General features: G+C 42.0%; 1 protein-coding gene across 4 annotated transcripts; it reads left to right on the plus strand.

Annotated features, from left to right (window-relative positions):
* The first annotated feature begins 6122 nt into the window (after positions 1–6122).
* UBE2E3 (ubiquitin conjugating enzyme E2 E3) lies at positions 6123–91917 on the plus strand. Of its 4 annotated transcripts, none has more exons than XM_034785727.1 (6): positions 6123–6223; positions 7818–8020; positions 10885–10935; positions 86247–86379; positions 87966–88113; positions 89787–91917. In XM_034785727.1, the coding sequence occupies exons 2-6, from the start codon at positions 7827–7829 to the stop codon at positions 89882–89884; spliced, it is 624 nt and encodes a 207-aa protein (XP_034641618.1). In that variant the 5' UTR covers positions 6123–6223; positions 7818–7826; the 3' UTR covers positions 89885–91917. The 4 variants fall into 4 exon arrangements, with proteins under 4 accessions (XP_034641618.1, XP_034641615.1, XP_034641616.1 ...); XM_034785724.1 differs by lacking the exon at positions 6123–6223 and adding an exon at positions 6438–6724; XM_034785725.1 differs by lacking the exon at positions 6123–6223 and adding an exon at positions 6839–7030.
* Positions 91918–144179: the final 52262 nt, after the last annotated feature.

Below are 144179 nucleotides of genomic sequence, written 5' to 3' on the forward strand. Positions count from 1 at the left end.
ACAACTTATAGTAATTTAGGGATAAGAATAACCACAAGAGAAGTTATTTATGGCTTTCAAAATCAGGGATATAGTACAAAGTGAAATAATCCTTTGATGGAAGATGTCTGGAAGCAGCTTCATCAGCATATTTTTTCCACTATTTTGAAAGTAGCACCATATTCTTATTTATTCTACTCTAAAATAGTGCTCTTTATTTTTATTTAACCAACTAATCCTTTTTTAAAAAACAACAACACTGCATAATATTCACTATAGACATTAGCAGAAATACTACAAGAAAAAGTAAAAGGCAACCATCCGAAATTCAAATTTGACGAGGCAGGATTAGACAAAGAAAATAAGCAAATAAGGGCGGCTTCAGTTAAGTTTGTTACTGTCTAGTGTTCTGAACCACTGCTGTTTACAGGATATGAGAACATCTTTTCAGCTAACCGATGCGCATACTAAAGCATTTTAAAGTTGTACTTGAGCATTTGACAGCCACTCAGTACATTAATTTTTCTGTTATAGTTGCAACTTTAACCTCAAGAGGACTATAACATACATAGGGAAGCAGTGTCACACAACTCTCCCGCCTGAAAAGATACAGCAGGTTGAGTTACATATTTATTAAATATTATAAAAAGATGCACACATTGCGGTGCCACATCTCATTTACTGGGGGCCCCAGCAGCAGCCAGGATCACTTTATTGAAAGCTCATCACATTTTAATTGCAAACATAAAAGCGAATGAAACAATAGACGACACAGATTAGACTTTGTGGACTAAGATGGGGCACACTCACCCTTGAAGCACCCCCTCGGCTTCCATCCATGCATATTGTCACCAGTATCCTCGGTTCAAGCACCTCCTGCAGGCTGTCTGCCTCTCACTATGTCTTCCACGGCTCGGCACCTCACCCAAGTTACATAAGTCACTCCCCTTCCAGTGTAATAAAGTCCCAACTGAAAGGGACAAAACCCTTCTCTCTTTCCACACTCAATCCTCTGCACACTCTTCGCCCCGCTCCTGGGCTCTGCAGAGTTCCTCCTCACCCTTCCCAGAGGCCTGGCTCCTCCCACGCAAATGACCATCAGGGTTCCTTCTCTGGAGCTTCTCTTCTCCCCAGCTGCCCTCTCCCTTCAGTCAGTCTCAGGGTACAAGCTCCTCTGTTTTTTCTTTCCACTCTAGTCTGGACCTTCTTCCATCATCCAACTCTCCTAGCCTTGCCTCTCTTTCAGAGCCTTTTCAAAGCCCTCACCCAGTCCTGCCTTTCTCTCAGAGCCCACTGCCAGGGGTGTCCTTTTTCCTGCAGCACAGCTTTTCAACCCAGCCTTCTCCTAGCCTAGTTCGGATACCAGGGCTTACTCTCCCCCCCCCACGCACCCTGCCCTGTCCCCTTCCCCCCAAGGGCTTCCTTTTTACTTCCTCTCTATTCCCAGAAAGTGACTGCAGACTCTCTCCCTATCAGGAGCACCGCCAGCTTTTCTGCCGCCCTAGGCGGCGGAAGGTCCCACTCTGAAATGCCGCCCCCAAAGAGGTGGCGGAAGGTCCCACCGCCGAAATACCGCCGCGGTCGCCGCCCCCCAAATTGTAGCGCCTTAGGCGACCACCTAGGTTGCCTAATGGGTTGCGCCGGCCCTGCTCCCTATGAGCCTATTGTACTATAAACTTCCTCTCTTTATAGTAACCAGCCTGTTCCTGCCCAAGTGGGCTTCATGTCAATTAAGCCTGGCTCCCACTCCAGGTGCAGCCTGGTACATTAATTGGCCTCTCAGGCCCACATTAGCCCATTCGGGGCCTATGTGGGGTACACACGCCATTACAGGGACAGAGACAAGTTTAGCTGCAGATCGTAGTACTTTGCACTGTCATTTGGGAGACTCGTTTTCTCTCATTTACTTAGCTGAGAGTGCTGGGGTGACACCACACTGAACAGGCTGGATTGGCCTCATGTCTCTCAATAGACAATTATCCAGCCCGTTAAAAAGTGCCATGAAAGACTCCAAAGGAAGACCTGTTCATGCCTTGCCTGGAAAGAGTATGGTGGCCAAAATAAGTGTGAAATAGAGAACTTCATTATATCATGATCTGAAAGACAAAGGGAAATGGAAATTTCCCTTTGAAAATACAGGATATGTAAGAAGAGCTACCTCACACCTTTAGATCATAACCACTTTTGAATGAAGTCTTTCTCAGAAAGCTGACAAACAGTACTAAGCCAGTTATTTAAAGACAGCTTCATTCTCACATCGCACAGGTGGTGTGACAAAGAATGTGCTTAATATTAATGATGACCCATGTTGCCATCTACAGCACCATTTCACTGTTTCCAAACTTTTGACTAATTTTGGTGAATTTAACCCTCAAATCCATTCCTTATAGCTTCCTCCAACTTTTGCAGGCATCCTGTGCTTCTCAGGTAAGTCAGCTGATCATGATTCTTTGAGGCAGATACTTCTTCTCCACTGTAGACTAGGTGAGTAGGCCATGCTGACTTTTTCACCAGTGCAGAGGACCTGACAATAAATACAAATATTTTATGGGCCTTATCCTATAATTATTGTGTACTCAACCGCTTCTAGGTTGGTGCCTCAGTTGCTACCATAATATAAATATCAAATAGTAATATAAGTGCAATCCATTTTTATCTCATAGTAACCACTGTCCTAAAAATACTTTATTCATTCCTTTGACTTTGCAACTATTGCGTTTGTAGCGCTGGCACTGCAATAGAATTTCAACAGGTATTCAGATTCCATAGTGCGGTATGGAAACATACATAGAACAGAAATACTTATTGCTATTCAGAGAGTCATTTACAGCCAGAAATGAGAGCATTTGATGAAGATGGAGCAGACAACTGACCGTGTCAGTCAAGCTGTTCGTCAAGATGAACTGCCACAACCCTGGCATTCTGTTATCATTGGTGGGGCCTTATGCGATTAGAGGTAGGGGAGTCAAGCAATGAGTTATCCTTCTCTTCCCAGTTCTGCTGCTAGAAGGGGAAACTTGCTTTCCCTGCTGATTCTGCTGTCAGAATGGGACAAAAGTGTCAGGCAATTAGTTACTTTCTACTACAGCACCATCTGCCAAATTGAGGGGATGGGGGACTAAGTCATGAGTTCCTAATCCTACAAGGGATGCCCACATGCGTGTAGCCCAAAGCATGCACCAATAACAACTACACATCTGTGTTCTGTCACAATAGCCACTGAGCCATGTCCAGGAAGCTGAGCTTCTGAAAAGGATATCCACAGGAGCTGATGAGAGCATACCTGATGCCTCTCCATTTTGCCCAGGAACAGTGCTTTTGATGGTAGGGTCAAAAGAAACAGCATCCAATGCACATATTCAATGTTTGTGGAAAGGAAATGCAGGTATCCCGCACAGGCAAGTGTCCTGAACTTTTCAGATCAATCTGAACTGTCCTTAGTTGAGCTTTACACTCATTGCACCTCACAATGCTAGCTCTTTTCTCATAGTTGTAATGAGTTGATGGAAAAGAACATATGTAATAGGTACATCAGTAGTGATCCGGCTGATGTCAAATGATGAAGAATAAGATTAGTCACCAAGTTCACGGTATGTTGGTTTCGTATTACTGTCAACAAAATTCGCATTTTCCCCTCTGGCTCTGATTGTACCATACCTCTTCAATAACCTACTTTATATACCTTTTTTATGTAATCCCTTTTTAAAAGTCAGCTGACAACATAGAAATAATAAACAACAAACGAAAGGAAAACACAGCTTCTTAAGAGGAAAGTGTCATCCCTTGGGACTTGATGTCAAAGGAATGAATATTCATTCAAATAAACATCTGTTACATCAGCAAGTTGCTGTAATAAATCTGTTTGAAGATGAAGACACAAACAGCTGAAAAATCACATCTAGTTTGTCTTTTCACTTAATCCCTGTTAAATGGGCTCTCTTTTTATTTTCATTTTACATCCTAAAAGCCAAACAGGAACCAGTATGTGGTAGCTGATATGGTGAGCAACCTTTGACCAGTCTAATTATACTCAACCTGCATTATCATTTCATAATTATCCTTCTCTGGATAGCTGGGATGTATTATTCATTTTCACCTATAATAAAATATTATTTAAAATACTTAATCCTGACTTTCAAAGTTCTCTGAATCTACTAAGCACCATATTGTAGCATCATCCACATCTTAACAAAAGCCTTGTAGTGCTGACTGTTAGATTTTGATATTGCCATGTCTCTCTTTTACTAATTATGCCCAGATTGCTCATCATACTAGATACTGTTTATGCTAGGAATTTTCTACAGCATACCTCAGGGGCAAATTGCCTGTAGTGGTGAGCAGGGAATTCTCCATAGCGTACTTTAACAAACAAACCTCCACTATTTCTCCACATCACATCACTACACTCTTCCACCAAACCTTTAGCATACTTTTCATTTGTACTAACTTCAGTTACCCAGAGGACTGTCAACTCAGACACATCCAATTGTTTATTCCTTTTAGACCACAGAGTACACAATCTGGCTCCTTGTTCCCATTAAGCCTAAAAAAATAAAGTAGTTTTAAGTCATTTGGCTAAAGGTGTGCACTGTTTTGTGGGCAACACTTTTCAAAAAAGATTTCTTGTTAATCACTGTATTTGGTCTTTGCACAAATATTTCAAGTAATACATTATTTTAAACAGTCCTTTCCCATCCCATTCTCATCCACCCACATCAGCTACTATCTACTCTACAAATATTGTTGGGCTATGATCAATTTTCCAATACAAGATGATTTAATTTTCAATATGATCATCTCTTGCACAAGGTTGAAATATTCAGTTTTTCATCCTTCTTGTGCTAGATTCATACTGTCCCCACTTTTGCCATGTACAAATACTCTAGCTGTTGATTGCGCTTAGTTATTTACATCATATAGTGGACTAGTAACCACCAGAAATTACTCTATGCATGACTAGACAGGGGAAGGAAATGACTCTCCCTCCTAAACCAGCTTCTCTGTAAAATGATCCTCCAGCTGGCATATATTGTGATCATTAGTCTTGACACCTCTCCCCCCTAAAAAATAGATTTTACAGCTTGTATGGCTGGTCATTTATGGAGTATCTCAGATCACCATGCTGTTGCCAGTACTTTAGAATAAACAGGATTTTGAATACATATTGCTAACTTTGTTGCTGTTTGTTTTATATAGTTGTGAAATGCATATCTTGCCTCTTTTTGCAGCACTGTTGCACAATAATACCTTAAGGCCTGGATTATTCTAGTGCACTAAGAGAAGCTGTGTAAATTAGATGTAAAGAAAGGGGGCATGGAGCCAAAAGTTGGCTGGATGCTCTAGGACACAGGTGCCAAATAAGAGTTTTTACAACTTTCTTGTACTAGGGTGTTTAGATTTTTTGTTTGTTTGTTTTTGTTTGTGGAAAGGTAGCAGCAGCACTTCTTGCCTATTTTGATGGTACAGTTTCTGGGTTTGTGGCCATTATTTGTCAAAATCCAGACTGATCCAAATGCCGAATCAGAGTTTTTGTGGGGCTGTGCTGCTAGGGGACAGCAAGGTCTGGAATTTTAAGGGGCAGTAAGAGCAGTAAACCATCTTCTCTATTTACACATTTTTAATTTCAGGGCTGGGGGCCCAAAAATTGGCTGGATCCAGAAGGCCCTGGATTTCTGAGGCACTCCTGTGCTGGGGCACATTGGGGCCCGGCTTTTGTTGGTGCAGCAAGAAAGACTGAACATTTGAGGCAGTATGAATTGGTGCTGGGGACAAAACCTGGCTGGATTTAGTTTTCACTCAGACTCGACATGCCGTATGTTAAAGCACTATATTAGTCAACCCCAACCAATCCCAGTGCCCACATACATACATTTACTCCTGAGTGACCTGCCTCTCTACACCGCAGGTTCAGTGCCCATCCCTATAAACAGCAGTGAGTAAGAGAGGGGGAACCGGCAAAAGCAGAGCAAGTCAGGTTCCTTGCTCTGGCGAGGCCCCAGCAGGATTTTGCACACTTGTGCATGGCACTGAAGTAATTTCAGGATCTCAGGCTCTCCCTCCGGTAGTGGCTGCTCGGGAGTTGCAAGCTTGCGAGAAAGGTATTTGTACGGGGGGAGGGGAGACGGGACCAGCCACCAGTAAGACACACAAGCAAGGTCCAGGCTGTCAATGCCAACTTGGGGGCTACACAGGGACCAACTCTTTGTCCTTGGCCAGGCCGGGAGAACGCACGCACCCTGCAAAGGTAGAGGAGCGAGAGAGCGTGCGCGTGCCCCAGCCCAGAGGGGGGCGCGCTCTACCAGCCAGGGAGCGAGCGCCCCCTCCCCCGCCCCCATGTCGTTTGGAACTTTGCTGACTGCAACATTCTGAATCCGAACGTAGCGACACAAGGGGGCGGAGGCGATAGAACGCTCGGCTCTTCCCCGTTCCATCCGGCCTCCTTCCCCCGAGGGGAAGATCGCGTTCTCTCTCTCCCCTCTTACCCCCTGCCCCGCCGCGGGAGCCCGCTTTGCAAAAAGGGGGCACGCCAGCGCCACCCTCCGGCCACCGAGCCGCACTGCACCCTCCCCCCGTCTCTCCCCCCTGCTCCGACTCTCAATGTTCCACACTGCCCGGCCACAGAGCCTCCTCTGCTGCTTTATATCCCCCCGGCTTCCTCCAGCCCCTCCACCGATACTGTATCCCCTTCCCTCCCCCCCTTCATCCCTCCCCTCCGACCTAACACCGGGACAGGACGCCTGCGAAGGTAAAGGAGAAGCGGGTTAGGTGGCTGCAGCAGGAGCCTGGGCGAGCTTGGTGGGGGGAGGAGGAGAAGGAGGAGGCGCGGGGGGGGGAGGTTGGTAGAGGGAGCTTTGTTCTTGTTTTCAGCGCTTGCTGCCTGTCGGTGGCCGGGAGAGAGAGGAGCCGGGACTGAGTTCACGCCTCACTTGGTGCACACACACCATGCTGATCCTGGAGAGCCTCCTACCATAACAACCCCTCCGTACCCTCCTCGCTGGGAGCTCGATCTCTCCCCACAAAGCCGGGGAGGGGGGGAGAGAAGAGGGCGAGTGTGTGTGCAAAGCTGCATTTCAACCCTGCTGCAATTTCCTACTAGGAGCTTCATTTTCTTTTTCAGCACCCCCCCCTCCAATTTGGGTGCCTCCCGCGTGTATCTATATAATTTCCCCCCCTAAAAATGTCGGTCTGTTTTGTAGAAACTGATCAAGAATCGGTGGCGTTAAAAGCTTTGCAGAAGGTGCAGTTTTAATTAAGCTTCTTCCCCCTCCAGGAGCTTTGTGGTGGCCAAATGCAATTCTTGCTGCTGGCCATGTAAATAACCGAGGCTTCTGCTTTCTGAGTTGTTTTAAATGTATAGTGTTTAAAAAAAAAATCACTCCTCCTCCTCCTCACGGCCCTTTAAATACAAAGAGACAGAGTGAGTGTAAATTTCAATCTGAAATCGGCCGGAGTGTTATTGGCAATATACTGTCTCAGAGAGAGGGGGTAATCTGGCTGCTTGGACCCAATAAAATACTCTACTCCAGTGTAAATATTTACAGGGTATTAATGACTTTTTAAAAAACATTGTCAGCGAGGTCTGTTACTTACAATGTGTCATAAGTTATTAATGCTCATTGCCTGAAGGACCCTGCTAAAATCCCTGTCTCATGACTTTGAACAAAGTAGGCAATTGATATGTTGTCTAAAGTATGAAAAAAAAATGTGAGTGGGCTTTAAAAAAACTGGAGATGTCTATATTAAAAAAAAAAGTGTAAATATTACTTTGTAACTGTCAAACTGCAACCTAAAGTGAACTCTGCTTTTTTCCCCTCCCCTCTCTTTTCCTCCCCCAAAAGTTCACCACGATGTCCAGTGACAGGCAAAGGTCAGATGATGAAAGTCCAAGTACCAGCAGTGGTAGTTCAGATGCAGATCAGAGGGACCCACCAGCACCCGAACCTGAAGAGCAAGAAGAAAGAAAACCTTCTGCAACCCAACAGAAGAAAAATACCAAACTATCCAGCAAAACTACTGCTAAGCTATCCACTAGTGCTAAAAGGTAATGACTATAAGAAGTGATTGTTAAACATTCTATCACTGTATTTTTTAAGCTATATTTTCACGGCATTTTTAAGACAGACGGATTCTTGCAAAGCTGTATTAGGGAGTCATTTACTGAATTACAAACTTTTTTGAGTTAGGTGGCTGTCAATCAATAGCTTCAATAATGCGACGGTTAGTAAGCTAACCGTTAAATAAACTGGTCACATTTCTTTGGAAGAGACACTTAAGAACTTTATAACTTTAAAAATTAAAATACTGGCTTCTAAAAGCTTTTATTCGCTAACATGAATTTTATCCTTGCAAGAAGTATGAGAACTATAAACATCTTTTTCACCTGAGTTCAAAGGCTTAGCCTTTCTTCCTTTATTTGTGTAGAATACCATCCTTCTGGTGTATTTCAATAGATTGTGTGTACTGTTGACAATCAGTGCTATTGAATACAAAAATATTTACAATAACTTAACTGGCACAAAAATAGATGGTTTTAGGATTGTACTTATAACTTCCTTTTCATGCCAACATACAGTATATCCTTTATACACAGCAACCTAATATAATGTGTTATTCTGTAGTTCTTCCTTTGGAAAAACTACCAACTTCAGTAGGACATTTGTCTTAATAGGGCCTGCAGAATCAGACTCTGGAGATTAATATATAGCCTCTGCCTTTAAGTGTAAAAAACTTCACAAACCTCTTGTAGTCTATTTGATAAATATCTGTATTTACATATAAAATTTCTGTCAGACTGGCTTTTTCAGTAAGTGCACACTGATCATTTTCTTTAACTTCAGCCACGTGAAATAGGCAGACTTTAAATCCCTTGATTTGCTGTGGTCTTTTGAGATAAGACACAATTTATTAATCCTTTCCCTTAAATTCACTTTTCCTTAGGAATACATATTATATGATGGCCAATAGCAAATAGATCTGAAGAGTAACAGTGGGAAAATGATTTTTTAATTTTAGAGTCAGTTCTCTAGTGAACAACTTTGTGCTTTGCTTATTCAGCATGGACACTATAGATCAACCTTTCATAAAGACCTCAGGAGTTTTATATTCCACTTTAGTAAATACTCCTTGAAATGTTAAAGTGTTAGCCAGAAGTAGAATACTACCTGTATTTTCCACTGATTTTTGTACTTGTAAAGAAATAGAGGTCTAAACTAGTAATAGCTAAGGTAGATACTTTAAATCAGGCCTGGTCTACACTTGAAACCAAGGTCAACCTAGCTACATTGCTCAGGGGCCAGACTGTGAAAAATTTCGTACCATGTGACATAATTAGATGGACCTAACCCCCACTGTAGATGCAGGTAGGTAAGTGGGAGAAATCCATCGACCTAGCTATCCCCTCTTGAAGGGATGGATTTACTATAAGTGACAGAAAACCCCCTTTTGTCGCTGTAGTAAGTATGTACACTACTACAGCAACGTTGCTTGACACACTACAGCTGTACCATTTGTCATGTGAACATACTCTCAGTAAAGAAGCTAATGTATTTGATTGTTTTTATAACTTGTAGTAGAATATGTTTAAGATAATGCTTTTGCCAGCCCGTTTGAAAAGCTTGAGGTGTATTGTACAAAAAATCTTACCACTGAATTTTTCCGTGCAACTTTACTTTCCTTAATCATGATGGGGTCTGATTCCACATATCTTGAGTAGTTCTGAGTCATCTAATTGAACTTAATGGGACTATTCCTGAAAGGTCTTTCAGGATCAGGTTCTGTTGATCTCATTTAAATTGGAAACATTAGCATACTGACAGCTGTTCAATCTTATTTTATGGGCCTTCTTTTCTAAAAAGTTAGTATCTCTTGTTTACAGACAATTAGCAGCAAGAAACAAAATTTCTTTAGTCTTAGAAGTAATTTAATACACACCTTTTAAACCAGGCGTATTTTTCTGGATAACTTGTTTAATTGGCAAAAAGTTTAGAAAATATTCTGGATATTATTAACACTTCTATAACTACACCTCTACCCCAATATAACGCTGTCCTCAGAAGGCAAAAAAATCTTACCGCGTTATAGGTGAAACCGCGTTATATCGAACTTACTTTGATCCACCAGTGTGCGCAGCCCTGCCCCCCCCTCCCCGGAACGCTGCTTTACCGTGTTATATCTGAATTTGTGTTATATCAGGTAGCGTTATATCGGGGTAGCGGTATACTATCAAAGGAGACAGTGAAACTATCATGGATTGTTTCTGATTAAGATAATGATTTATTTTACTAATATTATATAAAAACAGCAAAAATACTGTATCGTCTCGGGGGAGGAGATGTACCAAAAGGTGTGTACAGAAGCAAAGTTGATTCTCCAAGAATTATTCAAGTAATAAAAGCAGCTTGGGAAATTTTTAGAGTCACTATTTAAATACTGTATGAAGTAGCATGTAAAATATTGTCAAAAACACGTATTTGTTCACAATATAGCTTGTTAATTCAGTCTCAGTTACAGCTCTGTTACACTGGTTTAAAGTCATTGTCAAATATGCTTGTATAGTCCCCCCCCTTCCCTCATTTGCATATAAGCTTGAAAAGAAAATCTCTCTGGTAAAAAGCATTTAGATATGGATAATAGTTACTTTTATGAGTACTTGTGGGATATTTCTACCTATATGAGGTGAAAATGTTCTGTTCATTTACTGTATCAAGTAAGAAAAAAGCTGCAAAGTTTCTCTGTTATGGGATTTGGGTTATGCCTCTGAGAACAAAGAGGAAGCAGCCATGTTAGCATTACTGAAGGCACAGCCAATCTTGCATTTAACTGCATGGTGGTAGAGGGCAGTGTAATTCCTGATTTATTCTATAGACTATCTCAAATGCTTTGTGTCTGTTCTCATTTCACCCACAGAATTCAGAAGGAGCTAGCTGAAATAACCCTTGATCCTCCTCCTAACTGCAGGTATGTAACAACTTTTTAAATTGTGGACAGTGATAGAAAATTAAAATGGGTAGAGATGTTTACTCAGCAGAACAGACAAGCAGTTCTTCAATGTTTGTAAGTGGACAACTATAATATAAACATTGTGTAAGGTAAATTGAACAATTGTCTGGGAACATTTGATAATGTATCACAAAGTTTGGATTTTCAAGTACATGTAGTAGTTGTCTCATTGAGATTGATATGAATGGTAGAGTTTGTTCAATAGATTTTTCTGTAGAGGTTCATTGTGTATTTTAAAGTAAGTGTTATATAAACTTCCAAATGTACTGAAGCTTTGAAGTTAGTGCTTGTACACAATTTTAACTTACCTTTTGCGTGCTGAGATATAGGAAAGTGATGCTACGATGCTCTAAAATTTAGATAAATAACTGTGTGAGATTTATTTTTTACAGTTTTCATCTTATTACAGTGAAGTGGTTTAGAGTAAAGCTGAAGTATTACATTTAAAGTTTCTGTCTGTTAGCCAGAGATTGTATTGTCTTGATACATGGTATTTTAAGGAAATTTCCCAGTGGAGTGGGAGATTGTTGGTAGTTTTAGAAAATGAAATTAGAGTGTATAAGAGATAAGTGACATATGCAGTCTTAAAGAAAATTAAGACTAGTGTGGTGCACAATCCGTAAGAAACTTAAACGGTAACAATTGACTAAACTAACTTTTTATCTTTAAAACTTGCTGAAAAATTATCAGCTGTGATGCATATTTATTTTAAGAAAAGATTTCATGTTGACTGTAAGCATCCAATGTTGAAATCTATAATAAATCTTCTTAGGTTTAAATAAGATACCTAATTTAATGTTACCTTTCTATTATACATATTTCAGCAGGCTGTCTGTGCATAAAGTGTACTTAGTTTAACAGATACTGTGCAATACCAGTATTATTCATATGTGAGAATACTGAAAATGTTCTGGAGTTTTACTTCGCTTTTTTGGAATATTGAATAGTTGGAAGACTTTGGTAAAAGGAGTTTTTACAACTCAGTAAAGATGTATTTTTTTCATATTTTTATCTGGATGACTGGGATTTATCACAACTTTGTTCTTTTATTTGACTCTTACCGTCAGGGTATCTTATCTGGAGAGGTCCATGCCATGGACGTCCTGTAATAGTCTGATGTATATGTGTGTATGGTCACTATCTTCCCTGATCAAAGCAGTATGGGTCTCCAGTTCTACATACCCTTCATGTTAGTGCTATCAGAGACCAAAAGGTGGCATGGTATGGGAGAAAGGGTATTACAAGGAAATAAGCCAGAGGTACTTCACCTTTTAATTTCAAAGCGTGTGTTGCTCTTTACCCATTTTGGGCACATTATGTTACAACTGACTTTCAGAAGGAGATAGTTACCCTCTGCTGTAACATCTGATACGAGCATATTTAGCCTCTGGGAAAATTTGCTCCTCTGGTATCAGTTTAAGTATATCTACATACATAGATAAAGTCTTCAGGGTAGACATGACCAACCAAAGCACGGGGACTATTGTTAAGAACTAGGGAAAAAATAAACAAAAAAGTCTAAAATTATTTGAATTTCTCTGAGAGTGCACGAAAAAATATTTTTGGCCAGTGAAGAAATCTATAATTCTGTTCCTATGTGTCTCATACATATTATATTTAAAGAGAAATTGCACCATTTTCCTCAGTGCAACTGTTTGACATGTACCTTCCACCTTGTGTAAGATCAGCAATAAATGTGAAAAAGACCTTGACATCCCTCTGGAGACAAGTCAGATTTTTGGGATGAACAATTTGGAGAGAGAATTCCATTGACTCCAGGAGTACCATGGATTGGAACTTAAAACAGTCTCGCCCCCCCCCCCCCCTCACAAAAAGCTTTTCTATTAGGAAATGAATGCAGCATTTTGTTGCATGTAGAACAGTGAAGCGGAAGACATCATATACCTTCTTATAGCACAGATTTGTCAGCACAAACTGACACAGCATGTGCATGATATACCTTAATTGCTCTGCGTGCAATAAGCAACAAAATGCTATATCACCCCTTGCATATTTGAGGGAAATATAATTTTTGGAGATGGGGGGGGGGGAGGGAATGTCAGTTAATTTTAGGCTCATAATATAGATTGTATGTGTGTTTAAAAAGTTAGAGAGCTTTGCTATTCATTACAAATGTCCAGAAGGTGTTTCTTAATGTTAATGAAGACTGTTTTTTTCAATTTGACTATAAATGTGCCAGTCTTATTTGCAACCATACTGTTGCCGGATTATGGCAGTACATAATACAAAATTGAATGGTAACAAAAATGACTCACTGTACAAGCAGAAATGGTAAAAATAAATTAGATTTCTAAAATTCCTTAGTTCTAATAAGGTGACAGTACTGCAAGAAAGAAAAAAGTATTAGTGTTTAACAGGATGCAGTACAAGGGTTGATTGATATTTATCCATTGTGTAACGTATTTTGCATAATGTATTAACAATTTGGGTAAAAAACTGTTGGGGATAATACATCATGGAATAATGTTTAATTGCTGCTCAATAACTATGAGCATGGTACTGTACAAACTGCTTTCTATGCCATTTAAAACATGTAACTCGTGTTAAGTGTAATTGTATTAGCTGATGAATATTCAGTGTTCAGCAGACACTTGAGGGTCTCAACAAGTAAATCTGGTCTGCATTTACCTGGCCTAAATTCATCCATTTGTTACAGCTCTGTCAGCAGTACAGGGTTACAGACAGGATGATGCTTTAGGTATTAGCATATCAGCCACTGACGTGCATACGTCTGTCTGATTTAACACAAACCAGAATACACTTTTGTTCCATTTGTAGCATTGGGTAAAAAAGGTACTTAAGTACAAAATATGAAATGCACGAAAATTACAAATTAAAAGAAAAAGCTTAAGAAAACTAACCCTTTGTAGCTAGACTCATGTCTGACTGGTGGATAGACCTCAATTCACAAACAAGAAAAGTGTGGATTTCCCCTGGCTGATTAAACCTTCCCACAGCCACATCTACAGCATCTGTTTTGTAAACATGCTAAAGTCCTAGTGAGATCCACATTGCTTCAGTGCTCAGGGTTGCCCTTTGGTTTCTCTTTAAGGTGCACCGCTACCTCGATATAATGCAACCCGATATAACACGAATTCGGATATAACACGGTAAAGCAGTGCTCCAGGGGGGCGGGGCTGTGCACTCCGGTGGATCAAAGCAAGTTCAATATAACGCGGTTTCACCTATAACGTGGTAAGATTTTTTTGGCTCCCGAGGACAGTGTTATATCGAGGTAGAGGTGTACTTGGTAAAGGCTGTAGCCTGCTAAATCATGTCACACTCTGAACTTCTGTGACTTCAGTAAGATTTCCCCAAGTGCAATGATGGCATGATAGGGCCCCAGAAATCTATGGTAAAATAAAGATTTAAACAACGAACACAAGGAAATTAAGTGCCACTTCATCCTTAAGACCGCTCTTGTGTCTAAAGACAGGAGTCTTAGATGAGTTATTCCAAGATATACTGTAATCCTAGGACACAGAGATAGATTGAAGACCGAAAACCTTAATGCCAAATTTTTCTTGCTTTTGTTGGCTTAACTGTTTGATGTAGTGTGTTGTATTTAATGGCTTTTGTGTATTTCACACTATAAAGCAAGGCTGAAAAAGGCCCTTCTTACCTCATTGCATCTAGGCAGCTCTATTTCAAACCATGGCCAAATGCTCAAACATGCTTCAAGGTATGGAAGTGTGCCAAATCTCACCTTTATACATTTTCAGAATAGTATTACAAGGCTCTTTATCACATAATGCATTGTAAATCCATGCTGCTGAGATTTTCTTATAGGTTTGACGCATGTCTGGAATAACCTTTTAGTGCGTAGCACAAAGCTATTCTGGAATGGAAGTCACCACTCCTTAGTGGAGGCTGCACCTGGGCCTGCAATTCTGAGATGTGCAGGGAATGGGGGAAGGCTGGCTTTGTGTCATCGTTGTAGTTTCTGGATTCTTGCTGTTCATTAGCACAACTTAGAGCAGTTCCTCTGATGCTATACATTTCAGCAACTTCCCACGATTGCTGATGAGCTGCTCTGCTGGTCCAGAATAGCTGGAGTGCACATTTTCCTGTTTCTTTTCTTCTCCTGCTTTACATTCCAAAATTAATCAGGGCTTGTCTATGGAAGAAAGTTGCACCAGTTTAACCTAACATCTGAATTTAAACAGATTTAGTTATACCGGTGCAAGTGTAACCCATGCCTGTCCTCCTTTAGTGGCACCTAGCCCAGCTAGAGATTGAGTCTGCTACAGCATTAGCTAACGGTAGAATCTCATGCACTCAGCTTCAGAGGTCCCAGGTTTGATCCCGCCTGCTAGCTACTGGGGTCTGTTGGGGTTACACAAGGCCTATGTTGCCACATTTATTTCAGTTTAACAGTGGGGTTTTATTTTTTTGGTTTAGCTTCAGTTGACTGGGAACAGAAAACAAGACTGTCCACCACAGGGCTTGCCCTAGTGTAACTAATTGGGTTTAAAAACAGCTGGAATTTAAACAGGTGCAACTTAAACAGGTAGACCAAGCCATAGTCTCAGAACTCTGCACTGCTTTTCTAGCATAGTGCTCACACCCAATGCTTACAAATGTTATCAGACACCTGATAGCTATAGGCCTAAACGTACTAGGCAAAGACTGCAAATGGAAGTGTCCAAGAACAATGCCCAAATCAGACAGTCAACTCCTCCCTTCCCAGTTGTTGGAGAAGTCTCACCAAGATGCTATCCTTGTAATCTGCCGAAGGCTCCATCTTTTGTATCGGCCTCTGGCTATTAGACAACAGATTAAATCTGAAACCTCAACTCTCAGGCTGCTGAAAAGGAGTAGGAACATTTTCCTTCTGTATCTGTTCTCACAGTGCTGCTGCAAAAGTGGGTGTGAGATGGGGGGAGCTCTGCCCCTGTACATTTCCCTAAATGTGTTGTCTGAGCCCGAGGAAGATGGATAATGGGTCTGCTATCCTCTGCAACCTCGATTTTCCACCTCAGTGAATAGCTCTGGTGTCCATGTTATAGGTTTCCCAAGCAGTAGCAGAATAAAATTTTTCTGTTTCACTGATGTCCACATTTTTCTGAGTGCCAACAGTTTTCACTCAGCAGCTTGGGAAAGCTCTAAGTAGCAGCAGCAGCACTGGAGTTGTCTTTCTGCAAGCTTGGGAAGACAGCACAGCAATGGTTAACCCACTTCAGATTTGGAGGATTTTCTTTGCAACAATAGGTCGGTCTAGAAATTTAAATAAAAGGTCTGAGTTTGTAAAAGCTGTTGGACATCCCAGGGAAAATTCCTACTCAGCATAGATACAAATAGATTTTTCCAATAACAGTTTCTTGATACAAGAACGGTGATAGACTGCAACAAAAGCTGCCCTTAGCCCTGCTTAAACTCGCAACAAAATTCATCATTTGTGAGCCGTTCATTTTAAATTATTAGTGTACAGAATTGCTTTGAGGTTTTCCCAAGCTTTGTTTTTAAATAAAGCTTTTCCTTAGTTACCTTCATTTTATGATTACTTCATTACTCATACGTCCCTTGAAATAAGCTCTTCCACGCAGATTTTCAGTTATGTTGCTTGTATAATTAGCTTTAAATTAGTTTATAAACGTCATATTTTAAAACATGAAGGATTTTTGCAAAGGAAATTTACATATGGTCTCTGCCTTCATCTGGTTGATTTGAGTGATATGTAATTTGTACCTGTGAACATCGGTACATTAAAATAACGGCAGCCTATTCAGTTTACAGTTTATCATGTGTCTATAAACAGGGGAGCTGCATGCCAAAGACTGCCTTTGGCCCATACTATACAATTCGTAACAAGAGACTTGGGTTTTGTTATATTACCTTATGTAATGGTCGTACTGTAGCATGCATTGCAGTACAGTGCAGCAGGACTCTGGTTTTTCCAAGTATTTCAGCTTTTGGCTAGTAGGTACTTTCAATATTTCAGTACCACTGCTTAGTTCTCAGGCACCCTTTGTCCCTCTGTTAGGGCTTTAAAACTTGCCAGTTTACTACTAACGAGTCCATTTGGTGAGCCAATGAGTGCATCCCATCCTGAATTGTGTTATCAGAAGGGAGCAGCGTGCTGGCCCCAGGGTAATTCTGTTCTGCCCTTATCAGAGGGCTCAGCTCTGGGAGAGACTGAGATCTACCAGAAATTCTTATGGAGCTTTACAGAGGAATGCTTCTTGTGTGCCATTGTGGCTCTATGCCACTCAGTTCAATGGGACCTTACTGGTATTACAGGTTATACAAGTGTTGTCAAAGTACAAAAGGTTTCTGTGAAAAGTAAGATCCGCCCACAGTAGGGCAATACACTGTTTGGGTTTGATCCCCTCAGTGCATTTTTCAGTAGAATCCATTCCTGATCTGTTAGCACAATGCTACCACCACCAGCCCTCCTTCTGACTTTTGGCTTAGGGGGACATTACCAGGGTCCCCTTACCGCTGCTGATGGTTGGCAGCTGTAGTGGCCCCTTAGAGCTGTTGGTAGTCTCCTAGGACTGGGGGGTGTGGGCAGAGGTGGCTACAAGCCACCTTTCTGCTCAACCTCAGGTCAGGCCCTATATCATTTCCACTAATATCTTCTGTACCAACCTTAAATACCAGTAGTGATGGTGCCTTGACTAAAACAAGTAGGGTTCTACATGCTAAAAATGTTCCTGATATTTATCTTAAAACTTCACCTGCTTGTCCTACCATCTTCACAGGCTATGAATAAATCCTTTCCTTCATGTGTATTATCTTGAAGCTGTTTATCGACTATGATCTGATCCCCCAAGTCATCTTGTTTCTCAATAAATCTAATTCCCGCCATCTCTCCTCCGGTGTTTTATCCTCCAGTATCATTTTTGTTTTTCTACTTTGTCTTTTCTTTAGTTTACCTACATATCATGGTGAGAGCAGAGCGAATATTCTAGGTGCAAGCACATCAAGACTCTATAAAGCAGCACCAGTACTTCCCTAGGTATACGAGTGTATAAATATAGAAGGGAGTCAATAGCACTGGCTTTTGATGGGGATTTCACACGACAAGCTAATTTAGTTATTACCCATTATCCTTCATCATCCTTCTCAGACGAGCTGCTTTCTAGATACAGTAGCTGTCCTTTAATTTTACATTTATATTGTTTATTTCCTCTGATTGGCAAAAGCCTTCACGTTTGTATGTATTATATTGTTTGATATCACTTGGCACTGAAAATCTGAACCAGAACATTAAACAGCTCCCAGTAGAGAGAGGAGTTGATTAGGACATGTAAGAATGCGTAATGGGAAGGTCCACAAAAATGCCTATGCTGGGGTTAGGAATCCTCTGTGGTGGGAGAACAAAAGCAAAGAAATAGCAGCCAAAAATGAATACGGTATCAGTTATACAATGCCTTTCATCCAAAAGGAAGACTTCCTTACCACTGTTTAAAAAAAAAAGACACCCTTTGTGTAATTACTCTACCAATTGGGCACTAGAAAAACAAAGATATGAAGCAAAGCTTTCAATATGGCCTGTGAATATATATTTGCACGTTATTTCCAACACTATATTTCTGGATACATTCTTACCAATAACATTTTGCTCCTGTAAATGTGACCGTTTAAGGAAAAGGGTCACATTCCACAAAGCACACACGGTTCTTATTCAAACAAATGTTTAAATACTTGTAGCATTGGTTCAGCTCTAATGATAGACTATCAGTTCTATCTGAGATACTTGCTTCATCATTAATCTCTTCAGAAGGTAAATCAATGGGTTGCAACCATTTAAAGCTATAGTTATCTAATGATAACCTTAATTCAGCTCTAATAACGACTTCTATCAAGGAATTTCTTGTGTTTAGTTCTTTTTTCTTATAACAAGGATGCAATTTTGGAGGATTAGACTAAACCAGTGAAGAGAGATATAATTTAGTGCAGCAATCACAAATCAAATATGTTTGCCCATTTGTACTAACCGCCTGGTTCTGTTACCTTTTCTCATGCAGAGCAGCTGTTACCTTACTTTGTGAGTAGTCAATGAGAGTACTTAAGCAGTAAGGTGTAAAACACAATCAGGATCTGAGGAAGGAGTACCAGTAAATATGTAATCTATAGAAAAAGTGTGCTATTACTTAATGGATTTTTGATAAACTGGAGAGTGGAAGATGGCTCCAAAATATAGCAGTAAGAACCACTGACATCATGTTCTCAGCAATACAGTTTTTTGTTAAGGAATTATTCATTATTCTCTTGAATGTATGTATTAAGTATAAAAACTTCCTAGTCCTTTTCCACTTAAACTTTCTTCTGTGCAGAGGTTTGGTAACTACAACTATTTTCCAAAATCTTTTTCTGAGCAGTTGTTCTTTCCCCTGTACTTTTGTGTTTAGTTTAGCACCTTGCAAGGTATAGAACAAGATCCTGCAAAGAGTTTTGTACATGATTAACGTCACTCATATGAGTAGTCCCAGTGAAATAGTGAATTAAGATAGACTGAAGAAATATAAAAGCCAGCAGGACTAGTTATGGAAGTAAAGCTTCATAGTTTAGAGATTCTAAGACCAGAAGGGAGCATTATGATCTAATCTGACCTGTATAACACAGGCCACAGAACTTCCCCCAAAATAATTCCTACAGCAGATCTTTTAGAAGAACATCCATCCTTGATTTAAAAGTTGTCAGTGATGGAGAATCCACCATGCCCATTGGTAAATTGGTCCAATGGTTAATTACTTTCAGTTAAAAATTTACATCTTATTGCCAGTCTGAATTTGCCTAGCTTCAACTTTCAGCCATTGGATCATTTTATATCATTTTCTGCTTGATTACCCCTCATTAAATATTTGTTCTTCATGTAGGTACTTATTAACTGTAATCAAGTCAGTCTCTCTCTTTGTTAAGCTAAATAGATGCATAAGTGTTTGCAGGATTGGGCCCTTATTATGTAAGCAGCATCCAGTTTCCCTTTTATATATGCTCTGAAATATAGCTATAGTTTAGTCAAAGGCTTCATAAAGCTGGTGCCAATCTTCATAGGTATTAGCGTCGAAACTGAAGAAATCAAAAAAAATCCTCTTTATGATAAACTTGTATCTACTCTGGAGCTGCGTAAATCATTTCACACACTTCTTCCCCAAGGACTGGTTTAAGAAAACTGACCTCCTTCTGTCTGTCTGGAAACCCTAAGAAAAGTCCCAGATAAAAAATATATCTGTTAAAACTATCTAATTTTATTTTGTTTGATAAGATTTGTAAAATTTAAAGAATTGTGTTCTCAGCTTTAAAAAAATCAGCTTTTCAAATACTCATTCAATAGTTTACATAAAGGCCCTTCAGACACTATGATAATGCTGATTAATCCTGTATACTTTACACCCAAGCTGTGTATTAATCAACATCAGCAGTCTTTCACACTTATTGTTTAATAAACAGTGGATATGGTCAGGTCTGAGCACACTGCATGCATCTCCATCAGATTGTTTTGCCTGTGAATCTCAGTTCAGAGAGTTGGAATTGCCACTTCCTGTCATTTCAAGCTTTCTGTACATGGGAACATTTAGGAAAATTAATCTGAATTAACTGAAGGTGTGAATTTGAAGTGCCTGAGTTAAACTTCATTGAACCCTTGTGTAGACACTCCTATTCAGAATAAAAAGTGGCCATAATTCACTTTATTTTAAGGCCACTTCAATTCATAGAATATCAGGGTAGGAAGGGATTTCAGGAAGTCATCTAGTCCAACCCTAACTAAATCCCCAAATGGCCCCCTCAAGGATTGAACTCACAACCCTGGGTTTAGCAGGCCAATGCTCAAACCACTGAGCTATCCCTCCCCATGAAAGCCTCCACACAGGTGTTTAATGCAGTTTAACTAAACAACTTTAAATTCACAGATTTAGTTAATTTGGATTAATTTGCCTTAGTATCCCCATGTAGACAAGCCCCCAGTTTATTTTCTGATTCAGGCCTGAGCTGAAACAATTCTTTGATTATATACTATGTCTTGTAGAGACTGACCAAACCTTCTTTAAGGATCTTCTAAATAGAGATAGTGAAGAATATTAGTTTAATAATAGTTTAGGATTTAAATTAGCACATCAAAGGAACAAAGTGTTACTCTCTGAACCTTCCTATAATAATATTTATTATCACATCTGTAGCATAATCATTCAGCAATGATACTAAGTCCTGTATTTTAAAAACACCTCAAAAATTATTCAAATACATGTTTCTAGTCCTTACATCACACAATGGAACAGCATGCAGCAAATCTCTTTTCACAGATTCCAAGGCCAGGAGAGACCACTGTGATCATCTAGTCTGACTTCCTGTATAATACAGGCCAAAGAACTTCCCCAGAATAATTCCTGCGTTCCCCTTTAAGAGCTTAAGATATCAAATAGGTTGCTTCTGGGGAATCTTGACCTCTGTTCCTTTCCCCCCCCCCCCTTTTTTTTTTCTGCGGGGAAGGACGGGGTCCAGTCCTACATTCCTTACATGCACAAAATTGATTGGATAGCATCACGGAGTAGATACGTCTCCACTGCATCACTAGCTTGAATGCCAGCAGCACTTGAGCTTCAAACCTCCTAATGGGACAGCCACCTCAAGTTTACAGTGCCACTGAACTTGAGCTAAAGATTTGGGACCGGAGCTGAGTTAGGGGCAACACTCAAGGTGTATCTTGAGCTCACCCTGCAGTGAAGATGACAAGCCCTGAGACATCAGTGAGATTCTGCATGGACACAAGGGCCACCCATCCTTATCAGATTGCAGGATGGGGGCCTTATTCAGGTTTCTGAATGATCTCTTAGAGGGGAGAATGTAGCTCCAATTTCAGTGAGGAGAATCCCATGGAGAATCATCCCACAGGAGAGAAGCAGAAGAATTCAGAGAAGGTTCCTCACCAGGTGAAAATGTTGATAGATTTAAAACAAAAAGCCAGCCACAACTTAATCTGCCATTGTGTTTATACAACAGTTTTCTCATTCATTTTCTGCTTTCCTGTATGGTGACCTATAGCATAGGTTTGATATTTTCCTCTCTATAATCTACAATAATAAATGGAAAAATGTTTACTTTTGTTTGCATTTTAAACAGAATTTGGACTTGAAATGCTTTGAGAAAAAATGAATCTGAACAAGTATATTATAATTAGTAGCAATATGAAAGGAGATATAGATACATTTCTGTCTGCTGACATTTCTCATTGGGAAGCAACTATTAGCATAGCTTCTATTAAAGCAAAGGGTGATCAGCTAGTGTTTTTCTCTTCATCTCCATGCAGACTTTCATACAGGTTGCAGTATACAGGAGGCGGCTAAAATATGTATACCAAATTACACAATCCAACAAACCCTCTGTACACAAAACCCACTTTGATTTCTGTGGTTGGAGCTCTGTGCACAGAGGGCTTGCTTGAGTGATTTCCAGCTTTATTTTCCTTCTAAAGGAAAAGTGAAGATGAGGTCTTTGTTAGTAGAATAGAATCCCATCTACAATGAAAAATGTAACCAATGCTATATTCCCATGAAACGGAACTTAGGTGAATTCAACCTGCTATATGCCAAATACAGTTTGTGAGTGGGCACACAATTTCTCACATGAAAGGAAAAATACTGTAGTATCTAAGACTATGCAGGCAACAGCTCTTGGGCAGTAAACGTTACAGGGAAAGCTTAACATTAAAGTACAAACATAGTACATGACTACAAACAATTCTCTTTAGTTTTCTTCCAAGTATGTACTTAGAAATATATGGTAGTTATTGTAGTAGCCAGTGTCACCCTCCTCTCCTCTCTCCAAGTCTTTAATGTGGCATTTATAGTATTGAGGGTATAAAATGGTAACATGACTGATTTTTTTAGAGTGAATTTCAGCTACAGAAAACGCTAGCTAATAGTCTGTCTGATTTGGTTAATATTTAAAGCCAGAGTCCAAATTCACTGTTGGCATAAGAGTTTCTCAGTGGAATTGCATCCAACAACACCAGCTGTTGGTTTGGCCCCAAGTGTGGTAATTGAATTTTGCATCTAAGAGGCAGATTGCTGAAAGGGAGCAAAGCAAAAAAATAGCACGGATTCATTTACACACATGAGAAATACAAAAGCAAAAATGTCATATAAAGTATTACTGCTAACACAAAATATGTCAAAATTCAAATAAAGCAAGTAGTCTCTGGAAAAAGTAAATTTTAGAATAAAATTCTTTAAGGAAGTTGTTCTCTTTAAAATGTTTTAAATGTCTGTTTATGCTTCATTGTTTGTAATTTTTCCAGATTAGCATAATTATCAGTTCTAGTCATTTTTGCCATTTGACAAACACTGTGCCTCCTTAGCAATAAAAAAAGAAAATATAATAGGAATTAAGGTCTTACCCACTCCAGAGAGGAAGGTGCAATTGCTAGTTGTAAATGGCCACGTTAGGCCTGCAGCTGGCTGGTTCTGCCAGATAAAAAGGGCCAGCCTCCCACAAAGCATGCTGGGAAAAAAATCCCTATAAGACCTCAAACCTGCTGTGGTAGGAGTCAAGTAATTAAAAAAAAGGGGGGTATTCTGGTGTGTGTTAGAGTTCTTGTATTGCAAAATATTTTTCTTTGAAGGCAGTGTAGTATAGCAAAAGACTCTTTATACTAATGATGTATCACAGTATCTCTTAGTTAAGTTGGGCTCTCAGTGAATTATTGTTCTAAGTTTGCAAAAGAATAAAAATTGAGGGTTTTTTAATAGGTCATTCATTCCCCAGTAGATTCTAACTGTTGTAAAATAGATTAAATCTGGGACTTAAACTTTGTGGGGGTGGCTCTTTTCATGTTGCACCTTCTGTGTCTGGGAACATGTAAAACTAGACCTTGATCCTGCAAGCCTATATGTATGGGTGGATGCCTGCACAAAGTGTGAACCTCCTGGAGGGTGTAAAGATGAAACCATGTGTATGAGTTTGCAGGATTGAGGCCTTAGTTACTTTTTATCTACCAAATATAAGACTATTCCCAATATTAAGAGTTCTTTAAATGTATTAAAACATATAAACCACTAGAATTTACTTTTCTGACTCTTTTTAACATACAAAATACATCTATCTTGCCCTTTCTTTTTGAAGCAGTTTCAATTAAAACATTTTAAATACATTTTAGTCTTCTCCTGCTGCATTTATGTTGCAATAAAGAAGCTACATGCAGGGGCTTCACAGAGGGATCAGCATTTCTGTCAGTTCTTTAATCTTTGGGGAATGTTATGTAGATCCCATATAAACTAGCTTTTATTTTAGAAGCCTAATATTTTCAAAATCCCCTACCACCCATTTCCTTTATGCTGTTGTGAGTCTTTACCTGTGGATAAAAGTGGTAGTGGCATACAGTGTGATGCACGCAAAGGTCTGCTGCTAGATGTCTGGGTACAGGCCTTCATGAGAAGTACATTTGTATATTTAATTTCACTCTCTGTATTTGAGGAGCCCCCCTGTGATGTCCGTGGGTCCCTGGTACTCTGCAATAAGTTGGACCTGAATTCTGCAGCCATGTCCCTGCATGTTATAGTGCAAGGGTCGGCAACGTTCGGCACGCGGCTGTGAGGTGAGAAGCCGTGGCCAGCACATCGCTCACCCGTGCCACTTCCCGCCGCCCCCATTGGCCCGGGACGGCAAACCGTGGCCAGTGGGGGCCGCGATCGGCCGAACCTGCCGCGTCAGCAGGTGAATAAAACACCCGGCCCGCTAGAGTGCTTACCCTGGCGAGCCGCGTGCCGAACGTTCCCGACCCCTGGTATAGTGTAATGCTGACAGATCCTGGTCGTCAGTGGGCTGGATCGAACCTGGGAGCTTTGGATCTTAGTGCATGAGTCTCTAGCACATCAGCTAAAAGCCAACCAGCTGTTAGCTAAGGCTGTAGAGCAGACTCATTTTATCTCTCTCTCTCTCTCTCTAAGGGTACGTGTATACTACCCACCGGATCGGCGGGTAGTATTCGATGTATCGGGGATCGATTTATTGCGTCTCGTCTAGATGCGATAAATCGATCCCCGAATCAATGCCTGTACTCCACCTCTGCAGGAGGAGTAAGTGGAGTCTACGGGGTAGCTGCGGCGGTCGACTCGCCTCCATAGGATGGCCAGATAAGTCGAATTAAGATACTTCAACTTCAGCTATGCGAATAGCGTAGCTGAAGTTGTGTATCTTAGTTTGAACCCCCCCGCTAGTGTAGCCCAGGCCTAAGTGGTGTCAATCCACTAGGTGGGACAGAATACCATACCCAGAAGGTGTGTGAGTTACAATAGCACTGCAGGGAGGCTGATGGGAAGATCTGCTGAAGTTAAATGTTTTTTAAATTTATTACTTCAATATGTAAATGATTAATGCAATCTGTATACTTTATATGGCTTGGTATTAGATTTGATTTACTCTATGCCATACCCACATTCTGCAGGAGATTTTGTACTGACAAACTATCATAACTACCTAGAGAAGTTGTTTGGGGAAGCAGAGGCTCTTGTACGGATTAAGTTTTGGTACATGGGGAAGCATGGCAAGCAGTTGGGGACAGAGAAGTGGGGGCGGGACAGGCATCTTACCTGGATGTTTCAATTAAATGGTAAGCAAGTGAAATTGACATTTAAACTGCCACTTTGTGGTTTCCAATTTAACACATTGAAGTGAAGGTGTTAGCAATTCACATCTGCGATTTTTTTCAGACTTTCTGCAGACTCATGGAGACACCAGTGCATCAGTTTGTACTTGGCTCACGTTTCCTAGGCTGTCTTCACAAATATGTGGGCTAGAAGCCTACAAACACAAATTAAATCTTTCAATCTGGAACACAGTTCTGAGGCAGAGTGTGGATGTTGTGCCAGATTCTTTGGCTGCTGAATTCTTGGGAAGGTAGTGATACCTGTCATTGAACACCTATGTGCAGAACTGACCATTGAAATACATTGAGGCTGGAAAATAAAAAAGGACAACAGGATACATCTCTATACTGGCAAATCAGTTATTGAATAGCAGATTATCCATACTTCAGAAATTGTTTTAAATTAGGGGTGTTTCAATCAATGGAGGAGTTTGAATCCCTCCCACACCATCGGACATCACTTTGAGCAGGGGTCGGCAACCTACGGCATGCATGCCAAACACGGCACACAAGCCGATTTTGAGTGGCACGCTGCTGCCTGCCTCGGTCCCAGCCCCCAGCACCACTCAGCCCCCCCGCCCACCGCTTTCCCCTGCGGGGGCAGGAGGCAGAAGCTTGGTCCTGCGGTAGCCAAGCTCCACCCCTCCCCCGCTTCTTCCCCCCAGCATAGTGCTTTCCTGCCCCGCCTCCTCTCCTTCCCTGGCCAATCAGCTGATGGCCTTTGTGAGGGGGAAGGGGATAAGTGGCAGCATGCTCACTGCTCTGTAGAGAAGGCAGAAAAGAGGTAGGGCCTGGGTGAAGGGGGTGGGACAGGGCATATCCCTTCCAGCCCCCTGCCATGAGCTGCTCAGGGCAGGGGGCTGGGAGCACCCCCATGAGCTGAGCACCCCAGCCTTCTGCCCTGCACCCCCCCTGCCCTGACCCCCCCCACATCCCCAGCCTTCTGCCCTGCACCTCCACACACACCCAGCCTTCTGCCCTGATGGCTGAACTCTCCTCACACACCCAGCCTTCTGCCCTGTACCCCAACACACCCCCAGTCCTCTGCCCTGACCCCTGAGCCCCCCCACACACCCAGCCTTCTGCCCTGCACCCCCCACACACCTCCAGCCCTCTGCCCTGACCCCTGAATCCCCCCACACACCCCCAGCCCTCTGCCCTGACCCCTGAACCCTCCCCCCAGGTCTGGGGTCCTGGCTGCCAGCCCCTTGCTAGCTGGCGTCCTGGCCGTAGGCCCCGTTCAGCCCGCTGCTGGCCTAGGTGAACAGAACCCCAGGCTGGCAGCGGGCTGAGCAGGCTGGCAGCATAAGATCAGCATTTTAATTTAATTTTAAATGAAGTTTCTTAAACATTTTGAAAACCTTGTTTACTTTACATACAACAATAGTTTAGTTATATAATATAGACTTAGAGAGAGACACCTTCTAAAAAATGTTAAAATGTATTACCGGCACGTGAAACCTTAAATTAAAGTGAATAAAGAAGACTCGGCACACCACTTCTGAAAGGTTGCCTATCCCTGACTTAGAGCATGAACAAGGCCTTGGCTACACTTACCCGCTAGTTCGACGGCTGGAAATCGAACTTCTGGGTTCGACTTATCGCGTCTAGTCTGGACGTGATAAGTCGAACCCGGAAGTGCTCGCCGTCGACTGCGGTACTCCAGCTCGCCGAGAGGAGTACCGCGGAGTCGACGGGGGAGCCTGCCTGCCGAGTGTGGACCAAGGTAAGTTCGAACTAATTCGAACTAAGGTACTTCGAACTTCAGCTACGTTATTCACGTAGCTGAAGTTGCGTACCTTAGTTCGAATTAGGGGGGTAGTGTAGACCAAGCCCAAGGCTCTTCTATCCCTGTCTATCCTGGGTTACTTTTTTGTATATCTTCTGTGTTGTTAAGGGAAGAATGGAGCTGGAGTGCCAGTGAGAAGCGCAGTCAGGAAAGTAACAAATACTTTTCTAATGGATTGTATTTTCTAAATGGACAACCAACCTAATTCTCAATTACTGAGGGACAATCTCCACTCATTGATATACTTTGCTTTCCACAACCAAATCTCTGTACAACTTTTCATGAGTGATGTACCTGAGTATTTGGATTCTAATATCTAAACTGTATTGTTAAATCTATTCACCTAAATTTAGGTTATTGCTGATTATTTACTCTATGTATCAGATGACTTTTAAAAACTAACTTTATATTTGTGGATAATCTAAGCACTATACCCAGATGTACAGACACTCTTTTCCCAATCTATGTATTATATAATTTTTTAACATTAGCTTTAATAAAAAATTTAAATCTAAGTTTTAAAGGACTACCACTTACTGAGCAGAATTGTAATGCAGGGTTAGGGTAACTCCCTGCTTTGTTTCCTTAGCTGTTACACAAACTTGCAACTGCATTAGTAGCCTTACATCAGTATTTGCTATAGTTAATTTTTTCTTTAACTTTACTGCTACAACAGGCATTTTCAGATTTTTCACATGGAAGACTAAGCATTTTCTGATGCAGGTACCGAATAATAGAATCCATGATCTGAATTGTCAGAATTGGGCTCTGCCTTCTTGTTTTGGTATTGGTGAAGGAAGGGTGACAGTAAAAGTGTTCCTACTTCTTCTATACATGAAATAAGCTGGCTAGCTCCCATTTAAAATCCTCCTGAAAAGCCAACTAATCTGGGAAACCTTCCAGCTACAATGGTCACCCACCCACTTCTGTGATTACCTACATTGCGCTAGATTTAGAACTTGAGGTGGTAAAATGTTGTTTTTAAAACTGATTCACAAATATAAATGCTGAGACTGGTTTTCTGTAATTTGCTAGGCCCATGAATGTTACTGTTTGGAGTCTACGAGGTATTTATGGACATATTTGTGAATAACAAGTTTCCACAAATCTTAGCACAAACCAATGTTCATCCAAAAATGTGTTCTAGAAGTTTCTTAATTTAGAAACCTTTGGTTGTCCAATTATAAAGCAAACACAATCATACAGCACATTTAATAAATAAGTAGTGTCCATAGTCCATAGACCATTGTTTGTGTAAACTGTGTTTGGTTTTTTTTCTAAGTGTTCACCATTCAGAGAAACAAGAGGTCAAATAGGACTAGATTTGCAACAGATGTTATTTGCAATGAATAATTTGACAAGCTGTGTTTAGAATATGTCTTGTATTGTACCCACTCATACCTTCAATATGTAAAATCTGTGCAATAGGGATTGCTAGTTGTGTAGAATGCTAGAAAAGTGTAAAACGGTATCAGTCATTATGGCACTACAGAAATATTGTTTGAGCCATCTGAAAGACCAGAACCTGAGGCCTAGTCAAACTGCAATGAAGAGCAGGTCAGAAAAGGGCAGGAAAGCTCACATTTGCACTCTGATTCTGGGGCTACTAGTGTAAAGTTACAGCAGCTAGAGGGGCTGGTCTAAATTATACCGGCTGTTAATAATCCTCAGGGTCCGAAACCTCAGTCAGGAACTAGTGCTATCTAGGGGTCCCATAACCATGTTCTAACACTGGGAGAACAGAGTAGGGTCTGTTATGAACCTGTGTCTCACTGAGAAGTGATCCGTGTGACCCAGCTATGCTAGCTGTGTGGCCAAATTCTGCCAGTCTGGTAATGCAAAGTGGCTGCACTACATTGCACCCAAGAGCTGAAATTGAAAGGGCTAAGAAGTGAAAGTGTGATAACGGTCCAATTTCCTGTAGAAGTTCTAATAATACAGTGGACATGGTGTTGTGGTAATTGAGATGAATGCCTTAAAAGAGGGTTTTGGGAGAAGGATGTTCCTTGGTATGATTGTTCCTGGGTATGATTGGTAGAGAAAAGCTTTACAAGAGGTTTTCTATTTTCATTTTTACTATCTGCTATAAATTGTTACCACTAATTATTTAATGCTTCTGGTTTGCAGAGTTAATTCTAATATACAAATAAATTAATGCTGCTAGGTGGATTGTAAATTTAACTATTATCATGGTGCTCCAAGCTTTTTGCATGGGTCTTCTTTTTTAAATGTGAAATATAAAAAATAAAATAAAAGAAGTCTAAAGTTTTTATTATTATTATTGGTGTTCTGTTAGATAAATTTAAAACACCAGGATACCCAGCCAGAATATGAATACTGAAGAGAGGATTTACAGTGCTGAATGTGTTGTAATTTCCTATGGTGTATTCCAGTTTGTGGGGAGGGAAGGATACCGATACATATGTTTTATAAACATTGTTGAACACAATGCTGAGCAGGTAAAATTGCTTTGCTTTATTGCATGCTATAGTTTCTTGTATTTTTAAGACCAAGTCTGTATAGCAATTACAGCCAAGAAGAAAAGCCCAAATGTAATATTGAATTAACATGGCCACAACAAGAAACAGCTCTCTGATCCACTAGATAGATGTTAATAAATTAACATTTTTAAAATTCACATTCTTCTTCAGTTACATTATATATCAATTATCCCTTTGACTGTTCCCAGCACAGCTTTATCCACATTCCTCACGTACTGTCTTGCTCAGTAAGGCTGGTATGTGTTTTTTTTTTCCCCCTTCATGTCCCAAAACTGTTTTCCTTTGTGCTTTCTCTAAAGACTTCTTAACTACAAAAGTGAATCATCACATTTAATTCCATGAAGGGACTCTTCACAGCTAGATAGCTTCTCTTCTTAGTAAGAGTAGAGTCCAAAATCCAGGAAGAACAAAATCTTTGCTCTGCAAACGCTTGTTTTTCCTGTCAGCTACTAAACTTCTTTAATAATCTCAGTTTTTGCATCCTCCTTATTAGTAAAGGGTCTTTCCCATTAATTCTGTGTACCCTGGCTCATTTTCCATATCTAGATTTTTTTCCCCCCCAGCCATTGCTTAAAATAGCAGCTCGGATATCTCTTCTTCCTTAGGGAGGCCAAGAATACACATATTAAATTTATTTATGTCAATACAATAGTTTAACTGCTCTACACTGTAAGAGAGAGCAGAGCAGTGGTTCTCAAACTGTGGGTCAGGACCCCAAAGTGGGTCGTGACTCCGTTTTAATAGCATTGCCAGTGTTGGCATTAGACTTGCTGGGGCCCAGGGCTGAAGCCCTGGATGGTGGGACTCAGGTTACGGGTCCTGCACCTGGACTGAAGTCCTTGGACTTTGGCTTTGCCTTCCCTTCTCCCGCCTGGAGCTGAACCCTTGGGCTTCAGCTTTGGCCCCCCTGTGTGGGGCTCGGGCAGGCTCAGGCTTCAGTCCACCCTCATGGGGTCATGTGGTCAGAAGGGGGTTGAGGTGCAATTAAGTTTGAGAACTGCTGGTGTAGATCTTACTGTGTTGGTTGATCTGTTTCACTGGCTGGCTTGGGCATGTGCGCCAACTCAGTAAATTGCTGCTCCATGGTTTCTGGATGACTGTTCTGCACTTGTAGTTGAAAGCTGTTTGAATTTAGTGAATTCAATGTGATATTCATCTTTTGTAGTATCACAAACATCAGTTTAGTTACTGTCTGCCACTTCCCTTGTGATGCAATCATGATTGCGGGTTCCTGATGCTAAAAGGTCACTGTCAACTTGATTTTTTTAAAATGATTAATTTTTGTTAAATGCATTAATTTTCAAATAGAGCAGCCAATATGTTTTTTAATTCTTGGGGGGAAAAACCGCTTTTCTCCTACCTTGCTGAGATTTAGCAGGATTGTTTGGGCAGATCTATGAGCAACAGTATCTAGCTCTGGCTCACTCCTCTTCCACCCTCCTCTGCGTCTCCATTCATACACCTACCTGTTACTTCTCCAGTTTGTATCACTGCTTCAGGAAAGTCCTGAAGTATATATCTCACCCATCCGTATTCAGGAAAACATTTAAGCATGTAAATAAATAGTAAGCATGTGCTTCAGTGCTTTCCAGAATCTGGTCTTGTTTCTTGTGCGACAAGAAGTGCAAATGGCCATCCTCAAAGTAGTGAAATTGATTATGTATAAAGTGGTTCAACTATGCAAAGTAAACAAACAAAATATGTTTCTTGAATCTTTGTGATAATAATATTAGGTGTTGTTAGAAACAATAATGGATACCAGGGGGGGTTGATATAAATCAAGGTGGTTTAAATCACCCAGTGCAAAGTCTTGATTTTAATCAGCTTTTCCATTTGTACTGCAGTTATTTTCTTAAGAAAGGTGCAGTCTGATTGGGTGATATAACCATTAAAACATGCTGATTTATAGCTAAATGGAGCCTTTTCACCAGATTTGGTACATTTTTTTGCTACCTAGGAGGGTACATGGTACCTAAATACATTTATTTAAGCAATTACGTAGCTTAATACTTTCAGATTTTTATTAATTGTACATTTTAGTATGTTAGAAAATGAATGATATAGTGCTTATTTACTAGATAATTTTTGCACATGATTTGGGTCAAGCTGCAATAGGATGATAACTGGAATTTAATTACAACAGCATATAAATTTATTTTTAGTAACAAACTTAAATGTTTTGGATACATACACTGCTCTTATCAAAACGTTTCATATTTATAACAAAATGGTATATTAAAGGAACAGATGGATTAACTGTAGTCCCTGAATTAAACTGATTATTTCAGGTCAACCTGGAAAAATTTTGAAATATACCTAAGTGAAAGTGACTGGAGCTTAAGTTCCTACTCGCTAGGGTTGTCAACTTTCTGACCAAACAAAACCGAACATCCTTGCTCTGCACCTTCTCTGAGGCCCTGCCCTGCTCACTCCATCTTTCCCCCTCTCTCTGTTGCGCGCTCTTCTCCACCCTCACTCTCTCGCTCATTTTCACCAGGATGAGGAGGGCTGGGAAGGTCCCTTTTCAACCAGGTGTTTGGTTGAAAACTGGACACCTGACAACCCTAGTACTCGCCTAAGTCTTTTGAAAATGAGACAGTGTCCTAAGTTACTTGGGCTGACCTATTGTGCTATATTTATAAAGCTTGACCTCAAAAGTTAGATTTTTTTCCCCCTGATTCTTATTTCTCTCTCTCTCTCTCTCTCTCTCTCTCTCTGTGTGTGTGTGTGTGTGTGTGTGTGTGTATATATATATATATATATATATATATATATAAGAAGCCTTTAGCTCAGTTTTTGATAAAGCCTCATGGATTCTACCCTGGTGGATCCAAAATATTCTGCAGGAATTGTGATATTTCAGAATCGTGTTCTTAAAAGGAAGTTGGGGGGGGGGGGGGGAATCGTGGGACTAGCATTATTTTTTACTCTTTTGTTGATATGCATTGGAAACTCTCAATAGTCCATTATATTTCAAGAGTAAAATTTGTCTGATGCATCTCCTAGAGCAACAGCCAAAAATATATATTCTGCTTTCATGCCTGAGCTTTTCCACTTCCTTTGTTGTTGACATTTAAGTTAGTATCACTGTCGTTAAAGATACTTCTTTATCATACTGCAAATGATAATTATAGAATTTTTATAATTTTGTGCTGTGCTTAGACTTTAAGTCGTGTAAAGCCAGCTATCAGCCTGGAGTCTTTATTTTGGCCTCACTATAAATGTGCAGTTTTAGGCTTCTCTGATTGTTAGAGATGAGGTATGTTACTGATGGTTGAATGTTTGGAACTGGAAGGGAGTGTTCTGGAGCAAGTCTGCACAGCTTTGGGCATAATGACAATTGAGAAGCAGTATGTGAGAAATGAAGGTCTGAATGTCAATATCTTAACTGATAATTTGCTTTATTTTTTTTTTTTATTTTTTTTTTTAGTGCTTGTTCTAGTCTGTGCCAGGGAATTTTTTTGAAGATTTCTCACCATTACCTGCAGCAGTTCAGCTCCATTGGTGTTAGCATTGTAGGGAGACTTCAGAGTCCATCTGAACCTGTGTCCCACTGTTGCTAACCCTGGTGGGACTGAAACTGAAAAAATAGATAGTGTGTGTGTGGGGGGCGGGGGGAGTGTTAAATTTCTCTAGTGTAGACAATGCCCTACTGTTACAGAATGCACATGATGAATTTTGACTGTTTATTTAAATACATTTTTAGTGTAGTATTAAGTTTAGAGTAAGATTAGGAAGTAAGCTCTTTGTAGCTTAATTTAGCTGTCATGCCATATGTTTATAGTTGTAGCTCATGGACTACCTTAAATTCTGAGGGTTTTTTTGGAGTGGGGTTGAGGATGGATAAGATTTTTGAGTACTTTATTACAGAAAGAAATGCAGCAGTATCAGCATGTAAACTTCAGCTCAGTTATAGGGAGGCTTTACATGAGTGTTTGGGGTTAATGTAAAATCATGTCTTTATTCAATACATTTGTTCATTGTTATGTCCTTGAATTATTTAATAAAACCAGTGAGACAGTGCAATTTCTGAATGTTGCATACAAAATATAAAGCTCATGGGCTTGGTTTTCCAAACAGCTATTGCTATCAAAGCATCATAATATACTTCATTATGCAGTCATTTTTCCTTGTAGCAGAAAGGTGATTTAGGAGATGTATATATTCTGTTCATAATTTTTTTTTAATACTCAGAGTATGTAGGAAAATTGTGGAGTTTTTGTTTTGTTTTTTTTTAGTTTGAAATCAAGTTAACGTGCATTATAATTTTGGAAGTAAACATTCAGCTATGTAAAAGCTTGGTCTTTGAGTTAACATTAAAATGCACTAAAAACAAAAAAAATCATACAGCACAGTTTTGTAGGTTTATCTTGTTTTGAAGGTTAAAGCATTGTGACTTTTATACCTACATTTTTGTTTGATTGTATGTAGATGATTAAATCCCCACAAGACATTTTGATTATAAAACTAGAATGATGTTAAATTAACATAGCACACAATAAATGGATTAAAAATTGCCTAACAGATAGGTCTCAAAATGGAACTCTAAATAGAGAATTGTTTCAAGCAGGTGTGTTCTGGGGGAGAGGGAAGAGTCTGCCAGGATTGGTTCTTGACCTACACTATTTAACATTTTTATAAATGACCTGGAAGAAAACATAAAGTCATCACGGAGTAAAGTTTGCAGTCATCAATGGATCGTTTGGTAAACTGGGCGCAAGCAAACAATATGCGTTTTAATACAGCTAAATGTAAATGTATACATCTAGGAACAAAGAATGTAGGCCCTACTTACAGGATGGAGGATTCTATCCTGGGAAGCAGTAACTCTGAAAAAGATTTGGGAGTTGTGGTGGATAATCAGCTGAACATGAGATCTCAGTATGAGGTTGTAGACAAAAGCGTTAATACGATCCTGGAATGCATGAACAGGGGAATCTCAAGTAGGAGTTTAAAAGGTTATTTTATTTCTGCATTTGGCAGTGGTGGAACTGCTACTGGAAAGCTGTGTCCACTTCTGGTGCCCAAAATTCAAGAAGGATGTTGATAAATTGGAGAGGTTTCAGAGAAGAGCCACGAGAATGATTAAAGGATTAGAAAACCTGCCTTACCGGCAGAGTTCAATCCATTTAACTAACAAAGAGAAGGTTAAGGAGTGATTTGATTATGGTCTATAGGTATCTACATGGGGAACAAATATTTAATAATGGACTTGTGATGGGCAGTGTTTGGTGGTGTCACCTAGGGGTACGGGTTTAGGTCTCTGCTTACCACAACTCTAATCTTTCCCCTGGGCCATCATCATGCCCTGTGGCCATCTGCCTTTTGATGGGGGTTGACCACCCTCCAATCAGGTCATCAATCAGTCTTCTCTCGTCAGGATTTCAGGGAAGATATAGGGTCCATCTATAGACCCCCATGAATGTCCAGTCCCAGACAGTCTTTACCCTTTTCTTCTTGCCCTAAAGGATGTCTAGAAATGAGCTTTTTGGGCCCTTAACAAGGGGGGTTGGTAGGAGAGTCCAGGCTCTCCCACTCCACTGGGCTGCAGCCCAGGGCCCTGTAAGAAGTACCAACGTCCAGTACCCAGGAGTGCCTTAAGGCTGCCTTCCCGGGCTTCTTCCTACCACCCACTGTCTTCCCAAAGTCTTACAGTTTGCCCTAAAGTAGTAAAAGAAAAGATAATAATTGAGCTGTCATCCCCTCCGGGCTCAGCAGACAGGTGCTTTCTCTCCGGAAGGAGGTTTCTGCAGCACCCATCTCCAGGAGCCCTCAGAGTAGGCCTCTCTCCCTACCCTGTCAGGCCCCTTCTGAGCTGACTGGCTCCACCTCCAGCTGGAGCATGCTCTGCAGATTCAGCTGGCTGGGGCTGGCTGGGACCAGAGTTTCTCCTTAACCCCTTCATAGGGCTCTTCAGTCTAGCGAGAAAGGCATAACGTGATCCAGTGGCTGAAAGTTAAAGCTAGACCATTTCAGACTGGAAATAAGGTATAAATATTTGACAGTGAGGGTAATTAACCATTGGAACCATTTACCAAGGATCGTGGTGGATTCTCCATCACTGATAATTTTAAATTAAGACTGGATGTTTTTCTTGAAGATCTGCTCTAGGAATTATTTTGGGGAAGTTCTATGGGCTTGAAATCTGTGACTTTATGAACCACTGATATGCAATCAGTCGGATCCCATCATTACTTCTGCATCTGGGTTTGGTATAGGCACACTACAAATGTTTTCTGTTTTTTAGCGCTCAGGAACCTTTTCCTTTTAAAATTATGTGCCTTTTTAAATGTGTCATGGCTCAATGATCACATTCTGTTTTGGCTGCCAAAATAACCATATATATTGTCTAGCAAGTGACAGCCTGGGCCCTTATCTCTTTCTGGCCTTTTGCCAGCTGTTTAATTGGAGCCCTTTATTTGCTGTGTGTCAAATCTTATGGGGGTCTATTATACCCAGCTAAAACAATATTTTGAAAATATTTCAAATGTAAACTAGTGCTGTGAGTAAGAATTTATGTTCTCCTTTGAGATGATCTATTGAGTTGGAAGTGTTGGTAGTTATTTTAGTTTTCTCCTGTAGAGGTGGGCATGCAGACCTCAGTCATCATAACATTTGCTTTCAAGATAAAATACTAAACTGTGATTCTGACACCTTTTTCCTCCTGGGCTGGATTCATTAAAGCTATACGCTTTCCATGTAATTTCTCATTTGAGGAATGCATTTCAAACTGTTGGCCAAATATTTCCTTTTGTTCTGCCCTTTAGAAGGCAGCAAACATACATCAACTGAAAAGTCAGAAAGGAGAACAGCAAAGCCTAACGAGGGATACTCATCCCTGACCGATCCAGTGGGAGAAAGCTGCACATTGGGGGTTGAATGGCATTTTGAATGCAGTGAGCCTTAAGAAGGCAAAGCCATGGCATAATCTCTCTAGGCAGTATGCCGTACTTGGCAAGGCATGTATTTTGTTTTGGGAAAGTCCTGGGGCTCATGCTACTCATAGCAGCATTTGACTTCTGATTTGTGGCTCATAGCCCCACAAAGCCAGCCATGTTACTCAGGGCAAACAGGGTGAGGCCAGAATATGTCAGAGGACCAGGCCCCCAAATGAATGCACCCAACATGTAGCTTAAATTTCCTTTGGCTCTTTGGACTAAGCTAGAATCTGAGACCATTTTCCCTGTTCTCCTTCATGTGGCTGCTAATCTCTAAAAGGAGCATTTGTCTGGAAGGATCTCAATTCATGGGCAAAATCATCAGCTGGTGTAAATCAGCTTAGCTCTGGGAGCTGTGGCAGTGCACATCAACTAAGGATCTGGTCCATGTCGTTTCCAGCAGAGTCTTTCCTCTTCCACGTTTTTAAATAATAGGCCAAAACACGCTCTTTCATCTGTTTAGTAGGAGTAATGATTATATTACAAGGAGAGAAACGAAACATAGCATTAAAATTTCAGGTGCCAAATAAGCAACAGGAGCAAATGAGATCTTAAACGAAGATCCCATTTTTGTACAAATCCCCATACTGATAGTTTTAAGTATTAAGTGGTGTCTTAAAAAAATAGAAGTTAGTACATAGACAGGATTGTCTTGACAGACTTTTTTCTGTTCCTGTAACAGAAGGGGGGAAAATCATACCCCGTCTAAAAAGCCAACATCCCATACTAATTCACATATTAAGATGGTTCTTTCAAAGAAAAGAATCTTGGAAAAATGGCCTTTACAAGAGTTATTTTTGGGAAAATATCTTAATATTTGTTTCAAATGGTCTATTTTTTTCCCTTGGAGATGGAAGAATTCTGAAACAATTCCCTCTCTCCCGCTAATATCTTTTCAAAAATTAACAACATTAGTAAGAAAAAGAAGCGGATGCTAAAAGAGCATTTGGGAGAGGGGAGCTGTGGGTAAATGGGACATCTGGAGTGTGAGCGATTATGGCAGTTCTGCTGTGCTGTCACTGTGCTGCTGGTCGGGAAGTGCAGCAAAATAATAGCTAGCAACACTTTATTGTAGAAGGATCTACATAAATTCTATGAGTTTTACAATGTGACCAGTCCATCTAATGTCAGAAAAGGTTACTTTCCCATGCCTGTGTTTCCGCTTGACTAAGCTCTGCCCTCTTCCAGTAAGCTTTCATGTAAACATTGTCCTTGGTGTTGTGTGTTACATCCTCCAAATCAGTTAGTTCTTGGGTAAGTCTGAAGTTATCATTGCCTGAGTTTCATAATAGACAGATGGTGCTGATGCTGAAGGGTAGCTGAACAGAAACTTGTTTCTGTTTATATCCATATGGACTTGTTTGATAGGTTAGTGAATTGGAGAGAGTTTAGGCAGGCCCCAGTTTTATATTTAAAAAAATCTCGCTTGTAGAGAAATTGCCATTTCAAAAAGGTAAATAGACCACTAAGGTATGTATATGGTCATCTAAAAGAAGATCGATAACATGCAAGATATTTTCACTGCAACTTAAGGATAGTTTTGGGAAACTAAAGTGCAGTGGAAACACATTGACCATGCCAGGTCTGCAAGTATCCCTAGATGCTAGAGACAAAGTTCAATTAGAGCAGGACTAATGAGTCCAGAGTTTGCTTATCGCACACAAACCAGCATTGGCCAAGGAGTCATGTCCGTTATTTTTCACAGCTCAAAAACTAGTGTCAGCTTGATACAGCTTGGGTGAAAGAGGACACTGTCAGAAGAGATCAGGGATGCACGGTCTCTGACAGCACAGGGCAATGTCACTCTGAATATCGGGATAATCAAACACTGATCAAAAACAATGTCTAGTTGAATATATTTCCTAGACCATAAAGCAGAGCAGGGGACAATTGAATGTTTATACAGCAATTGCTGAAATTTTACTTGAGAGGGGCAGGACTGTAGCCAAAATGCAAAGGTTCAGAGAATCTGGGGAATTTTGGGTGAAGCCTGAAACAAATGAGCTATACGTAGTTTGGGGTTTGGTTTTGCTCCCTTCTGTTCAAACTCCTTTTCCTGATGCAAGTCCTGTGACCCTTATTATCCTTATTCACATCTCCTCACCTTGCAACCTGTCCTATCCAATCTCCACACCTGTGAAAAGAAAATCACTAGGACGGAAAACTATCCCCATCTTTTAATTATTTGTTCCAATTATTTTCCTTATGGTTTAATGGGAAAGAGAACCTGAACAGTGTATAAAAATATATTGAGCACATTCATAGTTAAAATAGACAACAGAAAAGGACATTTTCCCTACTTGTCAAATTGGCTCGTAGATTCACCATTGTGGAATGCAGGCCTGAAACTCCAATTTTCTCATAAGAAGGAAGCAGAACCAATTGATTTAAACTTCTAGTGTGTCTGTTGGTAATTTCCATCAGCAGCTAATTACAGCTAGTTGGTGGCACCGGTGTTTGTCCCACCTTTCAAAGCAAGCAACTTTCCAGTGCTGCTTTTTTTTTTTTTTTTGGTAACATTAGGGCCAGATAAAGCTGCATATAAATTCTCCAAATAATATGTGTCTTCACAAAAAATACCTCAAAAAGCATGGAAATTCTTTTGCTATGTAATATAGATTTTTTGCAGCTGTTCTTTCTTTGAAAAGGCGTTGGTGAGTTTGGCCTTGTGTCTCCTTACTGTGTGCATTCAAATGTGAATGTGAAAATGGAATGTGTCTCCTTACTATGTGCATTCAAACGCTGATATGAATAACCATATCTTAGGGATGTAAATATCGTTTAAAAAGTAAACGATTTAAACGATTAAAAAGATTTCATTTAAACAGTTAACTAATTAAAGGGTTGACTGGGGTCAGCTGGGGCTGGGGCTGCTCCGGCCAGCATGGGGCCACTGGGGGGGGGGTTAACATTTTACATCCCTGGTCCCTCTATATTGTAAGTTTCCTATATTAGTTTACCTTAAACCTGAAATGGCTCCGTTCCTTTGACCAAATGAAGATGTGGATTTTAACTTTTTAAAATGTTTACAGGCCTGGATTTTATACTACATGTAACAACAGTAGGGTTACCATACGTCTGGATTTTCCCGGACATGTCCGGCTTTTTGGTCCTCAAATCCCTGTCCGGGAGGAAATTCCAAAAAGCCAGACACGTCCGGGAAAATAGGGAAGGGTCGTGGGGCTTGGGTCCAGAGCCGGAGCTGCTGGGGCCGGCGGTACTTGGCTGCCGCCGCTCGGCCGGGGCCTGAGCTGCTGGAACCGGGGCTGCGGGTGCTCGGCCGCCAGCTGGCGCCGCTCCCCAGGGCCGGGGCCAGGCCAGAGCTGGAGCCACTCAGCCGGAACCGGGGCCCGAGCCAAGCCGGGTTGGAGCCACTGGGACCGGGGCTGGGGGTGCTCGACCGGGGCCACGGCTGGCGCCCCAGGGCCAGAGCCGAGCCGGAGACGCTGGGGCCAGAGCCGGGCCGGAGACGCCGGGGCCAGAGCCTCTTGGCCGGGGCCGGCCACTGGAGGGGCCTCCTCGCGCCCGCTGCCACAGCTTGCTGCCTGCCTGCCTGCCTGTTTCAGGCTTCCCGCGAACGTTTGATTCGCGGAAAGCAGGGGAGGGGGTCGGAGCATTCAGGGGAGAGGGCGGGGCTGGGAGCGGGGAAGGGGCAGAGTTGGGGCGGACACCCCGTGGAGTGTCCTCTTTTTGGAGCATTAAAATATGGTAACCCTAAACAACAGCTCCACTAACATTAGTTTTCCTACAATAATTAATCTTTTAATAAAGCCTGAGGTGTGAATTTTTGTACTCTGTTCACTAGGTGGCATTGTATATTAGTGTAACAATTGTATTATTAACTATTGTCATAATGTAATTGAAACCAATAAAACATTTTCAAAAATTTGTAACCTTAATGTGTGGGGTTTGTTTTTTCCTACTAAACAACCTGTTACCTTCCCTGTCTCTCTAGACCAGTGGTTCCCAAAGTGGGGTTCGTGAAATGTTACGGGGGTTCTTGGAAAAAATTCCCTACTGGCAGACAGAGAGGTCCTTAGGGACCCTGGACAGCACGGGGCCAGCAGCCTGGAGCCCCTGGACTTCCAAGAGCTAAGCAGTTCAAAGCAAGCATATCTATCACACTGAGGAGATTTAAATTTCAAGACTCCTTATAAGAAATGGAAAGGGAGGTGGATATTTTTTGCTGTTTTTAAAATTAAATAGGCAACTAATATTGTTTTTAAAATTATTATGAAGAACAAGTTTAAGCTTTGTTGTAACGTGCGTTGTTTGCCTGGACTGCTCAAGACCTGAATGCTTGTGTAGGAGGAACTCTTTGAGTTGGCTTCTTAAATACCTTCATGCTGTTTCACATCTGATACTCCTTGATGAAACATAGGAGCCTTGTCTTATAAGAGGCTTATTCAAAGTGATACAAGCTATGAAAGTGAGATCTTGGAAGAGTGTTGCCGTTTTCATAATGTTATAAAAATACTGTAATGATAAATAATAATAATAGTGTGTAATAAGCATGTCATAAAAACAAATTTTATATTTCCAAGATCACTGCTTTTATAACTTATACTCAGGTAAAGGGGAAAATCCCTGGAAATATTCATTTTTAGGAGGGGGTTCGCGAGACTTGACATTTTAATGAAAGGGGTTTACAGGTTGTTAAAGTTTGAGAATCACTGCTCTAGACAGAGAGACCATCTCCTATAATTGAGCATCTTGGCTACTACAAAGCTCTCCCAGCGCTCTAAAAAACCCACCTCCATGAGGGGCATAGCTACCAGCGCTGGGAGCGCGGCTTCCAGCTCCGGTGCACTGTCTACACTGGCGCTTTACAGTGCTGCACTCAGGGGGGTGTTTTTTCACAACCCTGAGCAAGAAAGTTGCAGTGCTGTAAAGTTCCTGTGTAGACAAGCCCTTATGGGAGGAAGCGTTCCTAAACCAAAATATATAAACTCAGAGTGCCTATTCAGATTCCAGAAGCAATTTGTACAAAACATTACTATAGTATCTTTGAGGAAACTAAGCCTATATTATCATTTCATGCTTTGATCTTTTTATGCAAATAACTGTAGTTTCTTTTAATCCTATAGCTAAATACTAGAGAAACGGTTATATAAAGGATACTAGATTTTTAAAATTATATTTATGTTCCTTAAAGGTACACTGTAAACTTGGAAATCACATTTGTATAAAATGTTCGTGCCTACAGTTACAGACAATGTCAGTTTAGTGACAATATTTTTTCCAATTGTTGACCTTGGATGTTAGGCAGCACTCTGTGTATGGTCAGTTTCATTGTTTTGTTAATGGATAATTGCACTTCCTGTCTCATGCACTGGCATGTCAACATTGCGCTCATGCCAGATACATGCTCACTAGTGTTTCCTTCTCCAGATGCTGCAGGAGGGTGCTTGCCAGCAACTTCAGCAGTAAAAGCTGAAAGTGAAGAGACATCAGGCAGATGTGTGTGTACAGAGGGGAAAGTAAAGGGCCAGAGACCCAAGCATGTTGGATGATGTTGCTGTCTGGCCCACACATTTTCCACTGTACTACAAAGACACTTCTAAACATCATCAGAGATGCAGAAAATCCCTTAATTTTTTTAAGGAATTATTTAAAAATATAGGAGTACTTGTGGCACCTTAGAGACTAACAAATTTATTAGAGCATAAGCTTTCGTGGGCTACAGCCCACTTCTTCGGATGCATATCTCCTCAACATATGTTCCATTCTATATGCATCCGAAGAAGTGGGCTGTAGCCCATGAAAGCTTATGCTCTAATAAATTTGTTAGTCTCTAAGGTGCCACAAGTACTGCTGTTCTTTTTGCGGATACAGACTAACACGGCTGCTACTCTGAAACCATTTACAAATATGTTCTTTATTTAAAGGGTATTCAGTTCAAAACTTGAATCCTCAAACAATTGAAGTTGCTAATATCCCTTTAAGCATGTTACATATTCTAGAATTGGGGTGGGGGGAGCTGGTGTGATTTGATTTGTTTTGTTTTTTAATTTAAACCTTAGTGCTGGTTAATGTCAATTGATTAACTTCTGGTAAAACAAGCCACAAATTAGGTATAGACCAAATGCACTGCTGTAAGTGTAACACTTGTATATGCAAAATAATATTTCTTAAATTGTGGAGCTTTGCAAATTTGTACTAATGATTAAGGGTGGGATCCACAGAGGTATTTAAGTGCCCTATACCCCAGACTTTAAGTGCCTAGTTCCCAGATTTAGTCTCTGCTGCTGAGACTCTGCCAGTCTCTCTTCCCTGGGCGCTGGACTGATGCATCTTCTCCAGATTTTATCTGATCAATGAAAGCAGGAACAGTTTTTCACTTTAAAACATTTTTAAAAATCCCGGCTTTGAGACAGGCTTGGGGGTTAATTTAACTGACTATTTTTGTGTGGGTAGGGAAGATATCCGATGGTGGCAGTCAGATTTTTAGTGGGTATGTGGAGACCAAAGCTGAAGGTCAAAGCTCTTTTTAAGTCAGTACAAGAATCCTCTTCTGCCACATGTAATTCAACTACTCTGGAAAGTGTTGGGCTGTCAGGATAGCATATAAAATGTTACTAAGTTCAAACCTTGATGCCAGGCATGTGACTCTCTCTGCTTGGACCTCTATCAAGAGGTAAACTTCAGTTTGTCCCTAGTACCAGAAACTACTTTTCTGAAATTGCCTTTGAATCAGTGTCCTTCCTGGCTGAGTCACTCGCTGGTAGAAACTGGAATCTGACTACCAGCAATGAAGCTAAACCACCAGGCTAAGGCGGGTCTAAGAGTGGGTGACTTGTGGCTGAGCTGCTTTACTGCTCACCACGTTCTGTTGTGAAGAGGATCTAGGACAGGTTCTTGCAACAAATGTTTTGGTGGCCTCAGAGTGCGGCCACCAACTCTTGGTGGTGGCTGCACTGACACTTTTTCCTAAAATTATTGATTTTTCCTATAGTTAATAAAGTAATATGCACATATATACATCCAAATCATTGTAATTTATTTATGTTAGGGTTTGAGGTTTTTTTGCAGACTCAATAATAAAAATAATGCACAGTCTTCTCTGTTCTTTACTGGGTCTAACAGAATAGAAACACAAATAAGGTGCTTTGCACGTTCTTGTCTTTTTTATTATTGTTTCTTTTGCTTTTTAGGTAAAAGTGGTTGTCTGTACAACAATGCTGAAGTAAATTTAAAAATGCTTTGACATAATAGAAGTCCAAATAATAATTAAAAACATATCTGGGTGGCTTGGGTCTGGGGAGGGGAGGAGAGGAGAGGTGCAGCTGCGGTTGGCCCGGGGCTCCTCTGGGCAGGGTGGGGGGGAAGGGGAGACTTGGGGCTTCGGCCGGCCCAGAGCTCCTCTGGCTGAGGTGGGGGCACTCAGGGCTTCTCCAGGCGGGGGACTTGTGGCTTCATCCGTGCGGGGGGAGACAGAGGGTCTCAGGACTCCAGCTGCAGGGGCGGAGGGGGAGCGCGCGCGCAGGCAGAAGGGGTGCAGTCAGGGGCTAGCCTCCCCAAAGGGGTGATCAACCCGCTGCCTATGCGCCCACAGCTTGCCTCCTGCATCCCTCCTCAGTCCCCAACCTGCCGTTTGCCTCCTCTTACCCCTCCCACCCGCTGCTCACCTCCTCACTCCCCCACTCGCAGCCAGACCCCCCCCCCGCCCGCCTCCTCACCCTGCTGTTGGCTCCCACTCGCCTCCTTATTCCCCCTCCAGATCCGCCCCCCCCCCAACCATTCATCTCGCCGCTCGCCTTCTCGCCCCCCCCTCGCCCCCTGGCTCGCCTCCTCACCCCAACGCTTGCCTTGCCGCTTGCCTCCTCACCTTGCTCCTTAAGCGTGTCTCCAGAGAGGCGGCGCATGCAGGAGCAACCGGGAGGAAGGGAAGGGGCTGATGCTTCCTCCCTCCCCTCCCCCCACTGCCCAGGAAACTGCCGTGGCCACAGGGAAACCCCAGGTGGCTGCATACGGCCACAGTGGCCACATTTGCAGGCAAGCTGCTAATGCTGATTAAACATGCTGCAGGAACTGTCAAAAGGTAGAAGACTTTACAGCAAAGTGAATAAGATAAAAATTAACCAGCTGACCTAACTGTACTCAGAAGGCTACCGACTCACTTACAGAAAGATCATTGGAGTGTAAAAGAGGAGTCACGCTTATGTGCTGGAGACCACATACAAATGAGGCAAGACAGTCAGCAAGCCTGGAAGTGGGATTTTGACAACTGTCTCACCCACCCTATCCCCCTTTCTGCAAGAGAGCACAAAACTAACTTGACGGGGCTGGCATAGGAAGAAATGCCACCCACCTGCTTCAGTGGGCGGGGGAACTTGATGGGGCCAGTAGTGAAAGGGGGACAGTCCCAGTAGCAAGAGAGGGGGACACTTGCCAAGGAACAATAGGTAGCTCCTCCCACAGGGAGTGTCTAGCTCTGATTGGCCACCTCTACCCACCCACGCAGGGGCCATGTGAAGCCCCTTTTGGCTCTGTTTCAGCAGCCCGTGCTACCCACCCGAACTTGGAAAGGGGGAACCCAGTCGGACAGATGCCTTGGGTCTAGCTGATCCCTGTTTCGGGGGTCAGGAAGGAATTTTTTCCTCCCGTGGGCCAATTGACAGAGGACCAGGGAGTTTTTTGCCTTCCTCATAGCACCTTCAAGCCACAATGGGTTGAGTAGGAATGTGCTTAGTACCTAACTGAGTTTCTGGGGTAGAGCTTTTTATTTGTTGCAACTTGCGTCCGGTTTCCAATGTGGTTAAGAGAACAAAATGAACAGTTCCCAGAGGTAAAAGACCTGGGATTTGTTAATGGGCCTTGGGCTCACATGATATGGTCAGACCTTGTGGCCTTCTCAGGCCAAAGTCCCTACCCTGCTGCACGCTCTGTGCCCTTGCAGGACGAGGGTGCTAGGACTCAGGGAGAACTGAGTCCGGGGAGACGGGGGGTATAAGAGAGCCTAACCGGAGTTTATATGATAAGGAGCCCTGTAAGCCTTGCATTGGAGCCAATTAAATCCCGCGTATAGGAGAGTATGGGTGATGGGTGGGTAGTGCCCCTCCGGTGTTAAAGTTTAATAAAAGTTGCAGCCTGCTGCTTAAATCCATGCGTGTGTCTGTCTTCATTTTGCTGCGCTGTCCGCAACAGTTGTCAAAAGCATACTTTCTTTACAAGCAAGAAATGACTCTTTCCTGGATTTTTCCTTACAATTGTACAATTACATGATGGACACATCCTGAGCTAACCACCGTCTGCTTCCCCCACCCCACCCTCAAAAAAGGCACTGCAAAACAGAAATGGTATATTAAAACACCTTTCCCATAAATAATAAAACTAACATATGTAAAAACATAATTGTAATTGTTGTGGGTAGAGGAAGGGAGAAAGGTGAGAGCTAAAATGCTGCTGTCTTATATAAAGTTTATGTGAGATGGTTCTGCTGCTTATGTCCCGCTACAGGGGCAGCCTGGAGTATATCTCTTTTTACACTCTGCATGGATCAGCCATTAGCAGCGTTCTGAAGTAGCAAGCCAGCTGGTATTTTCCCTTAGAGACTGGAAGGTATCATGCCACCAGGACTGCTTATATTACATGTACTAAACACATTTGGTTCATTTCTTCTTTCTCCTTGGCATCAACTGTTTAGAGCAGGGACTGAAATTAGCAACATTTGTAAGGGGGAGGGTGCTAAGTAAACAATTAACCAGTAGTAGCCTACAAAACACACATGATCCAGACCTTTTGCTAAGTTTTTCAATTTCTATTGTGAAAACCCTCAGAGGAAGGCCGATACTTGATCCTTACCTTATCCAGATGGGGGCACTTACAACTGCTTAAGTGTCAGCCTTAAAAAGGACATTCTCCTTTATGGGAATCTGCTGCTCTGTCAAGTTTGGTATTATTGGATTTTTTGTTTGTTTGTTTGTTTTTTTCAAATCTGAGGCAGGCGAAAACTCTGCTTTGTAAATGCAAACTGGATACAAGATGAACTATTGTGGGACTATTAGGCCAGATCTACACTTAAAATTTAGATCAACTTAGCTACCTTGCTCAAGGGGTGTGAAAAAGATATCGCTAAATCTGCCTTAACCCCAGTGTAGACACGGCTAGGTCAATGGAAGTATTCTGAGAGATGGATTAACTACAGCGACAGAAAAAGCTCCTTCCATCGCTGTAGGAAACATCTGCACTATGGCACTGTAGTATAGATATAGCCTTAGAATACCAATATAGTCAAGTGACTGGATTGCTAACAAAGCAGGGTGATAGTCTGGTTTAAAATAAAAAGGAAAGTGTGTGAAGAAATTTTTTAAAAAAAGGTTTCAACAGATATAGCTTTAAAGTTAAATAAATATGTGAATGTGAAAAGGAAGATCTCATTCAGTGCCATATTATATTGGCAGCTGAGAGAATTGGTTTAAAATTTTATTAGGTGATCTCATTAAGGAAATGGGGGAGTAGGATTTATATTCTTCCCATCTCATAAGGCTTATATGGAATGTTTCAATATTTGAATGCTTAAGCATCGCAGACTAATGAAAAGATTATTACAGGGCTCTTGAACAGTTTTATAGCTTGCAATAGCTGAAAAGATATGTTTATTTCAGGAAAGATTATTTAACTGGTACAGAAACGTGTGCGTGATCTCTCCTAGAGCAATATGCCAGCAATTGTGTGAAATGTATATATAACACAGTAGCTGCATCTGTGGATGTAATCTGTTGACTGAAAAACCCAAATGATAAGATTGCAGTTTTGCTTTTGCTCAAAAGAACAGCAAATTAACCTGAACATATTTTATATCCTCTTTTTCTAAGAGATTTAAAACTACCTTTCACTTTAAAACTAATATTAAACCTAAAGGGCTATTAGACGATATTATCAGGTTTTACCGTTTATTTTAATTTTAATTTTTTGTCATCTGATTTTTACACTGCCAGTTAGTTTACTAGCTATAAGATGAAGCACGTTTGTTGTAGAGAATACTGTATTGGATTATTTTGAACTGTCTAACTTAAGTGTTGTCAAGGGTGTGTGTGTGGGGGGGGAAATATATTATTACACTTGTGTGAATCCAGAGAAACTTCATTAACTGCTATAACCCAGGATTCACACCAGTGTAGATGAAAGCAGAATTTAGCTAAATGGGAATAGTATGATTAAGTCTTAATAATTCTCTGCATATTCAAAGCTAAAAAAAATGTTTCTAATACCTCTTAGCCCTGGTAAATGTACTAACCAGGGCAAAAAATTAGTATCTGGCACACTCCATGCAATTTAATTGAATGAAACAGCTGTCTACTATTTTACTTTGTGCTGTCATTTTTAAATACCTATATTCTTTTCCTCCATTATATTATCTCTTTTGTTCTTTTACAAAAAAATCTATATATAAAATCTCTCTGAGCTTTACTTTTTTGCCATTTTAATCCATCAGTTACTCCCTTTGCCTCACCCTCATAGGGCTTGGAAACTTTCTCAGAGAACGAATAACCAGAGAAATAAACCCACTAGTCAAAGATTGATTCAAAAGATGAAGGGATACCACTGCCAAGGCAAGAGTGATCAGGTGAGAGGCCAACTCTCCCTGCTGGGATTCCTACCAGATGCTTTCCCTAGGCCCTACTTGTGGGCTTATCTTTCATATCAGCATTCAACTACCAGACATCTAATAAATGTGAAGCCTACCTCTCAACCCCTCCTCATTCAGCCCAAAGCCTCCTGTCTGCTGCAGTACTGAGAGTGGCATTTCCATTACTCTAGCCTTCCCGCAGCTTTGTGGCTGCTGCAAAGTTCATGTTTCTGTTTCTCTCCCCCTCCTGCAGCCTCTATTGAGTCACTCTCCCCCAATGAATAATCCTATTGCTTGCCTCCTCCATTATGTTGCTCATAGCTTTCCAATGAGCTTCAGAGCAAAATGGATCAAATATGTCAATTTTGCTGCTGTTCAAGATGCTCTGAATAACCGCAGTGAAAGCATAGGAGACTGGTTGTGTGCAGAGACAGTAAGACCACACTGCTTTGGCTTATGCCAACTTTGACAGGTTATCTTCACAGCCAGAATGGCTATACACTTACTTTGAAAATTCCACTCACCAATGAAAAGCAGGCAGCTTACCCAGGCAAGTGCAGAATCAAACCCTACTTTTTTTTTTTTTTGTAAATTCCTGTGCATATCGACTAACTTTTCATATTAGAATTTGTCGCACTTTAAATGACTAAGTGGCCATCTAATTTAGTTGTCATTTCATATCATGGTATAATATGTTGAAATGTTTTTATGTAACTTCACACTACAATATTCCTGATAGCACAGAAAGGGATTTGTTACTATGCTAGGCTATGGCCACACTATTGAATTTCACAGAAAAGTTTCCACTGGTTTAGCTTGACCAGGACTATAACCAGTCAGAACTGCAGCACAGACGGCTCTAGTGACTTCGAGTGTTTTATTACCACCAAGTTAACTGAACGTTCTGAAAAGTTAAACCATCCCTGGGAATCGTGCGTATGTTGTGACTTTTGTGGCATCAGCAGCAATGGAAATTCTATATGAAATTTCCAAGCATAGCTAAGGTTTTAGAACTTTGGTCCTGTTTACATGGCACCATTAAGTACAGACAGTGTAAATATTCAGGAAGAAGAGGGGTAGAAAACTTTTCAAATACACCTCTACCCCAATATAACGTGACCCGATATAACACCAATTCGGAAATAACACAGTAAAACAGTGCTCCAGGGGGGCGGGGCTGCGTGCTCTGGTGGATCAAAGCAAGTTTGATATAACACGGTTTCACCTATAACATGGTAAGATTTTTTGGCTCCCGAGGACAGGGTTATATCGGAGTAGAGGTGTAGCTGTATAGACATTTTATGAAGGGTATTGTTTTCATTTTTATGCTAGCTAAAACATACATCTGCTTAAGTACTTCACCTTAATCAACGATGGCTTTTGACAGCTATTATGTTTAGTCCACTGAGCTGGTACTAATAACTTCATGGCTCCCCTATCTACACTAGAACCAAGCCTCAATCTTACTTTCTGAAACTGTGCTGGAAGTGGCTGTCTGCAAAGGAGTTAAACCATTTGCTACCCATTTGGAACCCTTTGGTTCCAACTTAATCAGCAATGGATGAATTTCTAAGTGTAAGTAGGGCCCTAATATGTGGTTTTTGGTTTTTTGGCTGGTGTTTTTAACATTTGCTCTTCTAAGTCAAAACCAAGATTGGAGCCAGCTGTTCCAGATTATTTAAATATTTCTGAATGTGTGTTTGTTCTGGAACCATTCAAATGAACAGAACATCAGGCAATGCCAAGTGTATACTTGGCTGCATTGAGCAAACCCATTTTCTAGATGTGTTTTTGATACGTTATTCAACAGTGAAGCCGTTTTATTGAAATGTAATTGACCATAATTAGACTTCAAAGTTCCTACCCTACTGAGGTAAACAGAAGTTCACTAGTCTCTTGGAGCTGCTGTTTCAGACTCTAAACGTCTGACTTTATGCTCATCTCAGGATGCCATGAGCTTGTCATCATGGCTCCATTTGTAGCCTAAAGTGGTAGAGATGTCTGTGTTAAAACAAAAGTGTAATAGATTCTGGAAAATGGAAATTTGATGAATTTGTGATTAGGAGGCAATAGATGAAGCCGGTAGCACTCGGGCTTCGGGCAGCCCCTGTGCCTCCGGACCCTGCGCCCCCGGCCGGGCACTTCTCCTCCTCGGCTCCAGCTGCTGTGCTCCTCCCCGGACTCAGACTTCTGCTCCGTTTAAGAGCCAAGCTGCCCGAGCCAGTGCCACCGGCTTCAGGCTGCCCCGTGCCTCCGGACCCCAGTCGCCGGCTGGGCACTTCTCCTCCCCGGCTCCAGCTGCTCTGCTCTGGCGGCGCAGGGTCCGGCGGCACGGGGGGCTGCCCGAAGCCGGTAGCGCTGGCTCGGGCAGCTTGGCTCTTAAACAGAGCTGAAGTCTGAGTCCGGGGAGGAGCACAGCAGCCGCGGGAGAGGAAGTGCCCGGACGGTATTTTTCCTGGACATGTTCGGCTTTTTGGCAATTCCCCCCAGACGGGGGTTTGATTGCCGAAAAGCCGGACATGTCCGGGAAAAAATGGACGTATGGTAACCCTAGTATTGCAGAAACAAAACAAATATCAAAATTGCATATGCTTGTAAATGCCATACATTAAAATTTAGGGGTCAGTTTCACTGTCAGGGCATGGTGGGCAGAGGCTCTTCAAGTGGGACAAGAAGGAAGCTGCAACATCGATGACTCACATCACTGGAAACTGGACCTAAGTAATAGATGGAATGAACTATATTCAGCTAACACTACTGAATTTGCCTGTATTTCTTTGCTAAATCTTTTGGAATTGGATTCATTGCAAACAGAAAGAGCAAAAACTTAATGCTAAACAGTCCTCCTATCCCAGAAACAGAATTTGTATCTGGATGCACATCTTTTTTTGTCCAGACTACTGGACAAAGGTATGCATCCAGATTGAAGAGGAGGATGTTTTCTGGTATGAACTCCATGCGGAGAACATCTGCAGGCAATACTGCTCTGCTGTAGTTAGAAGACCCTGTTACCAAAAACTTCTCAGGCCACCACTTAAGCTATAGCTGGAAGTGGTAAAAGGAAGACTCAGAAAGACAAGGGCAGATTTCACTGCATAGTTTCAGATCCCCTTTTTGCAGCCTAATTTTTGAAACTGCTCTGTAAACATCCTATTTCATTCGATGCCCTTCAGCATCAAAGGTCTACCAACACAGTCTGACATACCTTCTGCCTATAGACAAATTACTCCCTTCACATACCCAATAGGGTTTATTTTCTCCATTCCAAAGTGAAGTGTGATACGAAGCTAAAGTCCAAATTCTTTTCTGTTACATGCATGTAACCATATTGAAATGTGAAGGCAAAATTTGGCTCTCGGTTACAGTAGTTTTGTGAGGGTGTGGCCCAAGGCTTTAAGAGTTCACTACCACTTGCAGTCTGCTCTGCTCCCTGTACAATGATAATAGCAAATTATAAGTTGTAAGAAATAAAATAAGTGATAAGAGAAAAGTCCAGAGAAGAGCAACAAAAATGATTAAAGGTCTAGAAAACATGACCTATGAGGGAAAATTGGAAAAAGTGGGTTTGTTTAGTCTGGAGAAGAGAAGACTGAGGGGGGCATAACAGTTTTCAAGTACATAAAAGGTTGTTACAAGGAGGAAGGAGGAAAATGGTTCTTGTTAACCTCTGAGGATAGGACAAGAAGCAATGGCTTTAAAATTGCAGCAAGGGTGATTCAGGCTGGACCTTAGGAAAAACTTCCTGTCAGGGTAGTTAAACACTGGAATAAATTGTGGATGGGGGGGCCGGGGAGGGGATCTCAGTCATTGGAGATTTCTAAGAGCAGGTGAGACATACACCGGTCAGAGATGATCTAGATCAGCCGTTCTCAAACTGTGGTTCGGGACCCCAAAGTGGGTCGGGACCCCATTTTAATGGGGTCGCCAGGGCTGGCATTAGACTTTTTGGGGCCTAGGGATGAAGCCCGAGTCCCCCACCCTGGGCAGCAGGGCTCAGACTTCAGCTTCAGCCCTGGGTGGCGAGACTGACACCCTTAGGCTTTGGCTCCCTCTCTCCCTGCGGCGGTGGGGCTCGGGTGGACTCAGGCTTCAGTCCCCCATCCTGGGGTCGTGAAGTAAGTTTTGTTGTCAGAAGGGAGTCACGGTGCAATTAAGTTTGAGAACCCCTTGTCTAGATAATACTTAGTCCTGCCTTGAGTGCGAGGGACTGGAGTAGATGACCTCTGAAGGTCCCTTCCAGTCCTACCATTCTATGATTGTCAGTGCTCATTTTTCTCCATTTTCCATTTTTTGCCTGGTGGGATGATGTAGGAGAACGATGATCAGGTAATACCCTTACCATTTGTTCCTGAAGATAATAAATAGGGAAAATTTTGAAAAGGAAATGGGTAAGCAGTTTTCCTTTTTGAATTAGAGGGAAGGTGAGACTAGTTATTTACAGAATCAGCTATCAGCCTCACACTTGCATCTCTGCAGGCTAAATTTAGTAGATCAACTGTTTTCATTGCAGATAATTTATTTTGGTGTTGATCATCATTGATTTAAGATGTTTTAACAAACTGTGCACTAAAATTCTGCTTCTGATTACACCAGAGTAGCCATACCAAGTAGTCTTCTTCCTTGATTCCCATCTGTCAGCTCAGCAGCGCCGAGAGGGCTGAACAAAGTCTTTCCACCCCTTTATGTCTCATACCAGCTCCCTGGCTTCATTTGTCTTTAAACCTTTCTTAAGCTTTCTTTTTTTAAACCACTCCCAGGGCCAGAGCAGAATTTGGCTGTGTGTATGTGCTGAAAGGAAGGAAGAATTTCTTACTCTTATCAGCTATATGATATATAATGACTAGGGGAATAAGAGCAAGCCAGTATTGTGCATGTTATTTGGCTGTGAATTCAGTGTGAACGGTGGTGGAAACCGGACTTTAAATGGTGTGGCACTGTTCGGTTTTATTGCAAAGGAGTAGACGGATTTATATTTAGAAAAAAGTTGAACCTCGGTGGGTCACTTAACAAATGAGTATAAAATGATTAATATTCATGTGAATGTATACATTCAGGTTTAGCACTATAATATACACATTTCCAGCAATGTTTTAAAATTGTTGTAGTATTTCCATTTAAAAAACCTATTCTCTGTTGCTAATACTGATGTAAAACTGTGCTTTATGCAAACACTTAAACAGGTTAGTCATTTTTAGTTATTGTACAAGCCTACATGATGTTTTTCTGCACAAATATAACTCAAAGGTGTTTCAATTACAAATAAATACCATAGCTTTTCTAAACAATCCTTGTAATGGGCTATTCATGTGAATAATCTGACCATAAATGACATAAGTTATTAATATTTTTTTTAAAACTGCTGTGCATTAAGATCTCTGTTATCTTATATGTGATGAACTAAAGATTCATAGTCCTAGGGGATAAGGACATGTGTTCTGTAGTAAACTTAAGAGAATATTAAGGAAATGATTAAAACAAGGTCGCATGTACAATCTTAGTCTATTGGATGCATATGCATCACAGTACCTTTCATTACATATTATTTCTCAAATAGATCCTACTGTTTTTCCCCAACATGACATACAGATGTAACATCTTTGTAATATTTTCCTTCTTGTATGCTTACACTATTTTCATGTCATAAATTATCTTTGATTTAGAGGGCTTTTTTCCCCTGTGTTCTTCTCCAAGGTATATTTCGTCGAGTGTTGTTAGAATTATGTAATTCGTTTCAATAACAGCTCAATCTTCCCAATGCACATTTCTGGGGATAGTCAGTTAAATTTGCAGTTAAATTAGTAATCTAGTTAAGTCATCTGTACAAGCCATCAGTTTTTCACTCTTACTTGGTGCACTTAATCTGTAGGAAGTTGTGTAAAAACTATTTACTACATGGTCTTCATATAAATAGCTGTCATGGATTCTGGAGTAAACTGTAGAAGATGGTATGACAAGATTTTATATCAAAAAATGTTGGCTAGACAATATGTGATAATATAATTAAAGCATTATAATGCATATGCAGGAGGAATTAGAAGTACGGTTGCATATGCAGTTTTAACATTTTCTGGTTTCTGAAGACTTATCATATAACAGTAGGTCAGCTACTCTTGGGGAACTCTCTCTAGAGGTCCTTCTATTCATCTCCCATTAGCCCAGTCCATCAACTTAACCTAAAATGAGTTTATCAGCCCCTAAAGGAAGGCTGCAAGCCCTAGAGTTTATCTCCTTGTTTGTTTCTTGGAGGTAGCCTAGCATAAAACTGTTATCCCTCCACTATGCCAGGCCTTTCTGCCTCCCCACTGTTTACTGTTTTCCTTCCTTTATAGCTGGGCTTGTTTTCCTTATTGGTCCCAGCTGCCGGCACATGCCTCCGTGATTGGCAGTTCTGACAGGTGTGCTGGGGTGTGGTCAGCCTAGTCACCTGTGAGCAGGGGAGACTCTCCTCTTCCTTCTGCCTGTGCTCCATGTGGGGTTTGTAAACCCCATTACATCTTAATGTTCCCTTAGCAGTCCCTCCCCAGCTCTGGAATTGAAATATTTCTATATCAAAAGGAAGGACTTCTAGAGGAAATAAATTTTGTCAATAAAAATGCAAGTAATGTAACAGAACAAACTATTTCAGGTAACTATATCAGATTTACATAAACATAGCCTCATGAGGTTAACAACATAAATACAGTCACAGGCAGTGCTTGATCCTTTTTAAACTTATTTGATAGCGAAAACATTACAGATTATGACTATATTATATTGTAAACTGCTTAACGCTCACTGGGAAGTACCTTACCAGAGACAAAGAAAGGCCTCCTTTAGTTCTTGATCAGGAATACATGAATAGCAATATTTTTAGTTTTAATTATTTAAATTGACCTATTTAACTTTGGAGTGACTTAAGGACCTCTTGATGCTAACTGGCAGAGGGCATAAGTGCATAAGGGTTACAGCCCTCTGGTATTTACATTCTAGCTCCCCAGAGAATGTCACGTGTGGATTCTACTGAAACCCCGTGTCACTGGGCATCAATATCATTGCAATACGCATGTACAGATTTTGTGTAAGGAGTTACATATAGACACAGAAAATTATGTTCTTAGCATTGTGTCTAGGGGCTGATCACCAGCAAAAGTGAAAAAGAGTTTTCTTTCAGGCAAGAAATGTTTAACCATCTGCCTGTTTACATGTCAATTCACTATTGTATGGTTCACGGTGAGCATCCACTCACAAATCTGAACTGAATGTTAAGGATTATGAAATCTTCAGAGAGAGAAATGTAACAGGAAGAGGTAAACAATGGGTGTGTGGGGGGAGGAAGGGTAGGACCCGAGCTTGAGGTACACATCAGAGGTCTGTGCTGGTATACTTAGGGGTTCAGATAGACCCCCTGGCATCCTTCACCTAGGAAGTAAACTGACAGCAAGTTTGCTTCATAAAAACAGGAATCTCAGCCAGGCTTGGTTGAAAACACTAAAGAGAACTTTGGGTGAGAAACTTCTTTAGATAGGAGGGGAGCTTGTAGTTAAATTCAGTCCCTAGAAAGCGTGTTATGATTTGTTTCAATGTAACCATTTGTTTCCAGTATTCTTATTCAACAGAATAAACTTATTCTTGTTTTCACTATAAACATATCTAAGTACAGTGAGGCTGAGTGCTAAGGTATAGGTAATACGCTGCAATGTACTTTTTCTTTGGGAAGAGCAGGCCTGGTAATTCTGAGTATCCAGCGAATAAGGGCCTGAATCCTACAGGGAATGCTCAGAGGACTCAGAGATTGAGGCATGCCTATCGCTAGCCTGGACAGAGAGAGTGAGGCCTGTGGAGGGCTGCAGGAGCATGCTTATGTTGCCAGAGGCTGGTGTAATCAGGGCGCTGACGCACAGCAGACACAGACAAGGACAAGACTTCCTCATGCGGAGGGCAAGTGGTGAGGTGCGTTACAGCCCTGGATATGCCTGGGAAGTGTCACATACATATGGTATACTTTGTGTTTTAAAGAAAGGGCTCATTATACCAAATCTTGCCAGTACGAATATGAAAAGATTAAATTGCCAACAAGAGATTACTTTTTCTTTGATAGACTAAATAAGTGGTTCTCAAACTGGGGCTGCCACTTGTGTAGGGAAAGCCCCTGGTGGGTCAGGCCGGTTTGTTTACCTGCCGGGTCCGCAGGTTCAGCCAATCACGGCTCCCACTGGCCGCGGTTCGCCGCTCCAGGCCGATGGGGGCTGCGGGAAGCGGCGGCCAGCAAATCCCTTGTCCCGCACCGTTTCCTGCAGCTCCCATTGGCCTGGAGCGGTGGACCGCGGCAAATGGGAGCCATGATCGGCCGCACCTGCGGACCCGGCAGGTAAACAAACCGGCCCGGCCCGCCAGGGGCTTTCCCTACACAAGCAGCGGCCCCAGTTTGAGAACCACTGGAATAAATGATAGCGACAGATCAAATACTTCAGCCTGTCTAATTACTGTTTTTAATGGTTGTGAAGATATTAGTGGACATCTAGGTCATCTCTAAGTTAGATTGTTTTCACAGGCAGTTCAGGACACTTGTTGGAAGAACAGTAGCAACTTGGAAGCATTTCAGGGGCACATGTTCACGTGAAAAGAAAGAGTACACCTGAAGCTGAGTAGAGGGCTATATGAAAGACCACTGACCTGGGACAGGGAATGCAAGAGAGGCAGAGCAATGTCTGAGGAGCTAGGATATCTGGGAGGCAGAGCAAGCCTGAGGTTTTAAAAAAAAGATACCCACTTGCATTGTGTTTTTAAAGGGATGGCAACGAATGGAGTCAATGTTTGGGAGAGCGTGGGAGGGGAGAGCTCCAGAAGCTGGGGCCAGGAGGAGGGGTGTGATTGTGTAGTGGTATTGAGGAGCTAGCCTGGAGGAATTTATCAAAACTCGATAAACTGCAGCTAGTGACTGGTGTTGAGGAACCATTATTTGTAAATCAGGTTATCTATTCAGGGGTCTTCTAGAGCTGTGCAAGTGACAGCAGTGCTGAAGAACTATATTCATTTGCTCTTGGTGCAGTGAGTGCAACCTTTTTGTTTTGGATGGGGACCTTCTGTGTTGAGGACCCTGCTACACTTATCTATACCTTAGTCACCTTGAGATTAGATTCTGTTATATACTTTTCTCAGAACTATGCCTGGAGGCCATTCAGAAGCTGAAATCCAGCATAGGCTGTTAAACTAAACTTTTCATAACTCTGGTGCTCCACAAACTGCCTCTGGGCTTCCAGATGGATTTCAGTGTGGTATGTTTGACCTTTAAAGTCTTAAAGGTTTTAGGATGTGGTTACCGGAGAGACTGTCTCTCTCCTTGTTTGATAATACTTCAGCAGCAGTTAGTCGAGATTACTCTGGTTTCCTTAATATATAGCATTCTCCAGGAGGGCGTCCCTTCCTTTGGTTTGCCAGAGCCTCCCAGACTTACTGCAAAATTCTTCCTTTTCCTCCTTGGTGAGCAGGCAGGGTTATTTGTAAATACAGTATAATTGATCTGAAGTGGGATTAGATTATGATTATATAGGAAGGATAGCAGTTGATTTTAAGTGACCAGTGCAGTTATTGATTATTAAGAGCTAAATAGTGGAAGGGATGCCTAGAGTTTGGGATGGGTGTTTTGAGTAGGATTATTTTTTCAAATATGCAATATAAATAGGTTGTGATGGACTGGGAATTTTTGATAATATTTTGGATGACTATTGTGTACCTCAGTTTCCCCTGTAGCTGCATGGTTAACTAGGTGGGAGGAAAAGGTTGTTTATTCTTTGCAGAGACCCAGCAATCCAGGTGTAGCTGATGCCTAGTTGCCTGGGGCCTGGGCCCAGACAATTGCCTGGACATCTAGTACCTAGCAACTAACGACCGGGGGGAGCCTACGTCAGCTGGTTATGACCAGTTGGAGAACAAAGGACTAAGAAAGATGGCCGGGTGACCATGTTTGCCTGGGAACAAGAACAAAGACTGAGGAGGGATCACTTGGTAAGAATTTCAAGAACTGGGGCAGGGCCTTCTGGGTGGGAGGTTCTCTGCTTTGCAGCTCTTTACTTTCAGGTGGATAAGTCCAAACTTGACCATTTTTAGAGTATGGTGCCACACTCATCTTACCCAAAGCCTCCAACCAATAACAGTGGCTGAACAGTGCATTACCTGACATTGTAGTGGTTTAACACCTGTCTACTCCCAAATGAGCACTTGGCTGGTTCTAGGAAGGACTGAGAACTAGGGTGACCAGACAGCAAGTGTGAAAAATCGGGACTGGGATGGGAGGTAACAGGAGCCTATACAAGACAAAGCCCCAAATATCGGGACTGTCCCTATAAAATTGGGACATCTGGTCACCCTACTGAGAACAGAGTCCGGTGCAGACAAACAATGGAATTCTTAATTTTGTCTTTAGTCTGCCTACAGACTGTGGGGATGGGCCTGTGAAGGGGGCCATAAGGCCTTCTCAGCGCCCCGTGGGAGGTGTCAGTGCCCTGACACCCCCTGTTCAGGGAAAATCCACTCCATGGGGTTATCAACAAGGCAGTAGTCCAGGGGGCTAGAAGAGCCAGGAGGAAATACTGGCCAGTCAAGGGCCAATAGGCCAGTTAGGGCGGCTTGCCTGCTTCCTCTCAGAACAGTGCAGGGTGAGGCTGGAAGAGAGGAGGAGCTCCTCTGTGCTAACCCAGAACCCCAGGGCCAGACCGGGGTCTTGCCCTCAAACACTTCATTGGCCTTTGAGTTCTGTTGTGTTGTTTGTTGATTTATTTAAAGGTGCAGGCTGCCAAAGGTTGAGGGTTTTTTGTTTTTACTGTTATTGAGCTGGGTATAGGTTGATGCCAAGCTTATGGCCACAACTGGTGGATGGAGGGAGGGAACGCCTTTAGTACCATGATTGGCCTTATAAGGGGATACTACAGAAATGAAACTTAGAAATGACAGGTCACATTCTCATTGATTGTGGAGAGCAAAAGAGTGAAATGGAAACAGTGTCATTGCCTCAACTTTGGTTCTGACTTAAGGAAGGACACCAGATTTAGCAGTGTCCCTCTTCTAAAAATATAAACAACATAATGTTTTCTTCAGATTTGGAAAAAAAACTCTGCTGCTGTCTGAGAATTACATTTTTGGCTCATATGATATTCCCATATAAGACAGGTTCACATTTTTATAGTGCTGGAATGGTCCTTTCTTTCACATGCTGTAATTTTATTTTTATGAAAAAGAGTAAGTGTTCTACACTGTTCTTTATGCTGAAATAGCAGACGTGACCTTTCACTCTACTTCTGAAGGCATGAGGAATAGAATGTAGAAGGCAGAGGAGGTGTCCAATCTTCTCTTGTTGAACTTTGCCCTTTGAAAGATCTGATTCCTAATTTAAACCTTTGTTATTTACAGTGGTGACACAAATTACCTGTAAGCAGATTTGAAAAATTGAGCTAAAGCATCTAAGACTCTTAGGCTCCTAAGTCCAATCTTGAAAAACACCTGAGTCATTTAGAAGCCTAATTCCAATTGGAAGTCAGTGGCTCTCAGGTGATTTTGCAAGTTTTACCAGTAGGGCCTGATTTAAAGCCTGCTGAAGTTAATGGAAAAATACTCATTTACTTCAGTGGATTTTGATTAAGGCCCATACTATAGAGCCAGTCACATAAGTTTCCATAGTTGTTAATGTTAAAAAGCTCCTTTGTAATAGCCCAGATGGGGAAAAACTAGACCCCTGGCCAACACAACTAGGCTGACATAATCCCCACTGTAGATGCAGCTATGTTCATGGAAGATTGGGCTTCTGTACTGCAGATGCTTCCAGCGTCAACAGTACCACAATGTTTTCAAGGGATTTTTCCGTCTGTGTAATTAATCCATCTCCCCAAGAGGCAGTAGCTAGTTTGACAGAAGAATTCTTCTGTTGATCTAGCTGGGTCGACACAGCATTCACGGCACAAACTTTTTTACAGCCCTGGGGGATGTTGCTAGGTCAGTCTAATTTTTAAATGTAGACCACCCCTCCGTTAATGTTGTCTCACTTCTGATCGTTTTTGAGCAACTACCATATTGAATCTAACATAGTTGGAGACTGAAATTCAGTATAGGGTCATTAATGAACACTTTATAAGGATGATAGTTCACTGACCATTAATAACATCTGTATTGATACTCCATGTATCAGCCATAGTAGATCAGTTCAGTGATATTTTAGATGCTTTATAATGGACATCTTAAAACGTCTGATGTGGATTGTTAACTTCTGATTTCAGAGAACTGGTTTACATTGGTGTGGTATTCTCTTGAGACATTTGGAATTACCATGAAAAATATTTTATGAAAGAGGAGTGATATTTTTAAATGGAGTTGCCTTTACCTGGCAAGGTTAAATGAAAGCAGTTAAGCTAATTGGTCAAAAGGCAAATAATACAGGTTACACTTAGCAATATTGGATCACTTTCTCCAGAGACGAAATAAATGTAATTAAGAGGCTTTAGAAACTAATTAGTGACAATGCAATATACACAATAGAGGAGGTATCTGAGCCTCTAGCTATTATCTTTGGAAAATCGTGGGAGACGGGAGAGATTCCAGAAGACTGGAAAAGGGCAAATATAGTGCCCATCTATAAAAAGGGAAATAAAAACAACCCAGGAAACTACAGACCAGTTAGTTTAACTTCTGTGCCAGGGAAGATAATGGAGCAAGTAATTAAGGAAATCATCTGCAAACATTTGGAAGGTGGTAAGGTGATAGGGAACAGCCAGCATGGATTTGTGAAGAACAAATCATGTCAAACCAATCTGATAGCTTTCTTTGATAGGATAACGAGCCTTGTGGATAAGGGTGAAGCTGTGGATGTGGTATACCTAGACTTTAGTAAGGCATTTGATACGGTCTCGCATGATATTCTTATCGATAAACTAGGCAAATCCAATTTAGATGGGGCTACTATAAGGTGGGTGCATAATTGGCTGGATAACCATACTCAGAGAGTTGTTATTAATGGTTCCCAATCCTGCTGGAAAGGCATAACGAGTGGGGTACCGCAGGGGTCTGTTTTGGGACTGGCGCTGTTCAATATCTTCATCAACGACTTAGATATTGGCATAGAAAGTATGCTTATTAAGTTTGCGGATGATACCAAACTGGGAGAGATTGCAACTGCTTTGGAGGACAGGGTCATAATTCAAAATGATCTGGACAAATTGGAGAAATGGTCTGAGTTAAACAGGATGAAGTTTAACAAAGACAAATGCAAAGTGCTCCACCTAGGAAGGAAAAATCAGTTTCACACATACAGAATGGGAAGAGACTGTCTAGGAAGGAGTACGGCAGAAAGGGATCTAGGGGTTATAGTGGACCACAAGCTAAATATGAGTCAACAGTGTGATGTTGTTGCAAAAAAAGCAAACATGATTCTGGGATGTATTAACAGGTGTGTTGTGAGCAAGACACGAGAAGTCATTCTTCCGCTCTACTCTGCTCTGGTTAGGCCTCAGCTGGACTATTGTGTCCAGTTCTGAGCACCCCATTTTAAAAAAGATGTGGAGAAATTGGAGCGGGTCCAGAGAAGAGCAACAAGAATGATTAAAGGTCTTGAGAACATGACCTATGAAGGAAGGCTGAAAGAATTGGGTTTGTTTAGTTTGGAAAAGAGAAGACTGAGAGGGGACATGATAGCAGTTTTCAGGTATTTAAAAGGGTGTCATAAGGAGGAGGGAGAGAACTTGTTCACCTTAGCCTCTAAGGATAGAACCAGAAGCAATGGGTTTAAACTGCAGCAAGGGAGGTCTAGGTTGGACATTAGGAAAAAGTTCCTAACTGTCAGGGTGGTTAAACACTGGAATAAGTTGCCTAGGGAGGTTGTGGAATCTCCATCTCTGGAGATATTTAAGAGTAGGTTAGATAAATGTCTATCAGGGATGGTCTAGACAGTATTTGGTCCTGCCATGCGGGCAGGGGACTGGACTCGATGACCTCTCGAGGTCCCTTCCAGTCCTAGAATCTATGAATCTATAAAATATATAGCTGTACCTTCTGTCACACAACCATGCTTATTTTTTTTAAAAAAAAGACTGAAATCTTTCATTGGCATGTAGGGGAAAACAGAAATCCCCTTTTTTATAGGTACTCATTACACTTTTTATTTTAAGATACCAACTGAGCTGTGCAAGAAAGATACCTCAGGTACAGAATCACGAGAAGTTTAGACTTAGACATTTTGAACTGAAGTGATAGTTATTTTGGAGTTTCAGTAAGTCATGGAACAGTGGAATCTGAAGAAAATGTTCAGTTTATGTTCGTGTCTGGGGAAAAATGTTTTCTATTCATGCAAGCACAGAGAACTAGAAACTCACCCGTTACCTGGCCTTAATCATGGAGCATTTCAGAGATGGGTTAGACAGAAAAGTGGCAGTGTTATCTAAACTGGTTGTAACGAAAGTGGCTTGAGCTGTATACAGGCTGGAATGTTCCTGCTCTGTGGCAGTTACTGGAGAGAATTTGTTTTTTGACTAAATGGAAGCTTTAAGAGACTTCATTTTCTTCAGATTTCCCTCTTCTCTCCCCCATACATTTTTGAAGCAAGATTTTTCAAATTTTGGAGGGAAACTTCATTCTCTTTTTAAAGAAAAGAAAAAAATCTTCTTCCCATATTTTTTTTACCATGTAAAAACCAGCAGGGGAAATAGTATTAAAGTGAAAACTTATTCCTGCACTCTTTCAAACACTTTTTAAAAAAAAATTGTCCCTCCTTTTCCAGTGGAAAAAAAGGAGGGAAATCATGAGGAAAAAAGTGAAAACAAGCTCTTACAAAAATTAAAAAAAAAAATTGAATTTATCAAGAAAAAAAAACAATGAAAAACACTTCATTCCTTTTTTAGAAAAATTGTTAAATAATTTGTCACCAGCTCTGATTTTGACCTTTTATTTTGAAGATGCAAAACAGCAAAAATCTCTCCTCAGAGAGAATACTAGACCTGTGGCTTATCCTTACATTTCTTTGCATACGTTATTGATTGAGGAAATATGATGTTACATTGTTTTGTTGGGTTTTTTTTAAACCAAAGTGAGCACTTAGAAGAATTTAGAATTTTTAAATGCTTTTTTATTAGCAAATTTGTGCCACTCTTTAGGGGGCCACTCATAAGCGGTCAGTTTTCCAGTGGGACTTTTCTCCTTCTGTAATGGTATTTTCTCAGAACATGACACTTTCAGCAGTAGAAGGCTTGTGCTTAATATTGCTTTATTCTTTCAGTTTACCTTCTATTAGCAATGGCAGCTCAAATCAAGATTGTAATCTAAGTGGTTCTATTTTTTTGTGCTAACCATTCATCCTAGTATGGCAGGGCCTATATGATTGATTTATTCTGAATATTCTCTGGAGTGTAATCTGCTGATAACAGTATTTTAAGCACTTAGGCTAGTACTAACTTGGAAAAGACCTCTCATGTCAGATTATTATGTGCTACAATAGGAAATTCAGGAATAGTCAATGCCAATGTATCTAAATCCAGTATAGTATTTGAATGCTTGAGGCATGTACTTCTATGCAACAGCATCCCATAGCATAGAAGTTAAAAACTAAGGTTTTTCTTCCAAAGCTGCTTAGGATGACATATCTACACAGGGTATAAAAAACAGTGGGCTAGATCATTTGCCTGAGATAAAAAGCTGCTCTAATTAGGCAGTTAACGATTCACCTCGTACCATGGAGTTCCTTCCATTCCTTAGCACATGGGATATTCCAGAGCAAGGAGGGGGCAGAGCCAGGGAACAATGTGATTCTGAGTAGGCAGAACCCACCTGTTTAAAGTACAGGAGACCTGTGGCTGTCCTAACTTATGCCTGGAACCCATTTGGCTCCTGTCTGCTCCCAGAAAAAGGAGATGCAAATAGGTGGCTTAGAGCCACCTTTGCTTCCTCAACAACACTGATACCTAAATTTAGCAACACCCAGTAACTCTTCATCCCTTAATCTTCCATGTTTTCCTGCTGTATTATCTTTTGGGGAAAACAGAGGATGCATGCTCACAACTTACCTAAATGTTTCACTGTGTTCTGCAGAACATCTGTGCACAACCCCTATGAGCAGTTTTGCAAGTCACACTGGGCAATCCTACCAGACAACATTTAGTTCTAGTAGACCCTGATAAGATGCCCATCTGTTTGAAAGAAGACCTTTCTTCTAAATTCCAAGTAGAAGACTACATAGTTTTGAGGGGTGGTTAAAAATAAGTGTTATGGAGAGAGCGCCTTATTAAATGTTTCCAAACCAACACAATTAGAAATTCAATGAATAAGGTCAAATAATGGGTCGCAGTGGGACATGCAGATGAAAAGGAAGGTGTAGGAGTCGTATGGTTTTCCTTTGTGGTTTACAATCCCAGTAGTTCTTCAGAAGAGAAAGGAAACTTGGGTAATCCTCTACCACGGGTGGACAAGAGCTCAGTTGGTTAGTCCCTCATATCCCCTCTCATTACTTTTACAGCAGTCTTTGAAAAGGTCCATTTGTATGTTATGATTTGAGACTAATAAAGCTAATTCTTCTGGTTGCTGAAAGATTTATTACAAGGTTTTTCAGTATAGTGATCATAACCCTAGGTCAGAAACATGTTTAGAGAGTTCTTTACCACCTTCCTGAAAAAGTTTCCTTTTGTCACATAGAATCATTGTATGGAAAAAGTTGAGAATTATTCTAGGTGGTTTACAAGATATAAGCAATTTCTAGAAATTGGTGTATAAAACTGGTAATTCATCAGGAAAAAAGATAAAAACAAAATTTTATTTATCTTAGATGTTAGGCAGATGACAGAACAAGGAGCAATGGTCTCACGTTGCAGTGGGGGAGGTCTAGGTTGGATATTAGGAAAAACTATTTCACTAGGAGGGTGGTGAAGCACTGGAATGGGTTACCTAAGGAGGTGGTGGAATCTTTTTAAGGCCCAGCTTGACAAAGCCCTGCCTGGGATGATTTAGTTGGGGTTAGTCCTGCTTTGAGCACGGGGTTGGACTAGATGACCTCCTGAGGTCTCTTCCAACCCTAATCTTCTATGATTCTATGCTTCCGTTGGATAAAAACTTTAGACTTTCTTGAAGGAGTTGGAATGTCCCAGTGAAGAGTCGATAGATCGTCTCTTGGATCACATTCAGTAATTAGTTAGATCTTTTGAATAAAACATTGTAGACAACACTTTAATCAAGCACAGCCTCATTGAAATAGACATCTAACTCTACTCAGTTCTCTTTTTAAACCCCTTCAAGATGTTCCATTTAAGTTGCATTCAATATATATATATTAGTGATCATAAGTTTGGCATGTATATAATTTACAAGCATTATTGGTATTCATTTTTACAGTACCATTTAGATAAAAGTTATTTAAAGAAACTATCCTGGGATTTTTTTCAAGTATTAATACATTTTCACATAAACCAGAAACTCCTTGGGATTTGAGCAAAGAGTACAGAAAACTAAATTTAATTCACTATTTTCATGTTGAAGTGATAACATTTGAGGAGAACATAGAAGCCCTGGTTTATTGAAAATTTGTCGCACACAAATGAAAATGAATAGGCTCCAAAGCATTGACATTAAGCATTGCAAACTGGATTAAGTTGTGCAGATTGGAGAGATTTCCAAGACATCTGGTAATTAACTTCCAACTCAAATGGAGCTTCAATCTACAACAGCTACTTCTGCTTCATGAACAGAAAAAAAAAAAAAAAGTTGAAACCTAGCATTGGAGACCAGGAGTCTTGTTTTCACAAATAATCAGTGGGATATTGAAAATTATTTGAACATTTTTTTGGAAAACTGCCTTTCCTCAAAAAGTTTAAGTAATTCCCTAACCTTTTCCTACTTTCAAAAATTTGTTGTAGCTTTTTTCCTGAGCAGAGATCCACTTAGTACATTGCACTAAGGAGGTCAGATAGTCAGGGAACTGCTTCTGACTTTCCCATTCAGTGAGAATCAGTTGCTCTAATTTATACCAACCTTTTACCATCCCAAAGAGACCATATACCAACTAGGAATAACTGGAGTGCACTGTGCTGTGGTCACAACCCTTTTCCACTTCAGCATGCCTTCTGTGGCTTAGGACTAGTGTTGGAGGCAGCTATACCAGCTCTAAAGCTGGTAAGTATTAGCTGGCGATGTATTGGGACTTTCTGCTCCCTTTTGGCTACAGGAGTGGCACAAAGGGTAGCAGAGTCAGGCAAGAGAATTTGATCTGTTGTATTTTTCAGGAACTACTTGTTCATTTCCTAAAATTAAGATTAAGTCAAGAAATAAACCTTTTGTTTTTCAATTCTTGCTAATTAAATCGGTCAGTTAGGACCATCCTTCCCTGGTACTTCTATAGGAAATTTGTGGGGGAGGGGGGAGAGAGTTTCTTGAACGGTAGGTGATGAGTACTGTAGTAGTACCATGGTGTAGGGAGCCAGGGTGGCTTCCCTCTGAACCTGAGGGTAAAGAGCCGCTCTCTCAGCCTGAGTGGGCTGGGTCAGGCCAAGCTTACTCCACCCCCCGGAAGGGGAGGGGTGGAACAAGAAGTACAAAAGAGGGGGTCCTTAGCTCAGTCAGGGCAGCACCAGGGAGGGAGGCAGATGCAGACCGCTGGCTGTTCCCTTCAGACCTGCTGCCGTGCCAGGGGAGGCCCTGGACCAGGAGAAACCTGACTTGGAGGAAGGACTGGGGCTACCAGGACTGCCTGCCGCCAAGTACCCGGAGGAAGCTGACGCGGAGCGGGAGCTGGAGCTGCCAGCAGCTGAGTACCCGGATGAGCTGGAGGGACTTGCTCGAGCGACTGGGTAGGAAGTAGCCCAGGAACAGAACTGCACAGTGCGCTGAGTCTATTTGGTCAGTGCGTCAGTGGGGTCCTTCCACAACACAATGGCGGGACTCTCGCCCTGCCACTGTCAGAGCCCTGGGCTGGAACACAGTGGAGTTGGATGGGCCTGTGTTCCCCTACCCCGACCAACCTGCCTTGGGTAGCAGAATCCCGACAATGCTCTAGACCCTCGCCTGCCGCTCCCCCTGCCTGAGGGGCGCGCTCTAGACCCTCGCCAGCGCCCCTCCCTCCGCTAATTCTCTAGTGACAGACGGCGTGACTCAGGCTGGCCAGTGAGGCAGTAGCTCTCACTGTCCCCTAGTGGCTCGGTGGGCCAGCCGACAAAGGTCACAAATGGATTACAGAAGTTATAACACTGAGATTCTAGAAGGATTTCCTTGAGTTAGCTAGACAGATTTCACTGAGTTGGTATTAGCCTTTTTCTATAATAAAGTTTTGGTTTTATATAATCATGTAACTATTGAGAGGAGATCTTGATGGTTTAACTAGTAGTGCAGTTTGATCTCAACAGCTCTGTTTCTGTAAAGTGCAATGAGTGTGTAGAATGAGAGCTGCACAAAGCTTTTTCTTAAATGCCATTTCTTTGCAATACTGTCCAAGTTTTAAGTTAGAATGGCAGCAAGTGTGTGTGTGTGTGTGTGTGTGTGTGTGTGTGTGTGTGTGTGTGTATTTTATATATGACAGACACACACCACTCTTTAGTTGGACTGCTTGTCAAAATGGACACTAGTTGCACTGGATTATTAACTAAATGTTTGTCTAAATTAGCAAGGGTATTAAATTATGTGACTGAAAAATATTATGAAAACAGAGCTATATATCAGTATACGATATTAAGACATGTTGAATGAGTAATCATATCTAATTTGTACATAACTTGATGAATTTTACAACAGTGGTAATTCATTAAGCTTACTCTTGTCTAAGAATAAATCATGCTGAATGTCTCCTTTCAAAATTCTACCCCGATTAAGACTTTCATCATTTAAATGTACAATCAAATTATGTAACCCAAATAAGCAGGTAAATAAAACTGGCCCGGCCCAAAAGATTAGGCTGATATTCAATTCCTCCGTCCATAGACCCCTAACGAATTAGATAGCTGCGCTTATTCAGTCAGGCTTTGCTCAAACTGTGAAGGTCGTGTAAATTCACCTGTGAAAGCAGGTGGTGTCTGCAGTGGCAAGATTCTATTTAATATTTATTCTATTTTTCTTGAGTGATTAGTGATATAGACTGCAATGATTAGGATTTGGAGCAGGAAAACTAACTTGTTCCTACTTCAAAAAATGTATACGTTGATGATAAATTATTGCATCAGTAACTAGCAAGTCTTAAACAACATATTTGTTCATGGAATAAAATATGCATCCGAAGAAGTGGGCTGTAGCCCACGAAAGCTTATGCTCTAATAAATTTGTTAGTCTCTAAGGTGTCACAAGTACTCCTGTTCTTCTTTTTTTGGGAATAAAATATGTGATTTGTAAACAGGAGAAGCAGAAGGACTATAACAGGAAGCTTCTGGAGAGGATAGAAAAAGGTCAAGCATGTGAAGAAATTCATACCTCCTTGCTTTTCACCTCAAATAGTTGAGCACTAAGTGGATTCAAAAGGGGTAGAAGACTTGTACTTCAGAATTCCTACACAATTGCCTACTTTAATCGGTTGTTGAGGGTTGTATTGAACAAGGAAGAGGTCTACCAGGAAAACGATTTCACAAAAACGATTTTATCCAGCCTGTGTTAACCCTTGTAAAGATTGAACTAATGCTGCTTCACTGAGGCATAGGTGGCTGGTGGAGGTGGGGGAAAAATAGCTCTTAGAACTAATGGTAAAAGGCCGTTTGTCCCTCTTTGTTTGGAGTAACCGTTTTATTTTTGACGAGTCCAGCCTTTTATTGCTACTCAGAGAGATGCTTGTCAGATTCTTACTGCCTCAAGGGACTTATCCAATAATTGAGATTCCCCCTATTCTTTTTCGTTAACTTTATCCATGCTTAGTCTTGGATATGGAAATGAATTGGGGGAGGGGGAGGGAGAATTTTCAGAAGAATAGAGTTAAACTTATATGCAAGTGTGCCCTACATGACCAACGACTAAACCACTAATTGACTAAAGCTATGCCTACTCTGCCCTGCAGTTTGGATTACAGGGGTGTGAACAGCAGCATGCACCAAAGTGCTGCTCTGTAACTCCCCCACATGGACATTTCAGGCGCTAATTAAAAGGTTCCTAGTTTGCATTAACATGATCCTGTTTGACAAAGATTACATTAATGTATAGTTCATGACCACAGTGTCCTCATGGGGGAGTTACAGTGCAGCATTTTGGTGCCCGCTGCTATTCATACTCCCATAGTCCAAACTGCGGGCAGTGTAGGCAAGGCCTTAGGTTATGCCAACAGTTTGATTTTGAGGTAAAAAAAATCGAGATGTTTTATTGTAGAGAGAGGTTGTTAGAGAATGAAGTAATTGTATCCACATGACATTGCAACAAAAGCAAAGTCGCACAATCCTTTCCCAGTACTAACAAAAATCTAGGGTGTTGATTTTCTGATAGGTGGATACAGATAAATATCAGTAAGAGTGACTTCATGGCGACTGTCTCTTTCTTGATTTCTCACAAAGTCCCAAAATAAATTCTGTTCACTGCATTGCATTTTTTTTTCCTTGTCAGGATGCAGGGATATATTTCCACAATAGTAACAGCTTTCAATTATTTATTCCTGGAATCAGCCTTTGGACCTGAACTATAATCTAGAGTGATTGTGTAATGAGCTCTGTGGGTCTTGTGTTGAAAACACTCTGTTCATCGGTGGAGTTGTTTTGCATTGCTGTCTGGAAAGGGAGTTTAAAATATTCTGGTGTATGTGTAGGGTTTTTTTTTTTTTAATTACAGTTGTTAATGTGATCAGCAGAAGGGAATGTGTAGAATATTTTATTAAATATTTAGGCCAAAAATTTTCAGTGTTGGGTGTCTAAAAGTTAGGCATCTAAATCCACATTTAGGTACATACATGAGTGGCTTGTTTTGACAGCTTCCAGTGATTTCAGAGATTCGCCCCCCTGAAAATCAGGCTACTCATGTTACCAGACTGATAGATTAGACACCAAACTTTGTAAATGGACTAAATGTTTAAAGCTATTTTTTTTAAATTATAAAGGACATTCTCAGTGAGACTGCTTTGTGATGTCATTCCATATTCTTTATGAAAATATACTTATGATATAGGGTGACCAGACGTCCCGATTTTATCGGGACTGTCACGATATTTCCTTGTTTGTCCCACGTCCCGACCAATGTTAGGTCGGGACACTGAACAAACAAGCAAATACTCCGGAGCCCGGAAGTGCTCGCGCCCTCCCCTCCCCCGCCCCTATTCTGCCCCCTCATTCCCCCATTGGCTCCCTCCCCAAATCCCCCCCTCTTTCCCAGGCTCGCCATTCCTCCTTCCTCCGGCGCTTGTGGAGGGAGGCCCAGGAGACGCAGGGGGAGCGCGGGCCGGGGTGAGAGAGAGTCCAGCCTGGCCCTGAGCACAGGCCGGACTCAGTCGGGCGGTAGGGAGAGTAGGGGGGTGGCCCGTGGGGCCAGGCGGCGGCTGTTCTCCCCCCCGGGCAGTGGAACTTGGGAGCAGCCGCTGCTGCAGCTCCCACAGCCGCGGGGGGAGGAAGTGGCCGATGGCCAAGCTCGGCGGCTGCGGCTCTGGCACCTCCGAGCCTGGGCCTGTTGTGGGGACCCAGCAGCGCGCACGCTGCGCCCAGCCCCTGGCCAGTCGCGTCTGGGCTGGCTGCCCAGCTGGTGCTATCCTGCAGTAGCCGCGGGGCGGAGGCATCGGCAGCCCAGCCCCGTTCGTTCCCCTGCGGGACCGGGGGGGCTGGGGCCTGCTGCCCCCACTCCGGGGCCGCCGCAGCCCAAATGTGACTGGCCAGGGGCTGGGCGCAGCGGGCGCGCTGCTGGGTCCCCGCAACAGGCCCAGGCTCTGGGGGTTCGAGCCTGGGTGCCAGAGCCGCAGCCGCCGAGCTTGGCCATCGGCTGCTTCCTCCCCCCCGCGGCAGTGGGAGCTGCAGCAGTGGCTACTCCCGAGTCCCGCTGCCCAGGTGGGAGAACAGCTGCCACCTGGCCCTGTGGGCCGCCCCCTTACTCTCCCTACCGCCCGACTGAGTACTGCCTGCGCTTGGGGCCAGGCTGGACTCGCGCTCACCCTGGCCCCGCGCTCCCCTGCGTCTCCCGGGCCTCCCTCCAGCGCTTCTGGAGGAAGGGTGTGTGTGTGTGTGTGTGTGTGTGGGTTTTTTTTTTGCCCTGCTGGCCCCCCGCGCGCCATGCCCCTGCGTCCCAATATTTGACTTGGGTGATCTGGTCACCCTATTATGATATGAGTTACATAACTGAGATATACTTTATGCCAGATGGCTCATGTGAGATCATTGGAAAGGTTATGATTTACTGAATGTGATTATCCAATTTGTATGCCTGTATCATTTCTGAATTTGAAGTTAGGAATATTGACTGTGTATCTGTATTTCAACTATGTTACTTTGGGTGACACCCACTGCTACCGCTTCAGGTACAACAATGGAAAAGCCAGACAGGGTGGATGGCCCTCAGGGCGGGAAATGAGCTGTGAAAAGCTTGGCCTTCCTGTGGACGCTCCATACTGCCATTGACTCATGGACACTGATACTACAGGGTCAGGTGGTCTTGTCACCTGACACTAAAACATTAGCTGGGACTTCTGGTAACTTTCCACTGTAAGGGAAGGGGGTGGGGCGGAAGTTTGGGAAACAAACAATTCCTGCCTTAGTAAATCCTATTTAAGGGCGAGGAGGAAGGCAAACAGGACTCCTCCTCTCCATGGCCTGTCTGCCCAAGAAGAAAGACTGCAAAAGGGAAGGCAAGGGGGGAGTCCAGACTAGGGTTACCATATTTTAATTTACAAAAAGGAGGACACTCCACAGGGCCCCGGCCCCGCCCCAATTCCGCCCCTTCCCCGCCCTGCCCCCAACTCCGCCCTCTCCCCTGAACGCTCCGCCCCTGCTCCTCCCCATCCCCTGCTTCCCGCGAATCAAATGTTCGCGGGAAGCCTGAAACAGGGAGGCAGTAGGTAAGCTGGGGCTGGGGCGGTGGCAGGGCGCAAGGAGGTGCGGCCCAGTCTGGCCCCCCTGGCCGAGCGTCTCCCTCCAGCGGCCGGCCAGCCCTAGCCAAGAGGCTCTGGCCCCGGCGTCTCCCGCCTGGCTTGGCTCAGGTCCTGGGGCGCCGGCCCTGGTTCCGCCCGAGCGGCTCCGGCCCAGCTCGGCTTGGGCCCGGCCTCAGTCCTGGCCAAGCACCGGCCCGGCACCGGCCTTGACCGAGCACCGCCAGCCGGCGGCCGAGCACCGGCGGCTCCGGCCTGGCACCAGCAGCCCGAACACTCCCGGCCCCGGTTCCGGCCAAGCGGCTCCGGCTGAGCACCGGCGGCCCGGGCACTCCCGGCCTCAGCAGCTCCGGCCCAGCTCGGCTCAGGCCCCGGTTCCGACCAAGCGGCTCCGGCCGAGCACCACCGGCCCCAGCGGCTCGGGCACCCCCGGCCCTGGTCCCAGTGGCTCTGGCCCAGCTCGGCTCGGGCCCCGGTTCCAGCCGAGCGGCTCCGGCCCGGCACCAGTCCTGGCCGAGCACCGCCGGTCCCAGCGGCTCCGGCCCGGACCTAAGCCCCATGACCCCCTCCCTCCCTATTTTCGCGGACATGTCTGGCTTTTGGGGATTTCCTCCCGGACGGGGATTTGAGGGCCAAAAAGCCGGACATGTCTGGGAAAATCCGGACGTATGGTAACCCTAGTCCCGACTGAGACAGGGGTCTAGTCGGAAAAGGAATATTACTGGAACTCTGAACCACAGAAGTTTTGCGAACTGCCTGCAGCAATATCTAGGGTGAGAGAGACTATTTATAACCAGTTTTGTTAGTGAAATAGCTTAGTTTGCGTGTTTGATTTCATTTGCTTAGTAATCTGCTTTGTTCTGTTTGTTACCCCTTTTACCACTTAATCAGCCTTTTATAGTTAATAAAATGTATTTTTGTTTATTATTAAATCCAATTTCTGTAATTTCTAATTGTGGGGGTAAGAAGTGTGCACACCTTTCTCCACATTAAGGGAGGGGGCAAATTTCATACTATATCTTTGGGTCTGCACTCCAAGGGAGGTGGACATCTGAGTGCTGGAGCAAGTCACTTAAGCTGAGTCTTCCCAGAGTGGATCTGCAGCTGGGTGTGGCCCTGCCTGTGTGTGTATTAGAGGAGGTTTTGAGAGCCTGGCTCAGCAAGACAGGTTAAAGGGAGACCATGCTGGCAGAACAGGTAGAATCAGTGATATCTCAGCACATCAGGTGGCTTCCTAAGGGATCCAACCCATCACATGTTTATTTGAAATTTGGATTATTTCTCTAGGAATAATGGCTTGGAGTGTGTGTGTGGGGGTGGGGAGAATGTTGTTTGCTGATGTAAAGTTGCTATGATGCCCAGCAGAAATTAGACAATTGTTAGGTTGCAGGAATATTGAGACCACTGCCTGTCAAGCAGACCAATATTGTCTCCGTTTTTTCATATTCCAACAATCTGTGTGGATCCATTTGTTGTCTTTTGTCTTATACTTTGTTTGGAAGCTCTTTGGGGCAGGGACGGCTTCTTTGTTCTGTTTGCACAGGGCCTAGCACAGTAAGGGCCTGGTCTATGACTAGGGTTCCTAGAAGCTATGGTAATACAAATAATAATGAAGATGGCATATAACATACAGGTAGGCAATTCCAAACAGGCTTTCTGACACTTAAACTTTCAAGATGGGTGTTTCCCATTGCATGGTAGAGGTGTCTGAAATACCTGAACTCCATTGAATTGATTCAGACCCCAGCAAGGTTCTCTCATTCTACAGTGCTAGCTTGGGACATCAGAGACTTAGGTTCAGTTTCCTGTGCACCACAGCCTTCTTGTGGGACGTTGGGGAAAGTCATTTAGTCTTTCAGTGCCTCACTTCCCCATCTACAAAATGGGGATAATATTTCATTACTTCCTGGGGGTGTTAAGGATAAATACATTAAAGATTTTGAGACACTTAGTGAGGGAAGTATAGAACTCTGTACGTTCGGTAGATGTAGTTACCGCAGCAAATAATGGGGGGAGGGAAGGGAGGGAAGAGAGAGAGAGAAAAAAGGTTCTCCTCCATTCGACCATCGGAGAAAAATTTCTCTGGGTGATGAAGTGAATTACAGAACTATTTGCAAGTGGGGTTCATATTTGAAGAAGGAAAAATATGAAAATATGCCTCCATTGGTTCAACTATTTTGCAGCGGTCAGTATTTTAGTGGCACAAAAAAAACCCTGAGCATCTGGTTTTCTTATTTTTATTTCTTGCTAGAGTAGGTGATTGTCCCATTTGACTAGAATAGGGAATCCCACACTTCCTACCATGTGTAGGATGAGCTTACTGCACAAACCTGGAGCTCCTTGCATCCCTCCATTACCCCACACACAAGCTCTCTGATACCCATCTCTCTTTTTCAGGGACTCCCCCAGTCTTCCCGCTGCCAGAGGTTCTCTGTGTCCCCCATTTCTCCCTCTTCCCATACCAAAGTCCCCCATTCTCCCCTCCCCGCCATACCAGCAGCTTCCCCCCCATGGCGGGGGTTCTGTGTGCCCCCCATTCCCTCCTTCCCCATGCCAGGACTTTTTTGTATGCTGCTGTTCCCCCAATTTCTCCCCACCACCACAAGGGGCTTTGTGTGCTCCCCTCCCTCTTTGCCAGGAGATTTGTGCACACCGCTATCCCCAACCATTATTTTTCTCTGAGAGGTGAGTCATTCAGGATATCAACTTTATTGTGAGAATAGGAAGAGATGAGGTAGGGGTATTATGTTGGAAGGCATGGGTGCCATCAAGCTGTTTGATCTGTAGGCTTGTGGCTATGCTGAAGAGCTGACAGGGACTTTATTTGTCCCCCATTTTTCCAGTTTCCCCCAGATCAATAGGGCGCTGACCTTTAATGCCTTGAACAGGGTCTGGAAAACCTTTTGGCCTGAGGGCAACATTGGGTTTCCAAAATTGTATGGAGGGCCAGTTAGGGGAGGCTGTGCCTCCCCAAACAGCCAGGCGTGGCCCGGCCAACGCCTCCTATCCGACCTTCCTCCTGCTTCTCGCCCCCTGATTGCCCCCCCCGGCCCCCTGCCCCCCCCATCCACCCCCCCCTCTCATTCCTGCCCCCCCCCCCCCCGGGACCTCTGCCCCCTCCAACCACCCCTTTTCCTTCCTGACTGCCCCCCCCAGGGCCCTGCCCCTATATTCCCCACCCTCTGACCACCCTGACCCCTATCCACACCCCCGCCCCCTGACCACCACCACCCCAAACTCCCCTGCCCCCTTACTGTGCTGCCTGGAGCACTGGTGGCTGGCGGCGCTACAGCCGCGCGGCCCAGAGCACCAGGACAGGCAGCCACGCTGCCCGGCTGGAGCCAACCACACCTCCGCGCAGCACGGAGCGCTGGGTCAGACCGCGGCTCTGCAACTGCACTGCCCCAGGAGCTCGCAGCCCCGCTGCCCAGAGCATTGCACTGGCGGCGCAGTGAGCTGATGCTGCGGGGGAGGGGGAACAGCAGGGGAGGGGCCCAGGGCTCAGGGGCTGGGCGGGAGGGTTCCGCGGGCTGTAGTTTGCCCACCTCTGTCCAAGAACATGCTTTGGAATTGATCGGATGCTGCATTCAAAAATTATTGCACACACAAAAACGCCATTGAGTTGAGAGTAAGGCTTTCACAGGCTCAGACAAAGAAAGATTTCAGAGTAGTTCGGTGTTGATAGTAAGGAGACACGAGAACTGGCATTTTATTGTCTTCTTAGCAAAGTCAGCTACTGACCCATTACAAAATGTTTTGAAATAGCAGGAAATATTTTCCTTTGCTTTTTAAACTAAATTTTTGAGGGGAAATTATTCTTTAAGAAATTTACTATAAATGTGCCTGTAACATTAATGGAGTTTTATGTTGATTTCAAGTTATTTTTTTAAATCGTCAAAGTTCAGATTTGGTGTAGGTTTTTTAATGACCACAGATCCCGTTATTTGGATTTCTCTTCTGTGACATTCAAAAAAATAAGTGCGCTGTCAGAATTATAAAACTGTATGTACTGTTTGGGTAGAGTATGTTTAATTACAAGTAGGGTTACCATACGTCCGGATTTTCCCGGACATGTCCGGCTTTTTGGGCCTCAAATCCCCGTCCAAGAGAAAATCCCCAAAAGCCGGACATGTCTGGGAAAATAGGGAGGGAGAGAGGGGCCGGCGGTGCTCGGCCAGGGGCCGGAGCCGCTGGGGCCGGCGGTGCGGGGCCGACGGTGCTTGGCCGGGGGCCGGCGCCCCAGGGCCTGAGCCGAGCCGGCCGAGAGACGCTGGGGCCAGAGTCTCTTGGCCTGGGCCGGCCGGCTGGCCGCCGGAGGGAGCCACTCGGCCGGGGGGGCTGGAATGGGCCGCGCCTCCTCACGCCCCCCAGCCCCAGCGTACTTGCCTGATTCAGGCTTCCCACAAATCAAATGTTCGCCGGAAGCAGCGGAGTTGGGGCGGGGCGGGGAAGGAGCAGGGCGGGAGCGGAGTGGGGGCAGGGCCGGGGCCCCACGGAATGTCCTCTTTTTGGACACTTAAAATATGGTAATCCTATTACAAGTCTATTGTTGGAGGGTAGACTAAAATGACTTTTGTATCCCTTGTTAGTGACAATGAAGCAACACATTGACTGGCTTAAACTCAATATTTTGTATTGTACCAAATTAACTTTTTCAGGATTCTGTTGCCCAACAGAAAAATGGCAATAACTCGAACTTTATGGATTTCTTCAGTGTGTTTTGGAAAAAAGATTGAATCTGGTTACGATTAACATTAGCAAGTAATGGGATTAAAAACTAGCTCAAATACAAATGTGAAAATAAGGCTGAGCTACAGTAGCAAGAAATTAATTGAATGGTTCTTTGTCCTATGTCTTCTGGCAGAGAAAAACTATCAGCCTTCCAAAATACATTACTTGGTAGCTCCATAGTGTAGCTTTGACAGCAGTATCAAATGATTAACAAATTACCCAGCTGTGTTTATTACAATGCTGTGTTCTTTAACTGAAGAGAAGTTTAGGGTTAGCAGTTTTAATTGTCTAAAAAAACTGGAGTTTTTCTGTCAGCAGTGCTAAAATACTAAGGAACAAGTTCTATGTTACTTCACAATCAAGCCTGAATTAGCAGGGGATCCATAAGACAAAGAAATAGGGATTTCCAGCAGTTATTTCTAGACTTTAGGCTTAAGGGCGTGATATACTTAAGGAGTGACAGAAGCAAGGGTTTGTGCAGTGAACTAGACTCCATGTATCTTCAGTTACATGCTCCCTTTATGGATGTTTTAGAGCAGTAAACAATCTTTCTTGTTTAGGCAAAAGGCATTTGCCACTGAACTATCAGCTATAAAATAATGACAGTTACAGCTATATAAAGTGCACAGCGGACTAGAACTTTTGAACATAAACCAGAAACTGATGAGGCTACTTCAAATCTAGTTTCCTAAATAAACATTATCAAAAAAGGCACTTTGATTAGATCCATCATTATACAGTAGGACCTCAGAGTAATGAACACCTGGGGAGTGGAGGTTGTTTATAACTCTGAACAAAAACATTATGGTGGTTCTTTCAGAAATTTACAACTGAACATTGACTTAATACAACTTTGAAACTTTACTATGCAGCTCAGAAATGCTGTTTTTAACCATCTTAATTTAAATGAAACAAGCACACAAACAGTTCCCTTACTTTGTCAAATTGTTTAACTTGCCTTTTTTTTTAGTAGTTTACATTCAACACAGTACTGTACTTGTTTTTTTCCCCCTCTCTCTGCTGCTACCTGATTGCATACTTCTGGTTCCAAATGAGGTGTGTGGTTGACTGGTTAGTTCGTAACTCTGTGGTTCTACTGTATATATCCTGCTTTTCTAAAAATGTGTCCTATGTCAGCAAAAAAAATATCGGTCTTTCAAAATTAGGCTGCTGTAGAGATAAAATGGCATCTGAGGGCCTTGCCAATAAAAGCCATATAGCATTCTGTGTATGGAGGACATAAGTAGAGCCCCACAAATCTGCAGATATCCCCTTTATAGCTGTGGACCGTGTTTGCAGATTGGATGCAGATACAAGTTTTATATCCATGCAGGGCTCTACACATATGCACTCAGATACTGTGGTGCTAAGTACTCTAGAAATCCCCGTAAATGTAAATAATGAATGCATTTCACACTGACTTCACTTCCATTCCTGCTGGGTCCCTGTTAAGTGTCTCAGGGTTGAAATTCACAAAAGTTTTACTCTGACGCATTTCAATGTCATCACTTATGGAACATAGCAAAGGTTGCAAAAAGGGCTTTGTCACCGCAAACGGGTACTCTACTCACCGCTCAGTGGCTTCTGGCAATTCTGGGTATTAGCTCCGCCCAGGTCAGTGCCCCTTCCACCATTGCCGCTCTCCTGTCACTTATGGAATCGCTGTACAGCTGCTTCATGACTCAGCCTCCAGCCAGGTCAGGTCACATCCTGGTTCTACCTTCTAGGCAGGGCCGGCTCCAGGCACCAGCCGAGCAAGCTGGTGCTTGGGGCGGCAGCTTGTAGGAGGCGGCATTCCGCCCAATCCTAGGGCGGCACGGCTGCTTTTTTTTTTTTTGTTCCGCTCCGGTCGCCCTGTAGGGGGCAGCAGCGTGGAGGACGGGAGCGCCCTGCAGCAAGCCCGGCAGGGCAGCCTGCGTCTTTCCCTCCCAGCCGACCGGAGCGGCGTGAAGCTGGCACGGCGGGAGGGGCACATGGCAGCGCCCTGCTGAAGCCCTGGCCGCCCCCCTTCTCTCTCTCTCCCCGCTCCCTCCCACTCCCCCTGCTAGCCCGGGCACATCTGCAGGGCAGGGAGTCCCCCTGCCCCCTGGCTCCGACCACGCCGCAGGTTTTTTTTTTTTTTGGCTTGGGGCGGCCAGAAAGCCAGAGCCGGCCCTGCTTCTAGGGGACTCTTTCAAAGTGTCTCTGCACAAGCAGCATCATTCAGTTCTCACGCCTGCTGTCCTAACTACATCACTCCCACAGTGACTCAAGCAGTCTTCCCATTCACTGCCCCAGCAATACCACTCTGCACTGGTTAGCCTAAATATGCCCTATTTGCGGCTTAATTGGGTGCCTGAAGCTGCCTGGGGACAAGGCCACTCCCCACCATAAATCAGAATGTCTTAGATTCACTCAGCATCCTAAGGGGCCATTCTGACATGTGGGGATCCCCGAATTAGAGCTGTTCCAACCCTGCCACTTTATACAGAGTCATGCCTGAAAAGGTGAGTGGCATAGGAATGGCTATGGCAGCTTTATGCCATTCAGTGATTCTCACATGCTGTGGGAAGCCTCCACTGACATCAGCATTATGGCTGTTGCCCCACTCTGGCAGCCATAATGGGGCTATAGACTAGTATCTTTTGTTTTATTTTATTTTTTAACTTTTCAGTGCCCTGGTTGGGAAGGAATTCCAATCAGAGACTAGAAAGGTCTTTTCAGTCACCCCGTGTCCATTGCAGTTGTAAGAGCTTGTCTTAGGAGGCTGTTGTACAGTCTGACAGATCCCATTGTTTGGACGTTTTCCTGGTATTCAGCCAATCTTTTTTCCCTTTATTACATCTCATTATTACCTTTACATATTACAGTCCTCCATTACCTCCCATAACTAAGGTCAGCATAGAGTTGACTTTGTGCAAGTGGCTGTAAATTACTTTTCTCTCCCCCTTCCTTTTTATTTACCCAACCCCACCATTATGAAATTATGAATCGTGCCTAAATTTTAGGTCTAATTATTTAAAATGAGAAGTATTGTCAGTGGAAGAATACTTAATAATATATGGTATTTTACTGTCACTTGCACCAGTTAAGTTAGAAATTATTGTCTTAGGCCAGGTTCCTGCAACAGGTTCCTGCCCCCAGGTGGGCAATTTGAATGCATTTAATGAACTGTAACAAGGAATCCTGATCATTAGGGTCAGAGAGGAAGTGTAGCACATTAGAACATTCATGTTGTAATTCTAACATTTAATAAAAAGTACATGAATAAAAATAATTTTCCCTACATTGCACTGATGTGCATAATAGACTGGTAAATTTGACCAACTACTCTTGCACCAAATTAATATAAGACCAGTACATACAAACTGTATTTCATGAAAAAATATACATCCATTATCATGACTAGTCAAGACAAAATGGTGGTGTCTATAAAAATATGGCACTGAAGGTACCTATGAACAAAGCGCACCTCAATATTGATGAACAATCCTTGGCCAATCTTTGGCTAAATAAATTGGGGCTTTGATGGCAGAAAGCTTCCTAGGATTCTCTCTTTTGTACTGGGAGAATCCTAAAAAGAGTGGATTAAAATACAAGTTTTGTTTGTTTTCAGTTTTTTGTCCAAAACCGGTACAGTCATAGGAAGCTCCCATTGAAATCTCAGGATCAGTCCACCTTCTGGACAAGTGTTTGTACAAACTCACACTTTATAAGGAAGGACAGGTGCATTCTGACGAGAGATGTTTTTGTTTCACTGGTCTTGTAGTGCTACAAATCTCAGATCAAATTCATAATAGAAATTATATTTGTGTTTATTTTCAAATTGCCCCAGAGTATCCTAGGCACTTTACAGAATCGTATAAAAAGACCAAGTCCTTGTCCCAAAGAACTTACAAGCTAATAGCCTGCTCCTGCTTCCATTGACATCAGTAGTACAGGACCAAGCACTAAAACCCTGATCTCTGTGCACACAGTCCCCTGCACCCACACAAAGCTCATTGCAGGATCAGGGCCAAGGGATGTATCTACACTAACATTTTTCTCCCAAAGTTTTCCACCTTTGCAACCAATGTGGCAACTTCACAAGCATAGCACTGATGGAAGTCCTGGTGTAGACAGGTCTCCAGGCTCCTGCAGTTTTGTTCATCACTTAACTCATCCAGAGCAGATGTAGAAGACATGAGAATACAACTGCTGGCACTTTTTCTACACTAGAGCTGCACTGGTTTTAGTAATGGCAGGAAGTTTTAGGGAGAAAAGACTAGTATAGACAAGGCCTAATTTTAGATGCCCTGCAAGAAAAGGATGGCCAGGGAAAGGAGTATGGGAGAGCAATGGTTACAGTCATAGGATTACACAGTATATTGCTTCCGCTTGTCATTCAGATAAGATATGTATATGTCCCTTGTCTTGTCTTGGGATATGTCTACAGCAGTGGTTCCCAAACTTTAACAACCTGTGAACCTCTTTCACTAAAATGTCAAGTCTCACGAACCCCTCCTAAAAATGAATATTTCCAGGGATTTTCTCCTTTACCTGAGTATAAATTATAAAAGCAGTGATTTTGGAAATATAAAATTTATTTTTATGACATGCTTATTGCACACTAATTAATATTAAATATTATTTATAATTACATTATTTTTATTACATTATGAAAATGGCAACACTCTTCCAAGATCTCACTTCCGTAGCTTGTATCACTTTGAATAAGCCTGTTATGAGACAAGGTTCCTATGTTTCATCAAGGAGTATCAGATGTGAAACAGTATGAAGGTATTTAAGAAGCCAACTCAAAGAGTTCCTCCTACATAAGCATTCAGTCTTGTGTAGTCCAGGCAAACAACGCACGTTACAACAAAGCTTAAACGTGTTCTTCATAATAATTTTAAAAACAATACTAGCTGCCTATTTAATTTTAAAAACAGCAAAAAATATCCACCTCCCTTTCCATTTCTTATAAGGAGTCTTGAAGTTTAAATTTCCTCAGTGTGATAGATATGCTTGCTTTGATCTGCTTAGCTCTTGGAAGTCCAGGGGCTCCAGGCTGCTGGCCCCATGCTGCCCGGGGTCCCTAGGAACCGCTGTGTCCGCCATTAGGGAATTTTTTCCCGAGAACCCCCTGTAACATTTCGTGAACCCCAGTTTGGTAACCACTGGTCTACAGGGAGGTGTAATTCCCAGCACAGGTAAACCTGCACATGATAGCACCTTAAAATAGCAAAGTGGCTTTGGCGGCTCGGGCTGGCCACCCTTTTTTGTACCTGGAGATTGGGCAAGATTGTACTCAGGGCAAGTCTACTTCGGCGCAGCTGCACCGCTGTGGTGAAGACATGCCATGCTGATGAGAGTCAGTGTGATTACGTCACCTCGGTGAGAAGCATAAGCTCTGTCAGTGGGAGAGTGTCTCCTGCCAACATAGCGCCAGTGGGGAAATTTGTCTCACTGGGGTGTTTCCACACCCATGCACGGTGTAAGTTAGATCAAATTAAGCAGTAGTGTAGACCTGCCCTTAGGCAGCTTGAGCAGAGCTAGCACATGTATGTGTACCCATGCTGGGAATTACACCTTCCAGCTTCTATGTAGACATACCCTGAGTCACAGTCCTTCCCATCAGTGAAGCAGCAGGTATTTAAGGAGCAGCTGTTTTTGGTTAACTTTATTTTAGCAATATATCTCTAATTGCACTAATCAATTTTTTTAACCTATAAAGTAAAATTTTCTGTAAATTTTAAAGCATAGATTTCTCATCACTGAAAAAATGTGATTGCTTTGTTCCTTTGTCTGATTTGTTTAGCCTATTTGCAAAAAAAAAAAAAAAATTGCATTATTAAAGTGTGTTAACTGAATTTTGGATGTGCCGGCAACTAATATGGTAGGGCAGCAAGACAGTAGCAATTAACTGCACCGATATGCTACATAGCTAGAATACTTAGATGTATATGTGTGCCAAAGCAAATCTCCACTACTCCCAATCTTCTGCTGGCTTAGGTGAGGGCTGCCCCCTTAGCTTTTGCAAGGCCTGAGTCCGCGAGCTGCATCTGGCTCCCTGCAGCCACCGGGCTCCGCTATCTCTAAGCTGCATATTGACTAGTGGAGAATCAGGGCCATGGGGCTACTTGCATTTTTACATGTAGACACATGATTAAACTCTTTGCTGAATTAGGCCTTTGGGTTCCAATGCTCTCCACAATCTCTCTAATCACTGGATCTTTGGTGCCCCGATCCTATTGTGAGTGGTTCTAGTCTCTGGTTTGCTGATTCTCGTGTCCGTCATACTCCATCAGCACTGTGAGAGAGGGAGTGTTGCTCTGTTCGACAGGTAGAGAAAAGAATAAAATGTAGCTTGGTAAATTTAGCCAGCGACTGTTCAGTATTTAATGCTTGAATGTGCTGTAGAAAAAAACTGATTGGAAATAGCCTGGTGTGTTGTCTTAGCTGTGTATTACACTCTTTAGTATGGTCTCCACATACCAATAATGTCGCAATTGCTGAAGTTTTCAGTTACTAATGAAGCTAAAGTATCTCTCACACCATTGGAGCATGGGGTACTGTTTCCAACTGTTGTAACACATTTCCCAAACCTCAGTTAAAAGTAATACAATGACTAACCTTTTGATTTAACAATTTTCTCCTTTGAGTAAATACACTGTTACAGTGTTATCTTATTTCTGAAGTTGTGACAGTGTTTTCTCAGCTGTGAGAGGGATGTTGAATATTGTACCAATAGGGCACTTTCTTCCCTTCTTATAAAGGTGAGAATATTCTAACCTTCAAAATAGCATTCTCCTCCCTACATGTAACCTTATCCTTTTACATAGGACTAATAGTAGCATAGAAGATAACACTAAATAATAAATGGAGAGTTATTGCACTTAGATACTGGGCTGTTAACAGATAGGTGCCTTGTTCCAAGATGGTGAATGATTACCAGATAGTTTGGCTCAAAGCTAGACGCCATAGCAGTACTTAATTGTGACTGATTCATTTGGCTGAAATATGTCGCTATTGTAATTCAGCTATTTCATTAATCTGATTGAATGCCATCCAGCCATTAGAGTTGTATGAGAGAAAGGTAGCTGACACATGAGGCAAGAACACTAGCCTCTGCATTAGACTATAAAATAACCATTAGGACAACTAATGCTGAAATTGAATCGCTTCATAGAAATTTAGTTTCCAAGCATAATATTAATTAGCTAAAAGCCTGATGAATATCAAGAATTAATTAAAACTTTTCAGTGGCTGATGTGGGTTTTAAATATTATCATTATTGCTCCAGTATTTTTAGTTCTTAGGTTAATTGCTTTTTAGAAAGCATGAATGGAATAATCTACAGTAGTCATGTGAGGTACAAACAATTTACTACAACCTTAAGAACTATTGCTTGGCATCCTCTTACACAGTTTTCACTTTTTCTTCTAAAATTTATCTGCAGTTTTTGTTAACTCCTTCGTACATGCAATACAAATCAAAAGGACATGGGTCAAGGTTTACAGGCCCAAATTTTATCCATAGTATTTCTTTTCAACAAAGTTAAAATAATTATAACCTGGAAGCTGTCTACTTTTATTTTTGGTAAAAGGACAATAGCTACAATACCACCAGAGATTATTTTTAAAATTTATTTAAAAATGCTAGCTAGAATTCCTGATTATTTTTGCAATATAAAGAAAAGGCTTCAAACAGACTAATTATTTAATACATAAAACAGTCACTGATTAACAAACATGAATAAGCTATGAATTATAACTGGAAGAGAATTCATAATTAAACTCAGCATTTGTCTGTCTCTTGAATGTCATCTTAAGGCTAAAAAATGCTTCCCTGTTTATGACACAGGATGTGTGGATGCATGATGATGAAGAAGTTCCTCTTCTGCGTATTAAAGCAGGAAAGAAACTGGTTTATAGTAAGATATGAGTGCTCATATTGCCACTTTCTAAAGCTATGTTACTCTGCACAGCCATCAGCGTGGATCTCATCAAGAGAGGAATCTGCAAATGTAAAATCAAAACATTACCTTAAATTATGGTTTTGTAGAGGCCTACTTACGTTTTTTTAAATCAGTGCCTGCTTTATGGAGAAATAGTTTTGTTTTGGATATTTGTGAAGAGATCTAGACAGACTCTCACATTTTATAACATCCCAACAGTTGGGAAAGTGTTAGCTCATTATTTCATAAACAGTTTTGTAACATTGACATCAATTCAGTTGCTAGAAAATTTGTATAACATGCGCTTTCCTTTCTGAGGAAAATGTCTGTAATATTACCATTTTTAAAATATACAGCATGTAGTAACACAAATATAGAAATATGGGGGTTCCTATTAATTTGGGGGTGCTATGTTACAATAGATTCAATTCCTTATTTTTTTCCCCATAAGAGAACCTTAAACTTTCCAGGGTAGGGAGTACAAAATTTTACTCTATCTTATCCTAAACAAGTGACAGTAAACATGTAACAGCTCAACACTACTACACTCGTTAATCACACTTTAAGGTACTTTTATAATTTCATTTTATAAATGGTTAATAGATATTACAGACTGGAGTAGTATATTTTACAGTTGGGTATAAGCACATCCATAGAAGGTGTTTATAGATGGCTATAAGCCATGGTTACAAACAATCTATTCACCTGTTGGAGCCTAACAAGCTCTAAATCAATTAACCACTTATCAAAACATCTATTAATTGTTTATTATATTACCCCTTTATAAACTATTCATAAATGTGCCCTTAATATAAATTATGACAATTTTTTTCTAATGCCCCAGAGCCAGTGAGTGGGTGTGAGGTATAATTTCTTTTTTATATGTATGTTCCATGTAGCTGGAAGGACAGAACACAGAAGCTTACTGCAGCTAAATACCCCAAAACACAAAGATGGGAATTGTGTTTAATACAGTGATAAACCAATGAATCCACTACATTGCCAGAACATGGAATGGTTAATCCAGTCCATTGCCAGAACATTCAAAAGTAAGGTCCTGATTCAGCTAGGTACCTACGTACAATGCCTAGTTTTAAGCAATAATCCCCCACTGAAGTCAATGAGAAGCTTGGCACCTACTGAAGTCATGTAAATGATTGATATTAAACATAATAACTGGTAAAAAGGTAATCACTACAGATGTTATTCACAAAGGTATAATTGATTCTCTCTCTCTCTCTCTTTTTAAATAGTGCTGGCCCTAAAGGAGATAACATTTATGAATGGAGATCAACTATACTTGGACCCCCTGGTTCTGTATATGAAGGAGGTGTTTTTTTCCTGGATATCACATTTTCATCTGATTATCCATTCAAGCCACCAAAGGTAAGCTTAAGGTTTTTATTTATAGTAACCAAGATATTTTAAAATGACTAGTGATTTTTGGAGAAAGGCCTTGATTTTCAGATGAGTGCTCAGCATTTTCTGAAAATCAGGCCCCTTTAAGATGTCCTAAAAGATGCCCCAAAAACCACCTTTGAAAATCTTGGCAAACAATTTCCAGAAATATGTCTGCTTCACAATTCATACTGTTTTTTTCCAACTTTCCTAGTAATCAATTGAGTGATAATTCTAAAGTAATTGGTCAGGAGTAATAGGTAGGGTGACCAGATGTCCCATTTTTAAAGGGACGATCCCGTTTTGGGGGACGTTTTCTTATATAGGCACCTATTACTCCCCATCCCCTGTCCCCTTTTTTCACAGTTGCTATCTGGTAGCCCTAGTAAAATAAAAGATATCTTCTCTTTACACATAAGTTTCATAGCAATCAGTAACAAAAAGAAAGGATATTAGAACTAAATAAATTCAACTAAAAAATGTTACATTGTATTTCCGGTTCGCTAAGAATCCTATGATAGTATCCATTATTATAAAATGTCAGTGTAACTGAAACTGATTAGATCTACCTTTTTGACTGCCACTGCACATTGAAGTGTCTTTTTTATTTATTTATATATGTTGGTTCCTTGGGGCATTACAACATAAAGAATAATGCTTCCCGAAAAGCACAAAACACAAAGCATAATGTTCTTTGATGTAAGTTTGTTTTCATGGAATGATGAAGAGTTTTTGCAGAATATTTCTAATTCCACATCAAGATTATACTATTATGTGAGTTGCGTGAGTTTCATCAAACATTCAGATGTCTCCCAAAGTACAGTAAAATGAAAATGGATGTTTTACTCATCTCTGCCATAAACTGTGCCTTCTGCAACTAATGCATTGAAATATTTCTCACTCATTTTGTTTATGCACAGAAACCATTTTCATACTATACAAATATTAATCTGAAATCAATTAAAACAGAAGGATGATGGCACTTACTGCAGTAGAAATGTGTTATAAGTATAGTAATTCCTGCCTAACAGGGATGTGATGATGATTTAGTATGTAAAATGCTTTGAAGATGACAATAGCTATACATTCCCTAAAAAGCAATATTTAAATGGATGCTAGGGTTGTACAGAAAAGTAAAGGAAAAGATAAAGCTAAGATTACACATGCAAGCCAAACCCTATCTATTTTTTCATATGGATGCATTGCAATAAATTGTAATATAGTCTTGCTCATGATCATACTGTTACTCAAACACAATATAATATTTATACTGAATACACGCTGCATTTGTAGTACTATGTATGACTCTGTGTGCATGCCAAAGAGTCTGTATAAAAGTGATTTACCTACCAAATATGCAGTGAATGAGGCCAAGACTCCTGCAGAGTTACAATGAATGAAGCAAAATGTGCACTTTTTTAATAAAGTGCATTTTACAAAATATGCAGTGAACGAGAAAGGTCTTTGCAGAAGTTCTGCTCCATTCAGAGTGCATCCTTCAAAACTTCTGCTACCAAAAGCTAGGGACAGGCTATTCATAGATAGCATTTAATGATTTTTGTCTGTAACTTTAGGTTACTTTCCGTACCAGAATCTATCACTGCAACATCAACAGTCAGGGAGTCATCTGTCTGGATATTCTGAAAGACAACTGGAGCCCTGCTTTGACTATTTCAAAAGTTTTGCTGTCTATTTGTTCTCTCTTGACAGACTGCAATCCTGGTAAGCAAATTCTAATTTACCAAGCATGAACCCTTGCTCATTTGCTGCAAAAATGATTCAGTAGATGATTCTCTACAGAATAATTCTGTCATTCTCAAAATAGATGTTTGAGATTAGAGATTAAAACCCCTTGTTTTATTTAAATCCATCTAAATGTGTATTGTGGCAAGATTGCTCCCTGTAATATATGTTCTAGCCTTTGCATAGCCAGTGCCAAGATCTGCACATCAGTCCTTAGCTCTCATATGTCTCTCTTCACTCATCCATCTTTAAAGAGGGTAAATAGCATTATCCCGTTTTGCAGAAGGACGAAATGGGGATACAGAGAGTTGACATGACTTGCCCAAGCGTACACGGCAGGTTAGTGGACAATCCAGAAACAGAACCCAGATCTCCTGACTCCCTGTCCATTGCCTTAACCACTTGACCATTATATGAAAGACACCTTCCTGTTCAGCCTCCTTAAATATATTTTTGGGGGAGGGGAGGGGAAGAGAATACAAACTGGAAGGAATAGGGGCCAATACTTTTAAATCAATGGATTTATTCTGGATTTACACTAGGTTAAATGGGAGCAGGATTTGGTCAAGGGTTTCATCATGAAAGAGCCTTGAATTTGTTAATATACACAACACTATGCATCCAGCACTTTGCATTCATAAAAATGTTGTAAATTAGCACATACAGTTACTCTATGAAATATCCAATTTTTCATGTTTGTTCATTCGAAGCTACACTCTGATGTTTTCAAATAAAGGAAGGGGGAAAGCAAAGAAGGTAAAATGTTAATGGTGTATCCTATCCCTGTAAACAAACAACATTTCAGCTCCCCTGCTTTTCCTTCTTGTTTATTTCAAGTTGTTAAAGGGGTTGAGTTGGGAGTGAGTTGACCAGGGAGCCAGAGCTCAAATTGAATGAGACTGGGGGAGAGCGCTTCCCCTGGTGCTGGGGCCTGGATACCTGCGCCTCGCTGCATGTGTTTGTTTTTTGCAGTGTAGACATACTCTATGAGGGACCAGTCAGGAGAATGGGCTTCCAGTTGAGGCGGTAGAGTCTGGTGGGACTGTATGAAAATGTAGATGACTCTGTGGTATTTAATAAGCTTGGAAGTAACCAGCTGCTCTTTTAAGGGTGTCATGAGGAAATCTTTCAGACCATGCTTTTGTCACCTCTGACTGGTGATGTGTTAATCTGCACAGGAGCAGTTTGGCCTCCTGTGGCATGTGAAGTTTTTTTTTTTTTTTTTTTTTTTTAAGTTTAACATTTTAAAAATGTGAAAATATTCTATATACATTGCATAATATCAAGCAGTTCCAGACACAAATGGCTCATGGGTTGCTTCTAGTTTTACACAACTCCTAGCTGTCAGCTAAAATGAAAAGCTATAACATTAACACAGATGTCTGTCTCTCTTTTAAATAAACTAAATGTTGGAGCCTGCAGATAATCAAAACAGATTAAAATCCTTCCTATTCATTCTGCTTTGGGTGTTTGTTCTTGAAAATGTCTTATGTGTCAAGCCCTCTGCTACAAAGCCTAGCATTTTCTGGCCTAACAAAGAGAGTATATTGGAAAGCAAGTAATTTTTTTAATGTTTCCTTTTTTTAATAGAATGACTTCTGATGATGTTTTTCTTCCCTATCTTCCTCTCCTTTTACCCCAAACCATTACAGCTGATCCTCTGGTCGGAAGCATAGCCACTCAGTACCTGACCAACAGAGCAGAACATGACAGGATAGCCAGACAGTGGACCAAGAGATATGCAACATAAATGACAAACTACTTGTGCTCTGTGAGGGTGCAGGAGGCAACTTTACAGTGTGCAACAAATCTTTATAGCCTTTACAATACGGACTTCTGTGTATATGTTATACTGATTCTACTCTCTGCTTTTATCCTTTTGAAGACCGGGATTCTGCCCCCTAAAAAAGGTAAATGCTATCAGGAGTAGAACTTTGTAGCTGTAGATTAGTTATGTTTAAAAAGCCTACTTGCAAGTCTTGCTTCTTTGGGATATCAAAATGTATTTTGTGATGTACTAAGGATACTGTTTCTGAAGTCAACCAAATATTATAGTGCATTTTAGCCTAATTCATTATCTGTATGAAGTTATTAAAGGTAGCTGTAGATTACTAGGAATTATGTCATTTGTATTAAACCCAGATCTATTTCCAATATGTGGTACATGCTGTTGTGAAAACTGTTTTAACTTTTACCTTTGTCAGTTTGTAATGAAAGGATTTCCTTTTCCCCTTTGTAGCTCAGAGAGCACCCAGTGTATCATCTCAAACACAATAAACATGTTCCCCAAGGAGCAGTTTCTTTGTTTTCCTACTTTAAATTAGCATTTGAGTGAATTTAAATATAACAGTGATGCAAAGCTATTGTATCACAGGTCCCGATGGATCATCTGGTAAATTAATATACACAAGCAAAGGCTTGCTATTAAATGCTTAATGTATACCTCTGGATTGTTTAAAAGTAAAAAATTTCCACTGGATTTTTTTTTTAAACAGGAAATATTTTCCTGTATTTTTTAACTAAGAAGGTTATTTAAGTTAAAATGAGAGCAGTTAGTGAGAGGTTGATATGGCAGTTACTGTGGATAAATTATATGGGCCAAATCCTGCTCCCATAATAGTCAATCTGAGTTTTCCATTAATTTGTTCAGCTGGAGCAGGGCCAGGCTCTTGATAGCTTGAGGCTTCATTTCTTAATTTTAATGGCAAGAATGTGGCTTGCCCAGTCAGAGAACTGCAATTGTCCATTTGAAAGAGTCTTCCAAAGCCCGATTGGATGCTTTGTCAGCTCTCTGGGAAAGAAAGGACTAGAGGAGATTTAGGCAGGGATTATTATAATGATAAGAGATTGGAAACACTTGTGGGGAAGTGCATTATTGCAAGTGAAACTAAAAATCAGAAGAGACTTTTAGGCTTCTCACCAGGAAATCTTGTGTGCAACAAAAATGCAAGTGTATATTCTGTACAGTTTGAAAAGTACAGTCACTAATTTTCTCTTTAGGGCGTTAATCACTGTAGTGATGACCCTTGAGTAATTGAGTACAGCTAAAATGTTCATTGATCCCTTTAAAACTAATTTACAAATAATTGGCTCCTTTTTTAAAAGGAATTCTCTCCTGTGTGACCTTGTATTTTTGGAGACGTAGCTCTTCCATTATTAAGATGTTCTGTACATTAAATGTATAGAAAGCAGAATTTCAAGGTTTTAATATCAAAGCAGTGGAAGAATTTAAAGATTATCTAAAGTTAATTATCACTGTTAAATCCCTGTTCTTGGGTCAGGTGGCCTTTAGCATGTGTCATTTGCTCTACTCTAAATATTTGTACTGTTTCCTCAACGTGGCTCACAGGACTATATATCCCAAACTAGATCTATTTAGGAGCTGTGAGGTGGATTTGGAGCTTGGGCTGTGAAGGGAATAAGAGTTAGGGAACTGGCCAATACAGTGGAGATCTTAGTGTGGTAATAAACTAGTGCAAGTGAACAAAGTACTGGGAACCACTGCTAAACGCAACCTCAGTTTCTCACTACAGAGTTGTACGTAGTGAGAAATAATACATATTGGCAAAAAACATGCTTCTAAAAACCAAGGAACTATGCTACATACAAAAGATAACTAAAGTCTGGAGAGAGACTTCAAAGACCTTGATGATCATCGTACGTAGAAGAATGCATGCACAACACTCCAATGAATTTCCAATAAGGTGCAAAATATATATTTCACATATTAAATATGTGACCTACAGAATTCAGATATTTATAATCACAAAAGATATGCTATAAGAGAGATGTAATTCTTATTTTAATGTACTTGGTTTCATATCACACATCAGACTTCAAATACCTAGGTGTACAAGTGGGATGCCTTCTTAACACTGCCCCATTCTATCCTTCCTAGACATTTGGTCCTTTACTCTGAATTCCCATCTGTTTGTTGGTTTGTCATGATTCTGTTCTTTTTAATGTAGTTTGTGTGTGTAAATTTTATATTTACTGAAGTAAAGGTTGTTTTTGTGTAAACATTTAAACTTAAAAAAAAAAAAGCTAATTTTGTTTCTCAACTTCTCTCTGCTAAACCAAGCAGTAGAAAGAAAATTTGTATTGTTAAATAAATCAATTAGTTGTTAAATGAGCACGTGTGTCTGTTTCCCTGGGGTTGGGGAGAAATCTCCTCCAGTCCTGACTGCATCCTACAGCCAATTTGAAATGCTAAATCAAAAGAGAAGTTGAAGTGTATAACAATCCATTTTCTTAGCTCTCCTACTGCGAATAATCTGTCCTGGCAAATCAGTGTGTATGCTTTTATTTTATTAAAAATCCAGTTCTGTGATATCCTAGCCCCAACTACTAGTGCTGCCTGGAAAATGTCAACATAAATGACATTTTGGCGAAAAACATTTAAAATTTCAAAATTCCCCCTCCTCCTTTTCTGGACCTTCTTTTTCCTCGCCAGAATCTACATGATTTGCAAGTCAAACACAATGAGCTCAACTAGCGCTCTGGTTCCAGCTCTTTTGCACCATTTGGAAAACTACCCTAACGGGGCAGCCAGGGATTCCCCATCACAGAAAATCCTCACACAGGGAACTAGTACAGGCAGTTTTGTGCCACCCTTTTCAGCATAAGCTTGTTGGAGGGCAGGGAGGGAAAGAAAGGTGCATGCTGGGGCAAATGGAGATTTACACTCTGCCAACTTCTTGTCCACTACAGCCACTGCCTGCAGGCAATGTAACTTAGAGCAGCTTTGGAGCTGTTCTAAATTATGCCCAGGGCATTTTCAGAAATACTGTAATATTCAGTTTCCCATGAAAAATGATAAATTTAAAGGAACAGAAGACAGTTGATATACTAAAATATTCTTATTTGTATATTTACAGAAGCTCCTGAATTATTCATAAGACAGCAGTTTCCTGGTCTATGATATCTATCCTTGTAAAACATCAGCTAGCTAAAAGGAATGTGATCAAATACAGTGTAGGCCATAATGCCCTGTGATTATCAGAAATACATCACTGGAAGAGGAGGGTATCACTTGAGGCTAGATTGTGAAAATGTAATCGGCCCGGAGTTGCACTGCCCCACAAGCAGGCCTGAAACTGAATTAGCTCTACCTCTAGGAAGAGGTCTGTGCCAGCCTGTTAGCAGGTGCAGATTTGTTCTCATTCTGCACTGGCTCAGCTGTGTTGAGAGAGCATCATGCAGGGTAGAGTCAAGGCTCTGCCCTTTGCTGGCCTGTCCATGTGGGGGGGAGCTGCAGCCCTAGGGGGTTCTCCCCCGCCCCCCATGTTGTGACCTGTGAGGTGGGTACAGAACAAGTCACAATCCTGCCCTTCACAGTCATCTTATAATGGTGCATTAACATACTTGTGTTTCAAGGGATTTATGATTTATCTAAACATATTTACCTGCATATCTTTGCAGCTCCAAAGGGCTTCCTGCTGATCCTGCGTAGGCCACCACAGAGAGCTGCAAGGGAGAGGGCCAAGGAGCTGGCAACTGAAGTTACACTTTACATTAATCCTGTGGCCCTAAAGTCCCTTGGGCTCAACTTGTGTGGGGAAGAAGCAGCTACTTCTGCCTCTAGCTAGGAAGCGGGTGCAGGAGCGCTGGGCGGGTGGGCAGGCGGACTGGGCCAGGGCCCCAGGACATTCCAATTGGGGCCTGGGCCCAGTTGCCCCAGTGGCTAATCCACCACTGAGTGGCAGTTGTCTATCAAATGGGCATTAGCTCTCCAAGGAACACCAGTAAACCTGGAAGGGAGATTTTATATTTTTCTGGTACTGGCTGCTTGTAGGGGTAATATGTTCTTTACAAACTAATAGCAACATACACTGGGAAGGTCTCATTGCACAGAAGGGATCCCTGATGGCAAGTTATCAACCTGCTTCTGCATGGCCCAGGTGAAAATAGCAGCCAGCTCATGTCATCAATCTGGGCTTTGTCTCTCTCTACAGAATAACTGGCAGGCCATCATTTCAAGAGGAGCTCCAGATGGCAAACATTCCAGACTCCACTGAATGAGCTGTCATAGATGAGATTTTTGGGATCTGATATAGGTAGCTAATAGGGGTGAGCCTCAGTCCTGTGGGAGACCATTTTCCAGTATGCACCAACTGGACATATCCCTGAAGCAAACCGCTGAGTTAGACATCAGCGATCTAACATTTATCTGAGGAACCACTCAACAGCAGTAGGAAAGGATATATAGGGACAATAAATGGAAGCTAAATGAAACTGCTGAAGTACAGTTGTGTGTGGTGGGATTACTTTCAGCCAGTGATTGTAGCAGCCTGTCTTTGTGCTTATATATTCCAGTACTTTAGCTGTTTTTTATATTTATGAAAATTTGGATCAGACTGCAACTTGCTATTGTTTCTTTTTTCAGTTTTTTGCTGGAGCTAGTATGCTAATTGTTCATTATCAGAATTATTTGTTACAAATATGCAACAACATTTTTCATTCTAATTCAGTTGTACCATTGTTGATTTCCAATTAAACTGTTTTAATAACTATGGATTTAATGGCAGTAAAAAACACATTCATATAATCTACCTTTTAAATTGCACAAATAGTTTTAGTAGATATTTTAATGGAATATGACTTGAATTATTTCCTTATGTTAGAGAGCACAAATCAAAATTACATAGTGGTTTTCCTTGATGATTATGCTATTTGTTACCTTTTGCAATGATGTTTATCTAGTTTGGTATATAACATAAGCAACTAATTTACCTTCACTGAACATAACCACAGTTTTGTATTGCCTGCAGTATAATATTTGATCTAAGCATTTCTAAAATAGCTCAGGAAAATTAAACCAGAAAATGGATTGTTGTTGTGTTAAGGAAAGTAGTATTAAGTGATCCTGGAGGGATCAAAACTAGGCAGATTTCTATATTTCTTGAGCTATATGATTGACTTAGATATGGAGACTACTTGCTTTGAAGTCCTGAACATGAAAGGTGTCAGAGGCAGCCAAATACACTGACTAGATAGCTAGCAAAATCCAAAGGTTGTTAGCTTTGCTATGGATTTTCACTGACATGAGACCAAAAAAAAAAAAAAAAAATGAAGCTGGCCATTATGTGAAAAATGATGATAAAAAAATACTGAACTTTGCATTAAAAAGTAAAGCTAGGACAAATCAAACACTTAGTCCCAAACATTGGTCTTCATAGTTGTCAATCCCTTGAACTTCATAGAAGTTGCACAACTAAATGAAATATTTTGTAAATTTCTCCTTAATGAATTTTATATCAAAGTTTCAAACCTAACTTCATTGGGAGATGTGTGTAAATAAGGCCATCCATTCAGAATTTTACACATCCCAATTTCAACATTTTGGCCTTGAAGCTGGATTTTCTGAATGGCATTAGGCTTAGTTCATTTTCTGACAAGGACCCTCTACACTCCTGAGAAGCTCTCTCCTTTAACCCAACCTAGTCCAATTTCACTGCTTCAGCCTAGGTGAGGAGGACCGAAAGAGACTTCTCATCAGAGCCCCTCAACAACAGTTGTTTAATCAGCTGAAAGGGTGATTTCTAACTGACTTAGGACACTCCTGTAGCAATTGCAAACTGGCCTATTTCCTCGGTGCTGTGATGGGAGTATCCTAAACATCTTTGGAGGGTCTGGCTTCTTGTTACTGGCTGGGAAAGAACCTTGTTCCTGGCACATTTAGGAGAAGGCTCTTCCCTTGTCGCTTTTAGTAAAGTGCTTTAGAAATGGCCGCCTGCCCCGCCAACACCCCTCATTTCCACATGGTTGTGAAAAGGAAAGAGAAGTTCTGTTACCTCCACCTCACCTGGTTCCTTGAGGGAGGAATTGTGAGGCACTCTGGCAATGTCCCATCAGCTCTTTGTCCACTGTTTTACCAGGTAGATATCAGCTTTCAAAGCATCTCCTGGCTTTCACCAGGAAGTGATCTGGGGATTGTAAAAAATAAATTACCATCTAAAATGAAACAGCATTTTGTTTTAAAAGACCAGGTTGGAAGTTTTTGAGCATGTGGGTGAGGGTTACAATAGCATTACACGCTGGGGCATGTCAGGTACATCCTGATCAGTGAGTACGCGGGGGTTAGTTAATAAGGGCACTGAGAGCTTCATGTACTGGCTCCATAGACAGTGGTGTTTCAGTCATAGGTAGAGTACTTGTCTGTACATTCCCAGTTTGAGGGAGTATTTGAATGGCCAAGTCCACTTCTTCCTCCTCAAATATACTAGGGGTGCAGGGCTGAGAAGGAAGGCCCTGCAGCCCCACTGCACATGAAGGGAGAAAGGGAAGATCCAGAAACTCCCCATATAATATGGGGGAGAGGTGGGAGGAGGGAGAGGGGGATAATCCTCCCATTTGCTTTTGGTTTCTGTGAGTCAGGAAGAAAGAGAGAGATCTCTGGCTACTTAGTTATTTATCAGAGGTGGGGAAAGGGTTAGAAGGTTTTGTCTCTGCTCAGAATAGGCTTTCCCTGGAGATTCCCCATTGTTGGGATTAATCAAGTTGTAAGAGCTTTTCTTTTAGAATAATTGGCAGTTTTATCATGTTAGATGAAATAAATCTCCACTAGATGTCAGCGTAACACAGTTTACAGCCATATACTTGACAGCACCTGAAGTTATGTAACACACTGGCTCTCCTGGAAATGAGCTTTATAGAAGCCAAGGTACTTGAGCTTACATGCCTTTCCTTCCCAATGCCTTTTTGTAAATAGGATATAAAATATAACTTTGGAACGAAAAGCTGCCTGTAGAAGGCTGGGGATTCAGGTAATTTGTAATGGGATAGTGCAAGGTTCACCTCCAGGTCACCAGTTCAATGATACCTAGTAAGCCTGGAAATTGTTTCCATATGTTGGCTGTGTGACAGCCAGGATCTGTGGAGTTCCCTAGTGGGCATGGATAGGAGCACAATTGCCGTCAGGGCCAGCAGACAGGCCGAAGGAGGCATGGGCATGACCAGATGCCCTGTTTTTAAAGGGACAGTCCCATTTTTGGGGACTTTTTCTTATATAGGCACCTATAACCCCTCCCCCTGTCCTGTTTTTTCAGTTGCTATCTGGTAATCCTGCATGGGCGTGGAGACCGAATGCCTCCTGGGGGACTCTCTCCAAAGCAGGGTTGAGGCCTATTGATGGGGTGGTATGATGAAGCTTGCACTCCTCTTGCCTTTGCATTACCTGGCCTCATAGTAAGCAGAAAGCTTTATTCTTCACTGCTGCCAATCTGTCATCCTCCATAAGCACTAAATTCAGTTAAAAAGTATTTAATTTGTTCAAAATGGGAAGACCCTGCTACAGCCTTGTTAAATAGAGGTGTTCAGCACAATACTCATTTCTCGCCCACTCTCATAAAACAGGTTTGAAACCTACAACAGTAAAAATATTCTTATCAACCTAAGAGGATGGGAAAAACATAAAACATTTTGGGTACTAGTCTATGACCATCCCACCTAACACTGTACCTATCTGCTTTGGGTATATCTTTATTCCAGAAAAGAGAGAAGATATATTTGGAATTGTAACGGGGTGCACTCACCTGTCACATGCACCCCCTTGGCCAAATGCGTATGCCTGCCCTCTCTCTCAGTTTGCTCCTGCTCCAGGATAGTGTGGTGCCCGAGGGCTCCCTCCCTGGGGACAAAGTCTTCAGCCTGTTGGGGCCTTTCTAGTCACAGCTCTCCAGATGGGCCACTACAGTTCAGTTTCCCCTCTGGGGTACCTCAATGTCCAGATCACTTCCCCCAGTGGCTAATGGGTGGGGCAAGGAGGGACCCAGGCCTACCCACTACTCTGGGTCCCAGCCCAGGGACCCTATAGGTAGCAGCCATCTACTGTGTCCCTTTATGTCATACTGGTGCTCTAATGCGCTGGGCCACTTCCCTGCATTGTCTTCACCCTTACTTCAGGGCCTGGCCCTAATGGAGTCCCAGCAACCAGTGCTACCCGGGGTTCTTTCAACCCAAAGCTCTTGGTAACTTTACTCTGTGCGAGGAGGTGTCAGGAAATAAATCAGGGGAGACACGGCTGTCCAACCGATAGATGGCTGGCACAAACAGGACAATACAAGAGTGCTTTCACATAAAGCTAAACTTTACTAGTATCAAGCACTTACACACGTCCACAACAAGATTAGTAAAACACCCCCAACCCTTGATAATTACCAAAGCTGAGTGTGGCTTTCGAGTGACACAGCGGCAGGCTTCCGGTGGTCAAATCTTCCATCTGCCGGTGGGGACCGCTAGATGTATCCAGAGGCAGAGTCCAAAAGAGTCCCCAAATGAGTTCAACTATCTCAAGCTTTTTCCCCTTATTTATACACCAGTAATAGAATGACATGTCCCTTAAAGAAACCTTGTTAAGTAAGCAGTTTCAAGCAAGAGGTGCCTTCTGATTATTGATTAACCAGGTGTGGGTTTTTCCTGAGTCTGCAGCTCTGAGACCCCAATAGACATTCCTGTTCTTTTAAAATGCATGAATCAGCAACTTCAACACAGTTCTCATCAGGAAGGTCACGGAGTCAAGCTGCCCCTTCCATGGCACCCCAAAACCCCCTCCCTTCCTGCCTTGGTCAAGCTGAGTTTGCTGAATGGCCGATTTACAGCTTGCTGACTAGGTTGCTTTTTAACAATAAGCCATAGTGGTTTTAGGCACTTGCCAAAGTCTCCCCGTACACCAGGGCTCCTCCTCACACTCCCCGGCTTCTGGCAGCACTGCCCTGTCTGGGGTTCTGCAGCTCCATCAGCCAGCCACACACCATCCATGCTCCTGCAGCTCCAGCAAGGCACTGAACTTCCTCTGGCCCTGCAGCTCTTCTTATACTAGACTGCTGGGCATTGATTGGCTGTGTCCCATACAGCCACTCTAAGCGGTTTAGAGGATCCTCTCCACTGCCCTTTTCTGGGGAAGGGTTTGGCAGGGCCAGGAGGCCTCCAGCAGGGGGCCTCTGAGTGTCTGGCATACCCCGTCACAGGAATATTGACAACTGGCTACAGTACCAATAAAAATGCAACGATATCAAATAAAAATAGTCTAGTTTGAAAGACAATTGCCTTGAAACAACAGCCAAGGCAAAGCGTGGAAGAGAAGGGAAAGCTGAATGTAGGAGAGAAGGATTTGGATCATCTTATTCAGGTCAAGGCTTTGCAGATGGATAGCGTAGGCCTGCCTTGACAGGGGAACTACAGGCCAGTCAGCCTCACCTCAGTCCCTGGAAAAATCATGGAGCAGGTCCTCAAGGAATGAATTTTGAAGCACTTAGAGGAGAGGAAAGTGATCAGGAACAGTCAGCATGGATTCACCAAGGGCAAGTCATGCCTGACTAACCTAATTGTGTTCTATGATGAGATAACTGTGGATGAGGGGAAAGCAGTGGATGTGTTATTCCTTGACTTTAGCAAACCTTTTGATAGGGGCTCCCACAGTATTCTTGCCAGCAAGTTAAAGAAGTATGGGCTGGATGAATGGACTATAAGGTAGAGAGAAAGCTGGCTAGATCATCGGGCTCAACGGGTAATGATCAATGGTTCCATGCCTTGTTGGCAGCCAGTATCAAGCGGAGTGCCCCAAGGGTTGGTCCTGGGGCCGGTTTTGTTCAATATCTTCATTAATGATCTGGAGGATGGCATGGATTGCACCCTCTGCAAGTTTGCAGATGACACTAAACTGGGAGGCATGGTAGATACACTGGAGGGTAGGGATAGGACACAGAGGAACCTAGACAAATTAGAGGATTGGGCCAAAAGAAATCTGATGAGGTTCAACAAGGACAAGTGCAGAGTCCTGCACTTAGGACAGAAGAATCCCATACACTGCTACAGACTGGGGCCTGAGTGGCTAGGCAGCAGTTCTGCAGAAAAGGACCTAGGGGTTACAGTGGACGAGAAGCTGGATGAGTCAACAGTGTGTCCTTGTTGCCAAGAAGGCTAACAGCATTTGGGGCTGAATAAGTAGGGGCATTGCCAGCAGATTGAGGGACGTGAGCATTCCCCTCTATTCGGCATTGGTGAGGCCTCATCTGGAGTATTGTGTCCAGTTTTGAGCCCCACACTACGAGAAGGATGTGGAAAAATTGAAGAGTCCAGTGGATGGCAACAAAAATTATTAGGGGGCTGGAGCACATGACTTATGAGGAGAGGCTGAAGGAATTGGGATTGTTTAGTCTGCAAAAGAGAGGAATGAGGGGGGATTTGATAGCTGCTTTCAACTACCTGAAAGGGGGTTCCAAATAGGATGGATCTAGACTAGTGTTAGCAGGTGACAGAACAAGGAGTAATGGTCTCAAGTTGCAGTGGGGGAGGTTTAGGTTGGATATTAGGAAAAAAAATTTCACTAGGAGGGTGGTGAAGCACTGTAACGGGTTACCTAGGGAGGTGGTGGAATCTCCTTCCTTAGAGGGTTTTAAGGTTAGATTTGACAAAGTCTTGGCTGGAATGATTTAGTTGGGGATTGGTCCTGCTTTGAGCCAGGGGTTGGACTAGATGACCTCCATCCAATCCAAAACTGTGTATTTTAATGTATAGAAAATACAATGTAATGTGTAAATGTATATAAAGAAAGAGGTTGTCTCTGTAATTTTGGATGTGTGATATGCTCGATACCCACGCCCTATGTTTGAATCTGATCAATTCAGCGTAGCTTTGCTATCTGACAAATAAAGGAACCTGATGAAATCCAGAGTCAAACTGAGTGTTTTGGATTCCAGAGAACTGGATGAAGTGTTCTCCCAGAACTGGACAAGGTGTTCTAGATAAGCCAAATGGAAAAGGTCTTGGAAGGAATCCCAACAAATAGCTACCATCCACATGAAGTGAAAGAGTGTTCAGTCCTTTATTTTTTACTAGATTAACTATTAGACTGCCTGGATTAAATACACATTCATGCATATGCGCCATCTGGAAATTAGCCAAGTCCTGTTAAGGTGCTTTAAATAACAATTTGTCTTTCATTGGAGTTGTTTTATGCCTTACTCTCCATGTTCTATTCCAATGCTCAAATCTTGGAAGAGTTTATTCTAATCAGTGAAAGTCATGGTGAACTATTACTGTGTAATTGATCAGGGATTTTTCTTGGCACTTAACTTATATTTTGTTACTAGAAGAGTGACTTCAGCTAAACATTATAAATCAGGTAAAGCTGACATAGGTGACTTGTAGGTTTCTAAGGCTTTTCACTTTGATTATATACACCTCTACCCCAATATAACGCTGTCCTCGGAAACCAAAAAATCTTACCGCATTATAGGTGAAACCACGTTATATTGAACTTGCTTTGATCCGCTGGAGTGCGCAGTCCCGCTAACCTCCCCCTCTCCCCTCCTCCCCCCGGAGCGCTGCTTTACCGTGTTATATCCGAATCGCGTTATATTGGGGTAGAGGTGTACTTGCTTATTTAGCTATCAGGGACTAATATGGTTTTCTTATTCTCCAGTAGCCATTCCAGAGTGTAATAAATTGACTTATGATGCAAGGTTAAATATTTTAAACACACCAAATTGCTAATGATTTGCAAAGGCTTTAACTGAGTGATTAAAGTGGTCATTGATGTTTCAGGCCTCCAAGTGTAAGTCACACACTTTATAAAGGAAGTCTTGCACCATCAGATTTAGACAGTCTTCAAAGTGAGGCCTATGTAATCACCACAGCACACGTATAGGCTTTCTTTGCCCTATTAATTTACATTAGGAACCTGGAGTGAAGCTATTAAACTGCAGACGGCTTAAGGTGTTGCCTGTGGTAGGGTCTTTATTGAAGCCAATTACAGAGTCAAACTGCAAAGGGTTATACATTTATGCAAATTGTTCAGATTTACACCCGAGAGCCAACATAGCTCTACAAAAATGCTGGAATCTCTACAGAATCACTGCCAAGTCCCACAAATTGCACTGCAGGGATCCGGGACTTTCTAGCTTATGGCATATATAGTCTCCTGCTTGAGACAGAGCGTACCAAGGGATTTGTAAGAGAAATCCAGTGGGCAGTGAGCCATGTAATCTACAACTTGATCATGTTCCTTATTTCTGTTTGGAGATGAATTATTTTAAATCAGAGCATGCCTCAGGGCATACTAGGTCTAGAGCTATCGAATGCCAGAATTATATAGCAGGCACTTGTGGCTCAGGCTTGGTTGTGTCCTGACACTTAGTGGGAACATGCACTCCACAACTTTGAAAAAAAACATGAGATTAAATGCAGGCTTAAAATGATCATCTCATGGTAACGGAGTTGTGCAGCTATGATTATGTTGCTAGTTTCTTTTGGCTTCAATTTTTTCCTTGATCTTAACTCCTTTTGCGTTGAATGTATTGATCCTAGTAAAGTAATACTCACCTTCAAACATTGCAGCGTGATGGTTAAATAGAATTATACTTTACTTTTTTGGGCAATCTTGGAAGACCTAAAAAGGTATTCCATTGCCTTGAGCAAATGCATAGATATGTATCCATCCATCCTCCCTCCCTCTTTCTCCCCTTCCTCTGTGTGGTTGGGTTTAGAATAACAGTCTGAGAAGGCACTGTTGATACTTTTTCTTTGTCCTTCAAATGATGCACATCATGATAACAGTCTGGGTTAAACCAAAATTGTGCAGATCAAAGTAGTTGCTCACCTTGGAAGCTGCTATGCTAGGTTTGTTAGCACTGTTTGTTTATTTGGATTTACACAACTCCATTACATTAATGGATAATCTAACCAGCTAAATACATGCCTACTCTCAGCCCTGGGAACCTTTGCCACATGATAATGCAAAGAAAAATAAACCTAGAAACTTCCTCAAAGCCAGAAAGGAAAACCAAAACCACTGCAGACCCCAAGACCCAGTTCTTGGCACAAAAATTCCACTTACCCTGGGAAAGAGATGACCTTTTCAGAGTTTCACGAGGCTGGGGGTATTCTGACCTTGAAGAAGAGGGAATTCAGAAGTTCAGGGCCCATCATAGCAAATGCTCTATCAGCAGCTCACTTTGTCCCTGGCACTAACTTTGGCTGTAAGGACCTTATTTGTTGCTTGGGATTTCTTGAGGGTTTTTTATTATTATTATTGGGCAGGTGGGTAGGAGTCAAATGTCACTAGACAGGTTAAAGCCTTGCCTCTTTTTTGTTTGTGTGTCTTAAAATCTAGCAGAAGTTTTCATACTTCTCCAACACTATTAGGATTGTGGTGAGGCACAAGCTATTGGAACTGCTGCTGCTTCAAAAGGGTGCTCAAGTTACTACTACAAGTTACTGCCAAGCTCTCTGCAAACATCAGATGACAGTACCCTTGATACGTCATATATCACACACTTAACTTTCTTTAGCACAAGTATTAAATGCTGGCATGGATCAGACTCAGAAAACAGCAACAAATAAAAGTTACTCATCTTGTAGTGCCTTTGCTTTTCTACCTCTTCCTTTTTCTAAGAAATTGAAAGAGGAAGATATTTCCCCAACTGATTTTATGAGAAATTGACTAATGTGAAAGTTTGAGCTCAATATTCAGCTGATGTGAGCTTAGTGCCAACTCTCAGGACATCTGATTGGTGGGGGAAGCAAAGATGGCTCTAAGTTATGCTGGCTTGAATAGCACTCTAGGGGCCACAATACCGGTGAGGACCATTATGTTATAGGCGCTGACTTACTCAGATCCCAGAGGGTTCTGGACCCCCACTCTGTCCCAGGCCCCGCTCCCACTTCACCACTTCCCCCAAGCTCTCACCCGTTCCTGCCCCGCTCCGCCCCTTCCCCAGACCTCTTCCTGTCCCCAGCGCCTCCTGCATGCCACTGAACAGCTAATTCACAGCGGGTGGGAGGCGCTGGAGGGGAGAGGGAGGAGCTGGCTGCCAGTGGGTGCTGAGCACCCTCTCCAGTCCTGGAGCACGGAGTCAGTGCCTATGTTGGGGGCATTATACTGGCAAGCATCAGCTGGAGCCCAGTGCACTCCTGCTGGCCCCCTTCTCCTCCATCATCCTCATGCAAGGGGCAACATCGCCCCTCTCCCCACCCCCCAATTTGCTGCTTGGATTGTACTGAGCATGCGTACGTGGACTAAGCATGCTCAGTAACACTGCTGAAGCCTGCTGCCCTCACTCTGCCCCCCTCACTATTGGCAGGCATGGGTCATCTGTGCCTCATGCTGTCAGTCTTGCCCTTACCCACACACACTACACCAGTAGTGGATGGCACTGAAACACTTAAATCAAAGCCACTGAGGATTCCCCTCTTCCTGGGGAATCTTCCCCTGCCCTTAGCAGTGCCAAGCAGGTAGAAGTGGAGCCAAAGGATCTGGCCCATAGTCTGAAAGTTGAGTTGAATTCATGGTTCATGGCCCAATTCTGCTGCTTTGCTACCTGACTAATTCAGGAGCCAACGGGGTTACACTGATGTTAAAAAAGTCTAAATGAGATCAGGATCAGGCCTTCATAATAATGCAAATATATAGCATATAAGTATTATGGGCCATTTACTGCCTTTACTCCACCCGTGCTCCCACATCACATCAGTAGGAGTTGTTTATGAGCAGTGATGAGAGCATATAACCTTTAGTCTTAGCTTGCAGCCTCATGGGCAAAATTTTTTTCCTAGTTACACTGCTGTGAGGCTGAAACCAATGGAATAAAGCCTGATTTATGACAATGTAACACTAGATTTTTTGGACCTGTGGGGCTGTTTCTCTTCTTACTTACAAAACGTTAAATCACTAGTAACCCCACTGCAATCAATGGAGTTAAATCACTGTGGGATCACAATCATGGCCTAAGTTTCATGTCACACACTTTCTTAGACTAAATATTTGGGTTGTGGGTTCGGTGTCCTACCTGAGTTCCTACAGAAGGGAGGGCAGAGATACAAGAGGGAACAGGAGTCCATTCAGTTCAGATTTACACCAACGTATCTGAGAGCAAAATGTGGCCCTTAGTCTGCAAGATGACAGTAATGGGAGATGTGTGTGCTCAGAACCCTTTGAAAAAGAGACCACATATTTACATGCTTAACTTTTGGCACCTAAGTCTGGAAATTTTGGCCAAAATATTTTCCTATTGATTCCATTGGGCATCCATAACAATGGTGTTATATAAACCTCAGTGCATGTTTTATTCAGGTGTTTATTCTCATCTTCTGCTTATAATTCAGTGTCAAAGGTTTGAGACACATCAGGCTCTATTGTCAACACAGCTCTGATGACATGCAGCTGTATATTTTCTGCCCTGCAGTTGTGCTCAGCAGTGTTACAATGCCTGAAAGAGATTAACACCACGATGACTTAAGAGCTGGCTCAAAAGTGTTGCTGGTGGGAAGGCGTATAACGTAAGCCAGCAAACACTGATCTTCCTCTACCACTGCACTTTTAGGGTTTACTAGATTCAGAACCAAATATTGAACAAGAATGGAAATACCTTCTTTCATCTCCATCCTGCTAGGAACCCTACTCCTTTCTCTTGGCTGAGAACCTAGCCACACCAATCCCTTCACTTATCCCCTCCAGGGTGGACTATTGTAACTCAGTGTACCTACAGATAAAGATGTGGGAGACAATGGAAACTGCAGCTTGTGCTGGATGCAGCAGCCTGCCTCATTAGCAGGAAAGAAAGTGACAAACACACATCATGCAAGTTCTCTACCCTTCACTAGCCCCAACTTCATTCTGGGTGCTAAATTATGGCTCTGGTATTAATCTTTCAGGCCCTACATGGTTTGGGACCAAATTACTTCAGAGATCAGCTATTCATTCATGACGCACTGTGACAGCTCTGCTCCTCTGGGCAATGCTGCCGACAATGCCCAGCGTGAAGCCCAGGAAAGGGCACTTGACTGTGCAATAACCTACCAGAAGGGATAAAACTAAAGCGGATGTCTGATTATTTTCAGAGCACAGTGCAAGACTCCCTGCAATGACAGAAGACAGGGAATCATAACAGTCAAAACCAACAGTTAGCCAAAACTATTGAGTCTTAAACAGGCACAGAATAGATCCCATTAATGAATGCACAATGGAGATCTTCATAGCAAATCTTATTACTATAGAGGGCACTAATTGCTATTATGCTGATAGGTGCCCTGAAAATACTTAGGATGGATCAATAGCTTTTGAAAAGTGAAGAAACCTGTTTTAAGGAATGGGATGACATATGGCTATATTTAATATAAATGGTGGTATGGTGCAATGTGGTACGCTATAAAGACACCCAAGTTTTGGTGATTTTGTCCATTCCCAAATAGTGCAAATAAACCCTTTACAACCACAGCATCAGGATCTTTTTTTTAAATCAACTATTTTTGAAATATTATAGTGTTTTTAAATTTGTCACTTTCATACTCTTTATAGCCAGGCAGCCTCAGTACTATGAATCTAATTGTACAAAACTTAGACAGAAAAATAATACATTTTAGAACATTAAAAAATTAGCAAAGGTAGCTGTTCTGTTCATAATATAATGATTTTATTAGCTTGTAAAATTCCCCAGCCTTTACTCAAGCAAAACTTCCATCAGCTTCAGTGGGAGTTCTGATTAAGTCATTACCACCACAGAATTTGGCCCTTTAACTTTCAGAGATAAGGGCAGAGATCTGCTATTGATAAATCAGAGTTAATAAAATATTTATAGTCAATTGCTTTGCTTGCTGCACATTTTCTAAATGTTTCCTGTGATAAGACATGAACATAGTGTTTTGGGTGAATGTTGTCTTTTCAGCAAAAAAAGCAGGAAGTGAAAAAGAAGACAAAAGGATTCCACCCTCTATGTCCATAAACAAATTACCAGGCTCTTCTCTGCCAGGGAGAGCTATTATGCTTTATGGGCCTACTTTGTCTCTGTCACACCAGCAGAGCTCCATTGAAATCAATGGCACTAGGCTGAGGTAACAGAGTGGAGAATTGGGGGCCCTCAGCATTTCATTTAAAACGTGTAATATAAAATCAGTGTCCAACCAGAAAAGACAGATGTACATGACCACATGATTTTAAAAACCCAGACCGAATGGTAGGGATTTCCCCCACGCTCAGCCCTACTCATCTGCACTGCTAAGCACACACCACAGTCTTGAAGTAAGGATGGAAACTTGTCCCCTAAGAGCTGAATGAATATCACCAACTCATTTTGCTTCAGTTACCAAAGAGCCAGAAGGTGAAGACTTTGACTCACTACTATATTTATAACAGTGCAAAGTATTATCATTATCATCACAGTTCTAGTAACAAGGAGCCTTGTTGAGTAGGCAGTTTGAGCAGAGATGTAGAGGACCGAATGGACAGAGAGAGTGAATTACGGCTAGCTATGGAAGTGTGTTTGGCAGGGGTAATGTGGGACACCTTGCATTGTAGCATTCATGCTGTAGGTTTTCTTATGGACAAAGCAAGGATTGCAGTTGTCTAGCCTGTCCGATAGCTCTTTCAGTGAGCACTACATTCACTCATTAAAAAAGATTGATGCTAGCACTTTAAAATATGTCATTGAACTTCGTGCTGCTGACAGCTGCTGATTGACCACCCTGGAGGCTGAATTCCTCTTGCTCACTTCAGAACAAGCACAGCACAAGCTTCCTTTCCCGCACAGTGTCACCAGTGTGCTTCGGCTCTGACCCAAAGGGTCTCCTGTAGCAGTGAGAGATCAATCAGTCTCCATGCCTATTGACTCTTTCCACTGCGCTGGGAGTGCTACCAAAGGTGCTGAGACTACTACTACACCAGCTGATAGGTTCCTTTCATCTTCACATGGTAAAGAGACATTACTAACCTGGGCTGAATTTGAAATGACATGACATAGGCCCAATACCAACCTCCGGAAGCAATGAATGCCCCAGGTTTATGTTGCTAGTCAAGGCACAGTTTGTATAAACAAAGTAGTGTGAAGTACTACATAGTATGTGTGCTAATAATCAAAAAAGTATATACTAGTTTTCCTGCACTGTTACAATAAGTTCAAAGGTGGTACTTTAAAAAAAATGGTAATCAATTCAATGGGACTACTCACATGTAAAGTTAAGCATCCCTCTTAAGTAAAGCACTTATATACTCGCTAAAGTTTAAGAACATTCTTACGTACTTTCCTGCATTTGGGGTCTGCAAGTTCTTTGGGACAGGAACCTTGGCCCAGATCTTCAAAGATATTTAGGCCCCTAATTCCCATTGAAATCTTGGGATCTATGTCCATGTCTTCATACGTCATGTTGCTCTGCATCTAGCATACAGTTGATGCTATATAAATAGCAAATAATGGTTTCCTTATAAGTTATATTAGGTATCTTATCTATTTGTATTGCTTCCTTATAGTATGCAATTAAATTACAAGTTATCTTTAGAATCCTGGACACAGGTAGAGCCTCCTGACTGGCTGTCAAGAATCTCAAATTATTTCTACTCCTCTTATGTCTACTATCTCCTTTCAATGCACCATGTTGGTCATTTCCCCCCTGTGTTAAATATCATTTCTGCTTTTTATTAGAGTAACACATGCCAGATTGTGCATTTCTGGAGCTAAATTTATTATGGTCCTTGGTGGCTGAAATCTCTCAACTTTTAAACTATGCAACTCATAAATGCACTCAAGGTACATATTTATATATTCTCTCCCCTGTACCCCCCTGCAATTAATGCACATCTCGTTATGCTTTATTGCTGCTGTATTTGTACTGTTATGTTTATTCCTATCCAGACACAGAATGACTAACAGCACTTATTGCTAGATGTACAAAGCATGTGTGTTTTTCCTCCAGCGCGGTAGTGGATTTATGTGGAAATAACTATTTCTTTTCTTTAGAGTATGAATTGTGTTTTCATCCACAGCATTGTATACTTTTGTGTTATACCTGTTCTGTGGTCTGCTGCAAGTCATTCTACATTGTCTCTGGTCTATGTCAACTTTGGGTCTCTATAGTTCAAAAGTGTATTTGGATTTGTAGCTGAAACACATGCACAGATGTTATTTCCAGCTGTTCCTGGCCTTTGGGTACACAGTATTTTCAATATTGAGTTCCCAAGTCTCTTTCAGAAACTGGAAAGCAGATTCCAATGAATGGAGGTCAGTATATTCTGTGTCTTGGCTACCTTTTGTTTGCTGTTTTATTCACAGTTTTCCATTTGCACCAGGACATACAGCTCTGTGCCTTTCATTCTTTGACATACACCACTAAAATGTGGAGAGATGTGTACAACATTAGGCTATGAGAAATTCTTAACTCATTACATTATAATTTTGTTATGTATTTTATAAGAAATTTTCTCTCATATCCTGAGTGTTCCAGTTTGAAAGGTGAAGTGCTGTATGTTCTGCAACAATGCACACTGGAACATGCAAAAATGAGGAGACAGGGAGCGTAAGTCAGAATTTCACTTTGGGACTGAGTCCTGTGGATGGGCAAACTGATTTAGATAAAACCCAGATCCTTCCCCAAAATTTTAAATCAAGCATTTTTTTGGAATTTGAATCAGCTTATTTCTTTCCCCACCCTCCATTATTTTTTGTTTATTTCAGTGTAACTAATGAACACTGCTTCCTGGTCCTGGCACTACCTGACAAATCTCATGTGAGAATCAGCTCTAGAACGACTTCTAGCCCAATACTGCAGTACCAGTAGGTTCAGCTAGTTTGGATAAGTGTCCAGACGTTTGGATGCTTTTCCTAACCAGTCCTCTGAATATTTTGAGGCTCACCTAGCCTTTAAAGCATACACTCTGCTCCAAAAGCAGTCACCGATGAGTGCTATGAATCATAAGGACATAACATTTTGGAAAGTATTGCTAAGGTACAGTGTACTGCAAAGTCTCATTTAACATAATTACATGATTTATACAGAACATTATAAATATTCTATTGTAAAAGTGAAAATATACTCTTATCAAATCTTGCTTGGTACAGTAAATGTTTCAACTGCTATTAGACTGGATGCCGACGTAAATATGCCTCAATCTTATCCCCATACTAATTTGTATATAAATATATATGTTCTAGCTGGAGCATGTAGTGATAGCATCAGTTAAGTATTTAAAATAAAATGAAGTGATGTAGTGTAACAGTTTTGGCAGCATGATCTTGAGATGGGCACAGAGTGTCAAAACAATGCATGAGTTATGTCGGTTATTTCAAATGAATGCCAATGATAGCACAACATAATTCTTCTATAGCAACCACCCCAGTGTTTGATAAGCCCTGATATAAAAGGTAACAACTTTTGTGCCAGACCACAAAATTATGCCTTCTGTATAGCCACATAAGTTTTAGGAAAATTGTTTTACATATTTTAAAAAGCTGTATGTATTTTTAACTGGGACATTTTTTGTGTATCTGTAAAACACCTTAGTGCTAACCTTAGTTACTATCAATCCAACTGCACAGAAATGAAATCCAACACCTAAAAAAGCTTTTCTATTCATAAAAGTGTGATAATTTTAAGATCTGTATCTCTGGATTTTCCTTGACTGTGATATCTCGCTGCGAAACTGGGAGTATCGCTTTTTCAATTATACACCTCTACCCCGATATACCGCACTCCGATATAACACGAATTCGGACATAACGCGGTAAAGCAGTGCTCCGAGGGGAGGGGGGCTGTGCACTCCATCGGATGAAAGCAAGTTCGATATAACGCGGTTTCACCTATAATGTGGTAAGCTTTTTTGGCTCCCAAGGACAGCGTTATATCGGGATAGAAGTGTATAAAGCTATACATTTAGCCCTGCAGGACTGTGAGATGTTAGATCTTAAACCTATCCCTATTCCAGTGTCACTGAATATTCCTTGTCCTGGGCTTTGATCAGGTGATCATTTTGGGGGGAAATTCCACAATTAGAAGGAAAACAGATCTTTGGAAGGTCATTAAATAAAAATGGGAACCATTTGAAGCTCCTCTCTGGTTTGTTATGCTAGAAATAATCCTGGGGAGCTAGTTTTGTGGGCAGAGTGTAGGTGAGAAAGTTGAAGTTGCATGAAACAAAATGTATCATGTGATTCCATAGTTTATCACATGGGCATGCAATTTATTACATGAATACCACCACCACATATGATTTATGTCAGAGTGTGTGTGTACACACAAATATTCTGTTAGCCATTGAATGGAGAAAAACTTAGTTTAATTTGCCTTCTGACTCACTGACTAAATAGATGTAGTTTTTGATGATTTTTTTGTAAACTCTGATTTTGATCATTAACAAGATTATGGATCAAGCATGACTCTCAGGTAACTTTTCATTTAAGGATATTTTCAAGAAAGAAAAAAAATATGCAAAATGTAGATGTTTTTAAATGAATAGATTTATGCTAGACAGTGATTATCCATCATTCTTTGTAGTGTTTGACTTTGTTGTTCACGCTTCAGAGGGCATGGCAACCACTAGACATGTGTGATATTTTGAAAGCACATACCATACCATCAATTAGTGATCCTTCTTCATGAAGTAGATCATTTAGTTATGAAGATGTTAATAGCTATGTGTCCCATCAGTAATTCTATAATAAAATCTATATTTCATTGATAACTTTTTAAATGACTGGCTGCAAAAATAGCTCTGGGCCTCAATATACTCAGCAAATAATTTTGATATTCTTTAGTTTTGTTTTAGGAATGTTCATAATAATCTTGTTGAGTCAGCTCTTTGGAAGTAACAGTTCACATTTTCTCATATACATTTAATGTCATAATTAAAAATGAATGGAAGATTTTTGTGAAAAATTGCCAGCACTTAATCCATAATTTGGATTATACATTTAGTGTGACATTCTACCAAAGAAACCTTGGGTGAGTTTAGCCTTTTCCTACAGGTCGGAGGGCTAGATAGGCATTTTGCAATCCACCATGAAGCTAGAGGGGCAACTGGTTGCTTCCAGAGATAAACTTAACCCAAAATACCAGAGGTGAAACTCTGAAATTCCCCAGACTTCAGGAAAGTTTGGATATGTATCTAAACTATGCATCTGAAGAAGTGGGCTGTAGTCCACGAAAGCTTATGCTCTAATAAATTTGTTAGTCTCTAAGGTGCCACAAGTACTCCTGTTCTTCTTTTTGCGGATACAGACTAACACGGCTGCTTCTCTGAAACCTATCTAAACTTTGTGGCTCAGGCCCATGTCTAGTCTATTTTAGTACAGCAGCGACCATGTTCCTAATACACTGGCTCAACAGATTAAAATACAGCCAGAGTGACAGCTAGTAGTTTTAGCTGTAACTCTGAACTTCCTTGCTTTTCGATTTATAAATCAGACCATTAATATTAGATTAATGCAGATGTTTGAGGTTTAATTCACATAAAAGCTCCTCATTTTCTGACACGAGGGCTTGGTCACTTTAAAATCCTCTCTATTAAGGTAAGCACTGTCAGTTGGTTTTATTGCACACTAGGAATTTTAATAATTATTCTGAATTAATATATCATCTGGCATCATTATAACTTTGCAAAAAATTTAGCTTTTATTACACAATGGGATTTCTGGGTTGGGATTTAGTCCTTTGGGGTGAGGCTTAGAAAAACTCTTTCACCCTCCCTCACTACTCAAGGGTCATTGCCTCCTGTCAACCCAGTTCACACGACTATGCACAGGGCAGATCTAGGGAGGGGAAGAAACTTTAGGATGCTCCTAAAATGGACCACACTGAAAAATGTTTTCCAAATGACTTTTTTCAAGATAAACAAGCCCGGCTACTCTGTGCATTTTCTGGTGAATGTCAGCATATAACTAAAGCTTTACAAACATTAACTACCCTCTCATTCCACAGTGAGGTAGGTAAATATTATTATTATCCACATTTTGCAGCTAGGGAAATTACAGCAAAAAGTTAAGTGATTTGTCCCACAGTGTGTGAGTCTGTATCAGAGCCAGAATCAGAATTCAGGAATCTCTTGTTCTCACTTCTGTGCCTAGACCAGTACACCTTACTGCCTCTCATACTATTGAGTTGCCCCTCACTGTGGCCAGAAGAAACTTTAGCTGTGGATTTAGATGCTTACATTTATACAACTAAATGAAGAAAATGTTAACCTCTCTGTGACTCAGTTTCCACATCTGTAAATGGAGATTGTCACATTCTTTTCTTCTAGTGTACCTCATTTGGGTGGCTTCTGGGTGCTTCCTTCATCCCCCACACCTTCTTCTTTTCACAGGGGCTGCTGTAAAGTCAGTCTGAGAAGGGCATATGTGCCTCTGGCTACAAGTATCAGCAAGACAGTTCCTCTTCTGCCTTCTGACAGTATCCAAACCAGACAGGCAAAGCTGAACAGTCCTACAGCCCACAAAGAGTCCAGGTTCATCCCATTCACCTTGCAAGACAACCAGGTGAGTCATCTCTGAGGTAGGGTTGGTTTGCTAATCAGTCTAAGAGGCCCAGGTTGAGCTTCCTGGGCTCTAAGGTGGAGGAAGAGTTAAGAAGGTCCCTCTACTCAACCAGAGGGTACAGACAGCAGTGACTCTCCAGTAATTCTCAGAGCCAGCTGCCTTTGCTATATGGACCCAGAGACCTTAGTGATCTTCCCTCTGGGTGCTACCCCTCACTGGGCTTAGGTCCTCCCTTTTAAGAAGCCAGCCATTTCCAAGTGCAGCAGGCCTCACAGGTGCATGGGGTTGGAGCTACTTGTGCCCAGGAGAGTTCATTAACTCCTTGCTGACGGGGGTGGGAGAAGTTCCTATACAGGGATAACAACACTTGCCTTCCTCTTGGAGTGGGGATGGGGGGTATGACAATTAGAAAGTAAATGTTTGTAAAGTGCTATATAATTCCTAAAACTCACCAGAATATGCATACAACCCTCTAAAGGCTGGAGAGTTAATTGTTGCCACACCTCAATTTATATGGACAATTATCTCATGATAGACCTTTCTGCAACTACTGAGGCTGTGTTATTCATTCACGTTAATATAGCACGTTGAGTACAGCTGGTTGAAATTCAGAATTTCTGTTCTGCTGGAAATTCTGACATATCAAAATTTCCTTTCCTCTCAGATTGAAATGAGAAGTTGAAATTTCAATTTCTCATGAAAAGAAAATTCAGACAAATTGTGTTACGGAAACATCCAGACGACTTATTAAATGTTTTGCTTCAATAAGGTTGAAGTGCTTTATTTCAGTGTTATCATTTTAAGATAGGTTATATATATTATAACACAGAAGTCAAAATGGCAACATTGAAACAAAGTGCTTTGATCTGATCAAATTAAATGTTTCAATAATTCATGTGAAAACTTCAAACAAAATCAATACATTCCCATGAAAGGTTTCAAGAAATTTTTCGACCAGCTCCCGTGATGAGTGAATAAGAGTCAAGTTTTGTTTGGGGAGGGTGAGGCAGGAGTCTGGAAAATTTGGTGGGGAGGGGTGACTAAAGGCAAAGTTTTCTGTAAGCCTGGCCAAAATTGCTAAGAGAAGCCTTCCATTCAGCACCTAAACATACCATTATCTCATTCAATCTATGTCATCTTAAACAATATCTTCCCACCACCAGTTTGCTGCTCACAAACATCTATATGAAACTAGAAGCACTTCCTCTATACTGTTCTGCTTTCGATATTTTGGAGTTTCTCAGACACACCCTTTGAGTTTCCTCAGAATTCTGCAGCTTTTCTACTTCTTTAATCATACCCTTAGTGCCTGCCTTTCTGTCTTGTTGCCATTGTATCTGAGACTTTCACATCCTGCTGTTGCAATGAGAAAAATATCCTTCTCTTTTTCTGTAATTTTAAATTAATAACTGTTCTTTGGAATTCCTCTTTGAAATAAGGAGAACACTAACCCACTGACTGTGGACCCAATCTTGCTCCCATAGGCGCTCAACAGAAGTAGACCCAGGCCCTTATCTGTTTGCCTTTTAAACTATCAGTTTGAGGCGGTATGACACTTGATACAAAAATGGTCTATTGGCTTGTCACTTTGACTACGTCATCCTCCCTTTGCATCCCTCCATTGGCTCCCCTTTTCCATGACTTCAACCATTAAATACTTGTCCTCACTTTTAAGGCCCTACATGTTCTACAGTAGATCTAACCCTATCACTCAGGGCTGCCCAGGGGGAGGAGTGGGGGGGGCAAGTGGGGCAATTTGCCCCAGGCCCCCACAAGAGTTTTTCGGGGCCCCTGGAGGAGGGTCCTTCATTCGCTTTGGGGGCCCCGGAAAACTCTCGCAGGGCCCGGGAGCTTCTTCCGCTCCAGGTCTTCGGTGGCAGTTCGGCGGTGGGGGGTCCTTCCGCTCCGGGACCCGCCACCAAAGTGCCCTGAAGACCCGCGGCGGGGGGTCCTTTTACCCTGGGACCTGCCGCCGAAGTGCCGGGTCTTCGGCAGCAATTCAGCGGCGGGGGACCCCTGCCGCCGAAGACCCCAGGCCCCCTGAATCCTCTGGGCGGCCCTGCTATCACTTTTGCTGTATTGAGTTCTCAGCCCCTGACTCGTCTCTTCTTTGTGTGTTTGGCAAATTTTCCAACAAGCAGCTCCGTGCTTTCTCCCAAGCCACCCCTTATGCATGGAACTCTCTGCAAAAGCCCATAGAATCCATTATCTTTCAAATCTCTCCTGAAACATCACCAGTATTGAGGTGCCTCAAAATACTCAGTAGTGGCTAGGGAGCTGATATGCTGTGGTTGCTACTTAGTATAATAATCATAACAGTCACAGCATTAACCTTGAGATCCCTATGTTTGTTTTCCGTATCCACCTATTCTCTCTCCTCTTATACTTACAATGGAAGCTCTTTGGGGCAGACACTATCTTTTAGTTATGTGTGAATGCAGAGCCTAGACGAGTAGAGTCCCAGTCTCTGGGTGCTACTGCAATACAAATCAACACTACTGCAACTACACTGCTTTGTACCTGCTCTACCATCATATTTATCTTGGACCTAATTCCAAGAGAACCTGGACCAGTTTGTGGTTTAAACCTGAAATCCCAAAGGATAAACTTCAGATAGCTGAACAAATGTAACTCTGAATTAATGAGCATGCTCTTACAAACCCCTTCAAATTAACACCACCCACCCACCCCAAGTTTTGGGCAGCACAGACTATGAGCCCAACCCTGGTAGAAGCTGGATGCCTCCTTGAGTTACCCAGAGCCCTCAGCTCTCACTGGAGTCAGTGGGAAATGAAGGTGCACAGCATCTTGCAGAATCAGATCCTAGATATAATAATGTGGAACTTGAGCTACTTTTATTTAGCCAATTATTTTCCATACAGTGGGGCTGATGTGGCAGTTCTTATTCTGGAAAAAGTCTCCTCAGAATCAGGGGGAATAAGGATTGTGCGGTGAAGGCCAGAATACTGAGGCAAATTATTAGTGACTTTTACTAACTATCCTAGAAAACAATGTTGCTCATAGGCTTTATGAATATACATTTTATAATCCCTCCCCATTCTAACACTTATTTACAAAATGACGCCCAATCATTTCACTTAGAGAGATTTTTTCTTCTCTTCATGTGCAGGGGTTATTCCAATTAGTGTTAACGGGAGTTATTAGTGTATCAAAAAGTAGAATCAATAGATTCTTTTAAACATTGTAATGACAAGGATGTTGGAAAATGTAAGCACGAGCAGCCTGCACGTATACAGCCAATAACCCACAATGAAACAAGAGATGGGCCTGAATCAGAACCTCACCTCAGATCCCCCCCATGTGTTTTGCGGTGATTTAAATAAAAGGCCTCTGAGTTTGTTGCTGGTTGGACTGAACAGGCACAGAAGTTCTTTTCCAGATGTGGTTTGGTGCATCACTAGCTGGTGAGACACTCTACCCCTTCCTCACCCCACTGCCCCCTTTCCTCCTGTTCTTAGCTTCAGGGGCGGCAGGTTTGTAGAATTTTTGGTAGTGCCCAGAATAGGTCCAAGTCCCCCTGCCCCCCATACCTGCCTTGTAAGCTGATATATATTTTAAAAATAATATAAAAATGGACTGGAAACAATAAGCGTTTAACAGTTTCCCTATGTAGCACAATGTGGGGTGGGGTGGGGAAGAGGGCTCTGGCTGAGGATGCAGGCTCTGGGATGGGGCTGGGGATGAGGGGTTTGGGGTGTGGGAGGGGCTCAGGGTAGGGCAGAGGGTTGGGGTGCAGGGGTGAGGGCTGCAGAGTGGGGCTGAGGGGTTTACAGTGCAGGAGGGGGCTCAGGGCTGGGGCAGAGGGTTGGGGTGTGTGGGGGGATGAGGGCTCTGGCTGGGGTTGCGGGCTCTGGGGTGGGGCAGGGCTGGGGATGAGGGGTTCATGTGCAGGAGGGGGCTCAGGGCTGGGGCAGAGGGTTAAGGTGCGGGAGGGGGAGGGGGAGGACTCCGGCTGGGGGTGCAGGCTCTGGGGTGGCACAGGGCTGGGGATGAGGAGTTTGGGGTGCAGGCAGGCTGCCCCAGGGCTGGGGCTAGAGAGGAGGACTCCACAGTCCCCCCAGCAGCACATTCACCTGGCACCATCACTGCACGTGCTCCTAGTGGCTGGACCCCTCTCAGGTCCAGGAAGCCCCCTCACCTCCTCTGTGGTGGGTGCCTGGGGGGGACGGGGGGCAGGGCTGCCATCACATGTGCACCTACTCTCCTGTGGCCACCGTCTCAGCCTGCTGCCAACGCCGCTCCCTTTTGTAGCCGGCAGTGGCCAGTGAGGGAGCGCAGCACAGAGCTGCAGGTACACTCCGGGGGAGGTGCACTGGGGCGGCAGGCGGGGCCAGGGGAGAGACCTGGCCCCGAACATTGGTGGATCTGGGCCCTCATGCCCTGAATTTGCTGGACCACAGGCACCAAGGGCTCATATAACTCATCGCCACTGCTTAGCTTCTCTTGCAGTCACCTAAAGGGGGAGAGAGAAAGAGAGAAGAGACTTCCCTCCTGACTCTCTGAGGTCCCTGGCCTCTACCTCCCCTTTTAGCAGCTTCCTCCCCCCCCCCCCATTTCTGAACACCATCTTCTGCTGCCAAAAGCAGGGGGCAGAGGCTTCTCCTCTCTTCCCCCAGCTCCAGCTTCTCAAGGTGAGGGGAAGGGAAAGAGGCTAGCCCTTCTCAAATTACTCAACTCCCCGATTCCTGGAGTCCATGGTTTCTAGCTTTCCAAAGGCTCCACACCTTGTTTTCTCAATCCTCACAACCACAGCTCTCCCAAATTCTCATAAAAGGCTTTGCTCTCTCTAGCCCCCTCAGATTTGCATCTACCCCAGACTGCTGGTCCCTTGGCTCCTATTTCCTCGTCAACCTTCACTTCCTATGTTCCATCTGCCCCCCAGATCCCTGCCTTCTTTAACCCCAAACCCAAAGCTCTCCCACCCACCTTCAGACTCTGGTGTGTCTGCAGGCCCTGTTCTTCAAGTACTATATCGCCCATCCCCCCCAACCCCTTCAAGGCTCATCTCCCCTATCCTGCTGCACTTAAATTCAGCAGTCTGAGGGGGTGGGTGCTCTTTTTGCTGTCCTTTTTGCAGTCCTTTCAGCTTCTTTCCCCCAGCTCACACAAAATAATACGTTACATTTTAGAATACAGCAAAGATTACATATTCCTTCATGTGGGAGTGAGAGTTCAAATAACATATTGCAATTCTGCAATAAGGGATATGTATTCACTGTACTTTACAAAATCATATGTATTCATAGAATTGTAACGTAGATGCCTTTGTCAGTAGCACAACACATGCTATGTAAAGAGCAAATTAAAGATCTGTAATTCACATTGCCATTTAAGTTTACTTTTTCTAACATCATTGTTCATGGGATTTGCTCAGTTATAAAACCTATTAATCAATCAAGTCATTCTAACAAATCAATCAAACCTGGTAAACAAAAAGGTATCTTTAGCTCAGTAAATTCTCATTTGTCTCTGCAGAGAAAGTCAGGCTAGGAACAGTCTTACCACTAGATGGTGCTGTGGGAATGTAACCAGAAGCATTTTGCATGTTAGGGGCTTGTTTGGTTTTGTACCTCAATTTTAAAATTGCTATACACTTGGGTCCCTTCATGCTTCCTAAGGGATGTCATTGTGATCGCTATTTAGTAGTTGAGTGTACATAAAATTGATGTTGAGCATTACCACAGCTGTTACACACTATTTTATGTTGATGTTGTGACTTTTTTAAAATGCTCATTATTTGAAGAAAATGTTAACTCTTCAGAAGATTCTGTGGGAGTGCTCTGAAGGTCCTGGTTACATTTTCTGTATGATTTACTCATCTTAAAATGTTCTGATTTAGACTGCTTGAGAAAATATAATCCTGGTTTATCGCTGAGACTGATTTTTCAGAAATAAACACTTCGAACTGAGTTTCCCTGGAAATGTTGGAAATACAGCTACAGAAGACCTTTCAGTCTTCTAAACAACCCCTATCACAATATTCATTGTTTTTGACATTAGTAAACAAAATATATATGGTTAAAATGGTTAATGATTATTACAGATCTCTCACCTTTTTAAACATACATAAGCTTTTTATTTTAATTCCAGTTTCTGTGTTTGTAGAAATATTTCTACAGATTTTTTATTTGAATCTCTGAAAGTAGCCTTATTTTTATCCCATGAATTTTAAAGTTCTTTAGAGTGGAAACTAATTTTTCTTTTTCTGTACTTGTATTGTCGCATGCTAGTGCCCAAAGTATATTCCTATAAATCCAGAAAAAAATGCAGTGTTACTGTGGAAGGCATTTGGTATCTGGTACCTATCAATACTTTTATTTAGATTTCATTTGTATTTTAGAGAATCTGAAATTTAACTGATAGAACAGTTTTGTGTGGCATCTACAGGAATGACATTCTTTAAGACTTTTGCCTAATTCAGCCCATGCACTGTCCCTAATGGCATTTCAAAAAAGGACATGAAGCTGTTCCATTTCTTTGGTATAATGTATGTGTATCAGTTTTCAATTTCAAATGGACAGCAAGGGAAATATGGCAATGACTGTGTTGTTTAGACTGGCCAAACAGAGGGTACTTTAATTATCTTGGGGTTTATAGCACTGTACCCACATTACTGTTATCATCACAGAATTATTTTTAAATAGGGTTGTGTGTTGTTGGTTATTAGAGCATCACCATTATCTCTCCATCATTGTGGCAGTTTGACATCTCCAGCCTACCTGATAATGCCTCATAACCATGTAGATAATCTACCATAATCTCAGCGTCAAATTCTGTAGCCTCACCACTTGTGTTACATTCTCACAGATTCTTTTTTCTTTAAGGAGTTCATGTATTACTGTTCAAGAAAATATATTCTTTGCTTATTTTTACTTAGCAATACCATCCAGCTGGCTAGAACAATAGTTACCCTGCTGTCTTCTGACAAGAGAATTTAAGCCATTTGATATAAAACACCCGGGGGACCTCAGTTCTACTTTCACACTATTTTAACTCAATGAAGTTAGTCCTGATTTACACCAATGTAACTGATAGGAGGATCAAGTCCATTAATTCTATTAGAAGTTACATGGAACCACTGTGTGTATTGCAGAAGACACTCTAATAAATAGGGTCAATTGCATCTGATTTCTTTTTTTATTATTATTATGAAGGGTAACAAAGCTTTCCTGAACTGCAGTATTTAAAGTAACTGAACTATGTGGAATCTCTCCCTGCAACTGCTATTACACAGCTTGCAACCTTTTGTTCAAGAGATTAAGTTTGCATCTCTTCACATTATCTCTTTGTAATTAGAAAACTTTCATTTTGACAGAGAAAATGTGCCAGCCTCCCTATGAGCCTTGCTACAAGCCAATGCAGAGTGCCATCTGGAGAACTGATGCCGAAGTCGAGCAACAACATCCTGTCATATTTTATCTGGAACTTTGCAACAGAACGACTAAGAACATCTTAAGCTTCATTTGTCTGGCTCTCTAGTGCTTTTGGCAGAGGTCATAACCAGTAGTGGTTTTGTTGATTTGCTGCATCAAAACTAATTAGGTTACAGCTCTCACTGACAGAGCCTCTGATAATAGTGTAAATGCCCCAGGCTTTAACTTTACCCATTATGTCAAAGTAAAGTTTAAGACTCATAAAAACATACTCATGTTGGCTTTTTAGCTGTAAAATGCAATGTCTATTGAAGATACTTATTCAGCTTGACTAGGTTGTCTTCGCTTTACATATCATTATTTTCTCTTGCTTTTCCAAAAGTGCAGTTGATGAGAGGTAGTAAGAAACGTATAGAAATGCCTTGAAATGACAGTACAGTATTTCATGATCTGACCTTTCTATTTTTAGCTCCTTTGATGGTAAAAGGAAAATACCCAAAATGTACTTGCTTTGGCTTATAAATGACTCAACTGAAGCGGCTGGCTTCTTACTTCTATGGGGAACTTGACACAAGTGACCTTTTCACCTCGCCTCATTGGAAATCTGTTCTTTTACCAGATGCTTTCACACTTTGTCTTATCCAATGAGTCATTTTATAAATCTGAGTAAAAATAAGATAACCGTTACTTCGGGTTAAAATTAGGGCAGCACTGAGGGTAGAAGCTAGGAGACTTTTTAACGGGTTTCAGGACAAGTGAGAAAGCAGCAGGAAAGCAGATTTTTGTCTGCACAGGAAAAAAAAAGAAAGAAAGAGAAAGAAATAAGGTTTAACAGTTTCCTGCTTAAATGTTGTAAAACAAGTCAGCAGGGAGCTGTGGCAGTGAGGGGGATTGTGCTTCCTCACAGCAGGAAGATAGCACTTCAGTAGAATGGCTACATTGATTATCTAGATGAGGCTGTTTAAAGAGCTAGCACAGTACTTAAGTATATTATAATGTGCAAAATAATAATGGTTTACATTCAGACATTCTGAACACTGTAGTTTGCAAGGCCTGAGTCAGTACCAACAGCTCACAGAGATGGGTTTTGTGCTTTCGCTCGGTGACATTTCGGCCAAACAACAGGGATCTCAACAGATTTTGTAGCTGATCTGGGTTTTGGTGTGGATTGTAATGTCAGGTCATATGCTTTTGATAAAGGCAATAGGCATATGTGAAAAATGAGGGTTAAATAAGTATTTATTTGAGGATTTTGCCTACACCCAATGAGTAATTATTGTGCTGTTAATTTAATATTAATGTACTGCTTATTTATTTATTGCTTACCTCTTTGCATAATGAAAATACCATGACACTCTGGTCCCTCTAATGCTCTTATTTTAAAAGAAGTTAGGGTTAATTTGAAATATTAAAGTTACCAATTTCAGAGTTTAGACTGGGGTGGGCAAACTTTTTGGCCCGAAGGCCACATCAGGGAATAGAAATTGTATGGCGGGCCATGAATGCTCACAAAATTGGGGTTGGGGTGTGGGAGGGGGTGAAGGCTCTGGTTGGAGGTGCAGGCTCTGGGGTGGGGCTGGGGATGAGGAGTTTAGGGTGTAGGAGGGTGCTCTGGGCTGGGACCGAAGGGTTCAGAGGGTAGGAGGGATCAGGACTGGGGCAGAGGTTTGGGGCATGGGGAGAGGTTAGGTGTGCAGGCTCTGAGCGGCGCTTATCTCAAGCTGCTCCCGGAAGCAGCGGCATGTCCCTTCTCTGGCTCCTATGTGGAGGCGCGGCCAGGCAGCTCTGCATGCTGCCCCATCCACCGCCCCTGCAGCTCCCGGCTTAAAATGGCTCGTGGGCCGTAGTCTGCCTACTCCTGGTTTAGACCAATGGAAATACCATCATTGTTTAGAAACTCTGAGTTCTTCTCTACGGAAAATGATCTGTTCATATAAACTGTCCTACTCTTTCAAATATACCCTATGAAATTGATTTCTTGCATCATAAAGAAAATATGTTTCCTTTTATGGAACACTGCACATCTACGCAGTGGCATACATGTGAAAATGGACATGCAGCATTCATCCATGGGAGTGGTTTTCTTGATTGTTTGTTTTTATTTTTAGCAGTCCTTTGTGAATGCCCGGTATGTACAATGGAATCATGTCTGTACAGCTCTTTAGACATGAATAGTACATCGGTGAATGTATCATCATCGGTATGAATGAGCCTTACTTAATATTGTCCTTCAGTGCAGATCTGGTGCAACCACACCTGGAATATTAGCGTACCTAATTACCAGAAAGATACCGAAAGTTGGAAAGAAGAGGGACTAAATGATTAAGGTTCTGGATGGATTGCTTTAGAAGGGGAGATTAAACCAGGTAAGATGTATAGCCCGGCCAAGTGATGCCAAAGGAGATTACAATAGTCTGAGTCTACAGATATTTGAAGAATGTAAACACTAAGGTCTCTTTCCTGCTAACATTTATGCATGTGCTTTATTATTGTGATTCCAGTGGGACTACTCTGGATAATAAAGTTAAGCACATGCAGGATCAGGGCCTAAGGAAGGAGAGGAATTAGTCAGTGGGGCATATATGTGGGTACAATTAGGAATAAGGAGAAATTAAGGAAAGAAAGTTCAAAGTGAAAGCTAGGAAAGCCTTCCTGACAGTAAGTTCTACTTGTATTAGGCTCTGGAGCAGTCTACATGGGTGGTGATTAAAGCTCCATTGTTTGGCACTTAAAAAAATAATTTTTTTTATGTTCAATTTGTGTCCATTTATTCTTTTACGTAGGAACTGTCTGGTTTGGCCAATGTACATGGCACAGGGGCATTGCTGGCACATGATGGCATATATAACATTAGTAGACGTGCAGGTGAATGAGCCCTTGATGGTGTGGCTGATGTGTTGGGTCCTCTGATGGTGTCGCTAGAGTAGATATGGGGACAGAGTAGGCAACAAGGTTTGCTACAGGGATTGGTTCCTGGATTGGTGTTTCGGTTCTGCTCTGCTTAAAGTCGAGGCTCGATATCGATTTACATGAAGTCGACTTAACTTTGTAGTGTAGACATGGCCTTAGACTTCCATCCTCCTTATAAGTTTCCTTCAGCTTCCTATTCTTGTCATTCAACTACAGCACTTCATCTGTTAGGTACCTGGGTTCTTCTTTTTGGCCTTGAAACTTACCACTTGTTCAGCTGCTTGTAATCCCATGTTTTTACACTGTTCCATATCTCTTCAATATTCATTTCTTCTTTTACCAGAGTTGTGATGTTTTTCTGCATGGCTTCTTTGTATTGTTTCCTGATATTTGGTTCTTTCAATTTGTCCACAGCATAGATCTTAGTTCTTAGTTTTTAAATTGCTTTCAACAACTAATGATCTCATCTGATATTGGCTGCAAATGATTTGCACAATAACACACTTGATTTCCATCTGCAATTCACAAGTACAAAAAGTCTATCATGTTCTTCATTTGCCCATCAGGTGATATCCATGTCAACTTCTACTGAGGCTTTCTTTGTTGAAATAGCATGTGCATTATCACCAGACTGTGCTTAGGCAGAAATTTAGTACTCTTTCATTTTTTTTCACCAATTCCAAATCTGCCTATTGATCCAGCCCAGGAACTCCAGTTTGATCATATATTTACATTAAAATCTTCCATTGCCAGTAACACATCTTGTCTTTAAACTTCTTGTGTTATTTTCTGTAGATTGTTATAAAATTCATCTATTTCTTCCTTGGGCTCTGCAAAGATTGGCTCATATACTTGTATTATTGTAACTGCATTGGATTTGATTCTGACTCCCACCTTCAACATATGAGGAGATATTGGGTTATTCTGCTTTATATTGGCCTTCAGCTTTAATATCAGTACAACCCTGTCCTGGTGGCCACCATCTTCTCTTCCCAGTGTCAATATCCTATGTTCATCATCTAGAATTCTCCTTTGCCTTCCCACTCATTTCACGTAGACCAACAGTTTCCCACTTATATCTTTTCATGGGAGGTAGGGATGCCAGGGTTTGCCACAGGGCTTTTACTGGGTCCATGATGGCCTCATTGAGAAGAAGGGCCACTCTCAATGGGCCTGCTGTGGACAAGATGTTCACCAAAGAGTGGGAAGACTCTTTAACCTTCTCCACCTAAATGCCCAGGTTTTGGGCCACTCTTTTGAGAAACTCCTGATGGGCCTTATAGTCATAGTGGGAGGGTGATATGTCAGCTCCTGCCACGGCCTTGTCCGGAGAAGAGGAGGCCTGCACCGGCCGCAGGCACTGCTCCTCACCTTCAGCACCAGCCAGGTCTTGTGGCATTGGCTCTTCATACTCAGCACTGGTCTTGGTACCAGAGCCTGGATCAGGCTGTGCTCAAAGGGGCGGCAGTATTCTTCCCTTAGAGGCCACTGAGTAGGAGCACCTCGATGGCACCCCAAAACTGCTGGTACCGCACTGCCCCTATGATGCCGACCGATTGTCCAGTGCTGGGCTCAATGGCACCTGTGAAGAGGCCAGAGACAATAGCGCTGACTGAGCAGCTGGACACACGGAGTGGCCTGATGCGAGTCACACTCTGCTCTGGTCTCCATGCCTGTCCATCTTCAGAGTCGGGGAATGTCCTCTCTCAGTTGGCGTCTTCTTTTGTTTTTTCCTTGGCAACAGAGGTGGTGAACAGTGCCAATGCTCCTGGACAGCAGCAGGAGTGTTCTTCACTGATTCCAAAGTGCATGGTGCTGAGTCTGAATGGTCCAGCTCTGAGGGAGGTTTGAGCACTGCTTCCATTAAAGAGGACTTCAGCCTAGCATCCCAGTCCTTTTTGGTACAGGGCTTGCAGTCCCTGCAAATCTTGCAGCACTCTTGAACATGATCTTCACCCAAGCACTTAAGGCAACTGCAGTGCTGGTCACTCAGAGGCACAGCCTTGCTGCAGGAAGCACAAGGCTTGAAGCCTGGCAACTGAGGCATGACTTGGTACCAGAAGTGGAGGTAACTCCACTAATAATGGAAGAGACTAACTCTAACAACTACAAAGAAAACTATGAACAACAACTATGTACAGAAAAAAAGGGGAACAAAGTCCTCTGAGGAAGACTTGCAAGAGCAAGGATAGAGCAGATCCAGCGACTGCCATGGGTGGTAAGAAGGAACTGAGATGGATGGGCTTGGTGGTGCCCTTTAAACCGGCGCTATGGATGTGTGGCACTGGAGGACACCAGAGCTTTTTGTTGGCATCCTTCCAATGGATACCACAGAGGGAAAATTTTACAGCAACTGTGCTCGGGGTGCACACATACCTACATTGGAATGGACATGTGCAATCACTCAAAGAAGAAGAGAAAGTTGCACAAGGCAATTGCCAGGAGATCTTTGACTTTTACCTGGAGACCCATCACCACAGTATTAATAACCTCAATTTTTAATCTCATCCACAGGTTTCATCTGCAGTCATACAAACCTCCATAGTTCTGTATTGAAGTGGACAGGAAGGATCACAAATATAGATATAGGCTCTGTGACTCCAGGAGACTTTCTGGATATAAGTGCTACTGGCTGAGCCATCAGGCATAAAAGAGGCAAATAGTCAGATGGGTGTATTTACTGGGCAATATACATCGATTTAATTATAATTAATGGGTACTCAAAATGTTCTACTGATGTCCAGTTTTTTGAATGTGTACAACAAAAGCTCATTTTTTCCTTTATAAGTCTATTAACTTCTCAGTGTTTCTAACTTGATTTAGATCAGTATTAAGAGGTACATTTATGATTCCTCATTAGCCTTAACAAAAATTACTTAATTGACAAATTTTAAGTTAGGCTTCCTTTTCAAAGGTGATGGATGCATTGGTTAGCATCTTGTCAGCAGAGTCCTAATTTCAACACCTTCCCAGCCTAAGAAAACCTTAGCCAGTGCATGGTGGAGGCATTGACAAACTTGATTCAAGTCAGGACGATCCTCACACAGTCCTGCAAGAAAAGGTAAGTTAAGTTGCTACTAGTGATATAACTATTCAAATGTTGTCTACTCCTACCAGATCTGCAGAACAGCCCGAAATAAACACCAGATAAACTGACTAATCTCATTTGTTTTGCAGAAAAATGATTTCTCCAGATGCTTTTATGCTCCAAGAAGAGACTGCTGCAGTCTGCAAGACATATCTTCCTCAGCCCCAATGGCTCTCCAAAAGGGAGCAGGAGCTTGTTGAAAGGTGGTAATATTAGCTCCTGGACTGATTAATAAAGATGCTATTGTCCCAAAATTTCTGACAATGGAGCTCTTGCCTTGTTGAAGAGATTTTTTTACTACTGATGTAGATTAATTGCGGCTAAACTGCTTCCAGAGATGTGAAGACATACATACCAGTTGGGGTTACTTGTCTACGCACAGTATATAGAGCTATCAGGGTCACAGAGGAGACATTAGCAATCATGGAAACCAGAAAGGCTCTCCCTGTCTAGATCAGGAGCAAGCCACCTCTCTCTTCCAACATTCTCCCTACCTGCCTGTACACAACAGCACTGAAGGTGGTCTGTGAGGAAGCAGCATGTTTTGTCTTCAACAGTGAGAGCAAAGGTTGCCATAGCAACATTGCAAAGGGGAATGCTACCTTATAAAAGGTGGGGGAGGAGACCAAGGGCTTACTGAACATAAAGGAAATGGTGGCCTTAGAATGCTTACATGAGCAGAAAACCACATTCAACATCCTATGTTGGTTGCTGAAAAGTTTTGCTCTTTTGTCTTCCAACACCAGCAATCTCAATTAGCCAAACAAAATCTGTAATCCAAACAAATTAGTCCTGTTTTGCCCCCAGTGACTTAGAAGACAGGGAAGTGATAAAGTAGAGGATTAGACAGATACTGAGCATGTACTGGTCTGTGCTTGGAAAGTGAGTGACACGACATAGGATTTTTTTTTTCTTTATGAGCTGCTTGTTTCATCCCACAAGTATCACTGACAAACTCTGAATTATTCTGGTAAAGCTGCTGGATATTGTAGTTTGTCAAGAGTTAGAGCTGGGGCAGCGGTTGGTGTATTTCCCCAGCCCCAAGCTCATGCCGGTTGGAACCAATTCTTTCATTTATGGAAGAGTGTTGCTACCCCAATGGTGTAAGGAAAGCCCAATCTTGGTGTCCCAAAGGCAGAAGTGCACAGCAGTCCCAAATAAGAGCTGTAAAAAAAGACTGCAGCCCTAATTAATGACACATATGGTCTGTTAATAATGAAAGAAAAAATGGAGCAATTACACAAACATAGTGAAATGAACCCTAAATATTAACAGTCTTTTCTGAATCTGAGAACAAAATTATGGTAATTTTATTTCCAATATACAGTCAAATAGATCTTTAATATTTCAAGAGTTGTGTATATATCTGTTTGCGTAGATGGCACTTCAGTACACCCTAGACCTATGAAGCCATGCTACACAAACCAGAGCTGACAAGAGAGAGCCTGCAGCCCTTTTTTGATTGACAGATTCAGTCAGTTTACACAGAGCCCAGAGCTGTAGCCTGGACTGCTTTACAGAGCTTAGAGAATACCATCAGAAACTTTTTCACTGCAGATTATTGTTTTAAATAAATCACCAATATGGTGATTTATTTCCAATACTAAATGTCATCTGCAAAGAACTGTTAAGAAAATATTGTTGATGGATCAATGACTGGGTTTAGTGTCGTGCAGAAAAGTGTCATAATGTGCATTGCAACATTACTGTAGCTCCGACCTATGCAGAGCAGTTAAAGCTTCAGACTAGAGACTGAATATTTTTTCTCTGTTTGACATTTCAAAGAACATCTTGATTTCATTGTTTAACTTACAGGTTCCCTGAAGCATTGTAGGGTATACTGGGATTTACATACAGAAGATCCTAGAGAAGCTTTTATACTGCATCAATTTGTAATAAACACTTTTCAACATACATTTTATATGTTTTGAGATAACACACATTTATGGTAAGTTTGTTTATTTTAGATGATCTTGGATAATACTGGAAAAAAACTATTGCATATTTGCTCTTAATACATTTATGATGGTAGGTGCTATCTCAAAACTATGAAGGGACTGATTCACCCGTGCCTTACATCTTGTGTAGTGTTTGACACCTGTGGAGAATGATTGCAACGTGGGTATACAATACTGCAAAAACAAAATAGCTAATTAAGGTGCAAAGCAGTGGAGAATCAATCTCACGGTGTCTCGTTCAGCGCTTATACTATCTTTACAATAGTGTAATATAAGATCATATTTAAATCATAAAGAGGAATTTCAACCCAGTGCAGAGGGCCCATATAAGGGGCCAGTTTGTCAGGGGCTGAAAACCAGAATAACTCTATTTACTGTTGTTACCTATCAGCTCTGTGTTCTTGGGGAACCAGGGCGCAGTACCCAGCCTGTCTGACTCACAAAAGACCTTCTCCACACCCCAGCCTCTGCTTTAACCAAAGCCGATCAGAAGAAAGACTTAGAAAAAGCAATGAAAAGGCCGTGGCAGACACACCTAAACCCCTCCGGACAAGGGTGACAGGATTAAGGAAACTCCCCAACTCATTTGCTTCAAAGATGGGACAGGGAGGCATCTTCATTAGCATACAGAATGGAGAACAGAGATTCCAAGGCAAGAACAGCACTGAACTCTGCGAGCAGAAAAGCAGGGAAGCACTTCATGATGGGGGATTTCTGCTCCAGAGGTTAATGAACCCACGCCTGCACACACCCAGCTCAGCAGTTATCAGACCAATTCTAGTAATAAATCCTTTATTGGTATCCAAAATACGGAAGCTGCCTAATTGCATTTTGAGCTCCCTCGCAGGAACACCGCCAATAGCCAGGAACTCTGATCACACAAGTCAGTGTCAGAAGGCTATACCTAGGAAGACAGAGAGAGAGCTGGGTTCTCACAATTCCATGAAGCTTGAATCAATTGGGGTTCCCAGGTGGTGGTGGTAGCTGAGGGTCCAGAGTGCTGGAGACAGGCAGCGCCCCCAGCACAATCAGTCAGGAGAAGATGAAGTCCCAATGGAACCGATGCAGATTTTGGATCCAGACATCAGAGCACTTACTTGAATGTGGGTAGGGGTTTTTGTAGCGAAAGAACAATGGTTCAAGGGAGAACACTAGATTTGTTTATGGGTAAACTGATGGCTCAAGAGAGTATACCAAAGTTGTTTTGTTCAGGTTGGACAATAGGAACTGATTATTTTCTAAACCTGCCTTTTATAATCAAATTTAAGTTAGATTTAATATTAGAACTGTTTTGTTTGTTTGGCTCCCCTTGTATGGTTATTACCTGGCAATAAATAACTTTCATGGTTAAGCTGGTTGCTTCTCTCTCTCTCTTTCCCCCTTGTGAGTGTTTTTTGGCTTCCCCATTTGCTCTGCAGCAACACTCCCCGTACCTAAGCTAAAGATCCCTGCAGCGCCCAAAAATCCTGTGGGGTTCGCTCATCAAGTGGGTTACTACCAGAACAATTGTAACATGAAAGTGGGGATAGGGACGTGCTGAACCTGGGGTATATGAGGGCAACAGCTTGGAAGTGCTGCTCGACCCAGCCTGCTGAGTCCAGGGACATATAAGGGGTCAGCTTGGGAGTGCTGATTGACCTGGTCTGCTCAGACGCACTCTGTGTTCATCTGATTCTGGGGCTGGAAGAACCCAGCCCTGGGGAACCTAGGTCCTGCAGGATAGCTCCGTTGGGAGGGAACTTGTAGAAGAGAGAAGTAGAGCTCCGTTTGAGAGCAGAAGTGATACAAGCAGTACATTGATAGAATTACAGAACTCCGCCCCCCAGAAGAGTAACCCTAATAAATGAGCATTCCCCAAAGTAACAGGCAAATCTGGTAACACTGTAATGGTCTTGGTCTAGGAGTAACTGCTTATAAATTTTAGAAAAATGCAATAAAAAACAAACAAAAAATCATAAACAAACAGTTAAGGATGTTCCTTTGAATAAAACTATAAAAACCAATAAGCAAATAAATAAAAAGCCCTTAAACCTTTCTTTTTGTATATTTAATATACCAGTAATTAAAATATGACCAGAGAAATGCAGGTTGTATAAGAAAAATCTATGTTCCACTAGAAATTATTTTTTTTCATAAAATGAATTTAATAATTTCCTCCCCAAACCATCTACATTTCTAGATAAAACCACCCTATGTGCAGGTATGTTCTCCTTTCCTCTCAGTTCCTCCAACAGAGGCCCAAAATATGATGGATCTTAATTGGAGTCAAATGTTATCTATACAGTAATTTATAAAAAAAAAATTCTTCATGAGCTAGACTAACAGGAGTGTAGAGCTCCTTTCCCATATAGAGACCCTCTCAGCCAGATTAATTTCTTCATCCAAATCCCTCTCCTAGCTTTTCATCTACATTGTTTTCTTAATTTTTTTTCAGTCAAAGCTGAATATATCTCAGAAATTAAACCACGGTTCCATCTTGCTCCTGAGTCAACTCCTCAACTGTGGTTAAAGGTCTAGACAGAGCTGCTTCAGATTCAGATTTCACAACAAAAATTGACTCGTAAATATTGATAATAAGGGAACTTTATATTGCCTGCCACCTAGAGATCCTCTGACCTGCTTGCTCAATGCTCCTGTAGAGGATCTATATTTTAAAACAGAACGCCAAATGAATTTCTTTTTTATTCATAGCATCTTGATTTTGTATTGCACGTTATTGGAGAAATATGACCCCTCCTCCTATGGATTTGTGATGTAGTAAAATATGGAATGTCCTTCTATGGGAAAAGCTTGTACACCAAGTATGTACACAAGAGAAGCACCAAAAAGTTGATATGTTCTTCAAAAATTGGTCGCCCTTTCTAGAGTACTCAGAGTACTCCTCAGCCAGCAAGCCAGAATCTGTAGCCACGTTCTTTGAATATTAACCTGATTCTGAATAAGTAACCTATAATGTGGTATGTAAACATTTTATTGTAAACGTTGCCTTAATAAACAGTTAAAAGTATATTTTTAAGTGGCCTTTTACGGAACATGTGCAGGAGAAACAAAAATATTTTTGTACAAATTAAACATTAATGTATATTACTAATTATGTTCTTTCTCTATAAATGGAATCATCTTGTTCATAAACAAAATATATCAACTACTACAGGAAATCAAGTTTACTTCATGATAGGATACATATATAATGCTATCCATCAAAGATGCCAAAGTGCTGTACAATTTGTGCAAATATTATCATCCCATTTGACAGGTGGGCAAGCTGTGGCATAGAGTTTAAAGGGGAAATTTCCAAAGGCACAAATGGGAGTTTGAAAGTGAATGGGAATTGGGCAGCTAACTGCTTTTTGTACCTGTGAAAATCTAGCCCAGAGCCATTTGCCTAAGGTTACAAAAGGAGTCAGAGGAAGAGTAAGGAACAGACTAAGTCTCTTGACCACAGTTCCCTGGTATACCCACTAGACCATTGTGCTTCAATGCTCTTTTTTCCCGATCCATCATATATAATGATATTCAGAAGGTAGATAACGGATTATGTTTTCATTTGGAGGTAGCAAGTGAGGGAGGGGAGGGCGGTTACATGTTATCTCCAAATTCATTAACTTGAACTATCATGTCAAAACTCCACCCTGTATACTTGCTGTTTACACAATGGTAAAATAACATTACTTAAGGTACTGAATGGAAAAGGAGTTTTTGTAAAGAAATCTTTCAATCTCCCATCCCATTGGGCTACAGTGTTGTCATTCTCATTAATTTCTATTGTAGGCCTGAGATCCTTCTGAAATAACAGCACTTGTAGAAGGACCTCAAAGTCCTGTAAGAGCCCTTTTAATTTTTCTTTTCTTCCTCTTCTTAAAGACATTCCACCTCTGTAAGAAATTCTGGCCAACCAGAAGAACTATGGATGTTTCCCAGTCCAGAAGAAATTACCAGCACCCACAGAAGTGGTACTGTCTCAATTACAGAGACAAATGGTTTCACTTCCCCCATGTAGCAGGGCGGTTACCCTGCTCCGGCCCTAAAGGGGTTAAAGGTAGGCTGATTGGGGAAACAGCCACAGCTGGGGCCATGCCCTAATCAGGCCACAGGTGGCCCTGTAAAATGGCTGTGAGGCAGCAGTTCAAGCAGTCTCTCTCTAGCAGTGGAGAGAGAAGGACTTGGCTGTCTGGGAGCTGAGCAGGGTACTGAGGCTGAGCAGGGCTGGGGAAGGGCAGAGGGGCTGGGGAGTTCCAGCCTGGCAACTCCCCAGGCTGTAGGCCTTGGTAAAGGCCTAAGGCAGGTACTAGGGTTGCAGAAGTGCAGTCCAGGGTTAGGAAAGGCAGCAGGTCCAAACCCCCCCTTGTTGATGATGAGTGGTTTATAGACTGCAGTCTGTCCCAGGGAGTAGGGGCTAGATGATGACTGGCAGTAGCCACTGAGGCAAGGTGGGGATAGAGGGTTGGGGGTTCCCCTGGGAGGGGAGACCCAGAGACTGTGGGAGTACTGTCGAGGGCAGAACCCCGAGGGAAGGGGCACCGGGGTCTGGGAGGGATACGGGGGCAAGCGGGATATCGGCCACCACAGGGTGCTCTGGAGCTGGAAAGCTAATTCCCAAGACAACCAGCAGGAGGCGTTGTGCTGGTGAGTTGTCGCACTGCTACCCCCCACAATTGCAAGGTGTGCCTCAATATGGCTGATGGCAAAAAAAATGTTGAGATAACATTTCAATAAGGTGAAAGTGAAGTGTGAAAATAATAATATATTAGTCACATTAATTTTCCACTGCTGTTTACAAGGATGGTGATGTGGTTCAAAATGAGACACTCTGGGAACTTTGTTTGCATGTTAGAAATGTCACAACAATGTCAAAATCTCACAAAGTTAATGGATTTGGTTGTGCCCCTCCCTTTTTAAAAAATAAACAAACAGATTCCATTTTCAATAGCAATAAGAAAAATCAAGGAATGAAATTCTATCAGATTATTGTCTTTCTAGAGTAGCCAAGGTCACATGACGTCCAGCTCAGAACAGCAATGTAGCACTGATACTTTCTAATTATAAATACACTGTCTAGCCTATTTTTTTTCTTAAACATACATTAGATATGGAGTAAGAGGTATTTTTCTATTAGTTAAAGTACAGAACTTGGAGTCAAGTGAGCTGGGTTCTACTACTGGCTCTTCTGTTGAGTCACCATTTAATCTTGCGCAAGTCCCTTACCCTTCTCTGCTTCAATTCTTCCTTCTGTAAAATGTGGATACTTTTTATTTTCTGCACAGGATTAATGTGCTGATGTTTGTAAAGTGCTTTGATATCCTCAGATGGAAGGCAATATACAAATTAATCAAGTAAGCACCCACCCACAGTGTGTTCCACTGGCCTCTTGTGAGAATCTTCACAACTGTAAAAAGTTCCTGTATTGTGTATTTGGATGAGAAACACAATAAACAATTGACATAAGCAAAACTTATTTGTTTGTTAGCACTCCCATCAAACAACTACAAGGGCATGTCAGATAGCAACACTCAAGCTGAAACTCAGCTCCTTTAGTAAATGGAGCACTGGAGAGCACCGTTCACATGAGTCAGTCTATTAAGTTCTGTTCACACCATCTTTGCTGGCTGTCTAGGTAGAATATAAATAACTTAATCACACTTTTGAATAAGTAAAGTCCCTAGAGGGTGCAACACAGCTCAATGCCACTCTTTTCCTCTGGCACAGGGGACACACTGGGGGCAGTGTGCTCTGGAGACTATAGCCAGCCCAGGGAAGCAAGGAAGCAGACAGGTGGCATAAAGCCCCTTTGGGTCCTTTGTCAAGAACATCGCCAAAAATTGCTGAAACAATACGGAGCATGAAACAATACGGAGCAATGTTCATGGAACTTACTACACTGCATGTAATGCAGCTCCTTTAGCCTGTGGTATCTATCTCACCTGATAGAAAAAATTAAAGAATCCACTATGCCCCATTATCTACATTATTCTTAATAGCTTTCTGCTGTTGAGATACCAAATATCTTTGTAAACATATGGTCAGACTTGTACTTGTAATACTTCTATGAAATATGCAAATGATGAGCTACACTCCAGTCCGATCTGTGTTTGTATTTGCAAGCCTCTTCCTTTCTACAGTTTGGATAGTGAGCACTTTCGACAGTTTGTCTGATGTAAACAACTCCAGCCTGTCAGCATGATTCACCATCAACAGATAAGAGTGACTTACTCGCAGAGCTGTATGTTTTTTTTAAAACACTTGCCTTTTTTTTCAGTTTGCAAATAACTGGGGGGAGGAGGGGGCAAAGCAAACAAAAAGGAAATAACAAAAGAGACGATGGATTTGGTTGTATTGCAGAGAAAACAGGATGATGCAGAGATTTTTACCTAGTGCAGACACCTGGAATGCAGCAAGTGTGTCTCAGACGCCTCAGAAGTGTGCACTGTAACAAGAGGCTGTCATCACATACTGCCCCACAGTCCCGCTCATATAGATTTCTCTGAGTATGTTTATATTTTGAACAGCTTTTGAACAGTAACACCTTTCTCTGTTCTCCAAGTTCAACTGCAGCTGAATTTCCTTTCTTAAAAAGTGCAAATTATGGTTGCAGTGTGGCCTGTTAGAGGTGCAAATGAGCACAACATAGGCAAAATGGAATTGTGCTTAAGTAGTAAATATATGGATTTATATCCTGTTGAAAGATTTGGGGGGGGAGGGGTGAGGAGAGGAGGTTATGAGTGGGAAGTATATGTGTGAATTTTGCTGGGAGTGTGAAGTTCTGCCTTTACACAGCCTGAGAACTTGGTAATTATGATTCTGGAGACAGTGGAAATCTAAAGAATATAGGAGCAGCCCATTGGAACACATTTGATTATTAGGCTCTGGGAACTAAAATACTTTGAGTGCCCCACAAATAGCATCAGGAGGTTTCTATTTCCACGCAGGGAAAACATTTTCAGACTGTACATTGCTTAAGATTCTTTGGGCCAAATTCTGCTCAGTTACTTTGGTGTATCTGATTTTGCTGATAGACAAAGTGAGAGGGTGATGAGGGAACTGTGTATGTGTGTGTGTATATATAGATAGATAGATAGATAGATAGATAAAACCTCAATCCTCTGCACAAGCTGCTGGATATTCCCCTAACATGGTGAGCGGGGCACTGGCATCCCCCAGTAATTTTGCACTAGATGTGGTGGGCTAAATGACTTGTCAGTCTCCCTTGGAGAGTATTCATACTGTGGTCAGCATGCTCTAGCCAGGTCATAGGTTGTTTCTTTTCAGAGTACCTGTAGGGTGCACTCACCTGGCCCACTGGAAACTTGTTCAGAATAGCAAGATTCCTGGGGGAGCAAATAATGCGTCTGTCAGTGTCCTTGCTTCATCCTCGCAGTGTTGGCTAGAGCCGAATAAGGTCCTCGTTGTAAAGTAGGTGAAAGCTCTGCCTGCCTGCTGCAGAACTTGCTTTGATGTCTCATTCTTAGCATGACAGATGAACTATCTTGAACCCTGCTCAGATAGCACTGCTATTAGGGAACAGAAAACTACTTTCCCAACCACAGGATTATCACCAACTCTTTATCATAAACATCAGTAAAGCTATAAAGAGAGAACCATAATCATCATGATAATGAAATCCATGTCCTATGTGCAGAGAAAGAAAAAGTTCACATTCGGTCTCACGTTTTCTTTAGAGACTATTTTACTAAGAGCAGAAAAGAAGTTTAGGAGCTCAGGTTTATGTTTTCTGTATCTTCACATTTTTCCTGTCCTGCTTAACCCTGATCTATGCTGAATTTATATATTCTAGTTAGCACGTCTGGTAGCAAACAACGGAGCTAATGTTGTGTAACAGTGTCAGTTACAACCCTCTAATTTCATTTACTTTTTTTTTTCTTTTTGAAAAAAAAAATAGATGTCGTCTTTTGGACTGCAGCTCTCCGTGCTTAGTCTTAATTGAGAAACAGTTTCTTAGTTCTGCGGGGAAGGGATATACTACTTTACAGGAAGAGTTTGCAGCACTTCTTTTCTCAGAGGTAATTCACAAATGGCTGAACTGCATCACCTGAATCTTGACAAATGTGTATTGCTGTTATGGATTATGCCCACTGCTAGATCTGAAAAGAGATTGGTTGAATAGCACCGTTATCAAGAATTTTTTAAAAAGTCACTTGAGTGTGCTCATCTGGTGAGATTTTTATCAGAGCCCTGTGAAGCCCCCTTTGTGACATCATAATGTGTGTTTTCTCTCCTCAGAATGACAGGCTTTGGGGTTGCTGCTGAGCCAAACTGCATGCAGGAGACTGCAAAAATCTCATAGAAACACAGACTTCAAAAACAAAAGCCAGTGCTTTCAAATCATCCATATAAGGTCATGCGTGTGAAACTGAATATTGTGTTTTTTAAGGTTTCCTCCCAAGTTTGTAATATATACTGGATTCTTACAGATACGTTAAGCTTTAATTTAAAACAGATTTCAATTTCTGTCATTGTCAGTAACCATGATATTGCTGTAAAAATGTATCATTATGTGCTTCTGTCCTGTTAATTTAGCCTTTCAGAACACTGTCTCCAACTAAATAATTGCAGCAGCAAAAGTGTAACACCACTACCACCACCACCATCACCATTTCATTCATCTCAGAGAGGTATGAACCTCAGCAACTTACTGGGACCATTTAACTATTATTAAGCCCAGGCAATTCTTTGTTTGTTTACAAAGCTAAAAAAAAGTTTTCGCTTTAAAAACAGTATGAAAGCAATGAAATGGAAAAGTTAAGGATGTTAATATTGTATATTATTACATGGTATATACTTAACATTAATACAGATAAATCTCTAGCCTAATATAAAGTGACAGAAAAGAAATAGCTGCATATACATAGATACATATGGTACGTACAAGATAGTCAGGTTAGAGACACGCATTACGAACTGCTGCATTTCCTGAATGTTCTTTTGTACCTTTTTTGCATCCAATTAAATTTAAATCTAGAACCTACAGGGGTCAGATGTGAGCAGGACAAAATAATGTAGAGAATTGTTTTCAGTTAACAGAACACTAAGTGAGCAGAGTTGATCTGTTTCAGTAGAAAATTGACAGAACAAATTCTGCTAGTTTCTCCAAATTGGCAGCTGGAGTTCAAGTTTTTTTTTTTTTTTTTTTTTAAAGTCTTACTTGGGTATGACTTGGAATATGCATTTAGTTACATCACATTACAGAGCATCACATGACATAAAGCAGTCTGACAAATCCAGATGTAATATGATGCATGTGTCACAATGTGTTAAAAACGTAAAGATATTTCATTTTTATTCTCATAGGTAGTTAAGAGACTTCCTTTGATATGTATCCAAAATTCCCATTAATGCTAAAGAAACTTCAGAGTTGAAGCTAGCCCAGCGTGAATGGTAGGCTGCCAATTATAGGTGGAGTTTGCAGCACGTATTCTACTACTTTATATTGTAAAAAACTTCAGAAGAGTAATTGACAAATTTCAAGTCTGTGACCTTGCAAACATTGATGTGTGTGTTTAACTTAACTTAAGTCCCAAGAGATTACTTATGTGAGTAGAGTAATGTATCTGCATGATTAGGAATACTGAACAAGATAGACAGCAAAAGAGTTGTATAAAAAAAAACCCAACATTTTCTTAGTGCTCTTTCTGACTCTTGAAATTACTTAGTGAACTTCCACCCTATAGTCAAACTGAGAGAAGGAGAAACTAAATATGGGTACGACCTGGACTTGAATTTTTAGCCCCCTCTGTAACTAAGAGTTACCTAAATGGAGGTCCTTAGATGAAAGGTGCTATATGACAGTAATGCCTTGTTAGGCTCTCATTTTAAAATAGAAATGGACCCAAAACAAAGTCCCAGATCTGAACACTCCCACATGTTCAGGGTGGTTATTGATTTTAAATACCAACCATATAAACCTTTCCATGCTTTTCTAATGGGTGGATTCATTTTACTTGCTTATTAGTAAAACTTATCAAGAACGTCTACATTATTTGTTTTGTAAGTTTTCCCTCAGTTTTGAAGAGGGAGAGTGTAATTGATGAAAGAGTGATTTATCACACTATCTTTTCCCCATTTAGTCATTGAGGTCCAAATTTAGATTCAGTGGCATGTGAAACGATTTGGAAACTGGCAATATCTGCTCCTAATCAGGTAGCTTACTCAAGCAGAATTCTGTGGGAAAGCTGCCCCCACCCCAGCATTGTGCCTGCATTTGACCTCTCCAAAACTATCAATATTTTTCTGTCATGCACGCAGAGTTCCCACACTTCATTACAGCGTTTAGGGGAAAATATGTAAGAGAAATAATAGTGTCACATTTTTAGACTAGGACTAAGGTTAACATTCTAAACACAGACATGCTGATTCTATCATACAACTTCCTGCTGCAATTGATATGAACAACAGGAAGTGCCAAGGGAGCAGAGAGCAAGACAGTTTCATTCATGAGGTTGAAAAAACAGTTTGATATTATTCAGGTCTGTCAAAAAAACTCAACTATTTTTCTTAAATGAGGAAATAATGCCTTGGAGGAAAGTAAGCACATTCTCAGCTATATGATGAGCTATATTTCCTTCACTGTACAGACATAAGTGATAAGGAATTTTGAAATTGCATTTTTTTACTGCAATAAACAGTGTATCCAGTACTAAGACCATGATTCGCAGTTCCACAATGTTTTACAGTTTTTCCTTTGCTAATAAGCCAATAGTTTAAACTGAAGATAATGGGCCATCGCTTCAATGGTGCTGTGTTGATTTACGCCAGCTGAGGTTTTTGGCTCATTAAGATCTCCATTTATTTATTGTCTGCCATAATTTGCTTTAGGTCACTAGCTATAGATTGTTGGAATATTTTTAAACTATTAAAAATTCCTGTGGTTTCCCTTTTGGTGTTTATTCCATCTGGAGATTCTCCTGAGCTGTTTGAAAATGGCTTTTGAAAACCATTAATTATAAACCAGGGTAGAAGCGGAAATACATGAGTCAAAGTTGCAAGGAAAAACATTAGCATAAGATGTTTCTGTAAAGAACGAGTTAATCTCACATGATGTTAGATGCAAATTAAAGTTGTGATCTGGTACTCTTGGGAGTAACTTTATGCAGATAAGTATTCCTACTGAGCTCAGTGGGGATACTTACACATGCAGGTACTCATGTATATGAATGTTTGCAGGATTGGGGCCCAAAATGTGTAGTTTATTATGGTGAAAATAATACTTGGGATGTAGATAAGTGGCACCTACTATTCAACCAGTTTGAGAGAGTTGTACCAAAGCCCTCAAATCAATTATTATTTAAATAACCATGGGCATTTCAGTTAGGCCAGGTCTACACTACACCCCTAATTCGAACTAAGGTACGCAACTTCAGCTACGTGAATAACGTAGCTGAAGTTCGAAGTACCTTAGTTCGAATTAGTTCGAACTTACCTTGGTCCACACGCGGCAGGCAGGCTCCCCCGTCGACTCCGCGGTACTCCTCTCGGCGAGCTGGAGTACCGCAGTCGACGGCGAGCACTTCCGGGTTCGACTTATCGCGTCCAGACTAGACGCGATAAGTCGAACCCAGAAGTTCGATTTCCAGCTGTCGAACTAGCGGGTAAGTGTAGCCAAGGCCTATGTCATTTTGCCATAGTCATGGGGGTTTTAAATCAGGCAAGCCTCTAACTGACTTCAGTGCGAGTTTTGCCTGAGTGAGAACTTCAGTACTGGGCCTGTAGTGTCTCGTTACAATATTATTTAACAAGACACAATCCTTTAAATGTTCAAAGTGACACACACGTTCTTAGTAACAGCTGTCATGGATGTGACTGGACAATGCAGAGCAAAATCTCCATGCAACTCTTAATAAAAAGTTCAGGAATTTATGACCACTACTGTCACTGATTCAAATTCAGAGGTAATGGAAGTGATAGGATAAATTGGTGGAAGCCAGAGGCGATGCATAACTGTTGATGGGGGGAAGGGGGGCACAATTTAAAATTTTGGGAGGGGCATGTGATTGCCCTAGGGTGACCAGTCAGCAAATGTGAAAAATTGGGACAGGAGCCTATATAAGAAAGACCCAAAAATCGGGACTGTCCCTATAAAATCGGGACATCTGGTCACCCTAGATTGCCCCATGCATCGTCTCTGGATCTAGAAGCTGTGGCTAAATGGAAAGCAGGGCAAGCTCTACTGCGGTGCGAGGGGAGCAGTTTTCCCTGGGATGAGCCCCTGCTATAGGAGTGGGAGAGTGGCCTTTGCCCTGGGAATAGGTACGTGGCGTTCACCCCAGGGCAGTCTGCATAGCAGGCAGTGGGAAGCGCTGGGGGACTCCAGCAGCAGGGAAGGAGAAGGGCGGGGTGGGGGGGGAGAGGGAAGGGAGCCAGCCACCCTGCTGCTTCCTGTCTCCCTGGGCAGCATGGGCACACTGTGAGTGCTGCCACCAGGCGGAGCTGTTGCCTCCATGTTGCTGAGTGTCCCAGTGAGAGGCAGCCTGAAGACTTGCCCACCCCACTGCCCTGTGGGGCAGAGTCTGCAGCTGCCACTCTGGATGGATCCCTTAGGAACATTTAGCTGTTGTTAAATAGGAGGCAGAAATCTGGAGCAGGCGGGGGGAGGCATGTGACCCTGGATCCCCACTCCTCCCCATTGCATTGCCTCTGGTGGAAGCGAGTTTAAATGGGTGTAATATACCTTCTGAGAGGGTGGAAGGAAGTTGGCTAGCAAGTAAAGCAGTTTTTAAAAAAAGGTGCAAGAAAAGAAGTAGTAACTCACCCCAATGGTAATTTCTAAAAATGTTTGCTCCTGTAACTATTTTTAAGTAACAACAAAACAGGAAGAGAAAACAAACCATGAGTTTAAGTCCATTAAACCACAAAGGTTCAATGGAGAAAACAAGTTTGTTACTTTAAAAGTGTTTGTTTCTTTTAAAAAGGGCCATGCATGTAACACAGTTTTCTCAGTATTGTACTTTCAAAATTGCATAGAAAATTAGTTCAAAAATCTGACAATAACAGAACTGATTGAGTGAAATGAGACCATGCACTCAACTTACAGGCATTTCTGTTAACGCTACTTAGCAGCAGGGTTCTGCTCTGTGCAGCAAGGCAGGGCAACCATCACCACTTGTAAGAAGGACATGCAAGAGAGAGAGAACAAGAGGGACTCTGCCAGCCTGAAATACTGACAAACCACAGATTCACAGAAGGGTGAGGTCAAACGAGGGGAAGGAGCATCTCAGGACTTTTGTTACATTCAAAGATTTGTAACTCTCAGGGGTGTAAAGAGTAAAGTCATGGTGGTTAACGAATTCACAATGACTTTACTAAGTCTGTTCCTTGCTTTCCTGCCATATTGTCCCTGAAGGGGATAAACTAGAAGCCCAGGCAGCACACAGGCTAACTGGATCTCTGGGAGAGCATGTGTAAGCAACGGGGGGCTCAGGAGGCTTCACGCAATTTTGGAGTCTCCAGCAGGTGGACAGAGGCACCCCTCCTCCCTCAGAAGGGCATCAGGCAGAGATCAAAGGCCCCAGAGCTAGAAACTAAACTCTACCCAGACCCTATTGGCTTGGAAGCACTCGGGACCCAGCAATTATATCCACTTGCAACAGACTTGTGACCTCACTGTGGAAAACTGGGCCAGGTTGTAACAACCATCATGGTTTTATTTCTTCATTATCTTATATTTGTGTAATTTTCCTTTTAAATGTCACATCTACTTTCCTGTGGCATCTTGACAAGAGAGTTTGCAAAGCTGAGCTCTGAACCACTGAGCTCTGGGTCTCTCCTACTATGGCTCTTGTTGTAGCTGACATGTTTTTATGCATACATTTATGGTGGGCTCTGTGCAACTCACTGGCAAAGGGAGAAGCACTTAAGGTTCATTTGAACTGGCAGAAGTCATGAATAGCTTGGTATGGTATTGTGCTGCTGAATGACTGCAATTTCTTGTAAAAGTTTAACTGGAAAGATATTTTTAGCATTTAATGAAGCTGTGTTTCAGAAAAATGACATACCATTAAGAAAGGATATTGTATCACACACTTGTGGAGGTGTGAAAGGGAAGATGTCAAGAGTTCACTCGCTGCTGGTGTGCCCACCTATGGCTGGATGTGGTGTACCAGCTGGAACTCCTTGCTGGCAGCTGGTCCAGGTGATTTCTCTTCCTATAACTCAGCCCTCTGCCCAGATCACAATTTAGTCCCACCCCTTTCAGGTTAAGAGGATCCCACAAAAGTCCAGAGCGCCTTACAAAAAGCTCTTTGGCCCTAACTCTGGTTCCTGTGGTCCTCCCACCTTTCTCTCAGGGCTTTTTTCAACCTTGTCCCCCTTCTCAGGGCCTCCTGCCACATTAGCAGTGGCTGGCAGGGGACCCCAGGCCCTCCCACTCCAATGGGTTCCAGTCCAAGGACCCTAAAACAGGCAACCAGGGTTCACTGCACCAGACTTATTGTTGCTTCCCCCATAGAGTTCTTTCTACTCAGCTTTTCTCATGTCTTCTCCCTCCCCACAGCCTCTCTAGGTTCAATCTTGTTTCAGGACCAGGACTCTCAGGGACCTCCCCTAGAATCCCCTAACAAAGTCTCAAACCACAAAATATAAACAAAGCCATTTCCACCCTCCTTGGGCTTGACCTTTCATGTTCCTCAGTTGAATGCCTCCTTGGGGTCTCTTCCTCTGCCAACCTCTCTACTCACAAAGATTGACTGCAGCATTCTTTCCACTCCCCCTACAGCCACCTTCTGCTCCAAACTTCTGCTGTTTATACTAACCACTCAACTCCTCTCCCAGCTGGCACTGATCTTTAAGTGTGGCCCACCCTCCAGGTGCTGCCAGGTAGCATAACTGGACACTCAGGCCCACATTAACCCTTACAGAACCTGTACACACCCAGTCACAGAAGAAAAAGGCACAATGAGCCTATACCCTCATCTTGAATGTCCATGCTAAGGGAATGAAGCACAGAACCACTAAGAGCCAGTAGCCTGTTCAGCATGGGCAGGAAGGAACAAAGAAGTGGTGGGGTATGATCCCTGCATCTTATCCTGCTAGACCCCCTCCCCAGACAGCAGAGCTGACAGATTGCAAAGGGGACTGGACATTGTACCATGTAGTACATGGGGCCTATAAATCTACCATAATTGTGAGTTAGTTTCATCCACTGGAAAGTGGATGAAATGTTACAATAACCTATAACAATGAATGTTGATGGAAGGGTAGGTCTATACTTACCTCCGGGTCTGGCGGTAAGCAATCGATCTTCTGGGATTGATTTATCGTGTCTTGTCTAGACACGATAAATCGATCCCGGAAGTGCTCGCCGTCGACGCCGGTACTCCTCCTCCGCGAGAGAAGTACGTGGAGTCGACGGGGGAACCTGCCTGCCGCGTCTGGAACCGCAGTAAGTTCGAAGTAAGTACTTCGACTTCAGCTACGTTATTCACATAGCTGAAGTTGCATATCTTAGTTC

Source organism: Trachemys scripta, chromosome 11, assembly GCF_013100865.1.
Source record: "Trachemys scripta elegans isolate TJP31775 chromosome 11, CAS_Tse_1.0, whole genome shotgun sequence".
Lineage (NCBI taxonomy): Eukaryota > Metazoa > Chordata > Testudines > Emydidae > Trachemys > Trachemys scripta.

Bases quoted from the DNA above. Each gene is read 5' to 3' on its own strand.
- UBE2E3 (XM_034785723.1), top strand. From the start codon at position 7,157: ATGTCGGTCTGTTTTGTAGAAACTGATCAAGAATCGGTGGCGTTAAAA. The intron at 10,936-86,246 runs GTATGTAACAAC...CTTTTTAAATAG, and splicing joins GATCCTCCTCCTAACTGCAG to TGCTGGCCCTAAAGGAGATA. The intron at 88,114-89,786 runs GTAAGCAAATTC...AAACCATTACAG, and splicing joins CTTGACAGACTGCAATCCTG to CTGATCCTCTGGTCGGAAGC.